Source organism: Urocampus carinirostris, chromosome 1 (genome assembly GCF_059441175.1).
Source record: "Urocampus carinirostris isolate Australia breed hairy pipefish chromosome 1, RoL_Ucar_1.0, whole genome shotgun sequence".
Taxonomy (NCBI): domain Eukaryota; kingdom Metazoa; phylum Chordata; class Actinopteri; order Syngnathiformes; family Syngnathidae; genus Urocampus; species Urocampus carinirostris.
Window position 1 is genome coordinate 3,821,169 of NC_142349.1, and position 144,179 is coordinate 3,965,347.

The 144,179-nt window shown below is 39.9% G+C and overlaps 2 protein-coding genes and 1 long non-coding RNA gene across 4 annotated transcripts; 2 read left to right on the plus strand and 1 right to left on the minus strand.

Moving 5' to 3' along the window:
- Positions 1 to 1,751: 1,751 nt before the first annotated feature.
- LOC148373286 (uncharacterized) lies at positions 1,752 to 4,802 on the plus strand. Its single transcript, XR_015852688.1, has 3 exons — positions 1,752 to 1,818; positions 2,112 to 2,220; positions 4,036 to 4,802. It is a non-coding gene; the product is annotated as an uncharacterized LOC148373286 (long non-coding RNA).
- Positions 4,803 to 7,011: 2,209 nt separating this feature from the next.
- LOC148373287 (one cut domain family member 2-like) lies at positions 7,012 to 29,829 on the plus strand. Of its 2 annotated transcripts, XM_088352908.1 has the most exons (3): positions 7,012 to 7,930; positions 29,462 to 29,706; positions 29,770 to 29,829. In XM_088352908.1, the coding sequence occupies exons 1-3, from the start codon at positions 7,012 to 7,014 to the stop codon at positions 29,827 to 29,829; spliced, it is 1,224 nt and encodes a 407-aa protein (XP_088209034.1). The 2 variants fall into 2 exon arrangements, with proteins under 2 accessions (XP_088209034.1, XP_088209025.1); XM_088352899.1 differs by having other exon boundaries at positions 29,462 to 29,829.
- A 20,237-nt stretch (positions 29,830 to 50,066) lies between these two features.
- LOC148373288 (leucine-rich repeat and immunoglobulin-like domain-containing nogo receptor-interacting protein 3) lies at positions 50,067 to 110,732 on the minus strand. Its single transcript, XM_088343015.1, has 4 exons — positions 110,424 to 110,732; positions 62,875 to 63,472; positions 57,565 to 58,308; positions 50,067 to 54,774 (listed from the first exon to the last, which is right to left on the minus strand). Exons 2-4 carry the CDS (start codon positions 63,430 to 63,432, stop codon positions 54,205 to 54,207), a joined length of 1,872 nt encoding a protein of 623 aa, XP_088199141.1. The 5' UTR covers positions 63,433 to 63,472; positions 110,424 to 110,732; the 3' UTR covers positions 50,067 to 54,204.
- Between the last annotated feature and the right edge of the window lie 33,447 nt (positions 110,733 to 144,179).

Genomic DNA, 144,179 nt, shown 5'->3' on the forward strand with positions numbered 1-144,179 from the left:
TTGTCGAGGGTAGTTTTGACGTCAAAAACAGAAAGCAGGAAATCTCGAAGTAAAATATAGAAATACAAATAAAAATAATATTTTTGTAGTTAAAAAAAAATAACCATGTGCGTAAGATTATTTTCCTCCGACGTGCAGCTTCTGCTTCAAAGAAAAAAAGTAAAACAAACGCGTGCAAACGTTTCTGTATTTAGAGCGAGCGTGCTGAGAGCTGGTCGATAATCGAACTATCGAATTTTCCCAATCAAATCCTCAAGTGGGGGCCAAACAGCTTGGACGCGGCCCCGGTTTCTGATCGGTTTTGTAAGTGACTCGTTAATTTATTTAACAATTACAAGTAACATTTTGCGAAGCCCGCATATTGTGTGTGTTTGCATAAAACAAACCGTTACTAATCTAAAACATTTTTAACCAGTAATTAAAAATATATTTTTATATATTTTCTATATTTTTTTATAAGTTTAATGAGATATTCTAAAGCCGTATATTGGAGAGCGGAGTCAACAGCAATCTTATCCTCGCTGGGCAGGTGGAACAGAAGGCCCTCGCGGCCATTGACAAGTGGCGAGGCAGACAGCCGAGGCCGTAAAGCAGAGCGTGATCGTTGATCGGAGCAAGTTGAATAGCCAGGACAGGAGAACGAAGCGTGGATCGGAACAAGTCTGATAGCCGGAATAGGAGAACGAAGCATGGTCGTGGATGGGAAGCAAATGGACAGGGGATCGATAGCAAGAATCCGAGGAAGGAATCAAGCAGGAAGACAAGGTGGGCAGGCAGGTTGCAGAATGCAGGAACAGGTGGGAATCAATACGGGAGCAAGAGTCAAAAGTGCTTGCTTTGGATGTGATGAGATTCGCTGTTGGACTGACAAAGAGTCACCGGAAAGCAGGGGTCAGCAATAAATGATTGGTGAAAAATTAATGCCATTAATTGCGAAAAATTAATGGAATGGTTGCTTAAACTCATAAATCCATTTATTGCAAAATTTAAATAATTAGTAATTATTGCGACCCATTAATTGCGAAAATATTCGGGCTCATATTACCTATGAAAACCGTAGATATCAACGTTATTTAACAACGGCAATGCTTTTCTAAGAAATTTTTAGCGAAAATGTATTACTTTCGCACATATTTTTATTTCAAAACCTCAATTTTTGACGATGATTTTGAAGTAAGGCCGGCCTTATATTCGGGGAAACACGGTAGCTGTACGTACGTAGTGTGGTTGCAAAGCAGCTTTTTTTTTGGTCGGGACAAAATCGGGCTTGTTGATTGGCTCACGTTTTGCCTCAAGCACGTACGTCGTGGATGCACATACGCACACGTTGTACACCACTACTACTACGCTGTATTGATTGTAATCTTCGCACGGTTATGGGACCGAAGGAAAAAATGGTTAGAGAGTACTTCACGCAGATTGATGTCGTCAACGGCAAATGGCGCTGCTCATGTGGCGCCGAGCGCATCCAACGGCGCAACACCGGTTGGAGCAATTTGGAAAGCCACATTAAAAGTCAGCACTTGAAGAAAGAAAGTGATGCAAAGAAGCAGGAGTCATCCAATCCTGGATCGATAGAAAATTTCCTGTCGTCACCGGCTAGTATACCATTAAATTACCAATTAATGGCTAGAAATCCAATAAATACCCATTAATTGGCCTTGCCGCGAAAAAATTAACATTAATTTTTTCGCACTTAAATATTTTTTTTTTTCCAAAAATCAATTACTGATGACCCCTGCCGGAAAGGAAGCGCTTAAATAGGGAGAGGGATAATTAGGAAACGAGTGGCAGCTGGGGCTGAAGGAATGAACGCAGGTGAGAGCAATCAATGGGCAACTGACAGGATCGTGACTTTTTTGTAATTAGATATTATAAGTTGGTTTTCTAGTAAACAAGAAAATGTAAATGCATTTAAAATGTCTTATCAACTTATCTATCGATAGTTTTCCCGTTAATTTAAAGATGTTTCCTAAAAAACAATTTGCTTTACTATGAGATTGTTCCACTTATTTTGAAATATTTTAACTCTTTTTCTACTACACTAACAAAATAGATGCTTAAACTAAGCAAAATTGTCTCATCTAACAGATTTTTAGTGTTTTGTTCAGTGCTCGTCTTGTGATCAAGAGGTCGCAGGTTCGATTTCCGGCTCCTCCGTGTTATATGTCGAAGTGTCCTTGGGCAAGACACTGAATCCCTAATGCCCCCAATAAGCAGGTAGGCGCCTTGCATGGCTGACTCCCCATTGGTGTGTGAGTGTGTGTGTGAATGGGTAAGTGTGAAGCACATTGTAAAGCGCTTTGGGAGGTCTTCATTGACTTGAAAAGCGCTATATAAATGCAGACCATTTACCATTTACCATTTACAATATTCTTCTCTAATTCGTCAGTATTTTTTTTACCAACTGCTATAATAATTTTGGGGGGAAATATAATCATTTAGTTTTCTTGGATAAATATGTAGCAACGTATACTTAGATATAGAAATTTTGCTTTTTTAACAGATCTCAAGAGTTTTGCTCTTTTTCTAAATTGATATTTTTGTCTGATTATATTTTTTGAAACCACCAATACATTGACTATCTGCAAGATTAAATGTTTTTTTTCTTATTTCATTAATAAAAACAAAATTGAAAATACCCAAACATTTATTTACTTAAAACAAGCAGAATTATCACATTTAACAAATGGTGTATCATTGAATCGCTTTATAAATATTTTTTTTATCAATAGTACAAAAAATAAACAACATCGGTCTGCGGGATAGACAAGTTTGCTCATTTTAAAATAATTTCAATAGAAAAATAAGAAAGTATCTTTAAAAAGGAAGACATTAAAAACATGTAAAACAAAACTTTCTGCTAAAAATGATTCTGCACTGTAACTTTTGTGAAGAAAGTATTCAAATAAAACAATAAAAACATGCATACGTCTGCTAGATAAGACAATTTCGTTCATTTCAACAATAAATGTTATTATTTTGGTAGAAAAAAAACAACATGAAATATCATTAAATTAAAAAAAAAAACATAAAAGTAGCTCTTTTTTTCCAGTGCACTTTTTGTACAACATAATAAATAAAGTAAGTAAATCAATCGTCTGCTTGGTAAGACGATTTTGCTTATTTTGAATGGTAAAGCTACTCGTTTAAAAGAAAAGGAAGATACATGATCTTAAAATAAGACAAAAAATATGCTGAGAAAATTAGTCAGTTTGCAGTATCATTATTATAGTTTGTGACCAAAAAAACATATGAAAAGAAGTCTTTATGGGAATCTCATTGGCGTGCCTGAAGCCTAAGTTGGCGACCTCGGTAATCACCCTTCCGTCCCCTCTCCCACCCGAGCCTTGTCATTAATCTCTGTCAATCGATATTTCGATCACTTTTATCACCATACGACGGCTTTTAAATGCAAAAAGAATACAGTCTGGAGTGGGGAAACAACAAAAAACTTTATCTTGAATTTGCAGGAACCGATAACAAGATGATTTTTTCATTTTATTTGTGTTTGTTTGCACGATTGTCCTCAGCACGGACTTGGAAAACCTAAAAAAGGAGCTTTTGTAGTAATTAGAAGGTGGGGGTGCGGACTGAAAATGTTTTTTTTTTTTGTTGTTGTTGAAATACATTTAATTGAATTTTATTCCCGGATCTCTTAACCGCCTGAGTTGTTGGGGCACCAATGAGGATGCAACTCTTGACAGCTTTCTCCACTGTTGAGTGTATAGTGTGCTGTTATCGTTTATAATGTGTGCGTCTTGGGCAAGTACAACCTGGCGGCGCCTAGCCCACCCAGGGCCGCTGGAATTTGCTCCACCACGTTAAACATATAGCACTGGTTTCCAGTTTTATGTCAAAACATGGATTACTTGTGTATCATGAGAACTCAAATGTGTCCATAAAAACAAAACTTTTACCCACTCATGCACAAGAGTAACATTGATTGTATTAAATATTGCAGATTCCCATAAAGTCTTGTGATTTTACCTGAAAAACACCAATCAGAACATATTTTAAAATCTTCTATTCCAGGTGGTACCTCCTGAGAACCCTCAGGAAGTGGAGCTATGACATAATCCTCTTCGTGGACTTCAGCTCTGTGTTAAACAGCATTGTCCCCGAGAATCTGGTGGAGTAACTCTCTCACCATGGGCTCTCCTCTACACCATCTGCAGCTGTATTAACGACTTTCTCTCCAACCGCCTGTTAAACTGCGAGTGTCGTTTGACAAAGCCACAGTGGAGAGCATTCTGTCATAGAACATCACCATGTGGTATGCTGGGAGCACAGCCGAGGACAGGAGAATCATACACAGAATAATCAACACGGCCCAAAAAATAATTGGCTGCTACATGCCAAGACTGTAGTGTAGGGGACATCGCTGGCTTGCGCTACTGTAGCAGAGACAGAGACATTATAAAAGACACTTCCCACCTCCGGTAGGCGCTACAGGTCCCTCCAAATATTTTCTGAAATATTTGAAAAAAATATTGCAAACTCCAATAAAGTCTTTTGATGTTATTTTGGCGGCGGCAGTAGCTCAGGAGGTAGGTAGCTCGTCTCGGGATCAAGGGATCCCTGTTCGAATCCCGGCTCGTCCGTGTTACATGTCGAAGTGTCCTTGGGTAAGACACTGAACCCCTAATACCCCCAATAAGCAGGTTAGCGCCCTACATGGCTGCAATGCCGCTATTGGGAAATGTGGAGCACACTGTAAAGCGCTTTGGGAAGTCATTGACTTGAAAAGCACTATATAAATGCAGATCATTTCATTTCATTTAATTTTTTTACACAATGAAATTGCCAGTATTGATTTAATTGATTAATTTAAATTTCAGGGTTAAATTTACTCCGACAGACGTTATCAGTTCTTTAACAGGCGTTAAAGTATAAAGCGGCCCTTGCATTGGCTCCCAGTTAGCCAAAGATGTGACTTCAAAGTTCTCTTAGTATTGTACAAAATCATACATGGACTTGCTCCCTCTTATCTTTCAGATCTGATCTGCCACTATGTCCCGGTCCGAAGCCTACGATCTGAGAGTGCTGGTCTTCTGATGATCCCGAGAGCAAAGAAGTCTTCTGCTGGTTCGAGAGCGTTCTCCATCCGGGCACCGGTGCTGTGGAATGCTCTTCCCCCTGAGATTCGATCTGCAACCTCAGTGGAAATGTTTAAATCTAAACTTAAAACTCACTTCTACTCCATTGCATACGAATAACCTACTCCTCTTGTCGGTTGAAAATAGTTTGTGTAATATAGTGTAACAATCTGTGAAGCCCTTTGAGACTCTTCGTGATTTAGGGCTATACAAATAAAAATGACTTGACTTGACTTGACTTATCATTTTGCTCTACACTGCACTGAGGAGGTTTAGTCAAGTTTTACGCTTGGAAAAATTTCACACCCGTAAGTGTTGTTCAAATTCATGACTGAAAAAATGAAAGTTAATCCTTGCGTTGTCCTCATTTTAAGGACACACCTTGTACTTTTCCATACGATTAACATGACAATGTGTATAAAAACTACTATTTCAGGTTTCTTCTGTTGGGACCAATGCATGAGAATTCTGATCATTTAAAGTTGAACCAAATATAGCTTTGGGGACTTTTTGTTTGTTTTTAACAACACAGTGGCATGTCATTTCACCTGAAGACATCAGAAGGGTTAAGAGATAATATGATCTAGACAGCAACACATTTATTTATTTAATGTAAATGGATTAACACAATTCCATTTTAAGTAAATGTCAAGTTTCAATAATGCATTTATTTTAAATTATTTAAAAAAAAAAATCGTTTGAACCCATGCAGGATCCCTTTGGATTTTAAATGCACACTTGATTAATAAATTAGCCTCCGTGGATTTATAACTTTAACGCGTATTCATCAAAATAGCAAAGTACTTTATTCAAGTATATAACATTGAATTTGAAATGTGTCAACAACCCAAAAAACTAAAATACATTTTTATGAGCCCACCCCCTCCCTTCGCTTTAAGTGCCTTGGAAGTTAAAGTCGCCTCCGTGGATTTATAACGTGTACAAAATGGTTTTTGAGTTTGTTCATCAAAATAATATCACATTTTAAAAAATCAAACACTACTATATTTAATTTGAAATATTTAAATTAAAATATTTCTGTTCCCACCCTCTCCTCTAGCTTTTAAATGCACGCTCTGAAACTTAAATCGCCATTGTGGACTTTTTCTGCTTTTAAAGTGTGTTCTGAAGAGTGTGTTTATTGCAATAATATCACAAAATACTGTATGATATTTAATTTAAAATGTTTTAACAAAAAATATTTTTTCTACTCTCATCACCTTTTAAATGTGCACTTGGATATCAAATTTGTCACAGTGGAATTATTACGATTTTAAAGTGTGTTCTGAGGAGTGTATTTATTCAAGATTGCAACAGAATATTTTTTCAGGAATTTTGTACAATAAACATATTTCAAACAAAAAAATAAATAGATCAATTGTAAATTCCTCATCGCCCTCACTCTCGCTTTTAATGTGCTTGGTAATGAGATACCCCATCGTGTAAAATATATGCAATTGTGATTACACTATAAGTATACATTTTTAAATGTGCAGAGGTTAATTTTATTTCTAAGTGTGCATTTAAAAACGAGAGGGAGGGTCAGATTTTTGGTTAAAATATTTCATCGTATGAAATATTTTGTGATGTTATTTTACTACTTAGTCCACATTTCAAGAGTGCAATAAATCTAGCGTGGCGAACTTAATTTCCAAGTGCGCGTTTAAAAGCAATAGAGGAGGAGGGAGAAATGCGCAAACGGCTGGACGAACTGCGCGTCCCTGCACCTCTCGTGCACGCGCAAACGGGAGCGCTTTTGGACTAGAGATGAGATATAACCTCTTCCGTTCGCGCTGCGCGCTCAAAGCCCCACCAAACCAGCGATTAGGCGCCTCCACCCCGCCGAACCAAACCTTCCTAATCCATGGATCTTCCTTCCTGCCTTTTAATTAACGGGTGAGGGCGGGGACGCATGGAGCTCGGCATGGAGAACCTCCACGGCCTCCCCTCGCACCCCCAAGTGGGGAACCTGATGAGCGCTCGGCCCAACTCGCCCGCTTCTCGAAACCTGGGCTCCGGAAACACACGGATGCCGAACCACCTGGAGAACTCCAACGAGTACCTGCACCCGGCCATGTGCGACAACTACACCACCCTGGCCCCGCTCCAGCATTTGCCCCCCATCTCCACCGTGGCTGAGAAGTTCTCCCACCCGCATCATCAGCGACTCTCCTCCGCTAACGTCAGCGGGAGCTTCACACTCATGCGCGAGGACCACCGCGCGGGTTTGGCCCCCATGCACGGGAATCTCTACAACTCTTACCCTAAGGAGATGTCCGGGATGCCGCACGCTTCGCTCCACACGTCACAGCAACCGATGTCGTCTTACAGCACCACCGCACACCTCCAGGAAGCAAAAATGCTGTCTCCTGTATCGGGGTTTGAATCCCACGCGTCTATATTATCCCGTGAGCAGGAGCACCTGGCGAGGAGTTTAGGAGGACACGGAATGATTTCAAACCTTAATAGCATGCACCACCATCATCATCATCATCATCACCCGCACTTGCACTCGCAGCCCATGCTCGGGGATCGCGATCGACACAGCGGGGGTCCGGGTTTAGCGGCCGTGTCGGGTTCGACAATCCAAGCTGAGGAGATCAACACCAAGGAGGTGGCGCAGAGGATCACGGCCGAGTTAAAGCGTTACTCCATCCCGCAGGCCATCTTCGCCCAGAGGATCCTCAGTCGATCCCAAGGGACCCTCTCGGACCTGCTGAGAAACCCCAAGCCTTGGAGTAAGCTCAAGTCCGGACGAGAGACCTTCCGCCGTATGTGGAAGTGGCTGCAGGAGCCAGAGTTCCAGAGAATGTCGGCGCTCAGGCTGGCAGGTAATAACGGTGCAGAAATTGATTGTGATTGGGGAAAAAAGATGCAGTCCACTGGCGAGTGTTTCGGAATCAAAAACACAGGCCGTTTTTGGAACATTGCATTGACGTTGCATGCATGACCTTCATTAGACAATGCAAACCCTCAAGAAACAAAACAAAAGCAACAACAAAGAAATAAAGAACCCCCTCCACTAAAAAATTCTTTTGTTTTGCACATACCTGAAAACAAAAAAAAGGTCATTTCATTTAAAATACGTCCCAAAATTGAGTCATCTTGTCTCAACCCCCCGAAAATTGTGTTACAGTAATTCTTCTAAAGTCATACATGTTGTTAAATTTAACAAATGAGCAAATACAAAGAAGAAAAACAATACCTCTCTCCAAAATAAAACAAAACCAAATTAAAAAAGAGGACTACATTAGATAAAACATCAACATGGAATATTGTTGGAAATACCCCCAAACTTGAGTCAAAATGGTGCTATTCCCCCTAAAACTTAAATTGGGTGGGTTTATTTTGAAGCCACCCCCAGCTCACAAAACAACCCAAATGGGTCATTTTATTTCCCCAAACCACCTCCAAATTGTGTTATTTCAACCCCAAATATAAATTTGGGAATTTTAGTTTTGAAATGCAAAGGGAAAAAGCGTTCAATAAAACAAAATAAAGAAATCATTTTTCCAAGATAAAATAAAAATAATGGATCATTTTAAAAAGTCGGCAATGGTGAATTGAAAGAAATTACATAAAAATTGAGTTATTTAATTGAGTTACTTAGTCAAAAACACACTATTTTATTTTTGAAGCTACATCAACGTCCAGAAAAAACATGGCATTTAACACCACAAAATTTGTCCAAATTACCTCAAAATTCTACTATTTTGCCCCACAACCTAAATAGTTTTTTTTATACCTTTTTTTCCCCTTAAACAAATTGAGTAATATTTATACTTACTCCCCGACCAAAGCAAAATAAAAACATAATTAGATAATGACATATTTAGATAAATAAATGAATAAACCAATAAATAAAACAACATATCTCATCCAAATCAAACAAAATGGGGGCATTTCAAATTAAACAACAATGGGAAAAATTAGTAATTTTGTCCAAACCAGGTCAAAATTGGGTTGTTTCTTTGAACGGGGTCGTTTTATTTTGAAGACCCTCAGCTCCCAAAACAAAACAGCCTAAAAAACCCATCAAAATATGAATGTGTCATGAAGTCTAACCCAATACAACTGGGATTCGGACGAAAAAGAGGCATTTTGTTCTGACATTCCCTTTCCAAAAACAAATACAAAATGGGTGTCATATTGTACAAAACAACAAATAAGATCGTCAATAAAAGAGAAAAAAATACATGTTTTTTTTTAAAAAACATAAAAATCACCACAACTCAATTCTGTGTAATTTCGGCAGCACAGCTCATTTACTATCTTAACTTCCGAACAGCACGACTGTGTTTTTCCCCACATCCATAAACGCACCATTTAAATAATCGTTGGGCATCCTGGCCGGCCTGATCAGTATTGCAGTTCCGATCTCGTTGTGAACTCACCATAACACTTTTCATGATGCTTAAAAATGCAAAACAGTAAAAAAACACTCGCTGAGATATTTTTGGACAGTTGATTTGGAATATTTGGATTATAAATGTAATCCTTATTCGGTGGTCTACATGCATGTTTCTTTGGGTTTACCTTTATAGACTGTCAAATAATGCCACTCACTTAAGCTGACGATGCAATAATGTATTCTGATTATGAAAAAAAATACAATTTATTGGGAATATTTGGATGCTATATTGAATCAATGGGCGGCAATCCACTTGCATGTTTATTTAGATTCCATTTAATGGACTGTCTTCGAAATAAGAAACAAGTATTTAGTCTGGTCAACGTTGCAAAATGAAGACTATTGTGATTACAAATAGTGGCCTGCTTCTTTTTGCTCTCAAATAGAAATTAAATTTAATTTAAAAAAAAATCAATTTCTGACAAGATCTTAATGAAATCTGCGTTCTTACATGATTGTGATGTTTTAGCTTGTGAAGCTTATGTCATGATATTTTACTGACTGGGACAGAGAAAGCAGCCTGATTCACTCAGCAGTGTAGCAAACCTTAGCCCGAGGGCCATTTGTGGACCGGCAACTATTTTGAGCAGTCCTAGGCATATACAGTAACAAAATTGTTTAATCCGTTCTAAAATCTTTTCTCCTAATATATAAAGATGCAAATTACCTTTCTTATGATAGGATTAATATTTACTTTTGGTAGAAATGAGTGCCCCCCCGACAAAAAAAAAAAAAAGGAAAATAACTAAATACAAATCCCTTTTTTAATGTTTAACAAATGATCAATTTTTCCTGGTGTGCCTGGGTACTAAAGCATACTGCATTCGCATAAAAAGAACAGGTTTCAGAATATACGCCTTCTAATTTTGGGCATAGTTACTTTAGTTTTTCAGAATTATCTGTTTATAGTTTGTTTTTAGATTTTCGGACATAGGTAAGATAGAGGAGCCTTTGAGTGTCATTAATGTTGTTAGCAGCTCCTTTTTATGTTTGCCTGGCTTTGCACATTGGCGATCAATACTCTCCCCCTTCCTTCTCTCTCCATACATTTCCCTCACCCTTCCATCCCTCCACACTCTGCTGCAACGTCATAAAAATGCAAGCCCATTGACTTAATCTTAGAAACCTTAGCTCAGTTATAAGGAAGCCAACATTAGGATGGTCGGCCATGTTGGAGGCGGAGCTTAAAAACAAAACAAAGGAGAGAAGACGATGAAACTAAAGAGGTGTGGAAACGAAACGCAAGGCAGATAGATGCCATCGATCCAGTCGGGTCGGCGCTTTGTGCACGATAGAGGCCGGCGAGTCCAAAGATCAATACAGAGGCTTAATAATTGATAAGGCTAGCAAAAATGGCCGAGTAAGACGCATGCATGAAAATCTTCCAGGTAAGCAGAGTCTGATAAAAACAGCCCATCATCCCAATGTAGCTCTGTGCAAAACCAGCAGTCACATGGTGCAGATATTCTTTAGAGTAGTTTTTCTGAACTGGCGGGTCGCGACCCAAAAGTGGGTCCTGTTTTCAGTGGGTAGCAGGTCTTTGCCTTGGCAAAATAATGTGACAAAAAAGAAAAAAAGAATAACTGAGGGGCATTCATACTTCTTAAAGCCCCAATGTGTAATATTGGACCAATAGATGGCACTGTGTTGTCTGGTACGAGTGAGGGCCAGTGATACACTGCCCAGCATGGAGGCAGGATGGCAGACAAACACGGCGGGGACCTAAGTGGGGATTCCACAGTGTAAAAAAAAACCAAATACATTTCTCGACCTGTGATTTTTTTGAAATAAAAATTAACATTAGTATGACAGTTCATGCATTTTTGCCTAGCATTAGAATAAATATTTTTTTTTTACGGACTGAAAGTTTTTTTGTACCACTAGGAGGCACTAAATATTACACATCGTCCCTTTAACAATAGATGGCGTTAATGCCCTGCAACCGCCAGCTGACACCACTATTTCACACAAAAAAAGACAGGAAAAGTTAATTTGACACATTATGGGTTTCATTGAAAGTGCAGCTAATTGCACAATAAAGTGACTCTGTGCATTTTTATACCACTACATGTCGCTATATTGTTTGGTGCAGCCAAAAATGAGTGCCATAAAGCCACTGAAATAAAATGTTTTGGATTTTATTAGGAAATCAGCTAATTCAGTATCAAAGGGACAGTCTGTATGATTTCACCACTAGATGTCGCTGTGTTGTGCCGTGCAACTGAAAACGAGTACTTCAAAGCACATGGATGAATACAAACTACAGAGACTCAAAGTGACCCAACTCCAACATTTTTATTTCTCATTTCATGAAAAACCTTTAATAACCTTTTGGGGTTTTCTCGGGTACGTGTAAGAGAAAGGTGGCTGACAATCATGTTGCGTCAAATAAATGCTAAATTTTCAACCTGCAATCATGATTAAACATGTACATTTATGTTTGAGTTATTTCCTATGATTTAAATCAATATTGTTTATATTCCAAATTCGTTTTTTTTCCCACTAGGAGTGGCTAAAATATACACGGTGTGCCTTTAAAGGGACTATATTACCGTATTTTCCGCACTATAGGGCGCACCGGGTTATAGGGCGCACCCCCAAAAAATAGTTTTTGGTCCTATATCTTCCATAGATAAGGCGCACCGGATTATAAGGCGCTACAATGGGAACGTCGACAAAACAGTCAGATGATTCAGTCCAACTGATTACCCCCTTAACATTCCCAAAGCTTGCAAAGAAGCAAATACGTGTCGTAGACACGTGCGGATGCGGTGTCCGTACGATGTCACTCAAATGCATCATTTCAAATATCATTCGGAAGGTTAAAGTCTTGGGATTCAAGAAATGCCAAACATTTCTTAGTTTCTATTTTCTTTTTCGCTCGCAACTTTACTGTGCATATGACAATAAACACTTGGAATTGAGTTTAGTTCACTCAACTCATCACAGCAACATCAAGATCCTTCTAAAACAAGATACCGGGAAAATATAAAGCCTGTTGGGTAAGTTGCGAGACCTTGTGATTTAATGTTGATCCATAAATAAGACGCACTGTATTATAAGGCGCATGGTCAGCTTTTGAAGAAAAAATTAAGATTTTTAGGTGCGCCTTATAGTGCGGAAAATACGGTACTTTAAGTCGGGTTGGTTTTGCTGGTCAAAAGGCGATTATATTCTATCATCTTTGGTTAAAATCTTTGAATTCAATACATTTGAAAAGTGGATTTATTTCTTAGATTTTGGTTGTAGTTTGTAAGTAAGGATCGGTTAAGAACTACTCCTTTAGAGGGAATTTTTGCCGAGGTCGGCAAATTCTAATCAGCATTTGATGTAGTGATGTCATCGGGTTGGCTTTGTGTATGTGTTTTTGAGCACTTTACATTGTTCAAGCTTATCTGAATACCGATCCAATCGGCTCTCCTCTCCTTGCTTCCTTTTAATTTCTTGTCTGGTTTCTGCAAACAGACAACGTGCTGTGATTATTCATATCTGAAAAGGGAGATTTGCAAAATTTGATAGCAATTGTTCCCCGCCACACATAAAACACAGGAAAAATAATACAATTTTCTACTCTTGGCGTGGACTTCGATCCCATAATTGGGAGGTAAATTTGATTTGTGTGATTGAAAATGTGTGCAGGAAAGACAAAAGAAATTAGTTGATGTTAAGTCTGCCATGTTTTGTGTATGTGACTTCTGTAAGGTTCTAATTTATGATATTAAAGGCGTTTAGTCAGCAATTAAATACTCTATTACTCATTGAGACTAAATAAACCATTTTTACAGGCTCAATCACAAACAAAAGTTTAAAATACTAACCGTTTAAAGGTTTTATATATATATATATATATATATATATATATATATATATATATATTTTTTTTTTTTTTTTTTTTTTTTTTTACAAATAACTACTGTAGCATAAAAAGTGGTGAGACTGTGTAGCCAATCAGAATGAGGGACATAATGCATCATGAGAATCCATGAAGTAGATAAACACTTGTTCACTTTACTTAATCTCTCTCTCTCCCTCTCTCTCTTTCTCTCTCTCTCGATCTCTCTTTTTCTTACTTCCCTTTGAGTTTCCCTATTTCTTCACTATCCCCCTCTGCCCATCAATCGATACATTTTTCTTTCTCTACCTGTCACTCCATCTCTCACACTCTCTCTCTCTCTCAAATGTAGCTCTCTCGCATCTAACTCTCTCTCTCTCTCAATGTATCTCTCTCTCTCTCCACGCCTTTCTCCCTTTTAGTAAATTCATCTTACCTTTCTCCATCTTTCTTTCCATCTCTTTATATGTACCTCTCTCTTTCCCATCACTCAATCTCTCTCTCTCTCTCTCTCTCTCTCTCTCTCTCTCTCTCTCTCTCTCTCTCTCACTTTCTTTCTCTCTCTCTCTTTCCACCAATCAATCAATCCACCTACCTATGTATCATCTAGTCAGTGTTTCCGTTTAACCAGTCTTTAGTGTGAAATTAACCGCTTCATCTTAATTTGTATCGAAGAAAACGCTGGGAAAAACGGAAAAGGCATAAAAAAAGAAGCCAAGCCAATAAGACGTGCAAGACGTGCCTTTTACAAGCTATTCAGAAGCTTCTGGACGAGACAACAAGGAACGCTTTCCGATAATCGTTTTCATGGAGGGAGGGGGGCTAGATTCTGATAAGTGATTGACAGCCTGTCAATTGTTTCTCGCCTTCCAGTAGTCCGTCCTGCAGGGCGTGAGAGAGCCCGTCTCGCCGCACGCAAAGCATCTCATCACCCCGACCGGGAGACTAGCAGCAGCACGGTGCGGTTAGTTCACCGTCTGCATCCATCCCATCATGAAAACTCCAACATGTCATACCCCCTCGCTCATGCATGCACCCATTTACTGTTTTTTTTTTTTCTCTCTACGCAAAGTTTCTTCTGGGCATCAAATGTGGCATCATTAAGACAAAACTGCAGTTTTGAAATTGTTTATGATGCCAGATATACAAAATGAATAGATAAATATCATTGAGGAGCAGTTTTGTTAGGATTTTGCGCATCATGTAACAAAATGTGAAGGATGCATACTTTTTTTCTTTACTTAAGTCAAGTCAAGTCAATTCATTTTTATTTGTATAGCCCTTAATCACAAAGAGTCTCAAAGGGCTTCACACGTTATTACACATAAGCAGTTTAGGTTATTCATATGCTATAGAGTAGAAGTGAGTTTTAAGCTTAGATTTAAACATTTCCACTGAGGTTGCAGATCAGATCTCAGGGGGAAGAGCATTCCACAGCACCGGTGCCCGGATGGAGAACGCTCTCGAACCTGCGGAACACTTCTTGGCTCTTGGGATCACCAGAAGACCGGCGCTCTCAGAACGTAGGCTTCGGGCCGGAACATAAGGGGAAATCAGATCTGAAAGATATGAGGGGGAAAGTCCATGTATGATTTTGTATATTAATAAGAAAACCTTGAAATCACATCTTAGGCTAACAGGGAGCCAATGCAGGTTAGCCAAAATTGGGGTGATGTGATCGGACTTTTTTGTCCTAGTTAAAAGCCTCGCTGCGGCATTTGGTACCTTACTGATAAACTATAATGCAATGATTGGTTGGATGGATTCCTCAACCACTAGAGTCGTAGGGGCACATTATTTCCTGTCGTGTGTCTTGGGCAGGTATAGCCTGGTGGCGCCCATCCCTTTCCAGACCAACATATGTTTCGCGATCTCAAACCAGACCTTTCGCGTGTTAGGTGAACGTGCTAACCACTGCACCATGGAAACAAAATATCTCCTCCTCATGGGGTGGGGTCTGTATCATCCTCAGACTCGGGTCCTCTAGCAGAGGCTTGGTAGTTTGAGGGTTCAATGCAGTACCTTAGCTGCTCATTGGACTGCACTCAACATGACTGAGATTTCAGATGTTGTTCCTGAGATCCGTTGGAGCCTCTCTTACGGTTTTAGTATACTGCTCTAAGTGCCCCCACTACCACAGAGACCATACTGGCCTTGGCCTTCCACATTTGTTCCAGCTGCTCTTTTAACCCTGGGTACTTGTTGGCGTCAGCTTGGATGACCACATCTAATATACTGGTTGCATATCCCATCTACTTGGTTGTGCCTCTCCATGTACGCTGATCAAGCTTGCATATTACACCTTGCCACAATGTGCTAGAATGTTTCAGGAGTTCTTTGCACAGTCTCCATCTTGGGTCTGATCTAATATGGTAGACCCTAAGCTCTATGGCTCTTGCGCTTATGGCCTGTGTTTGTGCTGCCATGATCAGGGCTTTTGTGCTCTCTGTCAGTCTTGCACATTCAAACCAGTGGTAGGATTTCTTGATGTCAGCCACCTCCTCTATCTGGCAGGGATACAACCCATGAAGGGGCTTGTCCTTCCAGGATGTCTGCTCTTCCTCCTCTGCACTCTCATGAGGGTGTTGCTGCCTGAAATAAACTCACAGGTCTTTATTTGGGGCATTATTTGATGTACTCTTCGATTTTCAATGTTTCATGTTGGACAGTGGCATTAATGCTCACTAGAGATAGATAGATAGATAGATAGATAGATAGATAGATAGATAGATAGATAGATAGATAGATAGATAGATAGATAGATAGATAGATAGATAGATAGATAGATAGATAGATAGATAGATAGATAGATAGATACTCCTACTCAGTCTCTAGACTTAGGGTGGTGGACTTGCCGTGAAACCCTCCATGTATGGTGATGCGCTTTCTTGTCTGAATGTCAGCAGTTGCTATCTCCTATTTTGGACATACATATATATATATATATATATATACAGTGCATCCAGAAAGTATTCACAGCGCTTCACTTTTTGCACATTTTGTTATGTTACAGCCTCATTCCAAATTGAATTAATTTAATCTCTTATCTCAAAATTCTACACAAAATATTCCATTATGACAATGTGAAAAAGTTTTTTTTTTTTACTTTTTTGGAATTTTTTAAAAATAGAAAACTAAGAAATCACATTTACATAAGTATTCACAGCCTTTGCTTAATACTTTGTTGATCCACCTTTGGCAGCAAATACAGCCTCAAGTCTTTTTGAATATGATCCCACAAGTTTAGCACACCTATCTTTAGGCAGTTTTGCGCATTCTTCTTTGCAATAAGTCTCAAGCTTAATCAGGTTGGATGGGAGACGTTTGTGCACAGCCATTTTCAGATCTCTCCAGAGATGTTCGATCGGATTCAAGTCTGGACTATGGCTGGGCCACTCCAGGACATTCACGGAGTGGTTCTGAAGCCAATCTTTTGATATCTTGGCTGTGTGCTTTGGGTCGTTGTCCTGCTTAAAATTGAACCTTCGCCCCAGCCTGAGGTCAAGAGCGCTCTGGAGCAGGTTTTCATCCAGGATATCTCTATATATTGCTGCATTCATTTTTCCTTCCATCCTGACTAGTCTACCAGTTCCTGCTGCTGAAAAACATCCCCACAGCATGATGCTGCCACCACCATGCTTCACTGTGGGGATGGTATTGGCCTGGTGATGAGCGGTGCCTGGTCTCCTCCAAACATGGCGCCTGGCATTCACACCAAAGAGTTCAATCTTTGTCTCATCAGACCAGAGACATTTGTTTCTCATGGTCTGAGAGTCATTCAGGTGCTTTTTGGCAAATTTCAGACAGGCTTCCATGTTCCTTTTACTAAGGAGTGGCTTTCGTCTGGCCACTCTATTATACAGGCCTGATTGGTGGATTGCTGCAGAGATGGTTGTCCTTCTGGAAGGCTCTCCTCTCTCCACAGAGGAACGCTGGAGCTCTGACAGAGTGACCATCGGGTTCTTGGTCACCTCCCTGACTAAGGCCCTTCTTCCCCGATTGCTCAGTTAAGAAGGCCGGCCAGCTCCAGGAAGAGTCCTGGTGGTTCCAAATGTCTTCCATTTACGAATAATGGAGGCCACTGTGCTCATTGGGACCTTCAAAGCAGCAGAAATTTTTCTGTATCCTTCCCCAGATTTGTGCCTCAAGACAATCCTGTCTCGCAGGTCTACAGACAGTTCGTTTGACTACATGCTTGGTGTTTGTGCTCTGACATGCACACTCAACTGTGGAACCTTATATAGACAGGTGTGTGCCTTTCCAAATCATGTCCAATCAACTGAATTTACTGCAGGTGGACTCTAATTAAGCTGTAGAAAGATCTCAAGGATGATCAGTGGAAAAAAGATGCACCTGAGCTCAATTTTGAGCTTCATGGCAAAGGCTGTGAATACTTATGTAAATGTGAGTTCTTAGTTTTCTATTCTTAATAAATTCAAAAAAAGTAAAAAAAGAAACTTTTTCACAGTGTCATAATGGAGTATTTTGTGTAGAATTTTGAGATAAGAGATCAAATTAATACAATTTGGAATGAGGCTGTAACATAACAAAATGTGGAAAAAGTGAAGCGCTGTGAATACTTTCCGGATGCACTGTATATATATATATATATATATATATATATATATATATATATATATATATATATATATATATATATATATATATATATATATATATATATATATTTATATCACAGATATGTCCTTATCCAGAGACAAAGCTGAGGACTTCATCCTGAGCTTAAGGACTACATTAAGCTTAAGGATGAAGTGACCGTTGTTGACAAATGAAAAGCGGCCAAATCCACTTGTGGGGGAAGTCCCCACACAAATCCCGCTATTTGAAAAGGAAGCACCTGAAGATAGCGTCGCGCTTTGTTCTCCTGTGAGACGTGTTTAATGAGACACACTGGCTTGGACTTCCCTGTCGTCCTATTCATTTGTCTGTTGCGTTCAGCGGCAACATATGAAATGGAAATATTGACCATCTGAAATATTTATTGACCGCAAGGAAGGTTCAATTTTGCTGTGTAAGCTAGTGCCACCAATTTAAGGAATACAATGAAATATACTGCATGTACTTTCAAAAAAGAACATGTGAAAAAAAATACTGAAATCATCTGAAAAAATAAAATAAACTGAGATCGAAATTGTACTCTCCAAAACATCAGGGTTCAAAACAACCCGATTTGCGTAAACAGTGAACCGATCTACTACTAGGAATAAATTGACTGAGTTTTTGGGTTGTTTTGTTTAAAAATAGTTTTAGGTCATATTGGACAAAAAATATCACAGATTGTCTCGTTTAAAATTCAACAAACCTAAAAAATTAATTTTACTTTGAAAATAAAAGACCACAAAAAATTCACGCCCCTAGGTTGGGTTGTTTAAAAATTGTCATTTTGTTAAAAAATAAAAAAAACGTTGTGTCATTTTAAGCAAAAAAAAGTGAGAAAGAGAGAAAGAAAAATAAGAGAAAAGTATAGAAAGAAAAAATGAACGTAAAGAGACAAAAGAGAGCGACATAAGGAGAAAGACAGAAAGAAAGAAAGAGGGGTAGAGCTAAACACAATAGAGAGAAAGAGAGAAAGACAGAGAAAGATGGAGCCTAAAAGAGAAGGAGATAGAAGAGACAATAAATGCATTGATACAAATAGAGAGAGAAAGAAAAGGGAGAAAAAGAAAGACTGATGAAGAAATACGGAAAGACAGTAAGAGAGACATAGGAGAAAGGTAGACAAAGGACAGAGTTAAAAAAATCATAAAAAGGAAAAAGACTGAGAGAGAAAGAAAGAAAGAAAAAGACAGAGTAGAGACAGAAAGAAAGGAGGGATAAAGAAAGACAGAGAGAAAAAAAGAAGAAAACGAGAGCAGAAGGGCAAAGCGATAGAAAGACAGAATGAATGAAAGAAAGAAAAAGAGACATGGAAATGGAAATAAGGCAAAAAAACCGAGATCTCAGTTAGAAGTTACATTTCCTCCAGTGGCACTTTTTCTCCGAAAAGTGCATTGCAAATATATTTGATTTAATTTGGAATATGCCAAGACTCATCACTAGTGATCTATTTTCAGAACTGCCTCCGCCGGCTACTCAGGTGTTCTTAGTGGACTACCAGGTGCCCCCAGGCACCACCTTGGTCACTTTTACTCCAAAAGTAAAGTTTGTTCTTAAATCATTAGCAAATGATTCAAGCAGTTTTTTGTGGTTGGGCGCTCCCACTCGATGCTAAAGTGGAAAGCAAAATGGCCGCCGGCCCAAATTGGTGAAAAAACAAGCGTTACGTATTAAATTAGCACTATATTATCGCTCGCCCCCAGTCGTTAAGTTATTGAGTGTGTTTTGAGAGCCTGGGGGTAATCAGGTTCGGATCGATCAATAGTTTGGGGTGATATGGGGGGAGGCTATCAATCTGAGGGCAGAATAAAACAACCTACTGGAGGGGGGGGGGCTACCTCAGGGCGATAATAACAAAACTGAGATGTTCATATCCAACTCTGAGTAGTTTGTAACGCTGCTTTGCTATAATAATGTGTTGTTTGCAAATGAACAGGCTTTATGAGCCCACTCTCTGAAGAGCCTGCTCCTTATCAAAAGGGAGCTGACTCCCTTTGAAATGCTTTCTCTCTTTCCCTCCTTATATGTGTTTTTTATCTTTCTTTCCTTATCTGTCACTCTCCCTTACTCTATTTCTCTCTCTCTCTCTCTCTCTCTCTCTCTCTCTCTCTCTCTCTCTCTCTCTCTCTCTCTCTCTCTCTCTCTCTGTCTCTCTCTTTGTCTCTCCTTCACTCTCTTCCCATCTCCCCTATGTCAGTCGATCTCTCCATCTTCCTTTGTCTCTTTCTGTATATCCCTCTCCATCATTCTCTCTCTCTCTCCTTCACTCTCTTCCCATCTCCCCTATGTCAGTCGATCTCTCCATCTTCCTTTGTCTCTTTCTTTATATCCCTCTCCATTATTCTCTCTCTCTCTCTCTCTCTCTCTCTCTCTCTCTCTCTCTCTCTCTCTCTCTCTGTCTCTCTCTCTCTCTCTCTCTCTGTCTGTCTCTCTCTCTCTCCTGGTGTCTCTCTTTCCCTCTGTCTTTCTCTTTCTTATCTCTTCCCTTCTATAATCCTTTTTCTCTCACTCTTTTTCTCTTTCTATCTCTCTCGAAAGTGCTTGTGACTGGTTAATATGAGTGGTGTCATCTCTGCTCAAATTAAACAATGTGAAAGTTTAGATGAGGTAAAGGTTCACTGTATATTCAAACAATAAAGGGTAGATTATGTTATAAGTTGTTCCAAAAGTCCTGGGCACATTTTGACATTGAAACACATCTGGTACATTCCGAAATCTTGTAATCTCAATTTTTGAAAGCTGTTCTAAGTGAGCACCATCAACCCTATGCCCAAATGCTTGCCAAACACGTTTCAACATTGCAATGTCAATTGGTTGCAATCTTTTGTGTTATTCATGCCCTCAGCTCTTCCACATCTCTTAGAATAGAGGGCACATAGGGCAGTTATTTCACAAATCCCAACAATGAGAAATGCATATTGTGAGATCTGGAAATCTGGGTGGCTAGGAAATGAGATTGTAATAATTTTCTGCATGACCATCCAACCCAACCTTCTGGCAGTGTTGTGTTCAGGGACTGTCTAATACTTAGGCCCCAGAGTGGTGACGCCCCATCCTGTTGGAAAATGTAGTCACCATACTTTCTCACCAAATGTATCCATTAACCAGTTTTCCACCATGTCAAGTAACGCAGATGCCCATTTACTGTTGCTCTTTCAAAGAAGAAAGGTCCATAAGCAGCTTTCCTCAACATAGCACAAAACACCTTTGGGGAATCTCACTGATGATCATTTGGGTTGTGAATAACCTATATGGGAGTATACAGGACTGTCTCAGAAAATTAGAATATTGTGATAAAGTTTCTTATTTTCTGTAATATAATTAAAAAAACAAAAATGTCATACATTCTGGATTCATTACACATCAACTGAACTATTTCAAGCCTTTTATTATTTGAATATTCCTGATTTTGGCTTACAGCTGAAAAAAACTCAAAAATCCTATCTCAAAATATTAGAATACTTCCTCAGACCAAGTAAAAAAATAATTTTATAACAGCAAAACTAAATCAAACATTTGAAAATGTCCATTGATGCACTCAGTACTTGGTTGGGAATCCTTTTGCACGGATTACTGCATCAATCCGGCGTGGCATGGAGGCAATCAGCCTGTGGCATTGCTGAGGTGTTATTGATGCCCAGGATGCTTCGATAGTGGCCTTCAGCTCATTTGCATTTGTAGGTCTGGTGTCTTTCATCTTCTTCTTAACTATACCCCACAAATTCTCGATGGGGTTCAGGTCAGGGGAATTAGCAGGCCAATTAAGGACAGTGATGCCATGGTCAGTGCACCAGTTACTGGTGGTTTTGGCACTGTGGGCAGGTGCCAGATCATGCTGGAAAATGAAAGTCTCATCTCCATAGAGCTTTTCAGCAGATGGAAGCATGTAGTGCTCTAAAATCTCTTGGTACACAGTTGCATTTACTCTGGACTTGATGAAACACAGTGGACCAACACCAGCAGCTGACATGGCTCCCCCAAACCATTGCTGACTGTGGGAACTTCTCACTGGATTTCAAGCAACTTGGATTTTGCTCTTCTCCAGCCTTTCTCCAGACTCTGGCGCCTTGACTTCCAAATGAAATGCAAAACTTGCTTTCGTCTGAAAGAGGACTTTGGACCACTCTGCAACTGTCCAGTGCTTCTTCTCCATAGCCCAAGTCAGACGCTTCTTCCGTTGTCTTGAGTTCAGAAGTGGCTTGACCATGGGAATACGGCTATTGTAGCCCATTTCCCGGACACGCCTGTGAACTGTGGATTTTAATACCTGGACTCCAGCTTCAGCCCACTGTCTTTGAAGCTCCCCCAAATTCTGGGCTGCGGTCATCTCTCTTGGTTGTGCAGCGTTTCCGGCCACATTTTTCCCTTCCAACAGACTTTTTGTGGATATTCTTTGAAACTGCACTCTGTGAACAGCCTGCTCTTTGAGAAATTTATTTTTGTGTCTTACCCTCCTGATGGAGGGTATCAATGATGGTCCTCTGGACAGCAGTCAGATCAGCAGTCTTCCCCATACTTGTGATTTAGTTTACTGAACCAAGCTCAGTGTTTTTAAGGCTCGGGAAACCCTCGCAAGGTGTTTCGAGTTAGATGATTCAGGTGATTAGTTGAATAGCCTACTTGTATACTTTTTCATGATATTCTAATATTTTGAGATAGGATTTTTGAGTTTTTTTAAGCTGTAAGCCAAATTCAGCAATATTAAAATAATAAAAGGCTTGAAATAGTTTAGTTGATGTGTAATGAATCCAGAATGTATGACATTTTTGTTTTTTTAATTGCATTACAGAAAATAAAGAACATTATCACAATATTCTAATTTTCTGAGACAGTCCTGTATATCTTGTTTATTTTGCTATTCACGTGGAAATGCGCCTTATCACTAAAAACAAGCAGAACAACAAATCTGTCAGCTTCCATCTTCTGTTGCATTTTTGAAAATGCCAGAACGAGCTGGTTTATCAGTGTCCTTTAACTGTTGGACTAATCATAGCTCGTGAGGCTGTATGAACAGTCTTCTACTTTAGACACACCAGACAGGTGTTGGAGGACAGTAAAGTTCCATACTGGCTGTTCTGATTGATATACTTGGGCACCACTAGAAAGCAGTTCCGTTTTGTTCAATCGTTTCTTCTGAGGCGCGTCCCATTCTTTTAGCAGCGCATAAGCACCCATCCGTTATGAAATTACAATGCCATCCCTCTATGGACTTCCTTTAGCAGCTCCTGTCTGAATTTTCTGCGAAATGCACGTTAAGCAACAGTCCATGATTCGGTTTTTGCAAATTCAAGCACACAAACGTTTGTTCAGATTGAGTGAATGCCATTAATGAGTGTGGAAGGAAGCAAAACACATTTAAGAAAAATCAATAGCCTTAAATGAACATGTTATTGGAAATTGTAATGTATTATTTTATTGTACTGCTATCTATAGTTAAGGAGATATGGGGATTTCAAATGTGCCCAAGAAAAGCATAATGTATTTTCAAAAATATTTAATTTGGTGCACAATATTTCATAATAGCTGGTAATATATAGATTAAAGCAACCCAAACAATTTGAACAGCGATTTAGGAGCCAAAGATCTGGCTCTTTTTAGTATTCTTTCTAAAAAGAGCAGGGAATTCCCATCATTCTTGGCTTGTGGAACCGCTCCAGGAAAAAGAACAAGAATCCCCCCCCCCCCTTGTCATGAATACGCATGCGCACGATCACATCGATCCGGCCTCACAGTCAAATCTGTTTACTGTTGTCCAAAGCTGCTAGAAAGTCATTAATCATGCGCATACGCATGCAACGACTCCTCTATACGCCCGTGCAACTTATTGCCACCCCCCTTTTTTAACATTTCCTAAATTTCTTTTCTCACTTTGCGCAAAATTTGATTTGTTCTTTCGCTGATTAGCAGAGCAAAAGTCTTGTCATCTGTCAGAAAGCACGCTCCCGAGTTCTGTACCGCGCACTTTAAAGCACGCGCGCGCACCCGCGGATCGATAGCGATCGATCGTGTGGGGAGGGGAGCCCTGATTACTGGAGCACGTGTTCTGAAGAAAAGCGAGGAAAATCGATCGGTGCGGCTTTTTAGGGCAGCACAACACAACTGGCTTCCCTACAGCTTTCGCGGACAGAAAAAAGACCTAAGATTGCACCCCGTCACACAAATCCACGCAATTAAAACGATTTAGCCACAAATGACGCATCGCTTCCTACTCGAGACAAAAAGACAACAAGCACGACAACGAACACAGCTTTAAAGATTGACTTTATATAACTTCGGGTTGACATCACATTCATTGATTAAGGGACAAAATGCGGGATTCAAAGTAAATAACACAATTTGGGCTGTAAGCAGGGTTGGGTAGGGTTACTTTAACTTGATTACTTTCAATTACTTTTGGATTACTCCAATACAAAAATGCGACAGAAACAAAATGAAAATAAATCCAAACAGCTTTCCAACATCATTTTTGCCGTTCCATGTATTCCGTTACTCCCCAAGCCTGCACAAGATTTAGTAATTTTATTCATATTTAGTTTCTTTTGTCTTTTATTAGCATATTTGGTATTGGAGTAATCCAAAAGTAATTGAAAGTAATCAAGTTAAAGTAACCCTACCCAACCCTGTCTGTAAGTATTTCCTCAAATTAGCACTGTTAATTAATTTATTTTAGTTTTATTTTCTTCACTGAAAACCCAACAACATGTTAATACACTGTACAAACTTTCATGGGGATAAAAGTAAGGATTATTCAGCAAAAATGAATTTGAGAGTTCACACTTGTTGTCACGCCAAAGAACAAACAGGGGACCCAAAGGCGTAACGTTCACACAACACTTTTTTAAGGAATCGGATGCTTGGGACTGAGTAAGAGTTGTATATTGTTACAGGAATAAAACAACATTCATAATGGCCTAAAGAGGATTTCGTCCATCTTTTACATGGTGTCAGAAGTCTGGGAAGGATCCAGATTAGAGGACGAGTCAGGATGGCCAAGTTTAATCCCCCACAAACTTTGATTTCGACAAGCCGTCAGAATGGTCAGATTAGAGGCAAAGTTTCGAGTGGTACAGGACCTCTACGAAACTGAACAAAGACAATGGACCAGTTCAACTAAGGTGTTTGTTATACACTATGGGAAGTGAGGCGAATAATGTGTTCTTTTGTGACTTTTAATCTTGGTAATGATGGTGAGAAAGTGAATAATGATTTTGTGCTGAAGAAGTTTGATGAACGTTCATCCATTAACGGCCATGTTTTTACCTGCATGTTCAGAAGCCTGGAGAGAGGGCAAGGGGCTTCATAAAGGCTTTATATGAACTCTCACAACCCTGCGATTTAGGGACAAGCCATGAGGAAAACATCTGGGACTGGATAAATATTTGAATATTGGACAAGGGAGTGTCGCGTAAGCTGCAGTTGATGGAATGCTTGACTTGACTCAGACTGTGCAGGGGGTTCGACAGGCAGAAAAGATTGCTGCACACATCAACATGAAAGGAGTAGAATGAAGTTACAAAGCAGAACCCCAGTTACCCAAAGTCCAAAAGGCAAGGTGGGGAGAAAGACAGAAAATGGGGAAATGTAAACAAATGTTATAAATGTGGGAAAAACACAGCATAGCAGAGATGAAAGCTGACCTGCTAAGAAATCATCTGTCAAAAAGTCGTGAGCTGGACTAGAGTGTGCAGGAATAAGAAGCAAGTGAATGAGACTACTGAGCGGACTGCACAGTTAGAACAACCCGAGCTATCAGCCTACTTCCGGGGTACCGTGAAAAATATAGAAAATGGAAAAGAACCGTTTGTCAGTTATGCTCCTTCTAAATAAAGTAAGTAATGTTTATTGAAGGTATTGTTGGATACATTAATCAAAACATGACACAAAAAAAAAACCTAATGCTGAGAGTGAGCATGGCCAAATATGGTCACCTTACGCCCCCTCCCCTAAGAAAATTTGACAAATCTATTTCTGCCAACCTTTGCTTAAAGGTTTGCACCGTATTTGCACTAATAACCCGGTCAGGCAAAAAATTCAAATTTTTTGGTATCCTGAAAGAAATGAAGTTTCAATGCAAGTTGCTGGTAGGTCTAGAGACCTGTAACTTATATCTGTGACCACGTAAACCATCAACACGACAGAACTCAAAAAATTGATCAAAAGGCACATCGATCATTCCATGCAGTACTTTGAACACAAAAATTAAATCAAATCGAATTCTGCGGAGCTCCAAAAAGTCCAAGTTCAGTCTTTGTAGTCTTTCCGGTTATGACAAGTTGTGCATCCCAGGTATCCGCTTCGTATACCGACGTTGAACTCCTTCCAGTAGGTTAATGTCCTTGAGTAAGTAAGGGTTCCACACAACGCTATTATATTCTAACCCGGGTCTAAAATAAACGCAAAACATTCGAACTAAGAATGCTGTGTTCTTGTAAAAGTGTCTGTAAATGTTTGATGCTATGTTATTGGCTTTGTTGGTAATTTTGGCGATATGCGTGATAAACTTTAGGTTTGAAGTAAGAGTGACACCCAGATCCTTATGTTCAGTAACAACATGCAAATCATGATCATTAATGTTATACAGCGGAACAGAACCGTGAAAAAACGAGATTTATGAGATGACAGTTGCAGTTGCCACTGTTCGGACCAAAGAAAAACTGATTTAATGTAATTTTGGAGAGAATCAATTGTTCCTGCAACCTGGGTTTTTGGTACAGCTTCACGGAGAGCAGTGGAAACCAGCGGTATACTACTCCAGACAACTAACTGATGCAAAAACCCGTTATACCAAGATAGTAAAGGAGTTTCTGGCAGGCGTGTGGGCATGTGAAAAGTTCGACAAATACCTGAATGGCCTTGAAAACTTCAGGTTAGTGACAGACCACAAGTCGTTAGTACTTCCCATCAACAGTCAGTGCTTGGAAAATATCTCTCTCAGATGTCAGTGACAATTCATGAGGTTCAACACGGTGGCATAGTATGTACCAGGTACCCGACACACCGTCACTCAGCCCACTGACACTAGAGGTAAAATTTGGCCTGAAAAATACAGCCCAACCCGGTCCAGGGGTATAAAAGCCCGAAACAACCTAAAGCCAACCAATTATTTTGATTTGAGGGACCGAGTACGAATTTTTGGATTTTATTTGTGAGGTGGAGGGGTGATTTTGCCTGTCTCCGATCATCCCATGCAAAGTTTCAGAACCTTGCAAAGGAGCTGGATTTTGAACATATAACATCCAGCCCTCATCACCCTCAGGCCAAGGGGACATTTAGAAAGAGCAGTACATGTATCAAAGAAAATCCTTAATAAGAAAGAGCCGCTGCTAGCCCTGATGATCTACAGATCCACTCCATGTTCCACCATAGGCTTCAGTCCATCTGAACTGCTAATTGCAAGGAGAATCATGACGACAGCCCTGAATTCGGAAAATAATCTTCTGCCATGATGGCCTAGCAGGAAAGCACGACACCAAACAGAAAGCAGTGCACTCGTTTAATTCAACAACTGCTGGACCATGAAAAGTCATGGTTTAGACTCAGGAGAGGCTGCCACACAGAGATCCCACACCATCACCACTCAGGACGTTGATTTTTTGTCCCTGCTGTCCAGGCTCTGAGTGCATCCTACCACCAAGCCTGACTATGACCAGGTCTGAAATGGTGTGTGAACCCGTAAATTAGTGAAACTAATTATGGCCTTTGGGGGTGGTTGGGTGACAGAAGATACATACATAAGGGACTAATTGTTCTTGCATGTTAATGCCGTTTAAAAAAAAAAGGAAGGAAGAAATGTATTGTGCTGGCAGGTCGGACCAGCAATTACAATACAACGAGAAAGAGTCTGGGAGATGCTTGAGACAAAGTAAGAGCTGTATCATGTTTTGGGAATAAAAGAAAACGTTCATTTTTGTTTGAAGAAGACTGTCCATATTTTACAGCACTAGGAACAAATTAATGGATGCATCAACAAAATACTGCATTAAAAGTAAAATAATTTTTTTTTTGACCATGTGCTGAATGCACCACCTGGAAGTATTTCCTCAAATGAGAGCTGTTAATTGATTTATTTACTTTTGATTTTCTTAAGTAAAATCCTGAACATGTAAATAGCAATGTTATTATGTGAAAAGAAACTTTCAGGGGAGAGACTCAAAAAATAATGAACACTAACAGGAAATTAATGGATTCATCAACAAGATCCTGGATTAAAATTAAGAAATCGAATTTTTGAACTGGTCCAAAATGTGGGAGTCTTCAAATGTGCCCTGTCAACAAATTATGTTTGGATTCAATCTATTATATAAGTAAATTACAGAAAAAATGAAATAATATTCTAATTATGTCAAAAAAAACTTGATTGTTCTCCCAAAAGGAAATTGAAATTTTGCATTAACATCAAATTTAAAGGAAGAGATGAGATGAGATGCAATTTTAAACAGGTCATGAACACACCACCCGGAAGTACATCCTCAAATGAGTGCAGTAAAATACTTTGATATGGTTTTGTTCTTTCAAATGACTGAAAAAAATAAAAGTGTTAACATTTGAAGGAAACTTTCCTCCCAAAATGAATTAGAGATTTGGCATATTCTAATTAACATAAAATCTACCCCCTTTTAAACGCACGACCCGAAATGATTCCTTCAAATATTGTCGTTATATGTGTGAACATTTTTTCTTATCATAACCTATAACCATACTGTGGAGAATAGTGCTGAATTGCAACACAGACCTACAAAGTCTTCTTTTTGTAATCTTGTCAGGGGTTGATGCCACAGTATTGGACCAAGTTGCATTTGGTTGTCATTGTTCCCCGAGGATTAAAGGAAACTCGAGCAACTAGACAATGACTCAGATGATATGGATGGAGAACATTAGTGTTTTTGATAGATAACTTTCACTGCCTTTCAATTCAGATGGATACATTGTGGACTTGGTTTGTGGATAAAAAAGTAGAAATATTGTGTGAGTATGTAAATCTTGAATGAAGTACTATCGAACCTCCTGACTTCTCATGTCATGTATTCTATGAATAATGTTGGTAAAAACATCAACTAATTTCTCTTTGAGAAGAGAATCATAATTAATTTTCAGACATCAGTTCTGTTTTTTGTATTTAGAGCGCATGTCTTGTAGAAAACGGCAGCCTACTGTTTTCCTCTGTCCCCTGCAACTTGAGAGAAAATATCAAACATGTTTGATACTTGACACCATTGGCATTGTTGTGTTTATCAACAAAATACTGTATGCCTCTGCCCACCTGACGCTAAAGGCAAAGCTAAATATTTTGATCTTGATGTTTTATAGTGGGGAAATGCCATAAAGAAGGCTAAAAAACATCGTAATAACGCAAAGTGAAAATGTAGTAAGGGTGAAGTCCCCATATTGTGGGAATTACTGTATAACACAAAGTAATGTATGCACTTCCCCATTTTGTGTTTTTTTGTTCACTCTTCTGATTTTTGGAAAAGCTGACAATTCGTTGTTTGATGTGTTCTCCAGCATGTAAACGCAAGGAAGAAGACCGCGGGCGAGAGCGCAACCAACTTCCCAAGAAGCAGCGATTGGTCTTCACCGACCTTCAGCGTCGTACCCTGGTAGCAATTTTTCGTGAGAACCGGCGTCCCTCCAAGGAGATGCAGCTGACTATCTCGCAGCAGCTTGGTTTGGAGCTCTCCACCGTCTCTAACTTCTTCATGAACTCGCGGCGCCGATGTCCAGACCGATGGGACGTCGGCCCCGAGGAGATCGCCCTCCAACGCCATGCCGGACACACCGGACATGCCGGACACGCCGGACACGCCGGACACGCCTCAACTTCGCCCGGACATCCCGGAACATCTACCATTAGCACTTTCTCCAAGGCATGAGGGAGATATGGGGTGCGTAGTCATCTGACTGGTCTGCTCTTTTTGACGGGGGGCCAATTGGATCGTTTTTGTGATTCTGAATGTTCCTATCATGGGTGGACCACTTCATATACCAAAGATCAAAGTTCTGTTGAAAATGGCTGGCACACAAAACAACTGGTTGATTAAGAAAGGAGATGATTTCCATCTTTCGAGCTCGTTCTTTAGAGCTCTGGAATTGATCATCTTCCTTAAACATTACAATCAATCAACTCATGCACAATTGCACATGCTAGGTTGCCAAGAGTTCACGCTTATTTGGCTAACAGCTTGCTGATCGGATCCTTTGCTGCTTGTTTGCATCTATTCAACATATTACAAGGGGTATCAGTTAGCTTCATACAACATCACAATCAATCGACATAAATAATATGCTAGGTAGATCACCAACAACACTCGTTTGGCCAACAGCGACGAAGCCATTTGGATCCTTTGGTCCCGGTTGGCTTCTAGACACCAAGAACACGAAAATGATGGTTCACTCGAACTTTGATACTAGTTTGGTTCATTTCAACATAGCAATCAATCGATGGATATATATGCTAGGTCGCGAACCGCCAGTGCTTGTTTTACTAATACTGAGCAAGCCAATCGGATCATTTTTGTGATTCTGAATGTTCCCACCAGGTGTTGAACTCTTCATATCAAAAAGATCACAGTTTGTTCAATAATGGCTGGCACAAAACATTGTTTGGCTAACAGCTAGCATTTCAATCAGATTGTTTGATGCTGGTGGACTACTATTCAACATCACAAACAAGAAATGGGATTGGTTTGCTCAAACTTGGGTACCAGTTAACTTCTTTTCAACATCAATAGACAAACGTGTATGCAAAGTGGCTAACGGCCACTGCTCATTGGGCTAGCAGGGAGCTAGCCAATCACATCATTTTAGTTATTCTGGATGATACTAGAGGGGTTGAACCAAAGATCAAAGTTTTTCAAAGTAGAATGCCAAACAAGCAAGGGATCAGTTTGCTTGAGCTTATGTAGCGGTTAGCTTCTTTTTAACATACAATCAAATCGACAAATGCGCACGGTAAATTGCTAACCGCCAATGCTCGTTTGGCTAACAGAAAGGGATCAAGTGGTCTTTGGTAACTTTTATTATCTGTGACACTACCTTAGTATGCGAGCTTCACTTCGACCCATAAAAATACTGCCACCTGCTAGCGATTGCAAATAAATTCTTTCTGTGTTCAAGACTGGATTTGATCACGCCTTGGATAAAAACACAAACTTAAGTTAAAACTATAGTACAATTGAGTTTTGAACAAGGCAGAAAACACAAAATAGCGTATTTCCTAAAATTCTACTTGGGTAAAACTGATGGTGGTTGTGTTTATGTGCTTGGAACAGTCCGATTGAGATCAGAACTCGTGTTTTTAGATCAATCAGAAGATTGAGTTACTCGTGTAACTAGTGATGACTTATGAATAACCCAAAAAAACAAGCAACCTTATAAGGCAAACCTAATTTCTAAATCAAACAAAAAAGTGGTTTCATTCCTATTACCATAACTCACCAAAACCATTAAAGCGTTATTGTTTCCTTCATACTCCTTTTAATTGATTTGTCTCTTGTGTTTATAAGTCATGCTCATTATAAAATATATCTATAAAGACCTGTTGGATTTTCGCCTCTCCATGGAAACCAGTATGATTTGTTTCATGAGGGGGAGCAAACCCTTTCCCAAAAAACTGCCCTCGAGAAGGATGGGCGCCTCCAGACTGTATCCGCCAAAGACACACCACAGGAAGTGGTGCCCCAATGACCCTAGCAGTTAAGGGTGTTGGAATTAAACTAAGGGGTTCCATGAACCGTAAACAGGAAATAAAAGGAAAATATTGCAGATAAATAAACATATTCAAGTGAGTCTTGTTCAGTAAGTTAATGGACATAGTTAGTTTCGGTACAACATGATCGTAGGTCATTGCACAACAAAGAAAGACGAGAAATACGGTAAAAATTAGTCAAGCATCACATTTGATAAACCGAATCGAGAAATCGTAAAAAAAATCCGACTAACTCAACCCTTTTATTCAGATAATTGAAATTCAGATGGAAATGTACATTTCGTTTTGTAATACCGTCTCCTTACAAAAAACGTCAGAATTCTGATCTATTTCTGTCTATTCTGTGCATGTAAACATAAAATGTTTCCCTTGCTACTTCACCAATAACTTTCTAAAGCGCTAGTTTAAATGATAGATTGATTGTTTAATCATTTGATGGGACATATCCCAAACATTATAATATATAAAGAATTAAAGAAAAAAATGTCGCTTCAAATTCTTAGACTGAAAACTGTAAGAACTCATCTAGTTCTACTGAAAATATTTATATAATTATAAAAAAATAAAAGTACTGTAGACAATCCTGATACGACATTAATCCCTTCTGATGTTTGGGTAGAAAAATGAAATTGCTGTGTAGCGGGGAATGGAAACCTATGCTAATCAGAAAATGTGTTACGAGCCATCTGGTACACCAGGTAAAAACATTAAAATAACAAAATAGTATAAGTAAGTACTACTTATGTGTAATGTATGTGTATATGATTACATTACATTCTAAGTATACATGTAAAGGAAAAAATACATTTAAATTATCTTTGTTGCGACCTGACCTGAGCTTGTTTAGTAGAGTAGCAGGTAGATGCATACGGGAGAGAAATACAGTAGATTATAATGAAAACAGATTTTAAAACTTCCACTTGTGAGGATTGTCATGCCCCTGGAGATTTCCGTCCTTAAATTGTCTCCCTATTTTTAACAACAGTCCTGATAGTCACAGCAATGCAACGTTAAGAGGTGTGCCTCTTGATAGTTTCAAGCTATTCTTAAAATAAAGATGCAGTTAAAGCAAGGAAAATGTCTAGAGGAATGACATTCCTTACAAGTGAAGGTTTTAAAATCTGTTTTCATTATAGTTTGCCACCCTTATTTACTGTAAGCATCCGCCCGCGACTCCAATGTATCATTTCAAATTATATTAAAGTTACCAGAATGTTATTTTTTCTTTGCACGTATATTTATTTAATCCTGAACGTGTATAAGTATAAATTGTATAAGTAGTACTTATAATATTGGCCTGGAAAGGGATGGGCTCCACCAGGCTTTACTTGCCCAAGACACACCACAGGAAATGGTGCCCCTATGACCCTAGCGGTTAAGGGATCCAACCAACCAACTTACTATTTACAATTTGGTTATTTTCATGTTTTTATCTGTGTGGTTCAGAGCTAGTTAGCCGAGGTTTCTACCTCTACTGTATGGAAATTTCACTTTACAATCCCCACCTTAAGACAAATTTATGCCGTAACCTGGGGGTCTACAGTACCCGTTTCAGTAATCATCTAACTTGGGACTCTACGGGTTTTGGGCTGCAGCAACCTAAGAGGTTATTTTCAGGTTACGTAAGAGGAACAAGCAAAAAAAAAAAAAAAGGGACCGGCCTTCGGGTCCCCGTCACCCGTGCGCTAAGCTAGCTCCGCTCTGTTCTCGCGGCCAAAGACAGAGGTCATATATCACAATATCCGATCCTGAGTGCCAACGATATTTGCCTCTCCATGATAATCAAGGAACAGATGCGGCTAGCTTAGTCGCTAAGTGTCGGGCCCATGTCATACCTCAAAAAAAACACACAAAAAAAACACAATTTAAAAATGTAAATAATCGTTTTTTTTAATGTGTATTATCCAATCCATCTCCAGTTCTTGTGATGGTCTTTCTTTATTGTCCCCCTTCCTGATATTGATGCGGGTAAATCTAGTACCATAGACACATGGTTTCCTCTTTCATGACTACTGTGCTATGTTGTGCTAATGTATATAAAAAGCACCTTGTTACAATACTACGGAAAAAAAAGAGACTGATTCTATGCACGGAGAAGCTGTGCAATTTTTTGTGAATAGATTTTGTGGACTTCTTCCTTTGGTCGAATGGACTTTGGACAACTTTTATGTGATTTCAACGTTTTTTCTTTTGTCCGTGCCAATTTATAGTCCATGCACTTGTCGTGTAGCGGGAGATAATCATGCTAACGGGAGACGGCAATTTTCACGGCGTGATCCGCAACCCCGCGGAAGATGACGCCTGAAGTGGTCAATGGCACTAAACAGGATGGTCAGGTATGACGTTTACAGTTGTCAATGACATCATCGATCATTTGGTGCCAGTTCACTTTTCTACATCAAGAACAACATAGGGGATTGGTTCGCTCGAGTTTTGGTACCAGTTTGCGAACTTAGAACATCATAATCAACGGACAGACATGTTTGCTAAGTTGCTAACTACCCAACATTTATCTTGTTAACAGCAACAAAACAAATTGGAACCAGATTTTCTTATAACTGGACAAACAAGAAAGGAAATGGTTCGCTCCAGCTTCAGTACTTGTTTGGTTCCTTTCAACATCACGATCAATCAGCACATCTGTAGGCTAGGTCGCTAACCACCGGGCAACAGTTAGCGGGTAAATGGGATTGTTTTGTGCCCCTTTCATTTTATTCAACATCACAAACAAGGAAATGATTGGTTTGGTCAAGCTTTGGTACCAATTAGATTATTTTAAATATAATGATCAATCAACAAATGTGCAAGCTAGGTCGCTAGACACGACACTCATTTGGCTAACAGCGAGCAAACCATTCCCATTGTTTTTGTGATTCTGAATTTCCCTATCAGGGTTTGAGCTCTTCATATAACAAAGATAAAAGTTTCATCCAATTAATGCCGGCAAAAAACATTACCAGACAAATGGTAAATGGTCTGCATTTATATAGCGCTTTTCAAGTCAATGAAGAGTTCCCAAAGCGCTTTACAATGTGCTTCACACTTACCCATTCACACACACTCACACACCAATGGCTGCCATGCAGCCATGCAAGGCACCGACCTGCTTTTTGGGGTCATTAGGGATTCAGTGTCATGCCCAAGAACACTTGGACATATAACACGGAGGAGCCGGTAATTGAACCTGCAATCTGTTGATCTCAAGACGAGCGCTCTACCTCCTGAGCCAAAAATAAATTGGTTCACTAATGCTAGCGGACCAATCAGATCCTTTTGTGCTGGAGGTGGTCTTGCTGGCTAACAGCATGAAAACCAATTGAAACGTTTGTACTGGGTTGTTCCATAACTGGACCAACAACAAAGAGATTGATTCGTCCCAACTTCTGTATCAGTTTTCTTTCAGTTAAATCCACAAATGCGTAAACTAGGTCGCTAACCGCCAACACTCATTTGGCTATCTACTAATGGGCCTATTAGATCTTTTTGTGCCAGTTTACTTCTATTCAACATCACAAACAAGAAAGGGATCGGTCTGCACCAGCTTCGGTACCGGTTTGCTTCTGTTCAACATCACAATCAATCAACACATGCATATGCTATGTCGCTAACCACCAATGCTTATTTGGCTAACAGTATGCAAGACAATTGGATCGTTGGTCACTAATTGCCAATGTTTGTTTGGCTTACTGCTAGGGATCAATTGTTGCCGGTTAACTTCTATTCTACATCAAAACAAGAAATGGGATTGGTTCGCTCGAGCTTTGGTACTGATTACCTTCTTTTTCGACCAATCAACACTCGTATATGCTAGGTCACTAACCACTAACATTTTTTGCTAATCAGATTGCATTCATGACATTTTATAATCTATTCACTTGTCGTGTAGCGGGAGATAATCATGCCAGCGGGGAGAGGGCGATCTTCATGATATTTTCCACAACTTCGCAGGAAATGATGTTTGTCGTCGTCAATGGCACTAAACGTGACAGTCGGGTGTGACGTTGGTAGTCGTCATTGGCATCGGGCGTGTTATTTGGGCTCCGGTTTTTATGTGGGGTCTAGAACACAGACCCAGTTTATTTAGAACTAAAATATATGTTGTCAACCAAAGATACTTCAATCTGTAACGTCGATCCTTCTTTGTGATTTATGAAAATAAAAGCCTAATTTCCATGTTTTTTTTCACAATAGCATTGCTGCAAACCATGGAACCATACTAAATAAACACAGTACAAAGAATACAACATTGAACAACATCAACACATGAGATGCTGAACTGAATGAATATAGAAAGGCATTGTGGGAGGTAGTTCAGGCAATAGCATTTTGGAATTTTAATGATTCTGTGACGCACGCCAATAAAAGACCAGTATCTTATATGACGCGGACCAATAGAAGACAGGTATCTTAACTATGGTGAGTTTTTGGGCACATAAAATCATTCTTAATAGTTGTTGTATAGTGGGAAAATGCTGTGAAGAGGTACCGAAAACATCCTACTCCACCCCGTAAAGTGAAAACGGTGTATGGCGGCGTTGCCATATCCCGGGGTTCCACTGTACTCCAAAAGAAATGCGCAACTTAATCAAGCGCTCGACAGACAAAAGATGTAGATTTAATTCGCCTTCAAGCAGGACTTACAGTACATAAACATAAGTTGACAGTTACCATTGACAACCAAGACTCCAAGTCGACTAACGGCCAATTAAGAGTATCGGCGTCTCGTCCGTCTTGTCTGGTTTCAATCATTTAGTTCTGTTGCCACTCGGTTGAAACATATCTTTATGTGAAATTGGAGCAACAGTTAATCGACATCAGTGGGAATTTTTAAATAATATCCTTTCTTGTAATTGATTAGTAACAGCTTAGCTTTGGAAAAACAAAGAAATCACTGAAATTGTATTTATTTACAACTAAAATAGACGTTGTTTACCAAAGAAACCTCAACTTCTAAGAGGACATTTCTGTCTTGTTCCATTACATATTAGGTTTGTGTCTTAATGTTTAAAAAAAAAGCTTTATTTTGGGGGGAAAAAAATCTGAATTTTCGCTGATTTTACAGTTGCTAACTCATAAATGAAAACAATTGTTTATGTATCATCATGTAAAAGACAAACACATTTACAAATGCTCTCGTATTTTTCAACCTCTTCAGTATCTTGATAAAGCATTACTGTAAGATAATAATTCGGCTTGTTCATAGTTGTTGATTTTTTTTAATGCAATCGTTTTTTAAATCATGTTCTTGGCTTTCTCCAGTAATTTTAATCAAGTATCTCATATTTATCCATGTATTTTTTATGGATTGTTTACATTGTATGAGGTAAATGATAAGCTTTCCATAAAGACAAAAATGTAAAAAAATCAAATTAAAAAAACTAAATGAAATACATTAAATTTACTGAAGAATGTACAAAACAACATTTTTCAAATTAATTGAAAAAGAGCAATATGAAGGAGGCGTGGAACTGTGATCATATAAGACAAAAAAAATCCAGTAAATCAGATTGTTAGATTTTTTAAAATAAAAGTTCAGGACACAACTTATTCGCTGCCGTACACAGCTATCTACCTCAAAGATCCATTTTAGCTAGGCTACTATGGACGACCTAATATGTCAAAAGATACATTTTTGTTAGGCTTAAAGCTAATGAGATAAATAGATAACAAATATGAAAGAACCCGAAAGGTTTGCTGATAACAAATATTTGGAGCTCATATTCATTAAAAATCAGTTTAAAAAAATTGTTTTAAATTCAAATACAACTTTAAAAGCTCGCTGAAACCTTTTATAGTAAATACATTCGAATTTCAACACAACTCACATGACTAATATGTGTTGCTTTCCCAAAGCCACCCAACACAATAGGTTTGAAGTGTCTTACTCTACTAACAATATAGAGTGGAGTCAGATTTTAAGTTCAATGCAAACATTTGTTTACATAGGAAAATCCAACGAGACCAGGGTCTCATTCACAATTGTGCTGTGGTTACAGTGATCGGTGAACAACTATGCCCAATAAACATGCAGTACAATAAAGCTACTATAGCACACTATACAAAACTTCTTGTCCACAACTAGTCGTGATCCTGATTATAGCGTTTAGCGACATGGGTCGCCTCCAGTGTTGGTAACGTTCGCATTAATATATCCTAAAGAACTTATATAGAACTCGATCAAGTTTTATTCAAAATTACGTCAATCAATATTTCTTAACAAACACATGATACATACCACAACATTTATTCTATCGGAAGCGCAGTGCTGAGAAACACAGGAAAAACTAAGTGCGCAGGGGAGTCAGAATTAGGCACTGACGGTGTCTGCTTCAGAGTGTTCAGGACTTACAGTACATAATAATATCCTTTCTTGCAATTGATTATTACACAAGCTTCCGTCTTCTGAGATTTATTGCACAAATTCCATTTTTTTGTCGACAATTACACTCCATTCAGGTACATGAAAAATGATGATAAAACGTCTAAAGTCTGTGACTGCGGACAGTACGGAGTGGGGGCAGCTTCCTGCTTTAGTGGCTCCACCCCCAGTCACCTGTCCAATCACAAGGCACGGTGGCTGGCGTCAGAAACAAAAAGCAGGAAAGGGAAAGGCTCGGCAGTTGCTCGTGCTTAAAATTCGGCCCGCTGAACACAGAAAAATGCCGATACCCATCCAATTCCCAAATATCGGTGCCAATAATCAGCCCGTCCGATAATCGGTCAACCTCTAAGAGACATCAAAGATTTATTTTGGTTAAGGTGCCAGAGATGACTAAAAGATCAATTTTAGCAAGATGGCAGGGAAAAAATTTAAAGAAAAGTTACAGCCATGTGATATTATAGACATTTTCAATAGTTTGAAAAAAAAAAAACGTATATGTTGCTATAGACAGTAATACATCAAAGATCCATTTTACTAGGCTGCCAAGGACAACTAAAGACGTCGTAAAGCCATTTTAGTGAAGTGGGCAGTGGCAAATGTGCCATTTAGAAATTTTGCATTTATTATTATTCTTTTTTTTAACATACAATGGGATTTCCTGGATTTTTATTTAATTTCTGTCTACATTCCAGGCCTCCCTCGTATTTCAAACTGTACTGTTGCTGGTTGAATAAATGTTGTTCCCCTTGCTCTATTTCAGAAAAACAAAAACTAGACATAAAATGCCTTTGAGAACAATGTAGTCGGGAAGATCCTAAAAATGTCGATTAAATTGATTTTTGAGGGAATCGTGTTGAAATGCCTCCCATATTTAAAAAAGGGGTATGTATCCCTGATGCATGGATACTATACAAATATACTGGACTGTCTCAGAAAATTAGAATATTGTGATAAAGTTCTTTATTTTCTGTAATGCAATTAAAAAAACAAAAATGTCATACATTCTGGATTCATTACACATCAACTGAACTATTTCAAGCCTTTTATTATTTGAATATTGCTGATTTTGGCTTACAGCTGAAAAAAACTCAAAAATCCTATCTCAAAATATTAGAATACTTCCTCAGACCAAGTAAAAAAATAATTTTATAACAGCAAAACTAAATCAAACATTTGAAAATGTCCATTGATGCACTCAGTACTTGGTTGGGAATCCTTTTGCACGGATTACTGCATCAATCCGGCGTGGCATGGAGGCAATCAGCCTGTGGCATTGCTGAGGTGTTATTGATGCCCAGGATGCTTCGATAGCGGCCTTCAGCTCATTTGCATTTGTAGGTCTGGTGTATTTCATCTTCTTCTTAACTATACCCCACAAATTCTCGATGGGGTTCAGGTCAGGGGAATTAGCAGGCCAATCAAGGACAGTGATGCCATGGTCAGTGCACCAGTTACTGGTGGTTTTGGCACTGTGGGCAGGTGCCAGATCATGCTGGAAAATGAAATCCTCATCTCCATAGAGCTTTTCAGCAGATGGAAGCATGTAGTGCTCTAAAATCTCTTGGTACACAGTTGCATTTACTCTGGACTTGATGAAACACAGTGGACCAACACCAGCAGCTGACATGGCTCCCCAAACCATTGCTGACTGTGGGAACTTCACACTGGATTTCAAGCAACTTGGATTTTGCTCCTCTCCAGCCTTTCTCCAGACTCTGGCGCCTTGACTCCCAAATGAAATTCAAAACTTGCTTTCGTCTGAAAAGAGGACTTTGGACCACTCTGCAACTGTCCAGTGCTTCTTCTCCATAGCCCAAGTCAGACGCTTCTTCCGTTGTTTTGAGTTCAGAAGTGGCTTGACCATGGGAATACGGCTATTGTAGCCCATTTCCCGGACACGTCTGTGAACTGTGGCTTTTGATACCTGGACTCCAGCTTCAGCCCACTGTCTTTGAAGCTCCCCCAAATTCTGGAAGCGGCTCTTCGTCACAATTTTGTTAAGGCTGCGGTCATCTCTCTTGGTTGTGCAGCGTTTCCGGCCACATTTTTCCCTTCCAACAGACTTTTTGTGGATATGCTTTGAAACTGCACTCTGTGAACAGCCTGCTCTTTGAGAATTTTCCTTTTGTGTCTTACCCTCCTGATGGAGGGTATCAATGATGGTCCTATGGACAGCTGTCTTCCCCATACTTGTGATTTAGTTTACTGAACCAAGCTGAGTGTTTTTAAGGCTCAGGAAACCCTCGCAAGGTGTTTCGAGTTAATTAGATGATTCAGGTGATTAGTTGAATAGCCTACTTGTATACTTTTTCATGATATTCTAATATTTTGAGATAGGATTTTTGAGTTTTCTTAAGCTGTAAGCCAAAATCAGCAATATTCAAATAATAAAAGGCTTGAAATAGTTCAGTTGATGTGTAATGAATCCAGAATGTATGACATTTTTGTTTTTTTAATTGCATTACAGAAAATAAAGAACTTTATCACAATATTCTAATTTTCTGAGACAGTCCAGTATTTAAAACTGCAGAATTAAATGTACTTTGATGGGCACTGGGAAGAAAGACAGTTTTCCAGGTACATTCCTTGAAGTGTCTTTTTATGTGCCGTTTATGAATTTGTATAAATTTGCTGTATTTCTTCTGGGTCTCCCTTTTTGTGTCTCTTGTGTGTATATAAGAAGATGATTTTTTTTTTAATCTCACAGGTACCACAGCTGCTTTTGTGTTTTCACCCCTATTTTAAATCTCCCGATTCGAAACAACGTGTTTGTCTACAAAAAACAAGACGGTACTCAGTGCATCAAAATGCTGCAGTTTGTTTTCCCTAGTGTCGCCCGCCCCCACCCCCCCACCCCCCATCCCCCCCGTCCTCTCCTGCAGCCGATCAATCAGTCAGAAGCAAGTGTCTTTGTGATGGTAGGAGACAATCAATTTCAAATAGGAGATGGAGGAAGGCCAGAAAAGATAGTGTTGGAGGAGGAGGGGACAGAGGATGGGCGGCTTTCATTTGTGTGTGTTGACTTTTGACCTGCAGAGATGACCTTTACGGTGGACGACCCCCGTCTCGGATGTGTTAAGAGGACATCTAATCGAAGACTTTGATCCTTCTCAGATCTAATCTTTCATCTTTATTTCTCCGAAATTAAAACAAAGGAAATGTCATATTTGTATACAGTTATGAAAAACAAAAGAAAGGGGGAATTGATGCGTTGAGGATTGGTAAGGAAAATAAAAGATTAAGACAACCAGCAATCCTTCGTTTCGTTGTTTTTGGCGATAGGTTGCAAACAGGGTACGAGGCTGCTACCTAGCGGCCAGAAAAATAACGCGGGTACACGTGAGGGGAGATAGATAGATAGATAGATAGATAGATAGATAGATAGATAGATAGATAGATAGATAGATAGATAGATAGATAGATAGATAGATAGATAGATAGATAGATAGATAGATAGATAGATAGATAGATAGATAGATAGATAGATAGATAGATAGATAGATAGATAGATAGATAGATAGATAGATAGATAGATAGATAGATAGATAGATAGATAGATGGATGGATGGATGGATGGATGGATGGATAGATAGATAGATAGATAGATAGATAGATAGATAGATAGATAGATAGATAGATAGATAGATAGATAGATAGATAGATAGATAGATAGATAGATAGATAGATAGATAGATAGATAGATAGATAGATAGATAGATAGATAGATAGATAGATACTTTATTCATCCCCACAGGGAAATTCACATTTCCAGCAGCATCCCTGTGCTGAGAAACAATAGAATAATAAAGCAAAAAGAATACAATATACAAATACCCAATGTGACATGCTTATACCCACTGTAGCGTGTTTTATAGAGTATCTAGATAGTGCTACACAGAATACATATTGCAATAAAATTCGGTAATATGCAATGTAGTGGGTGTGGTTTAAGAATTAAAATAAGTTTTTTTTTTTCTAAAAACAGACACACTGCAATTGACATTTTTAAAAATCAATCAAAAAATATGAGTGGTTCACAGATTCTTGAACCCAGGAGTCTCACTCATTTAATCTCGGGGGCCACATAGTATAAAACATGCATGCAAATATACTGTATATCTCTCTAAAGTGGCAGTTTTTGTCATCTTCTGTATTCTTATTGGCTAAAGAGTCAGTTCACATTTATGACTACAATTGTTATCTGACCGTAGAGTAGTTAAATCTAAAATAAACAACGTTCATTCAGAACTTTTACTGGGTAGAGAAAAATAAAGAAGGAAAGAGTGAGGGACCAAAAGAAAAGCAAAAATAAGAAAGACAGACAAAAATAAAGAAAGAGAAAAGAAAAAGAGAGCAAAAAGAGAGAAAGCGAGGAAAAGAAAGAAAAGCAGAGAAAATTAAGAGAAAAGAATAGAAACAGAAAAAAATAAGGCTATGAAGGTCTTTGAGACGCTTTGTGATTAAGGATTATACAAATAAACATTACTTGACATAGATATGAGCGAAAGTATGCATATATGTTGCGGACCAATTTTTTTCACTTGCAAATTTCATCTAAAAGTCTATTCACATTATGAAAGAAAATAAACTTACCTACCCGGTGTTGTGGAGTCTTGGCCGATATTTTGCTAGTATTTGTCTTCTTCTTGGGGTTAAAGGGCGGTTAAGCATCTTTTTTAGCCTCGTGGTTCTTTCACATTAATCCCGGCAGCAAGACGATCGATAGCGTTTTGCTTTAATCAAATTGCAATTTTTATTTATGAAAATTATTTGTTTATATATTTTGAAATGATTCTTTTCTGCGTGTTAGAATCTTCCACTGCTTCCTATTTGTTGTTGGGTGGATGTATTTTTGACCTGACACTCTTTCTTTAGAAATAACTCCAGTTGTAGTTTCCTCATTTGAAAAAGAAAATCATCGTTTCAACAGCACTACTCAGTGGTCAGTTTAAGAATTACATGGAATATTTTCCCCTGAACTCGGCTTAGACTCAGCGCCTTTTCGTCAAATCGTTAATCACTGTTTAAATGTTCTTATCAATTAAAAAAATCATTTCAAATGCATACGAAACGTTCTCCACTTCATTTTGTTGTTTTAGATATGTATGTAAATTCTTATGCCGTAATTTAAGTGAGATGGCGTAGTTCTCAACGCTCATTTGATTGAGAGAACAGCGCCACTTAGTGGTCATTTAAATAGTTACACTACATTTTTTCTGATCGTATACTGTATAAGGTATTTTTCTTATTTATTTCCAATTGGTAGGTATCAGGGTTGGGTAGGGTTACTTCAACTGGATTACTTTCAATTCATTTTTTGATTACTCCTATACCAAATATGCTAATAAAAGACAAAAGAAAGTAAATATGAATAAAATTATGACTCACAACACGTGGTAAGCTTTCTCTCCTGGCTTTGATCTCTTTGATCTCCGGCAAAACTATCATAAAATGCGACAGAAACAAAATGAAAATAAATCCAAACAGCTTGCCAACATCATTTTTGCCGTTCCATGTATTCCGTTACTCCCCAAGCCTGCACAAAATTTAGTAATTTTATTCATACTTAGTTTATTTTGTCTTTTATTAGCATATTTGGTATTGGAGTAATCCAAAAGTAATTGTAAGTAATCCAGTTAAAGTAACCCTACCCAACCCTGGTAGGTATAAGATGTACAATATACAAAATACAATACAAAAACGTATGTTGTCGTATCTATTAATTAAGAAAATAGACAACTACACATCAAGGCATAAAGATATATCTATCGTAAAAAGTATCTGTATATTTTCCCTTCTTAATTCATTACTTTTTCGATATTTTTAATAATTTTTCACAAGTAGGCTGTACTCTACCGTTCTTCTCATTTTTTAGCTTTTACACACAGATTTCAGAAATGGCTCATGTTTAGTAATATACTATTTTTTTTAATCAGAAGACATCTTGGGACTTTTATTGTCAGATCATGCTTTTATGACAGAAAAAAGAACAAATTTACAAGACAACCAGTATATAAAACATCCGATGAAGAAAAAAAAAAGAAATGTGTTTTTATTCGCAATTACACACAAATGTGCTTTTCTTTGTTGCAATAGGATTTGATACAACATGCACAAGTTTTACATCACGATAAGCTATTTTTAGTACACTATGTACAATCAACAGTCATTTTCCTCTGTCAGACATGGCAACAAAGTCTGCAGATTTCATGACATCTGTATGGCTAATTCTTTTCTATTTACATCCGTCACCCCAGGATTCAAAAGTTATTTTAAATTCTGCCAACGAAAGAATCAGAGTTCATAAATGGCTCATAACAGTCTTCTTATAAGCGTTCATGTTTAATGAATTTAGTTGAGGTGATCATATGAATTAGATTTCAATTTAATGGCAGGATAACAAAAGGTGAGTTGGAAAAAAAATCATCCCCATTTATACCTGTATTATCTTGTTTCATATATATATATATATATATATATATATATATATATATATATATATATATATATATATATATATATATATATATATATATATATATATATATATATATATATATATATATATATATATATATAATATATAAAAGTGAATACACCCCACACAGTTTTGCAGAGATTTCATCATAATGTTTGATTGAACGACACTGAAGAAACATCACTTTGACATGAAAGGTAGTCTGTGTAATGCTCATATAGCAATGTAAATTTATTATCCCACCCTCAAAAAACTCAAAATATAGCCATTAGTATCCAAACACCTAGTAACAAAAATGAGTACGCCCATGTATAAAAAGTTCCTGAACTTCAATATTTTGTGTGGCCACTATATTTTTGCAGGACCGCCTTAATCCTCCTGGCCATGGATTTAACCAGAGTTTCACAAATTGCCACTAGAATGCTCTTCCACTCCTCCATGACAATGTGACGGAGCTGGGGGATATTGAAGATCTTGTGCTTCTCCACCTTCCGCTTGATGATGCCACAAATATGTTCTATTCGATTTACATCTGGAGAAATGCTTGGCCAGTCGATTCCCTTTACCCACAGCCCCTTTGGAAAAGCTTTGGTCATTTTAGAAGTGTATTTCCGGTCATTGTTAGGCTGGAACATAGCCCTACAGCCCAGTCCCTGGCAGGAGATGATCATCCTTTGCCCCAGTTTTTCATAGTATATACTTGAGTTTGTGTTTCCCTTAATGAAATACAACTCCCCAATTCCAGATGCACTCATGCAGCCCCAAACCATGGCATTCCCAACACCATACTTGACTCTAATCATGACACAAACATGGTTGTTCTCCTCACCTGGTTGCCGCCACACATGCTTAACACCATTTGAGCCAAATAAATTAATCTTTGTCTCATCAGACCAGAGGACATCTTTCCAGTAAGCCATGGCCTACGTTTAAATACTTATTTTCATTGTGTCAAAGCGATGTTTCTTCGGTTATATTCTATAGATCATTGTAATGAAATCCCTGCAGAAATGTGAGGGGTGAACTCACATTTTCGACATACTGTACTGTCTCTATATATATGTATCCATCTATCCATCCATTTTCAGCACCGCTTATCCTACTAAAGAAAAGAAAAGTAAATGCTCTGATTTGATGATTAAAATTCACATCAGCAGTTGTTTTTTTAAAACCCAAAATAAAAATAAAAATGAGATTTCTCAGGATTTTAACAGCAATCTAGTGCAATGGCTGTTCCTCTCATCGACCACTTGGAAGCAGCACATTACAAGGTTACACAAGCTTTCGTCTTCCGAGATTTATTGCACAAATCCGATTTTTTTGTCGACAATTACACTCCAAAATAGTTTATATTTCCTGTTCATATTTATTTCGGCATAAAATAATGTTTTTTTACGGCATTTAAGTAGTCTCTTTTGCAAAGAACTGCTGGAAATGGAGACAAGACTCCTTCAGATTTTCAATTCCGATACCAAACTCGCAACTGTGCGCTGATATTGTTACAGGTAACTTAAAATTAGTTTTACCTGGTTATATCAGTATCAGAAATTATTTTCCCCCCATTTTATTAACACTCCACTTATTGAAACATAAATATTTTGTTTGTTTGTTGTACATGATTCAATTGTTTGTTTGTTTGTACATGATTCAGATTGAATCGTTTCTTGTACATGATTCAATTGTTTGTTTGTTTGTACATGATTCAAATTGAATCGTTTCTCCGGCGCCGTCACGAATGGCAGCCACTCCAGCAGCTCCCGTGTTATTTTCGATTCTTCTCAGTTATTTTCGATTGTTCTCAGCTTAGGGATGCTGCTGGAAAAGTGAATTTCCCTTCGGGGATGAATAAAGTATCTATCTATCTATCTATCTATCTATCTATCTATCTATCTATCTATCTATCTATCTATCTATCTATCTATCTATCTATCTATCTATCTATCTATCTATCTATCTATCTATCTATCTATCTATCTATCTATCTATCTATCTATCTATCTATCTATCTATCTATCTATCTATCTATCTATCTATCTATCTATCTATCTATCTATCTATCTATCTATCTATCTATCTATCTATCTATCTATCTATCTATCTATCTATCTATCTATCTATCTATCTATCTATCTATCTATCTATCTATCTATCTATCTATCTATCTATCTATCTATCTATCTATCTATCTATCTATCTATCTAGTTTTCCTCCTGGTGTAGGTGCTACAACAAGAAAACAAGAAAATACATGATAGACAGTACTGTAATCCCCTCCTGTATTGCAGTTTACTTATCGCGGTTTCGCTACTTCCATCATGTATTGTTCTTTATTCTGGTTGGCTAAAAGGACTACAATGCTTTCCATCCCTATAAAATGTGGACTTCTCCACTCTTTAAACTTGGTGTGGAGCCACATGCAGTTCTTTGCCGCTCCCTGGTGGCACTCTGACACTTTAGCAAAAATGGTTGCTAATGAAAAAAACATATGGTGTCTGTCGTACAGCACTGAGAGATAAATGCAGTTTTCAATAACTTCCAAGTGATGACGGCTAAGTATTATGTAAAGTGGATTAGGTCCTTAATCCATACACTTGTGCAATAAAAAAGCAAATGTATTTCAAAAAACATAATTAGGCAGTAAATCTGGTCTGTTAGACATGATTTGGACCAAAAATTAAGCCCCAAAAGGTTGATGATTTTTAGTTGTTGGTATTTGCAGCCTTCACTTTGGACCAAATAAGGCCGTAAAAAATGACAATTTGTAGGCAATACAAAAATAGAATTTGTTTTTGGGGAGTGGAATTGCGGGTTGAATATTATGTATCAGTGGTATCGGTATTAATGACTACTAAAAGGACGATTAATGGTTTCCGTTTGGATTTCTCTTCGAATACTTAATTTCATTTCTGATTCAGAAGAATATCTAACTTGTAACCATTCTGACTTTTTACATAAATAAAGTTTTGGCTTTTTAGCCTTAACTGTGGCCTGGTATTGACCCGATAACAATGCCGATATCAGTACTTGACAAATTTTAGGGAGAACGCCAGAAGGTGATGGTTAAATTTGAACACAAATTAATTATTTGAAAGTGGATGAAAATAAAAACTATCACTATTTTTGGACTAGATTTGGTCCACAAATGCGCCTAGAGAAAGTGTATGTTAGATATCTATTTTTGATCAAAATCAGGTCTAATATAGAGCAGCCAAAAATCCAATGTCCAACAGATGATTTTCTTCTTGAAACTGATTTATAGCTACCTTTTGTAAATCCGCCACTAGGAGGCAGCCTATCGGCCAACTAGTGGAGTATCTAGAAACAAAATTCCTTATACCAATGCTGATATTGTTGATTTTGAATTTTTATTTTGGCCAATGTTTTCTATGCAATTAAAAATAGAAACAAATGCTATTTTTGGACTAAATTCTGTCCTTGTATGTGCCAACACAAGCCAGTTTTAGACGTCTACTATTGATCCAAACCACTTCTAAAATAGATCAGACCAAATATTGCCCCAAATCCTATGTCCTTCGGTTGATATTCTTCTTAACTCTGATTTGTTCTTCCTCTTAGTCCTCCTTACCTTTTGTAAAACGGCCACTAGAGTACAGCCTACAATGGTATCAGCCCACAGACTCACGGCTGTGACCGGAATTCTTGATACCAAAATACCAACGCTAAAATCAGTACTGGTTTGAATAACAGACCTCAAAGGACATAAATTAGGAATTACCACGAACAATTATTAATCCCCCTCTTTATACGAATAACCCTTTCTCCTTTTAACTGTGGCCTGGTATCGACGATGCCGATATCGGTACCTTACCGTACGCGCCTAAAAGGGGGTGATGTACCAAAAATTAAGTATTTTGAATGCGATTAAAAATGGATTATTTCAAAGCTGAAAGAATCGATAGAAGACTTTTTTTTCCTGGGTGAGAGTTTCTCATCCTTAAATACCAACATCCCATGCGGAAAACCGCAGAGGATCCTGTGTAAAATCGCTTTTTCTGCAGGTGTAAGTAAACATTTGAGAAGATCAGTCGAGTTTCACAGCCAGAGAAATCTCCCAGTGCACGGTTGTAAAGTGAATGTTCCCCTCATGTCTGTCAAGAAGAGGGTAGGGGGCATATTTTTTTCTTTTCTGGGTCCCCCCTTACTTCAATTTTTTAACTACTCCCCTAAAACTGCTTCAACGACACGCGACAAGCACATCAACATTTGTCTACTACCACACAACCATTTTCTGGAAAGGTTGGGAGACTTGGTGGGGGGAAGGGGGTATGGCGTGGTCAAAAAGGACAACACAAAATAGGAAGAGAAATCTAAATCTCAGCCTGAACTAGTCTTCTATTTTTCTTCTAATTTTACGACTCTTCTGGTGGACAAGATTACGATGAACGTCTTCTAAAACTAATTTCCAACGTGGAAAGAGGAGGAGTTAACATGAGAGCTCCCATTGGGGGGCGGGGAGGGGTAGATTGTTTGTTGGGGTCGTTTGGCTCGTTCTGTTCTCAACAATAAAAAAAAATATTGTCATAATGATACATGATGGGTAATTCGTGAAAAGCTCAATATTGTCAAGAGTGAAACACCCAAAAATAAATCATCATTTGTCTCTCAAAAAGTAACCCCACGACATTTTCCCTCCCCCAGAAGCTGAATGTAATCACATCATTATTGCTTGTATTCTGTGCATTTTTTTCCCAAATTCTCAATATTTTGGCAGTGTTTTAGTAAAAAAGAAAAAATATATACTTATACTTCTTCAAAGGGATTTTGTTTTGCACTCAGAAATAATAAAACGAGTGACACCCTCCGAAAGGGGAAACACACATTTTTTTTACAAGTGAACTCAATATGCTTTTACTCTTAAAGGGACAGTGTGTAATATTCAGTGGATCCTAGTGGTACAAAAACACTTTCATTTAGTAAAAAAGAAAAACATTGATTTGATAATAGAAAACAATGCATGAACTATCATACCAATGCTAATTTTTATACATATAAAAAATAATTGGTCGAGAAATGTATTTTTCCTTTACACAGTGAAATCCCCACTTAGGTCGCAACCATCTTTGTCCAGGATCCTGCCGCCAGGCTATGCTGTGTGGCACTGGACCCCACTCGCACTAGACAACACAGTTCCATCTCGTGGTCAAATATTACACACTGGGGCTTTAAAGTCTAATGTAATGTCCTCCTGTGTATTTTCTGCATAAAACATTTTAATTCATCTAAGATTATTTTCACCCAGAGACAATCAGAATAGCTTTTAAGACAGTTAAAATACATATACTGTATCTTAACATGAATACAAAAAGAAAAGAAAAATTCCATACCTTATGGATTTGTTACAAACCCACTGAGATATTGCAAGTCTTTTATTGTTTTAATATTGTACATGATGGCAAAAACTCTAATATCTCATCTCAAAATATTGCAATAGAGTATCATCATCGGATGTATCGACCAACTGGAAATATCGAAACAATGAAAAGCCTACAATAGCTCTATTAATTTGTAATCAATCGATAAGGTAAGATATTTCTATTTTCTTTTTATTTGCAATGCCAGATAATACACGACTTTATCACAATATTCTCATTTTCTCAGACCTTGGCCTATTTGCAAATTGTTGTTGAGAACAGAACCGGCCCAGGAATATTCACAGGCGAACCAAAAAAAAAAAAAAGAACCCAAACCGAAAAAGGACAAAGCAGCTCCCCATAAATGCTGCCAACATTACCACAAAATTACTTTCCACAGATGAACACGACTTCATATACATTTTGCCGTCGAAGGTCTCCAGCCAGGGACCCCTCCCAAAAGGAGGACCCAGTGGGGGTATTGGGGGACGTAAGAGAATGGGGGGATGCACTGGGCTAGGGGAGGCAAAGACATTCGCACACAGGCCCTTCACAGGCAGACAAAGAGCAGAAAAATTTAGATTTTTCTGCAAAAGGTCTACACACCTTCCGGATAAATGACAAGTTGTTGCGTTCAAAAACGAACCTAAATCAAGATCAAACACTTTAAATCTTTTTCCACCGTTTGTGATGTAGCCTATAATCTCTAAGAAACTAAAAAAAAACAACAATGTAATAATTTGTCTTGAGACGTCATCTCAATGCGCTTTTGCGTCCTAAAACGAATACTGTACAGGACAAGATCAATCGTTTAAAAACGTTTCCACCATTGATCCGACATGTAACCTATCCTTGATTGAATAACAAAGTAGATAGAGTAACTTTGTTGATTTGGTTTACAATAAAATCCCGTACAATTTATAATGTTGCCACTAAATCACAGTGGAGGAACAGGTAAAGGAGGCTACGTCCACCCCGTGACGCCACAACCCTGCGTTTTTTTTTACATTATAAAACAAATCAAAATCAATCACTTTAATCTTTTTCCACTATTTATCTGATCCGTAATCGGCAATATTGTTAATTTGGTTCATTGTAAAATCTCCAAGATTACATTCTACACATGTAATTCGCAGTTTGACCGCTAGATAGCAGGGTAAGAATACGCTAAGCAGGCTAAATATGCCTCCTAAAAGTAATCAATGCGTATTTAACAGATTGCTCGCCAGTAGGAGCGATTTTAGGTTCAGAGCTTTGGAGAGCTGAGCACCCAAAGTAAATAGCTGGTAAGGTTTTTGCTTCATTTCACTCTAGGTGATTTGAGATCACTCAACACTGTTCAGGACTGTCACTTTCCATTTGTGAACATCACATTACACTTAGAATTGATCCACTGGGTAACGCTGACAACCATAATTAAATAAATTATGAAGTTTTGTGTATTTCTTTATGGTTACTATGGGTAAGAGACTCCCTTTTAAACGTGGTGCTTTTTTTTTGCAGAAAAAAAGACTGCGAATATCCAAGCTGGTGCTGGGAGCATGGCCACATATAGCACGCAACTATTAAGCTGATGATTGTTGTATTCGATACAATGCAGCTAAAATGAGGAGTCGTGATATTAAATGTTAAAATTGTTCAACATAAGCACTGTATAACATACTCTAACACATACTCATACACTGTAGCCTCCGGAGACTCCGCCGCTATGCTGCAAATGATGCTAGCCGAGCGAAAAGAGTGGGGAGGCGGACAAGAGTAGTCCTAGAAACCAAATGGACTGAACTATTTCAAGACAGTGGAGTATTTCCGATGCTGCACCGTTCACATTTTTGTTTTTCCTTTTTTTTTTTTTTTTTTTTTTTAAATCTAGCCTTTTTCATTATATTTGAGCGTATCCTGTCATTTATTGAGGAAAAGAGAGTTTCAAAAATGCCATAATTTTTAGTGGCGCTTGGGTTGAATTTGGGGGTGCTCAAAAATGGACTGGTTACACCCATGCCCGCCAGACACAAGGTAACCGGAATAAGTCACGTCTAGTCGATGAACCTTTTAATTAAATTACAAGCATCTATTTTAATTTACAGTCTACATTGTAGTTTTCTCTGTGAGTTTTGTGAGTGTTGGGTTAGCATGCTAAACTTGCCAAGAGATGAAAGGAATATTGAAAATATTGTCATTTAAAGTTAATGTTTCTAAAAAAATATGTGTGTATAACGATACCCTATTATCTTGTCTCACTGTAAAAACTCAATTTAATTGTAGACATTTAATTTGCAGTTTAACCTCAAAAAGTCAGCGTAGGAATACACTAAGCGGGCAAAATGGACCTTGACTCCTACAGAATCAACAGAATCAACCGCCAGACACTGACATTAGACTACCAATAAATGGAAAGTTTTGGTTATATAAAAGTGCTGTCCGTAAAACGTTCTACTGGCTGACGCCTTTTTCTGGCTTAAATCATCACTGCAGCCTGTCAAGCTGCTTGTGTGGCTCGTGCAAGTACGTGCATTTACAAGACGTGCTGGGATAAACTCTTTATTTTTTCATCTTTTTTGGGATTTGGGTTAGCGCTTGGGTTGTATTTGAAACAGTCATTTCCTTACTTTCACTATTTTCATGCTACAGTAACAGAAAGCCGCAAGCATGGGAATTAAATAACTCTACCCCTCTCCCTGCTTCCTAATGTGTTGCGGGTCCCGAAAAGCTGATACAATTAAGTTAAAAGCAGATAGGTGCGGTGGATTTTTTTTTTTATAAAAGCTCTGAACTCAGCTGAGCATTAAGACATATTTAATCGAGAATATGTTTTACTCTAGGACACCTCAAACGATGCACGGTGCGTCACGCATCCAACATTTGACGTCAACTAACCCCAAATTTAATTGGCAGTGTTTTTTGGGGATGAAATTAGAAGCATCTGTTCTTGAGTTACTCTCTAAAAACGTGGTCATTCTATGAGTTTTGTGGCTTTGAAATAGTGTGTTAGCATAATAACTAGCTATGAGATCAAATAAAGATATAAATATAGAATTTAAAATATATTTGGAAAATTAAAAAGCTGAAATTTCTCATACATGTATAAGAGAATATTAACAAAGTGAGTAATGGGAGATAAACATTTACGGTTCCCGCCTTACCCCCTGCAAAATATCTGTTTTCCTCATAAAAGTCATTTAAAGTAGAAAAAGTTCTAAAACGCTTTCCCATTCACGATGATTCACAACACCAACGCCTGGCATTTGAACGGAGGTGTGATTACGATTGTTAATCGTCTGGCGCTAATTAAATTCCCTTTGCCGCATTAAGCTTTCAGCCACTCCGTAAAACCAAATTATTACGGCTTATTTTTGTGACGCGTCATCCTCTGTCTGCCTGTGAGTAGGTGCCAACCATCCCGGCTGCTCCCCCCTGGCAGCGCCCAGAAGGTCAGATGTCTGCCAATGCAGCAGAGAAGACGGCAGGAGATAAAGGTCACCTGTCCATCGCTGGTCACACCTTTTCGGAGGAAAAAATAATTCCTCAGCCCACTCGATCTTGACCCATAATGGATCTGATGGGCCGGGTCCTGGTCCTCTCTCTTGCTTTGGTTGTCTCGGTTGCCATGGCGTCTGATTCCAAGCAAAAAGCGTGAATGCTGATCGCCATGGCAACACTTGGCCGGTGTGCTCGTCACAAACTTGCACGGAGCATGTCGCACAATATTTTAAAAATAGAGAGGATTTACTATATATATATATATTTTTTTTTTTTTTTCGAAATTCTTCATATTTGAAACTCCAAAACTAATTGGGCTGAAAAGAACCAGCTTTGGTTCAAGAGTGGACTGATCCATTTCTTATCTTTACTTGACTGAACCCCAAAAATGTTGTTATTTCGCACAAACATAAACAAATACTTCTTCATTTTACATAAAGCAAAATATCCTCTCAAAATTGGTCTTTTTATGATAGAAAGCTGGGCCGTTTGTCATAAGGAATGGATCAGTCCATTTTCAAACCAAATGGAAGTTATCTTGAACCTAAGTGCTTTTAGAGTAGACAAATATGTTGTGAATTAAGTTTAAAAATTGCATTTATAAGAAAATCATTTGCAATTCGGATTATTTTTAGGAATTTGACTTGAATTGATTGCAAAAAATATTGAATCTTTTGGAACAAATTATCTGCTTATAGCAGCAATAGGAAATGATTTTGAGATCGTTTTTTGTTGTCCTGCGACATAGTTGCCATGCTTGCTTGCACGTGTCGAGCGCGTTAGCGCAACGCGCTCAGGCCTCCCCCAAGGGACCCCTGGCTGCGTTGTTTCATATCATTTTCATGTTAAACTTCCTGGTCCCTCCTGAAGAGGTGCCGGTGGCGGGCTCCGACTTGCGGAAGGAATACTCAACCGTGAAGTTGTTCTTGCGCTGTCCTCGTCCACGGCTCCAAACGAAGAGCAGCAAGAAGCAGAAGAGCACCACACCCAGGAATGTGATGCAGCCCATGGCCGTGGAGACTAGGATGGTGGTCAGGTCCAAGGTGAACTTGAGGAACACTCGAGTGCTGTTCAGGTTGGTGTCGTTGAAGAAGTCACCGGCGTAGAGCGAGCGGTTGAGAAAGAAGGCGGAAGCAGCGTCTGCCGGGTGGCTGCGGACCGTCAGTGTAGCGAAATAAGTGTCGTTTCCGCCGGCGTTGCTAGCGATACAGATGTAGGTCCCGCTATCCGTCAGCTGAGCGTATCGGATCTCCAAAGTGCCACTTGAGAGGACAGTAATGCGGCCCGCGCTCTTGGCAGTTATACGTCGACGCTGCGGCGAGATCCAGATGATGGCGGGTGCAGGTTCTCCCTCTGCACGGCACAGGAAATTCACTGCTTGACCTTCTCGAGCAGTCACCTGCAGCAAGATAAGTAAAAGTGCTCAACAGGTACCAAGTCACAGTCTAGTTTAGGAACAATAGAAACCTCATATATTAGGTTAAAGCAGGGATGGGCAAATTATGGCCTGCAGAACAAATACGGACCTTTAGGCTTTTTAACCGAGCCTTAAAATGGGAAAAATATGATAACACAGGGTGTTCCAAAAGTCTTGGGTACATTTTGACACTGGATAGCTCAGAAACTATTAAGGATTTAAAAACACATGTGGTAAATTCAGAAGGCTTGTTATCTCAATTTTGCAGGGAATGTTCAAAGCACCGTTGATCACACGCACTGTTGGGAATCACATTACATATATTATATTATATATATTATATTTTTTTCAGTAAAGGTGATATTTTTTTCAGGAACGGGGTAATCAAACTAATTATTCTTTCTGCCGTTAGAACGCTGTTACCGTTACTGAAGGTCTAAAAGTTCTGTGTTACTTTGAATAAATTGAAGAAACTACCAGCTGTAGCGAGTCGACACTGCCTGATTTATTTGTCATCCCTGAATGTTCGAGAACAACACCCATGGGAGCCAAAATATATGTGTCATTCATTGTCATTCTTGTTTTATTCATGGGGTAGCACACGTTAATTTGGAGGTGTATGAAGTTAGCAATGCTTGTATTGTTAGGGAGGTTAGCTTTTTTTTTACCGCTACGTTAAGTGCGAGATGCGAAAACTGCGCTACATGAAAGCTGGGCTACGCGAAATCTGGTTTGTTGTTAACCCTGCGTTCAAGTTTCTTTTGTGTTGAGGAACAAGCAATCCGACACAAGGATTGAAAATCTTCTGCTCCTCAGATATAATCACTGGAAGGAGAAGGGGGTAGGAAAGTATGGTTGGCTGGATACGTGATGGAAGAAGTACAAAATGTCTCATTTGTCTCAGGTTGTTACACTGCCTTGTTAAACAGACTTTGTTGTGGATTTTATTGTTGAACTTTTTACTTTTGTTGTGAAAAAATCTTTGAAGTACCATACCTGTCAACCTCCATGGCTCCATGCCCTTACAAACTGTCGTATTTTCCTTTACAAAATACCAAATAATCTTACACCATATTTTTTTTTCAAACATGTTTTTTTATGTAGTTTAACATGTTATATTGTATATGTGTTTTGTTATATCATATATATTGTTAATTAACATTTTGTTGTGAGATCCTGAGTTCCTCGACATGAATGAGGTTTATTATAAAAAAAGTTAAAAAATTAAGTAGCTTGGACGTTCACTGTGGAAGGGAAAAATACATGCAAATATAATTAAGTAGAATAATACATTTTCTTATTCAAATTATGAATTCATTTTTTGAAAAAAGACACGAGATAGAAGTTTTCTCGGCAAACTCGTTTGACGTTATTGATTTGCCGTTCGTGATAGACGGTGTATACTGGTTGGTACCCATAATTGACAAATTTGCGTTTTTTCCGTACAGATTTTCTCGTATGTCGCACACGTCTTAAAATGCATAAAAAACGTACTTTGTACGGCAAAACCGTACAGGTTGACAGGTATGAAGTACACTAGCGTTTGTCTACTTGACCAGTTGTCTGACTTGAGACTGTGATTTCTGCTACAGTGTGAAACTCACTTCATATCGCTTTATTATCAACTTTTGTTGTGAAGAAAATATTTTAAGTTCAGTTGCTAACTTGACCATTTGTCTCAGGTTATGACAGATTTAATTTATTAAACTTAATTTGTATGGTTTACTGATGATTGTCATTTTATCATAATGTTCACTGTTTATTTCATTTGCACTTCAAGTGTAGGATAATCGAGTTGCTGGTAAGGGTGCAATGAATATTACTAGGTTTTTCTCTATTCAACTGATTGGAATACAGTTGAGAAAATTTCAAATTCTTTGACATACAACTTATTTCCAAAGTAAGAGAAATAGATACTTTCCCTGGTAACAAGTCACCCTTACTATAGAGTAATGCAGTTATTAACTCGGCTCAGACTGATTACATGACACACATAAAGCTGATCGTCAAATTCTAACCAAACATATTGCATTGTCAATGGCTGTTGGACTAACTGTAGCTTGTAAGCCGTCGTGTGCAGTCGCCTTCTTAAGACACGCCTAACAGTTGTAGGACACTCAAATTACCAACTGGCTGTGCTGATCAATTTAGGGGGCTACACTGGAAAGCAGTTCCAAATTGTTCAATCACATCTTTTGAAGTTACCGGCGCCCCGTTCTTTTAGCTGGGCATAAGCACCCATCCCTAATGAATTTTCCAGCCATCTCTCTATAGACTCCCTTTCTGGTGGTTCCTATCCCAATTTCCTGCAAAATGAATGTTGAACAACAGCCCATGATTCAGTTTTTGCAAATTCAAGCACAGAAAACGCCTTTTCTGGTTGAGCCAACGCCATTAATTGGTCTAAAAAAATAAAAGGAATTAGCTTAAAATGGCACAACTTTTATCTACCTAACATTCATAGTTCAGGAAATAGGGGGACTTCAAATGTGCCCATGACTTTTGAAACACCCTGTTTTCCGTGGGGGTTGCATTCCAAGGTTTCTATAGCTTAGGGCATTTTAAATGTAAAAATTTTAAAGAATTTTCAAGACTTTTGTGTTCCTTTTGAAAACAAATACCATTTTGGTCTAGTTAAAAATGTTTCATCTGAAAAACAGCACTTTCCAAAGTTTAAGACATGGAAAACAATTAAAGGATGTTTACAGTGCATCAAGGATCCTCAGTCAAAACTGTCTGATAACAATTCATTATAAAGAACAACTTCCTTACCTGCTGCAGCTTGCGGTTGCGTATTTTAGGTTTCTGGCAGGTGAAATGATCAAAAAGTGCAGAATCGGTGAAACTGCTAAGGCTGATACCTTGCACCTCAATGGGTCCCACACACACTGGGACCTGCCCGTCAAAGTTGAGGGTCCTTCGCCTCTGCAGGATCCACAAGAGGCGGCAGTCGCAAACCAGAGGGTTCCCGTCCACTCTCAGCGTCTCCAGGCTATTCACAGAGTGAAAAGAAACTTCTTCTAAAGTCTGCAGGTTGTTGGAAGAAAAATTGAGGACCCGCAGTTGCCGGAGACCCCCAAGGGCGTGGGGTTCCACCGTGGTCAAGCCTGTCTCAACCATAACTAGCTCCTTCAGTCTCATCAAGTCTCTGAAGGCCCATGGCTCCAGCGTCGAAATAGGGTTGTAGGACAGGTTGAGGTGGGTGAGGTGCACCATGTTCTTGAAGGAACTGGAAGGGACAGAGGTGATGTTGGTGTTGGTGATGGATAACCAGTGGAGGTCCAGACCCTGGAAACTGAGAGGCGAAATGTACTCCAGGACGGGCCAGTGGTTAATCTCTAGTCCTCTCAGATTGGAGAGCTTCCTGAAGTTCTGGTCCTCCAGAGCTGTAATGCTGAGGTGATGGAGGCGGAGGGTGACCAGACTTCGTAGATAGGACAAAGTCTGTCCCGAGATGGATGTCAGGTTGCAACGAGCAATGGTGAGATCCTCCAGTCCAAGCAGCCCTGAGAACGCCTGAGAATTGAGAAAACAGGATAGAGTGAGTACCCTTAAGTCTATATACAGGGTGGCCACAAAGTCATGCACCAATGTTAATATTTATTTTTTTATTTGATTTGTATTTGCATTAAGCGAGTGTAATGTATACGTCAACTTTGGACAGCCTACAGTTTTTCAGGGGGGCGGGGCAAACAGACACAAACCTTGCTTCCTGAAGGCAACAAGTGAAGTCACAGTTACAGTACAACATCCCCTAATCTAAAACCTGTATGAAAGCAAGAAAAAAAACACAAAACTCCAGAATAAGGAAAATAAAAAATTTTGAAACCAATAAGAATACCTAAAATATTTATGCAACACACCATGCCGAGAAGAAAACAAGAGCACATCTTTTCACGCTTTCTTCTATTTCTTTTATTATGTGGCTATTTTAAAGCAGTTTTAGATAGATAGATAGATAGATAGATAGATAGATAGATAGATAGATAGATAGATAGATACTTTATTCATCCCTGAAGGGAAATTCACATTTCCAGCAGCATCCCTGAGCTGAGAACAGTACAATGATAAAGCCAAAAGAATACAATATACAAATACCCAGTGTGGCGTGCAAATGCCCACTGTAGCGTGTTATATAGAATAACTAAATAGTGCTACACAGAATACATATTGCAATAAGATTCGGTAATATCCAATGTAGGTGGTGTGGTTTAATGTGGGCCTTTACTCTGCCGGGTGGAGTTAAAGAGCCTCATGGCATGAGGAAGAAAAGATCTCTTCAGTCTGTCCGTAGTACAAGACAGTGACAGCAGTCTGTCGCTGAAACTGCTCTTCTGTCTGGAGATAATGCTGTGTAGTGGATGCGATGGATTGTCCATGATTGACCTCAGCTTTTTCAGTGCTCGTCTCTCAGCTACTGTTGTTAGGCTGTCCAGCTCTTTGCCCACAACAGAGCTCGCTTTCCTAGCCAGTTTATTGAGACGAGAGGCATCCTTCTTCTTGACGCTGCCTCCCCAACACGCTGCCGCATAGAAGAGGGCGCTTGCCACTACTGTCTCATATAATATTTTCAGGAGCTTTTTGCAGATTTTGAAGGAGGCCAGCCTTCTGAGGAAGTAAAGCCGGCTTTGCCCTTTCCTACATAGAGCTTCTGTGTTGGCAGTCCAGTCCAGTTTGTTGTCCAGCTACACACCTAGGTATTTGTAGGTCTGGACAAATTCTACACATTCTCCTTTGATGGTTACAGGAACCGGGCGAGTTCTGGTTCTCCTGAAGTCCACCACCATCTCCCTGGTCTTGGTGGTGTTCAGGTGCAGGTGGTTTGCGTCGCTCCATCGGACAAAGTCCTGAATCAATTTCCTGTACTCCTCGTCCTGCCCATTTCTGATACATCACATGATCGCATTGTCGTCGGCAAACTTTTGCACATGGCAGGAGTCAGAGTTGTACTTAAAGTCTGATGTATATAGAGTGAATAGGAACGGAGAGAGCACGGTCCCCTGCGGAGATCCTCTGCTGCTAACCACAGTGTCCGATGTACAGCCCCCCTGTTTCACATACTGGGGTCTGCCTGTCAGGTAGTCAGTAATCCATTCTACAAGGTGTGAGCTAACTCCCATCTCTGTCAGTTTCCTACTCAGTAGCAGAGGCTGTATGGTATTGAAGGCACTGGAGAAGTCCAAAAATGTAATCCTCACAGCCCCCTTAGCCTTTTCCAGGTGAGAGAGGGATCGGTGTAACATGTATACTATAGCATCCTCTACTCCCACCTTCTCCTGGTAAGCAAATTGCAGTGGGTCGATGGCGTGACGGACCTGTAGCCTCAGGTGGTGCAGCAACAACCGCTCCATGGTTTTCATCACATGTGATGTCAGGGCGACCGGCCTGAAATCGTTGAGTTCCTCAGGTCTTGATTTCTTTGGGACTGGGATGATGCAGGATGTTTTCCACAGCTGAGGGACCCTCTCCTGTTCAAGGCTCAGGTTGAAGATGTGCTGTAGAGGGTCTCCCAACTCAGACGCACATGCTTTCAGCAGTCGGGGGGATACTCCATCTGGACCAGCTGCCTTGCTGGTTCGCAGCCTTCTCAGCTCTCCACACACCTGGGCTGCAGTTATTTTTAGTGGGGGGATGTCTTCCATGCTAGTGTCCAGAGGGGGAGGGGGAAGGACAGCTGCAGCACTCAGGGGTGAGGATGAGGCGGAGTGGTCAAACCTGCTGAAAAAGTTGTTCAACTGGTTGACTCGCCCCACATCTACATCCAGAGCCACACCTTGCTTGGTGCTGCAGCCAGTAATTGTTTTCATCCCTTCCCACACCTCCTTCATGTTGTTGTTCTGCAGCTTTTTCTCCAACTTCCTCCTGTACTGCTCCTTCCCTTTCCGGAGCTGGACTTTGAGCTCCTTCTGTACTCGTTTTAGCTCCTGCTGATCACCATTTTTAAAGGCCCTCTTCTTTTGGTTCAGAAGGCACTTGATGTCGCTCGTGATCCAGGGCTTGTTGTTGGCATAGCAGCGTACAGTCTTTATAGGAACAACATTGTCCATGCAGAGGTTAATGTAGTCAGTAGTGCAGTTTGCCATCTCCTCAATGTCCCCACTGCTGGACCCTAGCAGGACATCCCAGTCCGTACGTCCAAAGCAGTCTCTCAGAGCCTGCTCTGCCTCGGTGGACCATTTTCTAAAAGAGCGTGTGGTTGTTGGTAGCCTCCTCACTTTTGGTTTGTACTGTGATTTAAGCAGAATGAGGTTGTGGTCTCCTTTTCCAAGGGCAGGCAGTGGTTTTGCACTGTATGCATTTTTGATATTTGCATACAGAAGGTCAATAGTCCTATTTCCCCTGGTCTTGCAGTCCACATACTGGACGAAAGAGGGCAGTGTCTTATCAAGAGTCACGTGGTTGAAGTCCCCAGAGATTAACATTGCAGCCTCCGGGTGTTGTGTTAAGAACACCCGGTTGAAGAGTTAAAGAAGAATATGAAGATGTTTTTCACTAAAGCAAATTCCCAAAGTGATAAGCACAAATTTTATTTATATTTTATGTTTTTTCATATTTTCATTTTTATAGTTTTGAGATATTTTTATGGAGAGCAACGGTTTTTAATTCATTTAATGTTTAAGTTTGTTTATTCTGGAATAATATTCCCGACTGTTTTAAATTCATATTTCTTTATTTATTTATTTTAAAAAGGAAAGTGTATTCAATAAATATTTATCGTGTTCGGCCCGTGACCAAAGGTGTGGTTTGAGTTCTGGCCCTCTGTATAATTGAATTTGACACCCTGTCCTAATGAAAGGAGGTAGACCTAAGATTTATGGCCCGAGCCCGAACCCGAACCCGAACCCGAGGCAATTTCGGGCCGGGTCGGGCCTGAAATGTCAGTCATACGGTCGGGTCGGGTCGGGTTCGGTCCTGCTTTTTTTTTTTTTTTTTTTTTTAAATTAATTAATAATTATAAATATATGTTCATTAAAAATATATACTTAAACTATGTATGGATACTAGACCAAAGAATATAGTAAATCAAATAAATATTATTTGTGTACAATTAGTTGTGATTGCGGAAATCATAGCGTACAGTGACGTTGGTGACTTTTCCATCCGCATTAACAAACGCATTTTGTAAAATACGATCGCGCTTTGTTGTTTAAATAAACGCGTTATATAGACTAGAATCTCCCAATTATTATAATTAGCTCGCTTTATTTTGTTTTAAAGCGTATTATATAGAATACGATCGCTTTTGTCGGAAGCGTACATTGACGTTGGTGACATTTTCATCCGCGTTAAAAAACGCAATTTGTAGAATACGATCGCGCTTTATTGTTTAAATAAACGCGTTATATAGACTAGGATCTCCCAATTATTATAATTAGCTCGCTTTATTGTTTTAATAAGCGTTTTATATAGAATACGATCAGGGGGGGGGGGATTTGCATAGGAGTCGGAAAAGGGCACAACACGTCAACACCCCCTCAATGATAGTGCCGCGCTAAAATCTTAAGGACGTACTACTACTGCTGCTGTGGATTATGGCCCAATGATCAAGTCGTCAAAATGACGGACGCCCTTAAATGTTTTCGCTACCTCAAAAAAAAAAACCCGTCAATGACAGATTGTCGCTTAATGTAACATCTGCAGTGCAGACACAGAAATATAAAAAATGTAAATGTTTATACAGTTTTATTTAACTTAGGCCTAGATGTTGTAACAAAAGGCAGAGTTTAATTTGTTATCATAAATCACCCCTCCTTATAAATAAAATATGTAATTTCGGGCCCCCTCGGGCCGGGCCAGCAAATCCAGTTAATTAGTCGGGCTCGGTCCGGGTCGGGTTTAATACCCCTCGGGCCTGCGTCGGGCTCGGGTGCTTTTTTTTGGCCCGATCTTACCTCTAAAAGGAGGCCCTCGGACTGAACCAGGAAATGTTGGGGACCTTGTTTGTCTAGGCTGGCCTAGAAACATATCAGGATCTGACCTGAGTATGTGGGGATAGGGAGGTCTGAGCTTCCCAACCTAGGCTGCTACCCCATGACTGACCCTGGATAAGTCAATTAAAATGTATAATTCAATAGAACCCACCTTGTGGGAAATATAAACCAGGTCATTGTCTCCCACTTCCAGGTGTTTGAGACTCTTCAGGTCTTGGAAGGTGAAGTCCAGCAGAATCACAATCTTGTTTTCGCTCAGGTCCAGGCTGGTCAGATTGCCCAGCTTGGCGAAAGCCCCCATCGGCACCAACTTGAGTTGATTATTCCTTAGCTTTAGTACTTTGAGATTGGGCAGACTGGCAAACGAGTTGGGTTCCAAAGTGGTGATCAGATTCTCGCTGAGATCCACTTCCTCCAGTCGAGGGTACGGCACCAAGTCGCCAGTTTGCACCCATCGAAGTCGATTCCTGCTGAGATCCAGGAGTCGGGTCTCGGTGGGAATACCCTCGGGCACATTGGCAAGACGCCGCCGCTGGCAAGACACCGACCTCAGCTGGGCAGAGCACTCGCAGCGGGGTGGGCACGCTTCGCTACTTCCAGGAAGGGACAAGGCCAAGACAGCCACAAGGGAACCCACCAGGGATGCCTGCCACATCTTTATGGGACGTGGCACCCGGGCACGCCCGCCTGGGTCAGGGGAGCCCAGCATTGTGGCTCTCCTCGCCTGGTCCGGGCAGCGTCACTCACACCTGAAAGAGAAGACAGGAAAATACTCTTAACAGAAAAAAGAAAAGTTATACCCTATCGGCTTCTATCTTGAAACCTCATAAAAATTACACCCACTCTGCAGTAAATTATCCATGCTTCCTCTGACTTAAGTCACTTTGTCCTAAAGCCGGAGAGATTTGCAGCATAGCATGACACGTCTCTAAAATACCACGACAAGCACCCGTTGGGTACGCGGATCCATTTAAGATGTTTAAAATCGTTTGTCCTTTCACTAATTCATCTCCGGTTTCTAATGTAGAAACTGGGACAAGAGAAGCTAAAGTAGGAAGCGTCATTTTTTATGTGCTGCTCCTTTTCCACAAACAATGAATTTTATCATCAGCTTGCATAAACAAAGAGAAGGAAAGCGCCGCTGTGACATCACGCTACAAGAAAGGTTCTTTCGTCTTCGCTTTGATGAGTCTCTGACTCCATTGGTCAGGTACGAGGCATTTGCAGGCATGTGTAGGATGAGGCTTGTTTACCGACAACAAATTGAAAATCATTTTTATTTCTGCTTGCAGAGATGAGATGAATCATACATGCTTGAACATTCCTTTGGGCAACCTGTCATTCCTCCCACGCACTCTTCTGGACACGGACACGCGACTCAGAGAAAATAAACTGTATTCTACTCGCAAAATTGTTCACTTTCATAATATTATATTTAAAGCTCTCCTTAAAAGCAAAAAGTCATAATTTATGAACAATCCATGGCTCAGTTACAATATTTTCATAAAGAACAAATATTTACCGTATTATTCGTGTATGTCTTACCTCGTATTTTTACTCACGGTACCAGAAACGAATGTTAGAGAATAGAGAAAATAGATAGTTGTCCTAAATGATTTAAATAAACTGTCATGATTTGCCAATTGCCCTGCGCTCACTCGTTCAGCCCCAGGTGCCACTCATCCCCTAGTTAGTTCTCCTATTTAAACACGTCATTCTCATTCACTCCTTGTCAGTCCGTCAGCGAACCTCCGTACATGCAAGGCAAATATTTTTGACTCTGACTCCCATTCTGTTCCCGACCTATTCCTGTTTCCTGCTTGTCTGTCCCTGGCTTCCCGATCGTCTCCGGTTACCTGACTTGCTGTTGTTCCCCCCCCCCCTCGTTTGACTTCCTCGATTCCCCAATAAAGCATTGTGTGAAATGTAATGCATTTGGGTCCACTGCCTGTTCCGGTCGGGACATAAACGCAAAAAAGCATGACTTTTTTTTTAACAATTTTACCAAAAATATATTTTAAGAGAAAACAAGCCTATCTCAAGAGAAATCTTGTCTATGTTTTATTATGCGACCGACTTCGGCACTTGTTCATATAATAAGTTTATTTAGGCAAAAATCTCAAGTTGGCCCCAAAAATGAGTTACGCACTTATGCCATTAGTGTGACGATATATTATAATTATATTTCTACCATTTTTGTTGGGCAAGACGGATTAAAAAGGCTGACGAGCCATATGTGGCCAGCAGACCATAATTTGCCTATCCCTGTCATAGATTGATCATCGAAAGTCTGAACACAGACCCTCGGTTTATTTCCCTTTTTCGCTTCTCCAAATAAAGAAACGACAAAACAAAAAACATGAAAAGGAAAAAAGGTAAACAACTAAAACAGCTTATTGTGGACAAGGACATGAAATGCAAATCCCACGAGCTCGGTACAAGCCTGAGGACACAAGGGTTCCTGAATTTTGCAAAAGCTTGGGGAGGCGAACAAAAACAAGCAAACCCCACCCCCACAAATGGATATCTTGGAATGTGAACTAAATTTTGCATTTTGGCCGGGAGAGACAAAACAGCTTTGGAGACCTCTGCCAACCTGACGGGATGGAAAATATACTCAGAAAATATGCTTTGTTGGGTAGAACTTCATGGTTTTTACCTGTATTTCAATAAATGCGACGATGCATCAAAAAAAAAAAGGAATTTGTAAATGCAATAAATCTTTCTCTTTGATTTTTCTTGAATTGAAACATGCATGCTTGGCCTCCTAGTGAAATCAAAACAAACAAAACTGTCAGACCTAGGACTCATTTTTTCTCCGGTTTTCTGCCCGCATTAATCATGTTTTTGTTTTAAGTCCGTCTTGCTGTAATCCCTGGTTCACCACAGCTAATGGCGACCAGAACTTGCCCCCAATATGTAAAAATTTCCAATTTACAGATAAAAAATGTTCTTCTAATCTGGGCGTTGCCTATCACCGTGATCAGTTGTGTCTTCTCAGCAGTCTAGTGGTCTATAATCTAGTGGTAAATATTGCAATTACATTGTGAAACTGATTTCCAGTCTGCTCACAGCAATAGTCAACCGGGGACAGTGGATTGCGGCCGCATTGGTACAGTTCATTTCAGGCAAAAAGAAGAGGGAGCCACCACTCATGACACAAATTTGCTGTCTTGGCCATGCTGTCACCAAAAGTCAACTGGGGATAGTGGTCTTAACAGTGCAGTTTACTTTATCTGGGCCACAATAGCACACTTCAGTGGCACAAACTGAAAAAACACACTCTCTCCTGGCCCCTGCTCTCCGCAATACTTAACTAGTGATAGTGGACTGTGGCCGCAATGGTACAGTTCATATTAGGCAAAAAGCAGGGGAAAAAAGAGCCACCACTCCTGACACAAATTTGCTGTCACTGCCCTGCTATTACCAAATGTCAACCGGGTATAATGGATCGTGGCCTATACAGTGCAGTCAAGTCATATTTTAGGCAGGGCACGCCTTAGCGGCCTGAACCCCAAAAGTTTGCTCTACTGGTCTGTGCTCACAGCAATATGGGATCAGGGATAATGGATTGCGGTTACACGAGAGGGATTCACGTATTGGTGGACGGCACGGCAAAAAAGAGCTGCCAGGTCAGAGAGAATCGTGCTCTGTCGGTCGCCACTCGCAGCAATATGCAATTGAGGATAATGGATTGCAGTGAAAATGCTAAATATAAAGCGCAAAGTAAGAAAGGATAACAGTATTCGACATGCCGGGGGAGAAAATAAGAGCGCTGCCTTCCTTCCTTCCTGCTGCTGCTGCTATGTGTGAGAGGACAGAAGTAGGTCATAGCCAGTGACAGGAAGCTTTCACATTTTACAAGAAATTCGAAGATTCAGTTTCAAGGTTGGAACACAAATTGCTGATGTTGGGGTGATATTATTTCATTTCACGAAAAAAAAAAAAAAATACAGAAAAATAAATTTCAATATTAAATATTTTCAGTTTTTTTCCTCAAAAAAGGAAAGAAAAAGGCAAAAAACTAGAAAAACATATTTTATAATATTTTTTATTCGAAAAAGAAAAGAAAAATAAGAAAAAAGGGGGGAAAAGAAAAAATATTGTAAAAATATCAAAAAACAATATATTCAACAAAACAGTAAAAAGAAAATAGTACAACCATCTACATCATTACACACTTATGCTCATTTCAATCATTTATTATTCTATATGAGCAAAGTAAGAATAAAACAAAAAACATTTAAAGATTATTTTAAAAAATAAATAAGAAATAATTACATGTCTAAAACATTATCTGCCTTTTAAAGTAATTCTATTTATTTTCAGTATTATTTTCTGTGTGTAAATGGGTAAGTGTGAAGCACATTGTAAAGAGCTTTGGGAAGCGCTATATAAATGCAGATCATTTACATTCATTAATTGGAATAATAATGCTAAAATAGATTCATAATAAAATCAATCATATTTAAAACATTTTCATTTTGAAATAATAAACAATAATACAATCTTTAATATAATAAGATAAATGACAGTAACACTCGAATATATACACTTCTATATATATTTTTCAAATTCTTTCTTTGCAGTTGACCGTTTGCAATCGTTAATCTAAATGTGCTTACTTGAAATACGCTAAAGACCAACTGTTTAACTCGAATTTGTCCTTTTTGAGATCGTGTCATTTAGATTGAAACGTGACGCAAAAAAAATTTCTACATTCAATAAATTGTGTGGTTGATGGCATTTAGACTGCCATTTTTTTTCCCTTTCATCGCTTTATCGAACGTCCTGGAGAGAAAAAGCTTCTTGGAAGTCTTGCAGATTCTCCCACAAAACAGTTTTTAAAAAATGATTTGTTTAGGTGTGTTTGTGAGGGTGTTTGTATAACCTTCTACTTGTCTACAACAAGAACGGAGCTTTTTCTTTGCATGACAATGGTAAGTGCTGCGAAGAAAAAAGAAAAAAAACTGGGGATGCCTAATAATTAAAAGCCATATATGATGCCTCCATTATCAGCTTGAAAGAAAAAAAAAAGAACCAATGAGTCTCTTATAGCCGCGCTCCAATATTCAATCAGCCGACACTTCTAGTTGGAACGATTTGATGCGTTTATGTTCCTTATTAGAATATATTTTGATCTTCTATATAAGTAGTACAACAACTTATTATGTGAGTGAGGCACTGGAGATCCGATAACAATACACTTGAGGGACACCATGCTACATTTTAATCAGCTCACATGACTTGTTAGGGGTTAAGATCCAAAGCATTTCCCCCCATAAGAATATGTTTTGATTTTTCTAGAGGAGTAGTAGCAAAACTTAGTCGTGTCTCCTCTCTACCTCTTTAAAATGTACACAAGGCACCAGAGAGCTTTTCTTGTACGAAAGATTCTTAGCATTTTGGTTATTTAGACATTTTCTTTTCTATCGATAATAAATGCATAACTTGGTCGTGTCTCCTCACTACCGCTACATAATGCGTGTGTGGCACTGGAGAGCTTGTTGGAAAGATTCCAAGCATTTGAATTGAATTGATTTGTCTTTTGTGCCATTCATATCAACGTTGTGAAACATCGACTATCAGGCAAGATTTTAAGCCAGGGGTGTCAAACAGGCGGCCCGCGGGCCGGATCAGGCCCAGTGAGGGATTGAATCAGGCCCGCGAGACAAAGCGTAAGAGAAAAACGGGCTGCAGGTTGAAATATGCCCACTTGATGTTGCGAAAGCCAGGTGCCTCTCACAAATGCTTTACTTGTATTTCTTTCTCTTTTCTCTCTCTCTCTCTCACTCTCACTCCTCCCTTTTTCTCTCACTCTCTATCTATCTCTTTAAATCTCTCTGTCTCTTTTTCTCTTTCTTTGTTCCTCTTTGTCTCTTTCTTTCTCTGTGTCTTTTTACCTTATTTTGCTCTCCCTTCCTTTTTTCCTTTTCTCTCTCTTTTCTCTCTTGCTCTGTCTTTTTTACCTTCTTTTGCTCTCTTTTCCTTTTTTTAAATTTTCTCTCTATTTTCTCTCTTTCTCACTCGTTTTCCTCTTCTCTCCTCCTCCCCTTCTCTCTTTCTCTCCTTCCCTTTTCTCTCCTTCTCTCTTTCTATTTCTCCTTGGATTTCTTTCTTTCTCTCTTTCTCTCCCCCTCTCTCAGTCTTTCTCTTTTTCTCTTTTGTTTCTCAAACTCTCTCTCACTCTCTCTCTCTCTTTCTCTCTCCCTCTCCCTCTCTTTCCTTGTCCCACCCTCTCTCTTTTTCTTTTCCTTTCTTCCTCTTATTGTTTTCTCTCTCTTTTTCTTTCTCTCTAATGTACTAGTCCGTCTCCCGAGATAATATTTGTTCTATCGTGTGGCCCCTGATTTATAATGAGTTTAACACCCTGGTTCTAAGCATTTATGTTCTTGAGCAGAAGACACTTTTACTTTCGATAGAAGTAGTAGCACAACTTGGTTGTGTCTCCTCTCTACTTTTTCAAAATGTGTTTGAGGAAAAGGAGAACTTGACCAAGGTAAATATTTAGCATTTATGTTCCTCGTTAGAAAATATTTTACTTTTCTATAACAGTAGTAGAAAATTTGGTCATTTATCTTCTTTACCTCTCCATAATGTAAGCAAGGCACCCAAAAACAGTCGAATGGCTCAGGCTGTTATGATTATACGGGCTAAGGAGAAAATAGAAATTCCGATTATTTCACTTCATTATTGAGCCGTTAACAGCCAGATATATAGTTTATGGGCCCAATTCAAATTAAACGGATTTTGTGTGTGTTTTCATTTATTATTATTATTTATAAATATAACCCGATGTTGAAAGAACATATCTAGTTATCGGTTATTGATATCAGTCTCTAGGAGAAGCATTTAATCAATTGTCACGGTTGCCATGGCGCCCAATTGGTCCCAGCCGTGTGGCGCCAGGTTCTGTCACGGTTGCCACAGTGCTCAATTGGCCCTGGCCATGGACATGAAACGCGTTGACAGATTGCTCACTGGGAGTACTTAAACGCGGTCCTTTGAGCCGTTAGTTGTCAGAGCATCTGCAAGACTCCTGTTAAACTCTGTGTGAAATGCCTAGTTCTGTGAATTTGCCTGTGTTCGATTCTGTTTTATTTTTGGCCTGATCTGTTTGATTTTGACAACTCTTTTGTTTGGATTTCAATCCACTCCCGCGACCAACAATCCCCGGATCGAGTGTGCGCGCATCTCTCCTCTCCCTAATAAACTGTGAGTACGTTACGCAATGGGTTCTCCATTCCTGTTTTCTGTCCTGGTTCGTGACATCAATAATCGCAACAGTTCTGGTGCATCCCTAAGAAACACATTTTAATGAGTGGTTTTAGTGACACAAGCATCAAAAACTAGAGAGTAGGTCTCCATGTTCCCATTTTTCGACATCTGAAAAAAAATTGGATGAAAAGGGAAAAACAAAAGCTGTCAGGACGCTTGAAAGCGTCGTTAGTTCTTTGGAAAAAAGGGAGCAGCCAATTGAAAGACACTTCCCATCTGTTGCGTCGCACCGACTAAATCAATGCGGGAACGTGAAATAAACCCACCGGGGGGCTTGCGAGGGGAGCTATGGGGGCTAACATTTGTGCAAGCTGCTTTTTTTATTTTTTACGACCAAAAAACACCTTTGATGAGGCAAAGAAGCTACTAAGGCAACAGTGCTGACGGTGCGAGTCGAGCTGCAAAAGAAAATTGGAATTGGTTGTCTGTTTTTATTTCGGTTTAAAATACGATGTCATTATTCACCAGACGATTGGAGTGCATTTATTTATTCTTATTTTTAATGAGGTATGTATACTGTATAGAAGAGATGGGCCTGAAGATATTTACAGAAAACATTGTTTATATTATTAGCTGAGATATTAAAATCTCTGCTGTAAGAAAACAAATCTGGCCTCCTTGGTCGATGAATTTGCTAATTTGAATGAAGGATTAAGAAAACATGTTCTTAGTATGCCTTACAATGAACCAACTTACAGAATTGAGCCGATATGTTTGTGTAGTCATTTTGCCGATTTTAAGAATATACCATTACGTAAAAATATTGTTAGGATAACAAAGAAATAAAATACCTCCCCAAAAACTCAAACACAAGAATCACTTGAACAAAAAATATAAAGTTATTTTTTGTGAAGAAAAAGACAAACAAAAATGATAATATCCATAGAAATTAAAACAAAATTCTTCAAATAAGCAAAATTAAAACAAATAAATCAACACAAAACTAATATAAAAAAATAGCAACAATAGCAACAATAGCAAAAAGTAAAATATATTTGTTTGTTAAATTCAAATAAATAAAATTAGGAACAATAATGATGAATACAAAATAGCAAGATTAACTGCCATCTGCTGATTGTAAAATATATATTTGAGTAAGAACCAGAACAGACGGTAGACCCAAACGCGTAACGTTTCACAACAAACTTTTTTGCGGAGGCGGAAGTCAGGCGCGGGAAAGCGAACGCCAGCAATTCGGCGATTGCTGGGCAAGAGGAGCAGAGAGCTCACGGGATCGTGGTCGAAAGGCGGAAACGAGTTGAGCAGAAGGGACGGGAGACCGGAGCGAGGACGGAATCAAGTCAGGTAACCGGAGGAGATCGGGAAGCCAGGGACAGACGAGCAGGAAACAGAACAGGACGGGACGGACGCGAGCCAGAGTCAAAAAGTGCTTGCCTTGCATGTGCGGAGGTTCGCTGACAGACTGACAAGGAGTGAATGAGAAAGACGTGTTTAAATAGGAGGGGAACCAATCAGGAAACGAGCAGCAGCTGGGGCTAAACGAGTGGGCACAGGTAAGGGGAATGGGCACAACACAACTACCACATGAAATGCGATGTTGAATGATGCATGATGGGAAATCCCCAGGCGGCAGACGCATGCGCACTGTAGCATCAAACCGCTCGCTTCGATTGCAACGAAAATAAACGATAGCGAGATAAAGGCTACTGCAGCGCACTCGTTTGACTTGATTGATTTGCCGTTTCGTGATAGTCGGTGTATACCGGATGGTACCCATAATTGCCAAATTTGCGTTCTTCTGTACAGATTTTCTTGTACGTCGTACACGTCCTAAAATGCATAATAAATGTACTTTGTACGGCAAAAACGTATAGGTTGACAGGTGTGAAATAACTCATCGATCCTATGCCCTTAGAATTAATGGTGAAGCAGCTAGCGTGCCATGCATTGTGTGTGATACAAAAGGGGCAGGGCTGTCGTCTGCCTCTTGTCCTGATTGGCTGAAAACAAGCGCTATCGTCTCTATTAATTGGAGAGTCAGTTCTCTCCAGTCATATGAAAAAATAGATGACTAGCTTACAGTAACTATTTTTTTTCTAACCATTTGCTACATGCAACACTTCAATGGGGCATTATGAAATGATGAAATGTGCATTAATACACGGATTATGTTTTCATTATGAAAATGTATTATGGGCCTTGTAAAAAATGAGGTAGTCTTTCTTAGTGAAAAATGCATACCTGTCAACCTGTACGGTTTTGCCGTACAAAGTACGTTTATTGTGCATTTTAGGACGTGTACGACGTACGTTGAAATCTGTAGGGAAAAGCGCAAATTTGTCATTTATGTGTACCGTCCGGTATACACCGACTATCACGAAACAGCAAATCAATCAAGTCAAACGAGTTCGCCGCGGAAGCCTCTATTTCGGTATCGTTTTTTTTCGTTGCAAACGAAGCGAGCGGTTTGATGTAGTGCAAGGAAGTCCGTCTCTTTTTAGAGAACCGTTTTTTTTGGCTCAACTGAAACGGCCACTTGCTTTGATGCATTATATTACGAATTATTATGTTGTATAAAGAAGTTAAGAAAAAGGAAGTATAAAAGGAGAAAATGAAAAAAGACAGGTTTGTGGTTATACCTTTAATCAGTATATTACCAACAATAATTTAATCCAGAAAATGAATTCATAATTTGAATAAGAAAATGTATTATTCTACTCATTTACGTTTGCATGTATTCTATGCTTCTACAGTGAACGTCCAAGCGACTTAATTTTTGAACTTTTTTTATAATAAACCTCATTTATGTCGAGCAACTCACTATCTCACAACAAATGTTAATTAACAGTATATATGATATAACAAAACACATGTACAATATAACATGTTAAACTACATAAATAAACACGTTTGAAAAAAAAAATATGGTGTAAGATTATTTTGTATTTTGTGAGGGAAAATAAGACAGTTTGTAAGAGGATGGAGCCGTGGAGGTTCACATGTATGTTCTTTGTTCTACAGTGTTATATTTTTATTACACTGCTGTTGGGTCAGTAAGTTGACAGTGTGAGAAGTTTGTAAGTTACTGCGGCCGCTTTAATTGCACTTTCTTTGAGTACATCACTGTGCCCTCGTTAGCATACCTCATTCACATATCTCGTTAGCATACCGTGTTAGCATATGACAAAAACTAATACAAGTTGGTGGCGTTTCGTAATTAAAGTAACATTTGTAAATTATGGTATGGATAGGTGCTGTTTGTGACCTAGTGTATAAGGTTTGTGAGGCCCTTGATGTAGTTTTCATGTGTTCCTTGCCGGAGACTCGGAACGGATGGAGATGGCACAACTCATTTTGTGAATTTGACATGCTGAGTCACTCGTTTGTATATCCTCGATATACCATTATCTCTCAAAAATCGGAATCTATTTCTATATGTCGGTGGAACTGGGCTTCTGACTTCCTCATAGATGGCCAACATTTTGCGTCCACCCTTACAATGTTATTAGTATCCGTCGCCCTATTTCCTCCGCATGCGATACATGGATCCCGTAACTATGGTGGCAGTGGCTTTGCGCTCTCTGTCGGATATCTTAATTGAGAAGAGTTGGTGCTCTTTTTTTGCACATTTGGTACTGTGCGTGCATTTGTTCCTTGTTCAAACAATTGTTTCCAAGTTCAGTTTTCTAGCCATTGTTCATTAAAATGGCAGCCTCTCTGCATTTTGGTCTTATGCACTGGTCCTGTTTAGCACGATGCATAGGGGGAAAGACGCTTCACATGACAACGCCACACAAACTAATGCAAGCTGTTGTTAATCACAAGGGAAGAAGAATTGCAACGGCAAAACAAAGCTGCCAGAGAGCAGTGTCAGCTTTATTTTTAGCAGACTTGTTTAATTTTTTTTATTTAACGCAGTGCTTTTCAAGTATCGGAAGAAGAAAACCTCTCGCGCCCGACTCCTCTCTTCCCCAGAAGTCAGTATCCTCATTTTTATTTCTTTCCATGGGGTCACTTGAGAGTCTGTTCCACTTTGTATCTACACTTTTCATACTTAATGCTTTAAACACTGCACTATGTGCACGGTGTGGAGGTTAAATGTAAACAAAACACTGCCAATGAGAGCGCCACTGCGTCCTGGTGTAGTGGAGGTGCTCAGCTGGGCAAACTACAGCCAATGGGCCACATGCACCGAGGCAGGATATTTAATCAAGCCCGCTGAAGAAAAAATGGTAAAAATATAATGACAATGTACATAATAAATATTATATAATATAATAAATATCGGCAGCACGGCGGCGCAGTGGTTAGCGCTTGTGCGGCACAGTTCATGTCATGGGAACCTGTCGTGGGTTCAAATCCAGCTCCAGACTTCCTGTGCGGAGTTTGTATGTTCTCCCCGTGCTTGCGTGGGTTTCCTCCGGGCACTCCGGTTTCCTCCCACGTTCCAAAAACATGCATTTCAGGTGAATTGGCCGGTCCAAATTGTCCCTAGGTGTGAATGAGCGAATGAGTTGTCTGTCCCTGTGTGCCCTGCGATTGGCTGGCAACCAGTTCAGGGTGTCCCCTGCCCACTGCCCAGAGATGGCTGGGATTGGCTCCAGCCCCCCCGTGACCCTAATATGGATAAGCGGTACGGCTGATGAGATGAGATGAGATGAGATAATAAATATCCATCCAACATCTGCACTGCTTATCCTGAATAGGGTAGCAGGGGGCCTGGAGCCCATCCTAGCTATCTTCGGGCAGTGGGCAGGGGACACCCTGAACTGGTTGCCAGCCAGTCACAGGGCACACAGGGACAAACAAATCGCTCGCTCATTCACACCTAGGGACAATTTGGACCAGCCAATTGACCTGAAATGCATGTTTTTGGAATGTGATAGTGCCCGGAGAAAACCCATGCAAGCACGGGGAGAACACGCAAACCCCGCACAGGAAGGCTGGCGGCTGGACTTGAACTCATGACCTCAAAACTGTGCTGCAAAGAAATCTGGCTTCCTCTTCCAGTCACAGTCCCAGTTCGTGTGTAAACATACTGTACTGTTCGTGTGTGAACATATTGTACTGTATGTACTTTGCCATTTTTGTTGTTTAATATCATCCATTCAATAGGGTTGGTATAAAGTGTAAAGAAGAGGCGACCCGTTTCACTTGAAATGAAAATGGAATAAATAACTTGATGTGGTTGAGAAAATGGTTGGATCGCTTTTTTCCGGCCACTTTTTACCACAGAGGAGGAAGTGGCCTAACTCTTGAGGCCTATCTTCCAAAAGTATGTTAAACTTCACTTTATTTATCTTTATAGAGCATGTTTTTCTATGAAATGTTTATTTTTCAGTACAAAACAATACAGGTTACTTATACAAGCCTAGAACATACTATAAACCTTGAACATCATACCATACAAAATATAGCACTGAAGCAACTTACGAGCAAATTCAACTCACTATCGATCGTCCCGAACGTATCTCGTTCGTAAGTAGGTGTCCCGATTGCCATGGCGCCCGATTGGCCCCGCCCATGTGGCGCCAGCTGCGGCTCGTTGACAAATTGGCTTCCCTTCTATTTAAGCTCAGTGCTCTCACTCACCCTTTGTCAGTACGTCAACGAACGTCTGCACCCACAAGACGTGGGTTTTGACTCTGTCCGGTTTCCTGCTTGTGTTTCATGTCCGGTATTGTTCCCGTCTTATTTGTCCTGGTTAAAATTGATTTCCAGTTACGTTCTCGTCTAGTTTGTCGTCTTTAATTTTGATATCCAGTTTTGATATCAATCCTGTCTGTCCCGTCCTGTCCGGTATCAACCCCATCTGTCCGATATCTGCTTGTGCAATTGGTATCGATCTCGTCGGCCTCTGGCTTCCTGTCATTCCACGCCAGACAGCTACCTTACGTCTTCCGCCCAACGATCGCCGAATCACTGGCGTTTGGGTTAACATGCATGACTGGCCCATTTCCCGTATAATAAAAGCTTGTGTGAGAAATGTCACGCATTTGGGTTCTCTTCCTTTTCCGGTTCTTGACAGGAGGGGAGCGACTGATACTACAGAAATGATGCAAAACACTACAAAAACTACAGTAATACCACAAAAAATACAACAGAATTACTACAAAAATTGGACTCCATCAATACTCCAAAAATACAACTGAATTAACAGTAAAACTAAATACCAAATTTTGTGCTTAAAACAAGGACTTAATATATTATATCGCTTTATTTGTGAGTGTTGGATAAATTTCCAGGATTGGCCTATTGTCAAAAATTCTTTAACCCAATAGGAACCCTGACTCCAAATATATGCCAAACTCTGGCCTGGTGTGTCAAATGCCCCCCCGAAGACCCCTGCTTTCCCCCTTAATCACCGATGCATCACCTGAAAGCATCGACCACATTTTGACCTTTGCAAATATGCCAGCGAGTGTCTTTTATACATTCGTTTTGAATGCAAAAGAAAAAAAATGAAGTTAATATTCCGGCTCGTTACTCGAACATCATCACCAAAAATGAGACAGGAACCAGACGCTAATGGTGGACCAAGGTCGGAGGGGGCGAGCGCTTTAAACCGTTTCCTCCAGTGAATGAAACCTCGTTAAGGGGGATTTGCTTTTTGTTGTTTCATTCCAATGATTAAATGGAAAGAAGACCAAAAAAGAAACGTGATTGTGATTTGCAAAGCTCGATGTGCTGGAAAATTAAAAAGTTAAAATGAAAATTAGGAGAAGGGAAATTGAAAAACAAAAAAAATATGGCAGTGGAGGAAGAGAATCAGGAGAGGGAAGAGAAGAATAAGGAGTAAGAGAAATAGGAGTAAAAGGAAGAATGAGAAGTATGAGTAGAAGAATAAGTAGAAGAGGAAGGGTGGCCAAGTGGAGGAGGGGGAAAATAAGAATAAGGACAAGAAGAATAAGTAAATTAAGGAAGATAATCAAGAAAAGGAAGAGAAGAATAAGGAGTAGGAAAAAAAGGTGTTGAAGGTAGAATAAGAAGTATAAGTAGAAGAATAAGTAGAAGAAGAAGGACCAAGAGAAGGAGGACGGGGAAAATGAGAATAAGGAAGAGAATAATAAGGAAATGAACCAAGAGAATCAGGAGAAGGAGGGGAAGAATAAGGAGTAAAGGATAAGAAGGAGAAGGAAGAGCTAACCATATGAGTAGAGGAATAAGTAGAAGAAGAAGGAGGACCAAGGGAAGGAAGATAAAGGAGAAGAAAAAGAGAGAAAATAATAGGGAGAAGGAAGAGTAGAAGGGGATAGAGGAGGCAAAAAAGAAGGAATATAAGCATGATAAGAAGGGAGAGAAAAAAGGAAGGAAGAGAAGAGTGAGAAGAAAAGAAGAAGAAAAGGAAGGAATAGAGGAATCAGGAAGAGAAGAAGAAGGAATATATGGAGAAAGAAAACTAGAAAAGGGAGAGGAAGAAAGAATCGCAGTAGAAGGACTATTAGAAGATAAAAGGGAACGATGAGAGAGAGACGAGGAAGGCGAAACAGAATGGAGAGAAGTAAGATAAGGAAGGGAAGAAAAAGGAAGATAAGGAGATGGATGCGACAAAAAGAATAAAGAAAAGTATAATAAGAAGGGAGAAAAAAAGAGAAGGAAAAAAAGGATGAGAACAAGTGTCAAATACCCCCAATAATCTCCCTACTTACCCCAAGACTGAGAAAGAAGGAAAAAGAAAGGAGCAAAAGGAAGATAGGAATAAGGAACAGAAGCAGAAGGAAGAAATGTAGATTGAAGAGAAGAAAAAAGAGCAGAAAAGGAAGAGCAGTGGAAGGAACACCAGAAGATAAAGGGAAAGGATGAGAAGGAGGCAAAGGATGTCATATAGATGGACTAGAAGATCACATAGAAGGAAAAGAAGAAAGGGGAAGAGAAGTAGGATAAAAAAGAAAGAAAAATAGACGAAGGAAGGTAAGGATGAGAAGAAGGAGGTAACATCGAAATATGAGGAAAAGGAAGAGAATTAGAAGTGAGTAAAGGAGAAAGAAAAGAAAACAATGCAGAAGGAAGAAATGAGGGAAGAAGAAGCAGAGAAGCAAGCAGGAAGTAGAGATGGATGAAGAAAGAGAAAGAGGGACAACGGAGAGAAGGTAGAAAGGGAGAAAAAGAAGGATTAAAAGGAAGAGAAGGAGAAAGGTGAAAAATGAAACGGAAAAGGGGATGTGGGGAATAGGAAGAAGAATGAGACAGGAAGAAGAGGAAGCGGTGGAAGAGAAAGGACAGAAGAAAAAGGTAAACAAGACGGGGGTGGAGGAAGAAAAAAGAGGAAGAGGTGGAGGGCAAGGGAGGAAGAAAAAGAAAGAACAAAACGTGTAGAATAGGGAGAAGTGGAGGAGAGGAAGAATGAGACGCAGGATGAATAATAAGAAAGAGGGAGAAGAGAAAATAAAGAAGAAGAAAAAAGGACATGACTGCAAAAAAGGAAGGAGAAAGAGGAGGTAAAGAGAAGAGAAGAGTACAAATAAGGAAGAGGCAGAATAGGAGCGATATGCAGGAAGAGGATAGGAATGAGGAAGAAAATAAGAAAAGGAGGAGGAAGAAAGTAGAGGAAGAAGCCATTGATTAGCCGCCCATCTCCCCCACCAGCCAATAGGAGCTGTCGCCAAATCGCTCCGGATGGAAAAAGACAACAAATGGAAAGATGTCAAGATAAAAAAAGTAAAAAAGTAAAAATAAAAATCCTTAAAATGTTTCCAATAAGACAGATGGCATAAAATGTTTTTATTTTACAAGGAAATAAAAATGAAAAAAAAAAAAACTAAAAATGAGCAAATGTATCTGCCATCTGGACTGTGAAATTATTTATCACATTCTTTGGACAAAAATAAATAAATAAACTCAGCCATCAAGAAAATAAATGCCTAAATATATTAACAAATGAAACAGGTTTTGTTACCATTCATACAAATTATTAATTAGTCAATCTTAGAGGTCACTGAATAAATACATAAATAAATATATAACATGTTAAGTCATGTTTATTCGTATTGCCCTTAACTCTTTACTAGCCAAGTATCATACAGGCCTCTTTTTGATATTTTGGCCATGAACGAGTCAGAAATCATTTTAAGAGGGATAACTTTTGGCCCTTTTCTTCAGAACAATTTAAACTTTCATGATATAGCAGGACCATCAGTTTTAAATATTATTAATATATCGCTATCCTCGGGTATTGTTCCTGTAGCCTTCAAGTCTGCCGTCATTAAACCCACGCTTAAGCGACCTAACCTTGACCCAGAAAGCCTAGGTAATTATAGGCCAGTGTCAAATCTGCCATTTCTTGCGAAATTACTTGAAAAGGTCGTTGCACAGCAGCTAAATGACTTCATGTCAGAAAATAACCTTTTTGAAACTGTCCAGTCAGCATTTAGAGCAAATCATTCTACTGAGACAGCCCTTGCAAAATTAACCATCGATCTCCTTTTAACAATAGATTCTGGTGCCTCATCAATGTTACTGCTGCTGGATCTCATCGCTGCTTTTGATACGGTCGACCACAACATATTATTGATTCGTCTAGAACGCATTGGTATCTCAGGAACTGTACTCTCGTGGTTTAGGTCCTACCTGTCAGACAGGATGCAATGTGTTAACTATGGCAATATGACCTCTAAACAATCTAATGTCCCTTGTGGTGTTCCTCAAGGCTCTGTACTTGGCCCCCTTCTTTTTAGTATTTATATGATCCCGCTTGGTGACATTATCCGCAAGTATAATATTAGTTTCCATTGCTATGCAGATGACACTCAACTGTATGTGCCACTGGAAAAAACTGGACATTTAAGTTTTAGAAATCTGGAGGATTGCCTTACTGAGATTCAAAGATGGATGTCAAATAATTTTTTACGCCTTAACCCAGAAAAAACTGAAATGTTGATTATTGGTCCAGCTCACTGTCGTCATTTGTTTTCAAACATTACCCTGAACCTAGACAAATGTAATATCACCCATAGTGACTCGGTCAAAAATCTAGGTGTTATATTTGATCCTAATCTGTCGTTTCAGTTACATGTGAAAAATATTACTAGAATAGCTTTCTACCACCTCCGTAATATTGCGAAGATTCGTTCAATGCTGTCCCAATCAGATGCAAAGATTTTAATTCATGCGTTTATTACTTCTCGGCTTGATTACTGTAATGTATTGCTTTCTGGTCTCCCGATGTCTAGCATTAAAAGTTTGCAGCTGGTTCAGAATGCGGCAGCTAGACTTTTGACTAAGACTAAAAAGTTTGAGCATATTACACCTGTATTGGCCAACTTGCACTGGCTCCCAGTCCACTTAAGATGTGACTTTAAGGTTCTCTTATTAACATATAAATGTTTGCATGGGCTTGCACCCTCTTATCTCTCTGATTTGATTTCCCCCTATGTTCCTGCACGGAGTCTGCGCTCGGAAAATGCCGGTCTACTTGTGATTCCGAGAGCCAAGAAGTCTGCGGGCTCGAGAGCGTTCTCCATCCGGGCCCCGGTGTTGTGGAATGCCCTGCCTCTGGAGATAAGATCTGCAACCTCAACGGAAGTTTTTAAATTGAGGCTTAAGACACACTTCTATTCCAAAGCATATGATTGATGCCCACCTCGTATTCTGTTTTGTCCTGTCTTTTTCTGAGGCCTGTCTGGCTGATACGAAGGAGAAGGATGATTTGGGATGGGTCAGCGGACCGGGGTCTGACCTGCAGCATGTCAACCCCTGCATTTACCAGCTGGCGTCGTCGTTGATGTCATGCTCTTTCCGGACATTTTCAACATCTTACCTAGTGTTTACTATTCTGTGTACAGTAATGCTAATTGTAATTTACCCTGTTCAATCCTGGAAGGGGGATTACCACATGTGAGGTCCTTTCTCAAGGTTTCTCTTTTCTCCTCACACTGAGGTTTTTGAGTTTTTTCTTGCCCGCATGCTGGTTTGCTAGTTTAAGATCAGGTAATTGTGTAATTTTGTAACTGTAATCCTGTGCAGTCCTTTGAGACATTTTTGTGATTAAGGGCTATATAAATAAATTTGACTTGACTTGACTTGACTTGAGCAATAGCCAAAATAGTGACTTGAATTTTTCAGGATTTGATTGAAGTAAATACTGGAACTGAACATAAACTGGAAATATGAGCTATATATACTATATACAAAAAATGGAGTCTGGTCATTCTGAAAATGGGGATCACCCCTTTTGTGGCCCCTTCTCAAGGTTTCTTATTTACCCTCATATTGAGGTTTTGAGCTTTTCCTTGCTCGCATGTTGGCTTCAGATCAGGGGATGGTGTAGTCCTCTGAGTCATTTTCTGATTAAGGGCTATAGAAATAAATGCTTTTTGATTTAAGTCTTGCTCTGTCGGTTGTCCATATATAGTCAAATAGTTTTCACCATTAATGGGCGTTTTATGGGCCTTTGTGGTAGATGTCATGATTGCCAATTCAAGGCACCTGTGGCTGCCCAATTGGCGGCAACAGAACCTGAGAGCTGATTGGCTAATAGACTCTTTTTAAACCCCCGGCTTTCAAGAAATCCCTGTCAGATCATTGCGTACCGATGCTCTCAGCTCGGCAAGCTCTCACGTTCAGACACTTTTCCTGCCCCGTTTTTCTCTGCCTGATACCCGTTGCCAACCTGTTTCCGGACCTGACTCTGCCCTGTTCTGCCTTCCCGATATCCGACTTGTTTTGCCCCGCTACCTGCCTGACACCTGTTGCCGACCTTGTTTCCGAACTCGATACCGCCCCTGCTCTCCCGTCCCGGCTAATGATTAGTTTTCCTGCAAGTCAATGATCATCCTCGCTCGACACGGAAGTGGCACTTCCGCGTTTCCCGCCACCTGCCACCTGTGCCCGTCGATCCTCGGATCGTGGAAGCAAGCCCCTTTCTCCCTCTTATTAATAAAACTGAGTAAACGAACGCTACTGGGTCTTGTCTCCGTTCCTAACTTGTGACAGTAGATGGGGAAGCAATTCCTGGTGACACATCTTACATGACCCATCAGTACACTACTTCCTAGCCCCTTTGAAAATCACAACTAATTAAGTAATTGTCAGGGTATTCAGATGCTTTTTTATTGGTTACAGATAGCCAAAATATGTTTTTAAAAATTAATTTATCATTATGCACGGTTTGTGTCATTAATTGCCTGTAAAAGTCTGTTGTTACACGTGAACGCCTATGAAATACGATTGCTGGAAGATGCTGCAACCTTGTAGGTGTTACGGAGACAACATTGATAAAAAGAAAATAATGTTTTTTTAAATATTGGTTGTTGTAAAAGGGGAGTGGGATGTGTGGACGCATTTTAAGGGATGGGCAGGGCACCCGTATAATGCGGCAGGGGTAAACCAGTGAAAGCTGTCGGGCCCTGCTGTTGAACAAAAGAGTGTGTTGTGTCACCCAGACCCGAGTAACATGGCTGGTTTCTTGTGTCCCGTTTCATCTGGAGGGACGAAAGCATGACCAACTTAGGTGCCGAGGTGCCTAACTTGTTTGGGTGTTTGGGCATTTGGGTTGGCCATGGTCCAAAAATGTTTGTGTGTGTTTTTTGGGTAGGTGGGTAGGTGGGTAGGTGGGTAGGTAGGTAGGTAGGTGGATAGGTAGATAGGTAGATAGGTAGATAGGTAGATAGGTAGATAGGTAGATAGGTAGATAGGTAGATAGGTAGATAGGTAGGTAGATAGGTAGATAGATAGATAGATAGATAGATAGATAGATAGATAGATAGATAGATAGATAGATAGATAGATAGATAGATAGATAGATAGATAGATAGATAGATAGATAGATAGATAGATAGATAGATAGATAGATAGATAGGTAGATAGATACATATTGGTTTCAGTAATTTAAATAAAGCTTGTAAAACGGGGGCGCTGGCGCCCCCAAGGTATTAGGAGGGTTTATCACAAGGAGTTTCAAAGGGCTTTACAGACTACCATTACAACATCCTCTGATCTGAAATGAAGAAACACAGGGCCCAGCACATGAAGTAATCCCCCTTCCAAAACGACCATTTTTGTCTTACTCTGGTCCATTATCTCTTTTTCTTTGTTCTCAAAAGCAGTGTTTCTCAAGTGGTAGGTCAGGACCAAGAGTGGGTCGCGGACCTGTTTTCAGTTGGTCCCCGGCCTTTGCCTTGGCAAAATAATGCTAACAAAAGAAATAACCGAGGGTAATTTAACATCCTTAACGATGCATGGCGATAATTTTCTGTAAATGTGATATATACGCATGTTGAGCATGGCCAATACGTAGATACAGCGGGTAATATGAAATGAGGATTTTCATTATCTTTATAAGAAAGCTACAGAAGTGAAGCGTTTTGGATCTCAATAAAACATGATTTAAGCTAATTGAGCATTAAAGGGATTATTATCATCTAAATCCATTTTATTCTTCTCAATCTGAGCTAAAGTTAATATCGGGCCTAAAAAATCCAGCCCAACCCTACCCAGCTTGCGGGTATATAAGCCAAACGATTAACTTGATTTGAGGGAACGAGCCCGAAGTGAACTCAAAGCTTTTATATTTTTATTTTTTAACTGCTTTATTGAATGAACGCATATACAGTACATTACTATCCAAGAATCTTAGAATGTTGCGTACACGGCACACTCAAACTGTACAACCAACCACAATAACCTGATGCTTTACTTCTACACCAAGCATACTTTGGTGCACCGAAAAGAAAATCATATTCTGCAGATATAGTGAAATATTTGGCTGAAAAGCATAAAGAAAGTTTTAAAAGTTTGTAAGCTATTGGCGAGAAGCGGTAATGACGTCTAAAATAAGCCACGTAGAGGTGGCAAAAGGAAGCGGCGCATCTCGCAATTAAATGCCTGCAGATGAGTGAAGAATGGGCATCTAAACTGGAACACAGGTGAGACAACAGCTTTAAGTAAGGCTTAGCACCTTGTTCAATTTAAATACCATTTTAAGAATAAAACATTGTATTATACACATTTTTCCAATGGTAGGTCAAGTCGTTTCTAAAAATGGACATTAGGAACGACCAGTTTACAACTCTGAAAACTTTGCATTCGGGTATTTTTCTTTGGCACATTTTTAGACATTGCGAAATAGTTGTTAATGTTTGAGTTCTCTTTCCAGAATTTAATCCATGGTTGATGATTTATAGACCCCGGGTTGCATTTACACACGTTTATTTTTGGCTGTGATTTTATTACAACTAGTAAAATTGCATAAAATACTGTACCATTGGCTAACCAATGTGTCAATCCACATTCAATAAGCAGGCTGCATGGCCGCTAATGGTGTGTGAGTGTGTGTGTGAATGGGTAAGTGTGAAGCACTCTGTAAAGTGCTTTGGGAGGTCTTCATTGATTTGAAAAGCGCTATATAAATTCAAAACATTTACCATTTATCTCACTGTGACACTGAGGATTAAAATTTGTTTTGATTTACTGATTTGGAGTTAGTTTGGTAAGCATGTTTCTTTTGATAAATTGATCTGAATAATATAATTTCAGCGCAGAAGTGCGTATTTCGGCGCTGAACTTCAGCGCTGAAGTGTGTTACCCGATTAAAAGTACTGTTACTTCAAAAAAATATTACTCAAGTGAGAATAAAAAGCATTTAAATAATTACTTGAGTAAAAGTAAGTACAGGCTGTGCAGACTCTCCATGAAGGTGAGAAAAAAAAAACCGCGAGAGAAAAGCCCGGCTTGGGCCGACTTAATGATTGACATTTAAATCCCAAGATTTTACCTCTCATCAGAGCCATGATCCGTCTTTTATCTTCTCTAAAGAAGCAGCACAGATAGAGGAATTTGCCTTCTACTTGTTATTACATACAGATTTTTAATTTCTTCTCAAACAGATGATTTGTTTTTTATCATAATTGTGGTCTGTTTTTCTTCTCTGAAGGAGAACGGTTCAGATAATGGAAATGCTTTTCAGCAATCCTGCCATCCAGTTGTGAGTATTGTTATTATATCCTTAAGCAGGATTTTTTTATTTTTTTACCTCCAACAGCACCATTGTCTGCACCTTCCTAAGGGCCCGGTCACACAGCCGTTTGCGTCTGTATCGAGGCTGAATCACGGCCAGAAATTTCTGCCTGTGAAGCAGACGCTGTTGGACGCTTTGAGATCGCCATACAGACGAGATACAGCAGTGCTTTACACGCGGTTGGCCGCGCGAAAAAGTTTTGCGCTGCTCAAAACTTTTGCGCTGCTCAAAACTTTAGACCACGTGTTAACCGCGGGTGGCACACAAGGTAATGACGCGGAACGACGTGCTCTGGCTGCGGCCAGGGCGTGGTTACACATGGGTCGGACGCGAAATTTCAGCGGGTAATCGTGGGTGGAGCACGGTCATAGCACGTTTGTTCTGCGCCAGTATCGCGGTGTTATCACGTGAATTAGCGTGTGTAACGCGTGTGACGGTCAAACGCTTTTCTCCGCATATATACAGCGCAATTTGCCGAGCACACGTCAGTTGTGCTCGAGACGTCAAGGGGTGAACATGGATCCCCGTCACCGTAGTGACCTCGTCTTAATCCATTTTTATTTCTTGACATTTCTTTTCATTTCATAACAAGATAATAAAATAAAAATGAAAAACTATTACAATAATAACATATTGGCTTCTTCGGTGCCATAGCTTGAAATCTTGATCTTCACGGGACTGTGTCTTGAGCGGTCATGATTTCTACAGCCCGGTATTGTGCCGAGAAATGCATCCCTGCCGAGATTTGCATCGCCTCGCTACTATAACCACTTTTACTTCGTTTTATCTCACTTTTATATCATTTTTCGAGAATGTGATGGCGAAGATATAACCAAAACCACTTTGAATTGCATTTGTTGGGAATGTATACAATTTAAACCATTCTGTCTTTGTATTTGTTGTGAATGTAATCGAACGGCAATGCACACCGTAATTAAATCACTTTTGAGAACTGTTATGCACTCTACCATAAAGCTTATTATGCTGAAATAAGATTTATGGTAGAGTGCATAACAGTTTCAATACGAGCGATTTGAATAGAAAAGGGCAAAATAAACATGTTACCTGCTCAAAAGTGATTTATATACGGTGTGCATTACCGTTCGATTACATTCACAACAAATACAAAGATGGAACGGTTTAAGTTGTATTACATTCCCAACAAATGCAAGACAAAGTGGTTTTGGTTATATGTCCGCTATTACATTCCTGAAAAGTGATATAAAAGTGAGATAAAACCAGGTCAAAGTGGTTATAGTAGCCAGGGATGCATTTCTCGGCACAACACCGGCTCGGCAGCTTTTATACCCGTGGTCCACACGCGGAAATGACGCGATGAGGAAGCGGAACAGTCGCCGGCGTCTGTTTTGCGGGCATACCACCGATGAACAGCGGGTTGGCCAATTTTGCGCATTTTCCATTGCGGGCAACCACAAGCAAAAAAAAAAAATCGCAAAATTTTACCCGCAATACAGACCCAAACGGCTGTGTGACCGGGCCCTAACGAAAGAAGAACCATTGCCGCAATTACTGAAAACTCCAACATGGAAATGTGCCTGCTGCATGCTAAAAGGTTTTCAGTGCAGATATCAGAAAAAACGGCATCTCTAATCACCATGGCAACCTCAGGGACTCGTACTGGGAGAAGCCTTTAAGGGAGACTGCTAAGGAGAGATAACAAAAACAACAACAAATATAGAGATAGAGAAGAGCTGGCCATGGAAATAAAAAAGGGAAGTTGCAGATTTATCTTTTCACATGTCCTTCGTATGAAAATCACCGTAAGCGTGCGGCAGCAAAACAACAACAACTGATAATAAGAAATTAGAAATGCATGACATTGATCATGCTGATTGTTGTTGTACCCCCTCCCCTTAAAAATAGCCAAATATGACGTTGCAGTTATCGGGTCGATAAAAAATAGCCGATGGTTAATTGACGCCATGTTATTAAGTTCGTTTTTCCCTTTTTTTAAAAAAGAGAATAAATATGAATATGAGAAAAATATCTGTCATCCTCCATATGAGATCACTTTGTATCATGTTTAACTAGATTCTTACGCAGCGTTCGAGGAGAAAAATGAAATACTTACATTGAAGAGGAAAGAAGAAAGAAATTAGCACCCGGAAGTAGTATCATGATTCATTAATACAACAAATACTATGTCAGGTATTAAAAATATATATTAAAAATATTTGAAAGAACTTGTTGTGTCTCCATTCTACCTCTTTAAAAGGTGTGTGAGGTACAGGAGAGCATGACTAAGGTAAAATATTAAGCATTTATGTTCATTGTAAAGTTATTTTTTTATTTTCTATAAAGTAGCACAACTTGGTCATGGATCCTCTCCACCGCTTCATCATGTAAACAAGGCACCGGAGAGCTTGGATTACAATTATTAATTTTCCTTGTTAGAATATATTTGGATTATAGGAGCACAACTCCATTGTGTTTCCTTTCTGCCCCTGTGCAATGTTCTTAAGGCACTGGAGAGCTTGGCCTAGATAAGTATTCATGTTCCTTATTAGAACATAATTATATTTTCTACAGAAAGAGTAGCAACACTTGGCCGTGTTTCCTCTCTACATCTCCATAATATGTGTGAGCTATTGGATGGCTTGGCCATGATAAATTCAATTCATTTTCTATAGAAACAGGAGCACAACTTGCTCGAGTCTCCTCTTAACCTCTTCATGATGTGGGCGGAGCACAGGAGAGCTCGGTCAGGATAAAATTCAAAGTTTTTATGTTCCTCATAAATATATTTTCATTTTCTATAGAAGTAGTACCACAATTTGGTTGTGTCTCTTCTCTACTTATACATCATGTGCATGAGGCTCCGGAGAGCTTAGCCAATTATAAGATTTTAAGCATCTGTGTTCCTCATTCAAATCTATTTTATTTTTTTATAGACATAATAGAAACACTTCGTCGTGTTACCTGTCTAACTATTTGTAATGTGAATAAGACCATAGTTTGGCCAATATATGATTCTAACCATTTATGGTCATCATTAGAATATGTCTTTATTTTCTATAGAAAAGCAGCTCAACTTGATTACTTTTCCTCTTTACCTCTTTGTAACGCATACAAGGTACAGGAGAGTTTCGTGTGTTAGACCGATTCTAAGCATTTATGTTGTTATTGAATACATATTTTGATAGAAATAGAAATAGAAACACAACTTGGTCACATGTCCTCTCTACCTTGTCACGATGCGTATGAGGAGCTGGGAAGCTTTGAATTGTAAAAGTCGAAGCATTTATGTTTTCGTTTTGAGCTGAAACAATGTCCAAAAAATCACCTGTTCAAATCCAGATACAAAAGCAATATCGTCAAATTAGAGAGGGGGAAGAAAATGGGGTCTGAATGATAAAGCAAATGGATGGTTTAAGCAAAGAATTAGCCTTGTTATCATTATAATTATAATTCCAATTCTTATTATCATTACTATCATAAATCTGTTTGCATCACTATTGTTGTTACAACTGTCCATATTGGTGCCTGAATGATATTTATTGATTAGTAGCATTATAGAGTTTATAGATGGGTAAAACTAATAATTAATCTGGTATTATTATAACTATTAAGATGATGATAATGATTTGCTCTTCCCAACCTGACACAAAACATTGAGCCCACAACACAACAAGGGGTGAGTTGCTGCACCATGCAACCCATCATCAGCAGAGAGGCCAGGCAGCATATAATGGTTTACCCCATCCGCATAATATGCATCAACATCAGTTATTCTTAGCTATCCTTTGCCATTCACATCCATCCCTTGCACACATTCTTGCATCAATTAAATGAACGAACCTCACAACCAGAGCACGTTTCACCCCATCTATCCATCCAACCATTTTGTTTCTCATTCAATTTTCCAACACTTCTGCACCACATACTCTTTTAGTCAAACTGCCTTCGCTTGTTCTTTCCATGTGTCCAAACCATCTCATAACATTTTCATCAACCTTCTAAGTAAGTTCTCTCACCACACCAGTTCTTCTCCTTACTTCTTCATTCCTTGACCTATCCAGTCTTGTCACTCCACACATTCTACGCAATCTCATTTCAAAAACATCTAACCTATTACATCCCCTTCCTCTTTTAAACCCCCACTGTTTCTCCTCAAAAACTCCTTTCTTATCCCTTATTCCTCCAATCAAAATCCTACCATAAAGCTTTCCCAGCACTCTCACATACCTCTCAAATTATGACACACTAGCCTGTCACCTTTCCCTTTGTACAAGGGAACCATGCATGCACTACAACAGTCCTCTGGTACCACTCCGAGCAAGAAACATATATTCAACAACCTTACAACGCACACTATCACAGATTCACCAGCTCTCCTGATATGTTCTACCATGCATCCATCCAACCCAGCAGCCTGATGTGAAAATATAAGTTGGTGGGGATGGTTAAAACGAAACAAAAACTAAATAAATGGGGGTACAATCACATCGAAATAGCTTTGAAAACAGAGGAAACAGAACATTTTACTGCTCTCTCATAGTTAGGGCAGACGAGTGGGAGCTTGATGCTAGAGGCAACTGGCTCAAGCTCCCATGCCTTGTCTTTTTAAGACACAATTTAGGACATTTAGCTATGGATGCTCCTGCCTGCGGGCGGGCCCCATCTAGCAGCAGGTCCAAAGATACTTTGTATGATGGGCAACGCACACTACAAACAGTGAATTGTCACCATGAGCACAAAATAGAATTATTGTTATTATATAATCTGCTGAAAATGTATGGAAACAGCAATGATGATATAGATGATGGTGAAAATAGCGATGGTGACAAAAATGATGATGATGATGATGATGATGATAATGTGACTGTCAGAACCAGAACAGACAGTAGACTCAAACGCATAAAGTTTCACACAAAGCTTTATTGAGGAATCGGAAAAGTCAGGCCCACGGAAACAAACGACAGCGATCCGGTGCTCGCTGGGCAGGAGAAGCAGGAAGCCCGTGAGATCGGAGCGTGGTCGGAGGGCGGAAACAAGTCGACAGCCGGGACGGGAGAACGGAGCGTGGTCGGAGGACGGAATCAAGTCAGGTAACCGGAGACGATCGGGAAGCCAGGCACAGACGAGCAGGAAACAGGACAGCACGAGACAGACAGGAGCCAGAGTCAAAAAGTGCTTGCCTTGCATGTGTGGAGATCCGCTGACGGACTGACAAGGAGTGAATGAGAACGACGTGTTTAAATAGTAGGGGAACCAATCAGGAAACAAACAGCAGCTGGGGCTAAACGAGTGGGCACAGGTGAGGGCAATATGCAAATTATGACCGTGGTTGTGCATGCACAGAACCTATTTAGATATGTTCAGTATGTTCATAAGGTTTTTGTTCCATGAAAATATACAAGAGATCTACTGTAGCTTTTCCTATTCCTTTTCCGACATGTTAACTTTGTTTTTTGTTTGTTTGTTTTGTTTTAGTTTCTATCATGTTCAATATAAAGTTTCATTCATTTATTCATTGATTCATTCATTTTTAGAGTAGCCCAAATTGGACTAGGTTCACATAGCAGGGAACTCAGATTTTTTTTTTGCACGAAGGCGACCAGTATCAGATCTGTTAGAGTCCTTTTAAAAGGCACTTTCATATGTGGTCCTAAAAACGATACATATCTTTGGGAATTCGACTGCTGTGTGACCGGCGACCTGCAGCTCATTCATAGGCCACACACGATACTATTCCATACCTGTCAACCTGTACGTTTTTGGGTACCATCCGGTATACACCGACTATCACGAAACGGCAAATCAATCAAGTCAAACGAGTTCGCCGCGGAAGCCTCTATCTCGGTATCGTTTTTTTCGTTGCAAACGAAGCGAGCGGTTTGATGTTACTGTGCGCATGTGTCTGTCGCCTAGGGATTTCCAATGATGCATCATTCAGTGGTACTTGTGTAGTGAAAGGAAGTCCGTCTCTTTTTAGAGAACCGGCTTTTCGGCTCAACTCATTAAATAGAGCCGTCTCTCAAAAGGCTCACTTGCTTTGATGCATTATATTACGAATAATTATGTTGTATAAAGAAGTTAAAAAAAAGGAAGTATAAAAGGAGAAAATGAAAAAAGACTGGTCAGTGGTTATCCTTTTACTCAATATATTACCAACAATAATTTAATTCAGAAAATGAATTAATAATTTGAATAAGAAAATTATATTTAATCATATTTGCATGCATTTTTTCCTTCTACAGTGAACGTCCAAGCTACTTAATTTTTGAACTTTTTTATAATAAACCTCATTCATGTCGAGCAACTCAGTATCTCACAACAAAATGTTAAGTAACAATATATAAGATATAACGAAACACGTGTAGAATATAACATGTTAAACTACATGAATAAACACGTTTGATAAAAAAAATGGTGTAAGATTATTTTCTATTTTGTAAGGAAAAATACGACAGTTTGTAAACGGATGGAGACCTGGAGGTTGACAGGTATGCTATTCTGCGTTCAAACAGGCGGGGTGGCGGACGAAATATAAAACAGCATTCAATGGAGGGAAACCGAGGCCTCGGGTTCCACAATAACTTTTAAATTGCTAGATACGCTCTGCCGTGAACACCAACAAGGACTTTAGCAAACACTGAGTGCATTCCATGTGACGTCTCGTATCTCGTATCTTCTGCGCATTCGGGACATTTGTGGGATTTACACAGGAGAACACAAACAAGTTGCATTTAGTTGCATATAAGAACCATCTCACAAAAACATCGGATCTCACCCAAAAATTAAGCTCTGCAGTGCAAACCTAGCCCAATTGGGCTTGTGTCCTCTCTACCTTTTTATAATGTAACTATGCTGTTAAAAACAACGCTATAAGTCTCTTGAAACATGATTTTATCCGTTATCGGTATGAAAAAACAGTTCTCGTGTTTCCGTATACGAAATAAATTCTCCAAGGGAGATTGAAAATAGCTGAAATGGAGTGGCTCCAAATTCCTTCCCTCCTCGATTAGAATTTTCCAGCCGAGAGGTTGAATTATTCATTGGGCGCCAATGACACTCAGTCCAGGGATGGAGACCCGTTGCTTCATTTTGGACCGCATGAGAAATTTATGACTGTCAAAAAAAAATTGAGAAATGAGGTAGGGTGCGAAGTCATCTGGGAAAAGCAGTACCATGAAACTTTGCACTTATCATAGTCATTTGTGGATCTTTTAATTGTCCTCTAGCAAACTTCATTCATGTTTGTTGTTTTTTTTGCAAAAGATTGACGATTTTGGGGTCTTGTCCCAAAAATGTATTAAATTATTGTTTAACCCATTTTCTGGCATGGTATCGGCCAGACCAGTGTAAGATATTTGTATTGTTTTACCGTTTCTATATTGAGAATTTTAATAGGGATAAAACATTTTTATTTGGATTGACAAATAATAACAACAATTCCAAAATATGTGTTTTTTTGCAAATGAAAGAAAAATTAGGAAACATATGTGCCAGTTGATTCTTTTACTGTGTTCTAACTTTTCAGTTTTGCAGCAAAATGATAAATAAATTATGCCAGTTAAAAAATGCTTTTTACTATGTTTTAACCTTTTGTCTTTTTTTTAAAATTTGTATTTACTAGGAGTGCACAATTTTGGAAATTAACCTCATTGTAAGTTTTCAGATCAGTATTGCAAATTCGATATGTTTCCCGATTTGAAAAGAAAAATTCTTTTTTTTTTTGCCTTTTTTTGGGAGTACTTAACCTTTCTGTTGTTTTTGGGTCAAAATGTCCTGTCACTGTGTTGTTAAAAACCCAGAAAAATCCTGTGGAATGATATTTTACCTAACATTAAATGTTGTTTTCTGTCGTGATTGCCTAAGTGAAGTCACCTGGGGCAATCGTTTGGCGCGCTGGGGCGCACTTCCTGATTGGCTGACGTTCTCCACTTAAGCGGTCTGCGTCCAGAGATGGATGTCCGGGTATACTCTTTGTATCCCTGATTGTTTCTCCAGACTACAAGCTGTACCGTCCGTCCACCCGTCACGGAGCAGCCATTCCGCCCGAAGAGGCTGACGACCGACAAGTGCCGACGTCCCAAGCCAGCTCCAACAACTCTTTCAAATAAAAGCACTTTTGAAACTAATGCTATTGGATCCGAGAGTCCGTTCTGGTTCATGACAAAATACCCGCACCCTAACATGGATCCAGCGGACGTTTCTCTCCCCTCCGGAGAATGCGGAAATGCCGATCAGCAATCCGCGTTACAGCGCCTACTCCACACTGAAGGCGCGTACATAGCCCATGACGTATCCACCCTGGTTCAGCAAGTACAACGACACCAGCACTTGTTTGAGCAACATCAGCAACGCTGGGCAAGTTTACCCGACATGTTATCACAGCGAACAACGTCATCAGGGCAAAACAAAACTTCTCCGAATACCCGGCCACGAAATCCGACTCCGCCCCTTCCCGATCAGCTCGGCGCCGGCTTCGCTGAACCACGAGAGGGTGCGCCGGAGAAGTTCTGTGGAAATCCCGCCCAGATCCGCCCCTTCCTTGTAAATTGTCGGCTGATATTCGACCTGCAGCCCCGCAACTACGCGACCAAAGCAAAAGTGGCCTTCGTAATAAATCATTTGTCTGGAAGAGCCCGCCTCTGGGGAACGGCCGCATATGAACGAGGGGCGACAGCATGCACCTCATTTAGTCTCCTGGCCAGAGAAATGACTAAGGTTTTTGACTCTGGTTCCTCGTCGGCCAACGCCGCCCGTTCGCTCATGAACATTTGCTAGGAGTGACGTTCCATTGCCGATTACGCAATCGACTTCCGTACACTAGCGGCCCAAAGTCACTGGAATGAGGAGGCGCTGGTCGACGCCTACCTCCACAATTTTGCCGGTTACCTCAAGGATGAATTAGTATCCCACGCTCCTACGGCAACACTTGACGTAGCTATTGACTTGACCGCCCAGATCGACCGTAGGGTTCAGGCGAGACGCTGGGAGAGGGGAAGTCCCAGCCGATCCGTCACCAGGCCTGCTCAAGAAGCGGGTAATGTACCGAACCACACATCAAGAGATGATGGAGGTGGATCGTACTTCCCTCTCGGTCGAAGAACGCCAGCAAAGGCGTTCCGAACAGCTATGTTTTTACTGCGGCGGCGAAGGTCATAGAGTGGTCAATTAAAAGGACAACGCTCGTCGGACATAGGGGACGTCCGATTGAGCTCGGCTTTAGTTTTGTGCCCCAACACTGATAGACCGGTCCTCCAGGCCCATCTCCTTCTTTCCGGTTCACCTCAGACATGACCTGCCCTGATCGATTCTGTCGCTGAAGCTAATATCCTTGATCTGTCCCTCGCACGCAAACTAGGGATACCCATGAAACCCCTTCCTAATCCGGTGTCAGCCCGAGTTTTAGATGGTCGCCTTTTGGGCACCGTATCTCAAATAACGGGACCCATAGAATTAAAGTTGTCTGGAAATCACCGAGAGAAGATCCGTTTCCATTTACTTCAGTCCCCGAGCCAACCCCTCGTTCTGGGCCACCCATGGTTGGTCCAACACAACCCCCACTTTGACTGGCGTACTGGGTCAATACTGGAATGGGGCATGGACTGTCACCAAACCTGTCTGCAAGCCGCTCCTTACCCTGACCATTCCACTTCCCCAAAGGCTCCATCCGATCTGTCCAAAGTCCCAGTTTGCTACCACCACCTACGGGAAGTGTTCAGTAAAGCTAAGGCCTCTTCCCTACCGCCTCATAGACCTTAAGACTGCGCAATTGACCTTCTTCCAGGGTCCGCTCCTCCTCGGGGCCGCCTCTACTCCTTGTCAGTTCCCGAGAGAGAGGCCATGGAGGAGTACATTTCTGATCCCATAGCGGCTGGTATTATTCGGCCCTCCTCTTCTCCAGCGGAGGCGGGGTTCTTCTTTGTCGGAAAGAAGGACGGGTTGCTTCGGCCCTGTATAGACTATCGAGGGCTTAATGACATCACGGTTAAGAATCGTTACCCTTTGCCACTGCTTGCCTCTGCTTTTGAACTTCTACAGGGGGCCACGATCTTCACTAAGCTTGACCTGCGAAATGCCTACGATTTGGTCCGAATCCGGGAGAGGGATGAGTGGAAAACGGCGTTCAACACACCCACCGGCCACTACGAGTACCTGGTAATGCCATTCGGGTTAACCAACGCCCCCGCCGTTTTCCAATCCTTGATTAATGACATTTTACGTGACGTGCTCAATCGCTTTGTATTTGTGTACCTGGATGATATTTAGATTCCCTCGAGGAGCACCAAAAACATGTCCAGCTTGTTCTCTGTCGTCTCCTGGAGAACTCTCTATTTGTTAAGGAGGAGAAATGCGAGTTCCATGCTGAGACTGTTTCATTCACGGGCTACATTGTGTCGGAGGGGAGCCTTCAGATGGACCCTGCCAAAGTATCAGCAGTTACCTCTTGGCCTGTCCCGGAGTCTCGCAAGAAACTTCAACAATTCCTAGGATTCGCCAACTTTTACCGGAGATTCATCAGGAACTACAGCTCGGTGGCAGCTCCCCTCATGGTCCTCACCAGCCCAAAGGAGCCGTTCTGGTGGTCCCCCGCAGCCGATGAGGCTTTCAACTGTCTAAAGAACCATTTCTTTACGGCTCCTATACTCCAGGTATCTGAGCCCGCACGCCAACTCGTAGTGGAAGTGGATGCCACAGATGTGGGAGTTGGTGCTGTCCTGTCCCAGCGGTCAGATAAGGACGAGAAGATGCACCCGTGCGCCTTCTTTTTCCGGCGATTATCCCCGGCAAAACGCAACTACGATGTGGGGGATCGTGAGTTGTTGGCCGTCAAGCTAGCGCTGGAGGAATGGCGGCATTGGTTGGAGGGGGTAACAATGCCATTCTTAGTTTGGAGGGATCACAAGAATTTGGAATACATCCGATCGGCTAAGCGACTAAACCCACGTCAGTCACGTTGGTCCCTGTTCTTTACCCGTTTCAATTTTACCCTGTCCTACAGTCCCGCAACGTGAAGCCCGACGCCCTCTCCCGGCAATTCCAGAAGCCCGACGAGCTACCTCAGGGTCCTGCATTGGTTCTCCCGGCTTCCCGCATGGTAGCGGCTGTTTCCTGGGATATTGAAGCCCAAGTCAGAGAGGCGCTACCAGATCAAGCCGGTCCCAGCTCCTGTTCCGAGGGCCGACTATTCGTCCCCAAACCCTTACGGTCTGAGGTCCTTCAATGGGGGCACGATTTTCGCCTGTCTTGCCACCCGGGGTCGGCTCGGACCAACAGTTTCTGGCCCGACGTTTCTGGTGGTCTTCCATGGCCAAAGTTGTTCGAGGATACGTTTCAGCCTGTCAAGTATGTGCCCAGAACAAAGCCTCTCACCAATGCCCGGCTGGTCTATTACATCCTCTGCCGGTTCACCGCCGGCCGTGGTCCCATATCGCCATGAACTTTGTGATAGGATTGCCAGTATCTGAGGGGATGATGATGACCATTGTGGACCGGTTCAGCAAGATGGTCCATTTTGTGGCACTACCCAAACTCCCCTCCGCCAAAGAAACCGCGCTGGCAGTTCAGCAACAGGTGTTCCGCCTCCATGGCATCCCTCAGGACATTGTCTCAGACCGGGGTCCCCAGTTCTCGTCTGGTTTTTGGAAGGAGTTCTGCCGTCTGTTGGGAGCCTCGGTTAGCCTCTCATCGGGGTTCCACCCTCAGTCCAACGGCCAGTCAGAGCGACTTAACCAGGATCTGGAGACAGCGCTGTATGGTCTCTCGTGAACCGTTGTCTTGGGCTCGGCAATTGACATGGGTGGAGTATGCCCTCAACTCCCTGGTTAGTTCCTCCACGGGAATGTCCCCCTTCCAGTGCGTATATGGCTACCAACCTCCAATGTTCCCTAGCAAGGAAGGGGAAGCCTCCTGCCCGTCCGCTACTGCTAACGCCCACCGCTGTCGACGAACCTGGGCTCGGGCCCGGTCCGCACTCCTCCGGGCAGGCATGTCTCATTCAGTCGGGGCTAATCGACGGAGGAATCCTGCTCCGAACTACCATGTGGGCCAGAGTGCTGATCTGCCACTGAGGGTTGAGTCGAGGAAACTGGCTCCTCGATTTCTAGGCCCGTTCCCCATATTATCAACCACTTAGTGGTCCATCTCCGCCTACCAAGGTCTATGAATCAAGCCCGTCGGCCAGAGCCCGTTGGTGCCCGTAACGCCTCCTCCCCTGGCTCCGCGCTTTCTGGACGGGGAACCTGTCTACACTGTGCATCGCCTGCTCCGCCCCCGACGCAGGGGTCGGGGATTCCAGTACTTGGTCGCCAGGGAAGGATATGGTCCGGAAGAGAGGTCATGGGTCCCCACCCTGCAGATCCTGGACCGATCTCTCGTGGCGGAGTTCCATCGACTACATCCAGACCAACCAGCACCGCGCCGTGGTCCTCCCCGAGGGTTCGATACCGCAACCCTTCCGCCTGCGGAACCCACCCTCTGCTGCCCCTTTGGATGGCTACGATAGGGTCTCCGTTCATTCAGAGGAATTCTGAGAGGTACTGTACTGTGACATTTTTTCCTTTTTTCCTGTGGATTTTTTTTTCTTTCCTGTTCTGACCCGTGGATTGTTTATCCGTGCCTGGGGATCGCTGGTGATGTACCTGTGGACGTTCTGTGGCTCGTTGGTGGACTACTGGACACTCATTTTTGGAGGATCGGTGACGTATTTTTGGGGGATTACTTGTGATTTGCCTGTGTTTCCCTGTGATGTGTCTTGGATTATTCTATTTTTTTGGGGACTTCTGGAGCTGTCCCTTGAGGAGGGGTTCTGTCGTGATTGCCTAAGTGAAGTCACCTGGGGCAATCGTTTGGCGCGCTGGAGCGCACTTTCTCATTGGCTGACGTTCTCCACTTAAGCGGTCTGCGTCCAGCGATGGACGTTCGGGTATACTCTTTGTATCCCTGAGTGTTTCTCCAGACTACAAGCTGTACCGTCCGTCCACCCGTCACGGAGCTGCCATTCCGCCCGAAGAGGCTGACGATCGACAAGCGCCGACGTCCCAAGCCAGCTCCAACAACTCTTTCAAATAAAAGCACTTTTTAAACGAACGCTAGTGGATTCGAGAGTCCGTTCTGGTTCAAGACAGATTTCATAGATTATCCCAAAAGGAGAAACATGAAATTTTAATACACATTTTCATAAAAGCTGTTTAAAAAAATATATCTGCAAAAATGGTCCTTAAAATGAAGACAACACGAAGGTTAACCATATTGACATGCTTTATTAGAAACATATCAACATCAGGGCAGCACGGCGGCGCAGTGGTTAGCGCGTGTGCGGCACAGTTCTGAGGTCGCAAGATCAAACCTCCTGTGTGGAGTTTGTATGCTCTCCCCATGCTTGCGTGGGTTTCCTCCAGGCACTCCGGTTTCCTCCCACATTCCAAAAACATGCATGTCAGGCTAATTGGCCGGTCCAAATTGTCCCTAGGTGTGAATGAGCGAGCGAATTGTCTGTCCCTGTGTGCCCTGCTATTGGCTGGCAACCAGTTCAGGGTGTCCCCTGCCCACTGCCCGAAGATGGCTGGGATGGGCTCCAGCGCCCCCACGAACCTACAGAGGATAAGCGGTGAAGATAATGGATGGATGCATGGATGGATATCAAAATCAAATGATGTACAAAGTATTTATTTGATTTATTCTGTTTTTGCAGTGAAAGCTTGCACATCTCTTTACTCATTTTAATGATTATCTTTGTATTTCAGAAAAAATATAGAATCAAAAAAATTATAAGGTTGTAAAAATTTTTTTTACTGACAATCATTTTTGTTCGTTTATTCCTCCTTATTTTGATTAAATTTCTAGAAAAACAATGTAAGACTTAGTAAAGCTTAATGTACTGCCTCATGAGCAGTAAATGTATAAAGAAAATAGTCAATGACTGATATGGATGAATGTTGCAGTCACTCGTCTGGAAGAATGCAAAGATATTAAACAACGGTTTTCTTTTTTTTCTTTTTTGAAAGACAACATTGGGTAATTTCCTGTGGACCACTAGACAAGGTCTCAGAGCTCACTAGTGGGCCACGACACACTGCTTGAAAAACACTGCAGACAAAAAAAGAGGTCAGAGGAAGAAATGTGTGTTTTGTAACGGAGGGTGCAGGCCAAGGACAGGAAGATTAAATCCGAAAGGAAGAGAGTCACCTTCAAATGGGTTGGGGACATTTATGTCAACTGATTATACGTAGAAAGGACAAAGACGTAATGGGGGAGGGGTGAACGGGTTGCTATCGGTTAAGTGTCCCCAGGCTTGCTCAAGTCCGTTTGTGTATCACGGAGGCAGAAGTAATGTGTGAATGTGAGTTTCCTTCCAGCAAAACGAGTGCGCATTGAGGGCCGTCGCTAAAGGACGTTCTAGAAAATCTGCCCGTCTCCGTTTGGCTAAAAATAGAAACATTATGAAAGATGTTTCATGGGGGCTGCAGAAATACAGGTCATAGAAATTGAAAAATAAAATAATCCTAATTGCAATTATTTCTTGTTCCTAACTGTTGCATAACAGGGCATTTCCTTTTTTTTTTGCTGGGATTTTTGCCTTTAATTCCCATTCATCCATCCATCCATTATATGCACTGCTTATCCTCATTTTAAACAAAATAATATCAGCTCAGGAATATGACAGGAAGATGCCGTAAAACAATTTTTTATATGCGAGGATTGTAGGTTATGTGTGGGATGTAGTTTCAAATATTGTTTTGACATTTTGTTAGCGTCAATATGACAATTCTAGGAATGCAAGACAGTTTGATATCTCATTTGCATAAGTATAACACGCATTTGCATAAACATGGAAGCTTATTTGCATACATAAAAGAAAAAGAATACAAGTGTTATAAAGTAAGAAATTACGCTTTGACGTCTTGCTTGCATTCAAATGAGAGATTGTATCGATCTTAAAATGATTGAAAAATCAATGCAACGTATGTTTGGAAAGTGATCATGAATATAGTTTTGATATTTCGACAACAATAAAATATCTTATTAGCATAAATAGGACATCTTAATTTAATGAATGTGACACGTCAAGTCATAAAACTGAATGGATGAATGAATGAATGAAACTTTTATTTCAAACATGACAAAACAAAAACAAAACAACAAATCCATCCATCCATCCACCCATCCATCCATCCATCCATCCATCTATTAGCTGCACCGCTTATCCTCAGTAGGGTCGCGGGGGTGCTGGAGCCCATCCCAGCCATCTCCGGGCAGTGGGCAGGGGACACCCTGAATTGGTTGCCAGCCAGTCGCAGGGCACACAGGGTCATACAACTCACACGCTCATTCACACCAATTTGGACCGGCCAATCAACCTGACATGCATGTTTTTGGAATGTGGGAGGAAACCGGAGTGGCCGGAGGAAACAAACGCAAGCACGGGGAGAACATGCAAATTCCGCACAGGAAGGTTGGTAGCTGGATTTGAACCCATGACCTCAGAACTTTGCCGCACACGCGCTAACCACCGCTTCGCCGTGCTGCCCCAAAACAACAAATCGAAAAAAAAAAAAAGAAAACACAATGTTATTGTAAGTGTTCGAAAGGGAGTTGGAAGAAGCATATGCTTATCAAATCCTACCCCTTCGGCTTCATTAATAATTGTGTCCCACAGTTAGCTCTCCTGTGTATTTACAAACAACTAAAACCTCTCGAATATACATATTTACATTGACTCTGTGGATACACAGTCCCTTCATTATCATCATTATCACCATCACCACTTCCATTACTGTTTTTATACTACCAAATGTATTTAGTTTTACCCCTCTTTTAACTATAATGCTAGTAATCACTGAATATCATACAGTCACCAATAATGACAATGATAACAATTAATGACAGTTATAATAATTATAATTACTATTATTACTATTAATATAATAATAATAATAATAACGATATTGATTTGTGTCATAGTTGCCCATGGCGCCCAATTGGCCCCACCCTTTTGGCGCCAGCTGCGGCTCATTGACTGATTGGCTTCCCTAAGCTCAGTGCCCTCACTCAGCCTTTGTCAGTCCGTTAACGAACCTGTGCACCCGCAAGACGTGTGTTTTGACTCTGTCCGGTATCCTGTTTGTGTATCCTGTCCGGTATCGATCCCGTCTTTTTCGTCCTGTTTTGATTTTGGTCTCCGGTCTCCAGTGTCTGGTATCGTTCCTGTCTGTTCTCTGTCTCCAATCTCCTATATCAATCCTGTCAGTCCCGTTCTGTCCAGTATCGGCTCGTGTAACTGGTATGCTTCCTGTTGTTCCACGCCAGACTTCTCTCTTTCTTCTTCCACCCAGTGATCGCCGAATCACTGGCGTTTGGGTTAACGAGCATGACTGCCCCATTTCTTGTGAGATAAAGCTTGCGTGAGAAACGTTACGCATCTTGGTCCTCCTCCTGTTCTGGTTCTTGACAATTTGCTTACATCTACCTTTTGCTATAAAATTCAAACGCCATTTTCTTCCTCTCTGTACTTTGCCAATATTGTTTTTTTGTATCTGCATTTGAACAGGTGAATTTAAAAAAATAATGTATAATTTGTGTGGGATACGGTCATAAATATTGTTATAAACTTTAGCGGCATTAATTTAATAGGTAGGGTCTTCAATTGATGGAAAAATAAATGCTAGGAATGCAAAAAACGAATGTGGTCATAAATCACGTTATACATAATTTGCATAAATAGTAGCACAGTTGCACAAATATGACAGGCAGGGTCATTAAACAAAATATACAAGCAAGGTATGCTATGTTTGGGGTACGGTTATAAACCTTATTTTGGCATCTTGCGAACTATAATATAATAGGTCGGGTTTTTGCAAGGGATGCATTGAATGTATTCATAAATCGTGACAGATCTCTCAGTTGTAAAAATATAACAGCTTAATTGAATACATATGACAGGTGGGGTCATAAAAGAATAAAAATTGCAAGAAATGTATGGTATGTACGCTATGTATATATATGATTCTTGTTTTGACATCTTACAAACATGAATATGATAGGTACGCTATTAGAGTAATGCAAAATCGTACTAGGAATACAAGGAATGTATCGAATGTGGTCATGAGTAATGATTTCTTCGTGATTTCTTGTTTGCGTAAGTTTGACAGCTTATTTGTACATTTGAAAGCTTATTCACATTGACATAACATGTGGGGTCATAAAACAAACAAAAACATGCAATAAATGTATGCTATATTATAGATCATATTTTGGTGTCTTGCTAGCAATAATATGATCAATTTGTTTTTAAGATAACGGACTAATCAATGCTAGGAATGCAGTGAATGTATGGAATAAATAAAATAAATCATGTTTGGATATATTGTTTGCTCAGGTATAAAAGCTTGTTTGCATAAATATGACAGGTGGGGTCATAAAATCATTTTTTTTAAAATGTAGGATTATTGGCGTTAGTGACGCTAAGTTTTGCAAGCAATTACTTCTTGTTCTAAATTATTTTCCGCAGAAAAATCCACGCGGTCATCGCGTCGGGCTTCGTCAAAGCACCTTTTTCCATATGTAGAGCAGAACGTTCATGAGAAATCAATATGGGGAGAAACACATCCATGAAGAGCATCGTGTCATGTTGGTTCTTACACTTGATGCGAACCGTTCCCTGCTGCAGTTGAGCAGTCGGACAGATTAGCAATTAAAGCTAAAAAGCTTTTACATAATCGAGAACTTAATTGCCGGTGCTGCCATCTTTTGTGGGGGGGGAGTTACATGCACGGCCAAGAGGCCAAAGTCTAATTGGCCCGCTCTAACTCCGATGACATCCGAATGACCCGCATCGGATTTTAATGAAGTCTTAAACACAAGGTGTCCGTTTCAAGGAGAACATTAGCATGATTAAAGTCCCGCACGCAGTGGAATCGTTTCCTATAATAATTTAAACCTTTGACTGCAATTTAGGAGCATTATTCTGAATCATTTATTTTAGATTTGCATCATCGTCGTCTTTTTCATGTTTTGTTCTGGTAGAGCTGGTTGGTGTTGGAACATTATGTGGTGATTCGATCCTTACGTATGTTGCCTGGGTCCTCTTCCAAGTGTTGTTCAGTTAAACCTTGTTAATATTCCAACATATTATGCAATTTCCTCCTTTAATGGATTGTTCAGTTCAAGCTTGACTGTCTGTCAACATTATATTCTATAGAATTTCCGTCATGGTACTCCAGTTATTGTTCTCAGAGCATTTGGGAATGTTGTTCTTCCTCTTTTCTGTTTTGTTTTGTTAGATCTGGTTGGTGTTGGAACATGGAGTAGTCCTATCCAGGCATATGCTGCATGCATCCCATTACTTTCATCTTTAGTTTTGTGCAAGCTTTTCTCTGGTTCAACATATCCTGTGTTATCCACATTACATGTTTTGTTCATTTTGAGGTTGTTACTATGACTGCATCATACTTGGTGGTCTTGCCTTTAACCTGTCCATGTGTGGGATGGTTTATTGTTTCTTATTACTTTCATGTTTTCTTCTGTTAACACTTAATGGGGTTTGAACATAATTAAGTCGTACTATCCAGGTTATAAATGGTTCCCTGCATCATCTACTTTTGTGTTTTGTTCAAATTGTACTAGCTAGTATACCAATTTATCATCTTCCTTTCATGTTGTGTTCAGGTAGAGTTTGTTAGTACATCACATGGTCATTACACTCTTGTAGTTCTGTCCACCCGTGTGATTTTTTTCTTGTATTATATCCCTTTCATGCTTTTTTAGAGCTGGTTGGTGTTGGAACATGATATAGTTGTTCTATCACCTTTTGAGTTTTCCCTAAAGCCTCCCTGTTTTGTTCGGTTAGAATTTAATTATATTAAGCTTGTCTTACATTCATGTTCTGTTAAAAGCCAACTAGCTTGTGTGTGTACATTATATTTCATGGTCTTGTTATCATTGCATTCTGGTTGTTCTGTCCAGGACTGGGAATATTTCTTGAGTTGTCTGACTGGTGTTGGAGCATGAGTCATGTGAGTATGTTGGCTATGTCCTATCTCCTTCCTGAATTGTGCAGTTACAAATAGTATTCCTACATATACCCTATTGTATTACTTTCATGTTTTGTTTAGTACAAGCTAATTTGTGTTACAACATACCCTGTGTCCTGTTACCATTATGTTGTTTCTATATTTCTAGTCAGTGTTTCAAAATGACTTTGCAGGGATGCGTTGTTGAGTATGTCTTAGCATCGTTTGATGTCTTTGAATTCTGACGAACTTGGTAAACTTCCTTGTTCTGTTCAGATTGTCGTTGGACTAAAAAAAATGTTGATTCTTATTTAAATGCTAAATGGTAGATGGTCTGCATTTATATGACGCTTTTCAATTGACTGAAGACCTCACAAAGCACTTTACAATGTACTTCAAACTTACCCATTCACACACACACACACACACACACACACACACACACACACACACACACACACACACACACACACATACACATACACACGTACAGACATACACACACTCACATCCTGATAGCAGCGACAGGGAGGTGCTTACTTGCTTATCGAGAGCATTAGGGTTTCAGTGACTTTACTTCGAGTAAATAAATCCTGCATCTTGTTTCTTTAATTTTATGTTCATTTAGATCTAGTTAGTGGTTCAACATTATAAAGCAAGCGATATGTAGTTGAGCCTTTTTTAGCCGAGCTTTAATGACCTCGAATTCAAAAGAGCCTCGTAAATGTCCTCTTTCTGTTTCTCTATACAGGGAGTGCAGAATTATTAGGCAAATGAGTATTTTGACCACATCATCCTCTTTATGCATGTTGTCTTACTCCAAGCTGTATAGGCTCGAAAGCCTACTACCAATTAAGCATATCAGGTGATGTGCATCTCTGTAATGAGAAGGGGTGTGGTCTAATGACATCAACACCCTATATCAGGTGTGCATAATTATTAGGCAACTTCCTTTCCTTTGGCAAAATGGGTCAGAAGAGGGACTTGACAGGCTCTGAAAAGTCAAAAATAGTGAGATATCTTGCAGAGGGATGCAGCACTCTTAAAATTGCCAAGCTTCTGAAGCGTGATCATCGAACAATCAAGCGTTACATTCAAAATAGTCAACAGGGTCACAAGAAGCGTGTAGAAAAACCAAGGCGCAAAATAACTGCCCGTGAACTGAGAAAAGTCAAGCGTACAGCTGCCAAGATGCCACTTAGTACCAGTTTTGCCATATTTCAGAGCTGCAACATCACTGGAGTGCCCAAAAGCACAAGGTGTGCAATACTCAGAGACATGGCCAAGGTAAGAAAGGCTGAAAAACGACCACCACTGAACAAGACACACACACTGAAACGTCAAGACTGGGCCAAGAAAAATCTCAAGACGGATTTTTCTAAGGTTTTATGGACTGATGAAATGAGAGTGAGTCTTGATGGGCCAGATGGATGGGCCCGTGGCTGGATCGGTAAAGGGCAGAGAGCTCCAGTCCGGCTCAGACGCCAGCAAGGTGGAGGTGGGGTACTGGTATGGGCTGGTATCATAAAAGATGAGCTTGTGGGGCCTTTTCGGGTTGAGGATGGACTCAAGCTCAACTCCCAGTCCTACTGCCAGTTTCTGGAAGACACCTTCTTCAAGCAGTGGTACAGGAAGAAGTCCGCATCCTTCAAGAAAAACATGATTTTCATGCAGGACAACGCTCCATCACACGCATCCAAGTACTCCACAGCATGGCTGGCAAGAAAGGGTCTAAAAGAAGAAAAACTAATGACATGGCCTCCTTGTTCACCTGATCTGAACCCCAAGGAGAACCTGTGGTCCCTTATCAAATGTGAGATTTACAAAGAGGGAAAACAGTACACCTCTCTGAACAGTGTCTGGGAGGCTGTGGTTGCTGCTGCACGCAATGTTGATCGTGAACAGATCAAAGCACTGACAGAATCCATGGATGGCAGGCTTTTGAGTGTCCTTGCAAAGAAAGGTGGCTATGTTGGTCACTGATTTGTTTTTGTTTTGTTTTTGAATGTCACAAATGTATATTTGTGAATGTTGAGCTGTTATATTGGTTTCCCTGATGAAAATAAATAATTGAAATGGGTATACATTTGTTTTTTGTTAAGTTGCCTAATAATTATGCACAGTAATAGTCACCTGCACACACAGATATCCTCCTAAAATAGCTAAAACAAAAAAAAGCCCCACTCCAACTTCCAAAATATTCAGCTTTGATATTAATGAGACTTTTGGGTTCATTAAGAACATGGTTGTTGTTCAATAATAAAATTAATCCTCAAAAATACAACTTGCCTAATAATTCTGCACTCCCTGTACTATCAAATTAAATTTCTGGTGAATAAATAATGATCTTTTCCTTTCCTTGTTTTGTTCCTTTAGGATAGTTAGTGTTTCAACATGATGCAGCAGGGATGCATAGCCTAGCATGTGTTATCATTGCTTCGATGTATTTGAATTCTGGAGATCCTAGTAAACTTGTTCTGTTTCTGTACACTACCCGATAGTGATTCATTTTTTGGCAAGAAATCCTTTTCTAAACTCCTTTTCTGGCGAAAGTGGTCACAACAATTTCAATATAGACAGTTTTCCGACACCGCAACGAATCAAACGATTTCGAATCGGTGTCGGGAGAGCCAAAATCGACTTCATTCACAAATGCAAAAGTTTTCTGCTACAACTAGCGTTGACTTTAATCACGAGAAAAGGAAAAACCGTGTGACATGAAAGACGGTGTAGAGGCCTCCTCGGGCGATTGCGACAGACGTTAGCGTCCCCGAACAGCACGTCGCTAATTAGCCATTCGCTTTCATGTGCTGAAGGAGAGCTAATGGATTTTGCCGATGGATCGGCGATATGGAGCCACGAGGAAAATAAAGCTTGAACAGCGCTTGAAGGTCAGCTACAAAGTCAAGGTGAAAAACCCAATTATGGCACTGGCTTCTCCTTGTGTGTTCACAAAGTTCATCAAAATCCATTTTTGGTTTGCTACCAATGGAAAAATACATTGCTGGATTTAAAATACTCTAAAGCGATGTGATTGCTTCCAAAATAGGAATAAAAATGCAACAGTGCCACAATGACATTTTTTTTTAATGAAAAATAAATAAAAAGTAGAAAACAAAAATTAAAAGTGCAAAAATTGTTGGCAAAATAGGATTTTTAAAAATTTGAGTTATTATCTGATTTACTTAAGAGGCTAAATAGAGTATTGCGGGGGTCTTTTTTAAAAATTATTTGCCTTGTGTACAATATGAAATTTTAAGATTTTTTTTTTAAGTAATAACCATAGTTTCCAGACTATAGTTTTCTCTGGAGTATAAATCGCACCAGACCAAAAATGAATAGTTAAAAAGAAAAAAAAACGGCGTAAATCGAATATAAGTCGCATTTTGGGGGGAAATGTATTTGATAAAATCCAACACCAAAAACATACATTTAATCTTGAAAGGCAATTAAAAATTGAAATAAAATAGAGAACAGATCAATTTTCATTTTCTATGTCATTATCTCGGTAAACAATCTGATCGCTTCCGTTGTCTGCCTCTAAATCGTTTACGTCGGACCGAACGTCACTTTCACTTTTGGTTTTTGGCTGCATATCACTATTTGCAGCCAGTAATCAGCAGAGTATGCAGTTTTTGTTCATTTTTTTTTCATATAAATTAGACATCCCTTTTGAGAAAGTTTAAAATACTGACTTTAGCAAAATGACACCTTATCTTCTGAACATTCATGTCCCAATTAGTGTCGGCACAATACAGCAAGGTTGAAAAGCTCAACACAGGCCGAGAGCGCCCGCTTGCGGTTTAGTGTGAAAACAACATGTGAAACGATATACCAGGTAAAATGTGTCAAAAATTTCACAGATAAGTTGCACCCAAGGCCAAACTATGAAAAAAACTGCGACTTGTAGCCCGGAAAATACAGTACTATTACTGCATTTTAAGTTTCTGGGAGAAATTTATTGCCAAATTGGCTAGATTAATTTTTTTCATTTCTACTATTGTCTTATTTATTAACTTGCTAAAAAGAGTATTTTCGTCCTTAGTTTTTACAAAAATATTTTCTGAGTTGGCAATATGAGACTTTAATTATTTTCTCTTTTTTTTATGATAGTAATACATTTTGTCATTATTTTCTGTATTTTTTTTTGCCAAGTTAGCAATATTATTTTTTGAATATTTAATTATCAACTCAAATTAATTTTTTCATACTGCATTTTAATTTTCCAGTACCAAAACAAAATTAAAATTTGTGTATTTTTTACTGTATTTTAAATAGAAATAAAACATTATTTAAAATATTTAAAATTTTAAAAAATATATATTAAATTGTTTAAGCCGATTTCGCTATCGAAGAATGTTTTTTTTAATAATATGTGCTTCATTTTAATCATTTTCTAAGTTTGCAATATGAGTTTTAATTTTTTATTTTGTTTTAATTCTTACGACATTTTAATTTTCTCGATGGAAAAAGCAAATTAAATTTTAAATAAGTCTATTTTTTGTGTTTTGTTTTCTGTAATTTTTGAGAAAAAAACTTAAAATAAGCAAAATTATTTGACATGTTGGCATTATAAGATATTCTATTTTTAATTATTATCTCATTTGTCTGACATGTTGAAGATAGAGTATTTTATTCTATTTTATTTTAAACGAGTAAAATATCTGCAACACACCTGATGAGCTCTCAAAGCACTTGAAATGGGAATTCCGCTTCTGTTCTAAAAAATAGAGCCAAATGCAGCCCTGATGTCCACAATAAATGAAAATCTAAACTAAATGCATTCAATGATGTCCACAAAATTAAAATTATGAAAAATTACATCTATTTGATGTATTACAATGGATAATATGTGGTTATATAATGGCCATTATATATTGTAAATATTTTATAATATATTATTTACTGTTACAATTTTACATAAATGTTACTACATTTTAGGATTTAAAAAAATGAATGAAAAAAAATAGTACAGTATAGAGTTTTTAATTTGCTTGATTATTTTAACAAAACAATGACAGAATATTAAACATGCTTTAGGTATTACAACACATAAAATGTGATAAGAATTTATCAACTATTATTTAATCATAGAATGATATACATTTTCAAAATATTCTTCAAATTTTACGGAAATAACTTAATTTCTATTTGAAAATCATATAGATTATAGTTAACATAAATCAATGATATACAAAAATGATATTACCATAATTAAATATTTACAAATATTTGTTTGCCTTGCTATAGGCTACAAATTCAGATTTAGCTTTTGATTATTACATTATTATATTATTAGTTGTATTTTACAGCTAGTTTTTGTTTCATCCGTGGGTCTCGCAAAAGGGTCCTTTTAAAATATCTCATCTCATCTCATCTCATCAGCCGTACCGCTTATCCTCATTGGGGTCGTGGGGGGGCTGGAGCCCATCCCAGCCATCTCCGGGCAGTGGGCAGGGGACACCCTGAACTGGTTGCCAGCCAATCGCAGGGCACACAGGGACAGACAACTCATTTGCTCATTCACACCTAGGGACAATTTGGCAATTTGGACCGGCCAATTCACCTGAAATGCATGTTTTTGGAACGTGGGAGGAAACCGGAGTGCCCGGAGGAAACCCACGCAAGCACGGGGAGAACATACAAACTCCGCACAGGAAGTCTGGAGCTGGATTTGAACCCACGACAGGTTCCCATGACATGAACTGTGCCGCACAAGCGCTAACCACTGCGCCGCCGTGCTGCCCTCCCTTTTAAAATATAAAAAACATAAAATAAAAATATCACATATTATTGTTATACAATAATAATTATCAAAATAAAAGTTACCAAATATTTTTAATAAACAATGTTATCTATTTTTGATATCCTTTTTGAATTGTATTCAAATTATATAAAATAGTACCATTTAAATTGCATAGATGCAATGTATAATGTGTATATACGTTTTAAAGCCTGTATATTATCAATATTGGCATGAATTATCAATATCATTTTTTATACATGTTTTATTTCTGTGTCCTTATTGCTTCAAAAGATTGCAAATACTTCTCATGTGTGGTAACAAACACATCGATCCCTACATGAAGATCAAGTTATTGATTCCTTCAAACAACGAAGAAAAATATTGATTTGGCCAGGTAGAAAATAAATAAATATGAAAATATCTCTGATCTATTTTTAGAAAACATCAGGGCATTCAGGTGCTCTTTTTGGAGAGAGAGAGGGAGGGGGGTAGATAGGGGGGTAGTGTGCCTTTGACCCTGAACTCACACCAAATATGAATTTTTAAATCATAGTTGGAACAGGTCGACATTAAAGATGTGCACATCTGTTTATGCACTATGATGTGTTCTTTCAACGAAACAACACAATGACTTATTACATTGTGATAAGAGTGTTATTAAAATTGTAATAAAACAAAAACATCAAAGTACGAATCTCAGTACAATGTAGTTCCGCGACAGTTAAAATAAACGTGCACATCCTTCATTTATGTGTGTGTGTGTGCCTGCAGGTTCCTACCCAGGGCTGAAGGTCCCGAGTCCTTGCCGCCTCCCCATCATTTTGCACCTTTTCCCGTCGTCCTTCACCTCCAGAAACGTTCCTCGTGTTCTTCTCTTTTCTCCAGGAGGGTCTTGCATGGGCCCCTCCCCCAAATGCGTCCCCTCACCCCCGTGTATTTCTCCAGTCCGGCATCTGGCAAATGAGGGGGAGTGGGGGCGAGAGGCACGTCCACAAGGTCAAGGTGTCCCCCTCCTCTCCTGGTCGATTTCCTCCCGATATGGTTGGAGGAGACTCGGGATGCGGCGCTCACATCTGCCTGCTCCGGTGTGGGAGAGAGCGGTGCTTGCGTTTTGTATGCTTTTCATTGCTCTCTCTCGCTCTTTATCTCAAAGCCCACCATTCCCCCTGCATTAGCTCCCCCCTCCACCCTTTCAGTCACTGCCAGTCTGCTGCTGCTCCGACTCACAAATCACGGCTGTGTTTTCTGCAAGCTCAGTCTGTAAGAAAAAAGAAAACACAAATTGAATAGGAAGGGTTTATTTTTTTTAATTGACAAAAATCTTCAGATTTTTGGAGTAAAAAATAATTTACATTACCAAAGTATTTTAATCTAGTGCACCATGTTGTCAAGAACCAGGACAGGAGACAGGAATGGAGAACCCAATCACGTAACGTACTCACAGTTTATTAGGGAGAGGAGAAATGCGTGCACAATCGATGGGTTCAAATTCAGCTACCAGACTTACTGTGCGGAGTTTGCATGTTCTCTCCGTGCTTGCGTGGGTTTCCTCCGGGCACTCCGGTTTCCTCCCACATTCCAAAGACATGCATATCAGGTGGATAGGTGTGAATGAGCGAGCAAGTTGTCTGTCCCTGTGTGCCCTGTTATTGGCTGGCAACCAGTTCAGGGTGTCCCCTGCCCACTGCCCGATGATTGCTGGGATGGGCTCCAGCACCCCCGCGACCCTGCTGAGGATAAGCAGTGCAGCCAATGAGAGATGAGAGGGCCGCGGGGTTGCTGGAGCCTATCCTAACTATCTTCGGGCAGGGGACAGGAGACATCCTGAACTGGTTGCCAGCCAGAGACACAGAGACAGACAACTCACACGCTAATACACACCTAGGGACAATTTGGACAGGCCAATTAACCTGACATGCATGTTTTTTGATTGTGGGGGGAACCCGGAGTGCCCGGAGGAAACCCACGTAAGCACGGGGAGAACGTGCAAACTCTGCACAGGAGGATTCGTTCCCATGATCTCAGAACTAGGACGCGTTAACCATTCAGCTGCCGTGCCGCCCATATATATATACACATATATATATATATATATATATATATATATATATATATATATATATATATATATATATATATATCCATCCATCCATCATCTGCACCGCTTATCCACAGTAGGGTTGCGGGGTGCTGGAGCCCATCCCAGCTAGCGTCGGGCAGTGGGCAGGGGACACCCTGAACTGGTTGCCAGGCAATCGCAGGGCACACAGGGAAAGACACCTCGCTCGCACATTCAAACCTAGGGGCAATTTGGACCGGCCAATTTAACCTGACGAGCATGTTTTTGGAATGTCGGAGAAAACTGGAGTGCCTGGAGGAAACCCACGCAAGCACGGGGAAAACATGCAAACTCCACACAGAACTCCTCCAACCACTTACGCGCTAACCACTGCGCCGCCGTGCTGCCCATATATATATATATATATATATATATATATATATATATCTCATCTCATCTCATTAGCCGTACCGCTTATCCTCATTAGGGTCACGGAGGGGCTGGAGCCCATCCCAGTCATCTTCGGGCAGTGGGCAGGGGACACCCTGAACTGGTTGCCAGCCAATCGCAGGGCACACAGGGACAGACAACTCATTCGCTCATTCACACCTAGGGACAATTTGGACCGGCCAATTCACCTGAAATGCATGTTTTTGGAACGTGGGAGGAAACCGGAGTGCCCGGAGGAAACCCACGCAAGCACAGGGAAAACATGCAAACTCCACACAGAACTCCTCCAACCACACACGCGCTAACCACTGCGCCGCCGTGCTGCCCATATATATATATATATATATATACATATATGGCAACTAGTTTATATATATATATATATATATATATATATATATATATATATATATATATATATATATATATATATATATATGTACATACAGATTTTTTTATTAAAAATAAGTTTAAAAAGTAATAGTATCCTAAAAAATATTTAACATTTAGGGATTATTTTTCTAATTTTTTTTTCATGAATATCCTTTTTTTAATAAAACAAATACAATAATACTGATTCTTAACTTAATACTTTTCTAGATCAATTTTCTTCTTTCTTAGTGGCTTTTTTATTACACGAACAAAAAATAATAATTCTTCACATTTACTCAACATCTTAAAGATAATTTACTTATCATCTTAAAGATATTTCTTTAAAAAAATGGAGGACCATTTTTCTATTTTTCTTCTATAGAAATAAATTGAACTAAAATAACAGTACAATATTGTAAAATGACAAATTCAAGATGTCTGTTGGTAGTGCAACTCACATCAATTTGATACAATTAAAATAAATAATCAGTTAAAAAAAACATAAAAGATGTACAGGAAATATTAAAGGACAATCGTTTTGTAATCGTGATGCCAAAGTTCAATATAACTGAACTGAAAATAGTTGGCGATTTTGTCACATAGGACCAAATTTTACTATGTTATTACTTGTTGCAAAGAAGGAAGTCCTGGAAGATGAAAATATGCTTTCCATTTCTTATTTTGCTAATTTTGCGCTCAAATTCCAAGCAGTGGTCCATATGAGCTTCTCCTTGATCTGCTACCTTATCGTGGTGGAGGAGTTTGTGTGTCCCAATGATCCTAGGAGCTATGTTGTCGGGGGCTTTAAGCCCCAGGTAGGGTCACCCATGGCAAACAGGTTCTAGATGAGTGGCCAGACAAAACGCAGATCAGAAGACCCCTTATGACGAGAAAGAACATTGGTCCTTAATTTACCTCGCCCGGACGCGGGTTAAGGGGGCCCCCTTCTGGAGCCAGGCCTGGAGGCGGGGTCCGCTGGCGAGCGCCTGGTGGCCGGACCTTTGCCCACGGGGTTCGGCCGGGCACACACCAAAGGGACGACGTGGGACCCTCTTCCCATGGGCTCACCACCTGTAGGAGGGGCCAAAGGGCTCGGGTGCGCAGAGAGCTGGGTAGCGGCCACTGTGTATAGTGCCGGTGGGGCACTGCTGACCTTGATCCGGGACTTTGTGAATCGGAGGGTGGAATACTTTGAAGACCTACTCAATCCCACCGACACGTCTTCCTCTGCGGAAGCAGAGTCTGAGGACTCTGAGTTGGACTCTCGCATCTCTGGGTTTGAAGTCACCGAGGTGGTCAAAAAGCTCCTCGGTGGCAGGGCCCCGGGGGTCGATGAGATCCGCCCGGAGTTCATTAAGGCTCTGGATGTTGTGGGCGTGTCATGGTTGACACGCCTCTGCAACATCGCGTGGACATCGGGGACAGTGCCTCTGGACTGGCAGACGGGAGTGGCGGTTCCCCTCTTTAAGAAGGGGGCCGGAGAGTGTGTTCCAACTACAGGGGAATCACACTTCTCAGCCTCCCTGGTAAGGTCTATTCAGGGGTACAGGGCGGGAGGGTCCGCCAGGAGGTCGAATCTCGTATTCATAAGGAACAGTGTGGTTTTCGTCCTGGCCGTGGGACACTGGACTAGCTCTACACACTCTGCAGGGTCCTTGAGGGTGCATGGGAGTTGGCCTGTCCGGTCGACATGTGTTTTGTGGACTTGGAGAAGGCATTCGACCGTGTTCCTCGTGAGGCTCTGTGGGGGTGCTCCGGGAGTATGGGGTACCGCACAGTATTGTCCGGGCTGTGCGGTCCCTGTATGCCCGGTGCCAGAGTCTGGTCCGCATTAATGGCAGTAAGTCGGATTCGTTCCCGGTGAGGGTTGGACTCCGCCAGGGCTGCCCTTTGTCACCGATTCTGTTCATAACTTTTTATGGACAGAATTTCTAGGTGCAGCCTTGGTGGGGATGGAGTCCGGTTTGGTGGGGTGCTGTTGGCTTCCTCAGGCCGTGAGCTTCAACTCTCGCTGGAACTATTTGCAGCCGAGTGTGAAGCAGCCGAGATGAGGATCAGCACCTCTAACTCCGAGACCATGGTACTCAGTCAGAAAAGGGTGGCATGCTCCCCTCGGGCTGGGGATGAGATCTTGCCTCATGTGGAGGAGTTCAAGTATCTTGGGGTTTTGTTCACGAGCGAGGGTAGGATAGAACGGGAGATCGACAGACGGGTCGGTGCAGCGTCTGCCGTCATTCGGACCCTGTACCGGTCCGTCGTGGTGAAGAGGGAGCTGAGCCGAAAGGCAAAGCTCTCGAGCTCCCGGTCAGTCTACTTTCCTACCCTCACCTATGGTCATGAACTTTGGGTTATGACCGAAAGAACACGATCCCGGATACAAGTGGCCGAAGTGAGTTTCCTCCGCAGGGTGTCTGGGTTTTCCCTTAGAGATAAGGTGAGAAGCTCAGTCATCCGGGACGGACTCTGTGTAAAGCCACTGCTCCTCCGCATTGAGAGGAGCCAGTTGAGGTGGCTCGGGCATCTGATAAGGATGCCTCCTGGACGCCTACCTCGGGAGCTGTTCCACCGGCAGGAGGCCCCGAGGGCGACCCAGGACATGCTGGAGAGACTATGTCTCTCGGCTGGCTTGGGAACACCTCGGGATCCCGTCGGATGAGCTGGAGTAGGTGGCTGGGGATGGGGACCTCTGGGCTTCCCTTTCAAGGCTGCTGCCTGCACGACCCGACCTCGTATTACCGGAAGATAATGGATGGATGGATGGGTCCATATGAGTGTTTTCACAGAAATCTATTTGTTATTTCAACTTATTTGCATTTTCAACGAGGGGGGGAGTAGTATGATGGGTGTGCTTGAGTTAAAAATATAATAAAAGAGCAAATGTGTCAAGCTAGCATAAAGGATGATAAGTGGGGCTGTGGGCGTGTTTACTGCATTGCTCAAGGGCAAAACAAGACGCATCCTGGCATTTTTCCAACAACGCACGGAAGATCGAGACAGTATTAATGTGTTTTTATTTTTTCTGTTGCAGCCTCCCTGTGACAGTACTTTGTCAGTTCTAAACGCTCAACTTTTTCAAGTACAGCGTATTCCCAAAGTAGTCTGCCACTGTCCCATTGCATTACGACATTCTCAGACTATAAGGCGCATCAAAAAACCCTAAATTAGCCAGAAATTTGCGCCGTATATCCCGCAAAATACCGTGGATGTGAGTGGAAATACACACAGTATCTACAGGTTTGGGTCACTTAACAAGGTTGTATTGTATACTATCCTATTTGCACAACGATTGATCAATCAAAAAAAATCAAGCAAAGTCTGATTAATCATCAGACACACCTAAGAGTTCGTCTTGTCGGGTTTTTTTGCGTTTATTTGTATCCTTCAGCACGTCTTCCTGTTCTCTCCATTCTCTAACATTTGTTTCTGGTACTGTGAGTCATCAGGGTTCCTACAGCTTAGGGCAAGTTAAATTCGAGACCTTTGGAGACTTTTTAATGCCTTTTGAAGTTAGATATAAGACCAAGTGGACAAAAAACCCACAATTAAAAAAAAAAAGAAAAAAAAAAAAAAACGCTATTTCTTGCACACAATACACCTATCTTTTAGCCATGGTGAAAAACATTCGTCAAAAAACTATTTTTCATTAAACGTACACCTTCCCATGGTCCAAAGTAAATGTCTCTGTCCGAAATTGCTATGTGCATTGTGGGTAAACCGAAGACATGCGTCTGCTTTGAAAGGCCCAACTGAAATCACATCACTGTTTTGATAGCTCCGTTATTGTGCTCATGCGATGTTGCCACAAAAGTACCGTATTTTCCGCACTATAAGGTGCACCTAAAAGCCTATTTATTTCAAAAGCTGACCATGCGCCTTATAATACAGTGCGCCTTATATATGGATCAATATTAAGTCGCAAAGTCTTGCAACTAAGGCAAGCAGCCGCCGACTAGATTTTCCCCCGAAGGCGAAGTAGTCCGCGGTGTATGCTGGGATTTATATACCGGCGTTTCATTTCCTAACCAATGTGTCAATCATCATTTGAATCAGTCACTATTGGCTAAAGTTATTCGGAGGTAAAGGGTTCGGATCCTTTTTATCATTTACAGGCTCGCATAGGCTAAAGGGGCGAAACAAAGCCTGCAATTGGCCGAAAAAGATGAATGTGAATCACACGTTGGGTTGCACTACGGCATAGAGAAAACATATTCTGTATTTGTAAATATGTTACTCTCCTGGATTTACTGCAGTGACGGTTGTAAGAAGACCATGGTTACGTATAATTATTGAACGTGATGGCTGCAAGAGAACTTAGGTCAGCTATGCGGCTTTATATTTTCCCGGTATCTTGTTTTAGAACGATCTTGATGTTTCTGTGATGAGTCTATTTTTAAACTAAATTCAATTCAAAGTGTTTATTGTCATATGCACAGTAAAGAACCCCGTTTCCCTGCACAATAAAATTCTTACTTTGCTGTCCACACAGTTGCCAGCAATAAAATGGGACCTAAAAAATGTTTGGCATTTCTTGAATCCCAAGACTATAACCTTCCGAATGATATTCGGAACGATGCATTTGAGTGATCTGTGACATCGTACAGACACTGTTTCCGTACATGTCTGAGACACGTATTTGCTTCTTTGCAAGCTTTCGGAATGTTAAGTTTGACTGAACTATCTGACTGTTTTGTCGACGTTCCCATTGTAGCGCCTTATAATCCGGTGCGCCTTATGTATGGAAATATAGGACCAAAAACTATTTTTGGGGGGTGCGCCCTATAACCCGGTGCGCATTATAGTGTGGAGAATACAGTAATTATTGAAAAAGTCAATTGATAAATATTTCCAAATCTTTTTAGTTACCTTAAAAAAAAAAATGCCATTTAAGGCCTTATTTTTAATATTATGAATTTAATGCCTTTTAAGACTTTTCAAAGATCCACAGGATGCCTGGTCATGATACAAGGGATAATGAGATGGAACCTGATGATGCCTTTTCATTTTTTATCTGTATCACTTGTGGTAAAGTTATGGCACTGTCACTGCTGCGACCCGGGTTCTATTCCCGTTGCATACAATGTTTCGCAGTTTTGCTCAGGCAAATGTTTTGACTGCTCAAGCATTGCTCAAATACATACGATAAAAGAGTTTCAAATGCACAACGGTTAAACACGAATAAATACAATAGCTTTTACTGTTGTTTTGATTTCATTCGCCAGTGCTCCTTACATATAAAAACATGTGAGACACTCTTTGGGGGGCGTGCACCTTATAATGCAGAAAATACAGTATTTCATTTATAGAGTACTTTTTATGACAAAGATAAAAAACAAAAAATAAACTAGTATTGTAAAATGAAAATATTGAAAGTGAGCAAAATTATGAGTTTAATTTGAAAGATTCTCCTTTTTCTCGAAACAGCCAGATAGCAAAAAATACAAATACAAAAGTTGTTTGTGTATCTCACCACCTATTCTGTCATGTTTTCTTTTTCCCATTATCTGTTTCCCTTTAATTTTCCAACTGCATCTCTATATCTATTTACCTTGTTTTTCTTCTTTAATTGTTTGAATTCCTTTCTTCCTATCACTTTCCGTGTGTCTCACCCTCTCATTCTCTCTCTCCGTTTCTCGCTTTCTTTTTTAAAACTCTTTCTGGCTCTCAATCTCTCTCCAAGTCGCTATTTGCCTTTATTTATTTCTCCGTCTGTCATTTTTAGTCCCCTTCTTACACCGTTTTATCTGCGTTCTGTCTATCTTGTTCTCTGTTTTTCACTTCACTTATTGTCTCTGACTTTCTTTCACTTTCTCCCTTTTTTTCTTCCTTTCTTTTTTCTCCTCTATTTCATTATCTCTCTCCACCAGCTCTTTTCTCACTCGCTTACCTCTTTCCGCTTTTGCTCACTTTATCTCCCCTCTCCTTTTTTTTTTGCACTTAGTTTTTTTTCACCTTTTCCTTCCCTCTTTCACTTCTGCGCTTTCTCTCCCACTTTCTCCCTATCTTCTTCCTCTCTTTCTATTTTACTTTTTCCCTCTATCCGTTTTCTCTTTCACTCTCTCCCTATCTCTTTCAATCTTTTTCTTTTGCCCTCCCTCCCTTCATTTTGCTCTTTCTCTCTCTCTCTTTAGCTCCCTAATGATTTCATTCTCTTGCCCATTCTATGTTTTTCTTTTTCTCTCTTTCACTCAGTTTTTAGTTTTGCTCTCTCTTTTTTCAATGCTCCTTTTTCTTTCTCTCTATCTCTCTCATTGTACCTCTCACTTCCTCTTTCTTTCGCTCGCTCTCTTTCTCTCCATTCCTTTCTCTATTTTGGCCTATCCCTCTCTCTATTTTTCTCTCTCTTTCTTTCTTGCTAAGTTTAATATCCCAAACAACATTAATTCTAGCCCGATTGCCATAGATAGCTAAAGATGCCAGACATCCATTCCAGAGAGATTGGCCTTGATTGGCAGATTTATAAAAAATATAGTCTTTAATCATTTTTAATAAACAACTGAGGGATATTTAGGAATTCATTTTATACAAATGAAAGTATGTTAAATGAAAATATTTCGAATTGTTCCAATATTTAAGAAAACAACTACATCATTGTTTTTTTAATATATCTTCAGAATAGAATAGATAAATGATTTTAGATATGAGGTAATGAAATGAATTTAACCTTGGTCTCAAGCAACCACTGAATATTTACCATAAACTTAAAGCATAAAATGTTTCCCTCCCCCCCTAAATACTTCAAGGTCATGTAATGTAAAGACTTTGATGCTGTGAGCGTCGCCTTTGGGAGGACATTGACATTTACAGCAGGCAGCCATGACATTTGATTTGCGGCCGTACGTAAAAATACCAAATGTCTAGCCCGGAACGTAACATGCGGAAAATATGTATCTGTAAATGCGGGTGAATATTTGGAAATGGAAATTATTTGCAAGCTGTTTTGCTTGGCAACTCGTCTGCATTTCGGTGGAAAGCCGGCCGGACTTAGACAAAAATACCAGACAGGCTCCGCCCGCTCCATCCTGCCCGGCAACCCGACACCCACCGGGTCATAATTGAGAAATATGTCTCTTAACTTTCAGACCAAAGGTAATTAACAGTAAGATAAATGTACAGCAAATATTATTTACATATGTATTCATTTATGTATGTGTACAGTAGACTGCAGGATACTACATCAATCAATTTTTTGTAGTAAAATTGTCATTAAAGTGGGGAAACCTATACTAATTAGGTAATTCATTTATCAAATTAAGTACATATAATAACATTCTAATAAAACCAAAACTATATATATCTCATCTCATCTCATCTCATCTCATTAGCTGCACCGCTTATCCTCAGTAGGGTCGCGGGGGTGCTGGAGCCATCCCAGCAATCATCGGGCCGTGGGCAAGGGACACCCTGAACTGGTTGCCAGCCAATCGCAGGGAACTATATATATATATATATATATATATATATATATATATAATATATATATATATATATATATATATATATATATATATATATATATCGCAAAGATTGAATTTTCATCTTCAAAGGCATGCTATAACTCCATTTGGGGGTTAAAAAAACATATCTATATCTGTGTCTTACAGGGTTAAATAACAAGTTAGATAAAAGGAGAAACAAAATGTGCTGAAGCTGAAAAAAACGTAAAACTGACATGCTTTTTAAATAGAATGTGCTCAATTCACCAAACCCAAATTATCCTTCTCTTTATACAATTTCTTGAAGTAAATGTGGCATACAGACGCTGCCCTACTTACGAACGAGCTCCGGACAATAGTTTGAAAGTTGAATTTGTTCGTAAATTGCTCCAGTGCTATATTTTGTATGGAATGTGTTTTTAAGGCTTGTAAAAGCAACCTGTATTGTTTTGAAACTGGAAAATAAACGTTTAATGAAATAATATGCTCTATAATGTTACAAAGCAGGCTGGATTATAAAGCAGAGTATTGAAAAACAAAGCTACACATTAGGCATTGACATTCTGTGGTCTGTGAAGCCCTATAAGACTCCTTGTGATTAAGGGTGTCACAAATAAACATGACTTGACTAAATAAAGTTGAGTTTAACTTACTTTTGGAAGATGCGCTTCAAGAGGTCCTAGGACATACTTTTACCTTGTCTGCTAATAACTATGCCATGCTTTTACTTAGACTGGGTTTATTTTCTTATAAGGATTATTTTTTAAAGAAAATTCTATTCCTAATTGTTTTAAATGTTAAGAGTGCTACATTTGCTAGGCTACTTAACTGGGTGCATATTTTTTCTTATTCGTGAAGCCTCGATCTGACGTTTGAACCCCTAAAAAAATAAAAAAACAACTCTTTGTCCTCATCTGTAATGCACTACTCTCTGGTCTCCCGAAGTCTAGAATAAAGTCTCTTCAGCTGGTACAAAATGCCGTAGCGAGGCTTTTAACTAGGACAAAAAAGTACGATCACATAACACCGATTTTGGCTAACCTGCATTGGGTCCCAGTTAGCCTTAGATGTGATTTCAATGTTCTCTTAGTATTATACAAAATCATACATGGGCTTGCTCCCTCTTATCTTTCAGATCTGATTTGCCACTATGTCCCGGTCCAAAGCCTACGATCTGAGAGTGCCGGTCTTCTGGTGATCCCAAGAGCAAAGAAGTGTTCTGCTGGTTCGAGAGCGTTCTCCATCCGGGCACCGGTGCTGTGGAATGCTCTTCCCCCTGAGATCCGATCTGCAACCTCAGTGGAAATGTTTAAATCTAAACTTAAAACTCACTTCTACTCCATAGCATATGAATAACCTACTCTTCTCGTCGGCTGAAAAATAGTCTGTGTAATATAGTGTAATAATCTGTGAAGCCCTTTGAGACTCTTCGTGATTTAGGGCTATACAAATAAAAATGACTTGACTTGACTTGATCTATTTATCTTATCCCTTCCTCTCTGTTACGTCATTTAGTTTATGGGGCTTATTTTCGTAGGAAATTATATTCTTCATTGTTACGAATGTTTAAAGTGTTATGGCTACTTAGCTAGCTCGGTGAATGTTTCATGTTTTCGTTGTTGGGAATTAAAAATTGTTGGGAATTAACTATAAAAATTTACCGTTTACCAAATTTTTCAGATTAGTTATCTGACTCCATTAACCATACCATGACCTACATTCATCCAACAACTATGCGCGCTCGTTTCTTGAGAGAAAAATGACCAGGAAGGCCGAAATTTTCACACGGGGGCCTAGGTTTACTATTTCTAACAGCAGAACTAAGTGTAAAACAGGAGACGGCTGGAGTGACGTTGGAGTGTCTGGGAAGCCTCCTTCTGAAGTCTTTTAGCTTTTTTTATTGGCTCACGTCTCCCCGCAAGATGGCGTCTCGGCTCCTCCCATGGGCGTGCCAAGCATTTGTCTGTGCCCAACAATCCCACAACACAGCGCCTTGTCGTTCTGCGTCAGCAAATCCACGAGTCCTGTTATCAAAATTTCCTAGACAAAATAGTATGCATTTCTAACAGCCTGCCCTGACATTGAACTAAAGCCCAGTCAGCGTATGTCTTCATTGCATTAAACTGAATATAGGTAACTAATCGTATAAAATCATTCATGGTCAAATGTATAAAATCCTCTATCGTGCAGCCTTACCGGATGTTTTTATGAAAACACAAACCACCATTGTGTCCTCACCTGTTTATCATTCTCCTTCCTTTCTGCCACGTCATTTAGTTTATCTGGATTTTTTAAAGGAAATTATAATCCTAATTGTTTCCAATGTTAAGAGAGTCATATTAGCTAGGCTACAAAGCTAACTAGGTGCCTTTACTTTGTTTTTTATTTTGTTTTTTTGTGCAGCCTCCATTGAATGTTTTTACAAAAGAAAAGCCTCACTTTTTGTCATCCATTGATCTTTTTCCTTCCTGAGATCACAGACCACACAATCATTAGCCGCCACAAATAACATTTAGCGAGGATGCTAACGATGTGGCAATTAAGCGACGTTATCTGTCCCCGGGATTGTTTTTGTGTGCGCGGGAAAACGAGCAGCTTATCACGGGAAACAGACGTGGACGTGAGTAGGGTGGCGAGCAGGAAAGAAATGGACTGGAAGGGTATGGGGTGGGAAAAAAGCAAGAGTGAAATTGGAGGATAAGGAAAATAAATAGGCTGGCGCAAACGGGAAGACACACGGCAGGCACGTGGGGGGATATCAAAAAGGGATAATGCGCTGTCACCGAGGGAAGGGGGGCAAGATAAAAGACGCGTAAGGGGTGGGACGTGATTCGGCTGGAAAGTGGAGGTGAAGATGACGGTGGGAGGAAGAATATTTTTCGGATGAGTTTGTTAATACTCGGCAGGCAACGTGGTGAAATATTTTGTTCATCATGTCAGAATAACCATTAGCATGTTGGGTTAAAGGTGAACATATCAGAACACTAGTATGTCATAACAGTCGTAAGCATTTCAGAAAGGCTAATGGCATTTGTTAAAATAAACATTTTGGTACATGATTGGCTAGAGATGGAAACACCGGGAGGGAGGGTAGGGGAGACGCCAGATGTCTGAAGGCAAGTGAAACTGAAGGACAAAGCAGGAGCATCTAACAATAGCAGCCGGTGGCGAGCAATGGCCTGCAGCCAAGTGGGTAACATGAAAGGCTAGAGAAGGAAACAAAAAAAATACCTCACAATCACAGTACTATGCCACGAAAGGTGAATTACACTGACGGACGAAGCAGGAACAGGTAACAATAACAATAACATCCATTTTGCTCTCCAACGTTCGCTCTCTGGACAATAAACGGGACCATTTAACAACTGGAAGTGGCATCGAACCGCGAGATGACGAACTGCTGCGCTAAAATTCTGACGAAGACATGGTTAATCTTATCTATCCCGGCTGACGTTCAAAGAACCTGTGCGGGTCAGATGTATCGACATTTCGTTCTGTATACACGTGTACACGAATGACAATAAAGTAAATCTGAATCTGAATCAATAGCAGCAATAGCCATGTTCCAAGTGGCTAACATGAATGGCTAGAGTAGAAACTGTGAATTGAGATGCAAGTATTACAGGACTCTGCAATGTTTGCTCCCATAATGTTTGCTCTAAATTAGATCCCCAGGATACAGCGTCCACACCTTACAACGTTTTTACCTTAATTTGTCAAATAAGGTGTTTTTTCTGCCTCGCAGTGGAAGGTAAGTGAAGCTGCAGGACAAAGCTGGAGCTACTAACAATAGTGGGCAGAGGCGAGCTATAGCCTGCAGCCAAGTGGCTAACATCAGTGGCTAGAGAAGGAAACAATGGGGAAAAAGTGGAAAATGCCTGAATCACAGAAGTCAGTGACATTCCGGTGTGAACGGCGAATGACACTGAAGGACTTGCAAGAGAAAGAAACAGTGGAGAAAGGAAAGCGTCATATGCCTGAATTGTAGATCTCACCAACGCTTAGCTGTGGAAGGCGAGTGAAACTGAAGGACTGGCTTAAGAATAAAACAATGGGAAAAAAAGTTAGAGTAAAAGTGCAAGAGGCTTAAATGGCCAATATAAAAGGGTTGAGAAGGAAACAGTGAAAAAAAAAAACAACAGATTCCTGAATCTAGGAAGTCAGTGACGTTCAGCTGTGGAAGGCGAGTGACACTAAAGGACGAAGCAGGAACAATAATATTAGCGGCGAGTCATAGCCTGCAGCTTAGTGGTTAATGTGAATGCCTAGAGAAGGAAAAAGTGGAGAAAAAAGGAAAAATGCTGGAATCACTGAACTCAGCGACATTCACCTGTAAATAGCGAGTAACACTAGAAGACCAAGCAGGAGCAGCTATCACTAACAGTAGCAACGAGTAGCAAGCAATATCGTACAGCCAAGTAGCTAACATGAGTGGAAACACTGGGGAAAAAAAGAAATAGCTGTAGCGTTATTCAGCTGTAGAAGGCGAGTGACACCGAAGGACGAAGCAGGAGCAGCTAACAATATTACTGGCTAACCTCACCATAGGTTACAGCCAAGTGGATAACATAAGTGGCTTGAGAAGGAAACAGTGGGAAAAAAAAGGCAAAGATGCCTGAATCCTGGGACTTGGCCACATCCCATGTTTTTGCTAATTATCTCAATGAATGTTTTTTGTGTGTGTTTTTAAACCACTAGGGGTCAAAAACATGCCATTTCCCTGCTCATTACACACTGCAAATTGCGCACAGGAATTAGTCAGAGGAAAACGTGTGTAAACGGGGAAATAATCCTTATTTGAATTTGTTTAATTATATTAATTCATGGACAATTCATCACATCCACTACACAGCATCATCTCCAAACGGAAGAGCATCTTCTGCGACAGACTGCTGTCACAGTCTTGTGCCACGGACAGACTGAGGAGATCATTTCTTCCTCATGCCATGAGGCTCTTTAACTCACCCCGGGGGAGTAAAAGCCCACATTAAACCACACCCCCACATTGCATATTACCCTATTTTTATTACAGTGTGTATTTTATGTAGCACTATTTAAATACGCTGTATAGACACGTTACATTGGGTATTTATGCATTATATTCCTTTTACTTTATTATTGTTTTATTTTCAACACAAGGATACTGCTGAAAGTGTGAATTTCCCTACGGGGATGAATAAAGTATCTATTTATCTATCCATCTATCTAATGGCTGATACTCTAAAGCAGTGTTCTTAAATGCTAATATTTAGAAGAGACTGGTGATAATTTTGTTTTACAAATTTTAATGTATGTTTTTGCATGTTTTGCGTGTTTCAGTCTACATTGGTTAGAAGTTGAATAGTAAATACTACCCATGTATGAAATGTAAAGGTATGGCGTCAATGCGTGGAGACACACACACTGAAGCAAAAAAACATCAACTATCTGTTATACCAGCGCAATTTTTAGTTTCAAAACCATGTACCACTTAAGTAGGACTTATTGTGGGTTTATACCGAGCGACAGCGGTAAGCCTCAAAATACCGAAGAAGCGCTCAGCAAACTTTGTTTCAAGAAGGTGCCAGTAAAAGGAGCTAACACATGCTAACATGCTAATAGAATTCGCATACCTGTCAACCTCCAGGGCTCCATGCCCTTACAAACAAGAAAAAAAGGAAGTATAAAATGAGAAAATGAAAAAAGACAGGTATGAGGTTATCCCTTTAATCAGTGTATCACCAACAATAATTTGATGCAGAAAATGAATTAATAATTTGAATAAGAAAATGTATTACTCTACTTAATTATATTTGCATGTATTTTTTCCTTCTGCAGTGAACGTCCAAGCTACTTCATTTTTGAACTTTTTTTATAATAAACCTCATTCATGTCGAGCAACTCAGTATCTCACAACAAAATGTTCTTCATTAATAATATATATGATATAAGGAAACACATGTACAATATAACATATTAAACTACATAAATAAACACGTTTGAAAAAAAAATATGGTGTAAGATTTTTTTTTGTATTTTGTAAGGGAAAATACGACAGTTTGTAAGGGCATGGAGCCCTGGAGGTTGACAGGTATCAGTATGCCTCCGTAAAAACAGTTAGTTTTAGGTGAAAATCAACACAAAATTGGTAATTTCTTCGGTGTCAGTAATAAGTCAAAACATAATGCAGAAAGTGATAATAACGGCAATAATTCTGGCACGAAAAAAACGGCGGAGAAATTCTTCGGAAGATCTCGGAGACAAGGAAAACACGTGTGTTGAAGCAAACGATTTGACAAAAGAATATAAACAAAAGAATATAGTTAATATAATTATTTCAGCAATATTATTTTGTATTATGTAAAATATTGTTGTGAACTGAAAAATCTTGAAGTGATAACTGGTTTGTATTACCAATAAACTGTGATGATTAAAACTGGATGAATATATAGATTTATATTATATATTTGTCACCAATTTACAATTTCAACCTCGATAACACTAAATTTTGGGGACCCATAGGTCTCTGTTGGGACCCATAGATTTTTGAGTATGCGAGTCCCCGGGACCCATCACTTTTCAGAGGTAAAATGAACACTGTATATCTCATCTCATCTCATCTCATTAGCTGCACCGCTTATCCTCAGAAGGGTCGCGGAAGTGCTGGAGCCCATCCCAGCAATCATCGGGCAGTGGGCAGGGTACACCCTGAACTGTTTGCCAGCCAATCGCAGGGCACACAGGGACAGACAACTCACTCGCTCATTCACACCTAGGGACAATTTGGACCGGCCAATTCACCTGAAACGCATGCTTTTGGAATGTGGGAGGAAACCGGAGTGCCCGGAGGAAACCCACGCAAGCACGGGGAGAACATACAAACTCCGCACAGGAAGTCTGGAGCTGGATTTGAACCCACGCAGGAGGTTCCCATGACTTGAACTGTGCCGCACATGCGCTAACCACTGCGTCGGCGTGCTGCCCACTGCCCGATGATTGCTGGGATGGGCTCCAGCACCCCCGCGACCCTACTGAGGATAAGCGGTGCAGCTGATGAGATATATATATATATATATATATATATATATATATATATATATATATATATATATATATATATATATATATATATATATATATATATATATATATATATATATATATATACCGTATTTTCCGCACTATAAGGCGCACCTAAAAGCTTTTATTTTTTTCAAAAGCTGACCATGCGCCTTATAATACAGTGCGCCTTATTTATGGATCAACATTAAGTCGCAAAGTCTTCCAACTAACTTGCAGCCGCCGACTAGATTTTCCCCCGAACGCCAAGTAGTCCGCGGTGTATGCTGGGATTTATTTACCGGCGTTTCATTGGCTAACCAATGTGTCAATCATCATTTGAATCGATCACTATTGGCTAAAGTTATTCGGAGGTCAAGAGGCGGATCCTTTTTATCATTTACAGGCTGGCATAGGCTTAAACGGCAAAACAAAGCCTGCAATTGGCCGAAAAAGATGTGTCAATCATCAGTTGAATCGATTACTATTGGCTAAAGTTATTCGGAGTTCAAGGGGCGCATCCTTTTTATCATTTACAGGCTGGCATTGGCTTAAACGGCGAAACAAAGCCTGCAATTGGCCGAAAAAGATGAATGTGTATAGCACGTGGCTGACGGCATAGAGAAAGCATTTTTTTCTATTCTGTATTTGTAGATATTTTATTTTCCTGGATTTACTACCCTCACGGATATAAGAGGACATTGGCTGCACATTATTATGAACACAACCACTTCGGTGAGCTACTCCGGGTTTTATATTGTCCCTGTATCTTGTTTCAGACTGAACTCGATGTTTCTGTGATAAGCGGTGCAGATAATGGATGGAATGGAGTGTCTATTTCTAAATTAAACTCAATTCCAAGTGTTTATTGTCATATGCACAGTAAAGTTGCAAGCGAAAAAGAAAATAGATTCTAAGGAATGGTTGGCATTTCTTGAATCCCAAGACTTTAACCTTCCGAATGATGGAACGATGCATTTGAGTGACATCGTACGGACACCGCATCCGCACGTGTTCTCGACACGTATTTGCGTCTTTGCAAGCTTTCGGAATGTTAAGGGGGTAATAAGTTTGACTGAACTATCTGACTGTTTTGTCGACGTTCCCATTGTAGCGCCTTATAATCCGGTGCGTCTTATGTATGTCAAAAATAGGACCAAAAACAATTTTTTCGGGGTGCGCCCTATAACCCGGTGCGCCTTATAGTGCGGAAAATACGGTACTCTTCAGCAGCACTGATTTTCAAAAAAGGCTCTTAACAACAACAAAAAGCATGGGATTTGATAAAACAACGGATGTACAATAGACAAGTAAAAGGTGCCGGAACGTTTGCATATTTCTACAAAATAAACCTACAGAAATTGTAATAAAGTATTATTCCATCATTTTCCTGTCAGAATACCCAAATTCAAACCCTTCTGGCTTTCTATCTTACGTGAATTCACTGGTTTCTGCATGTGATCTGCTCTTTGATTGAACTATCAAGTCAAGTCAAGTCATTTTTATTTGTATAGCCCTTAATCACAAATAGTCTCAAAGGGCTTCACAAGTTATTACATATAAGAAGTTTAGGTTATTCATATGCTATAGAGTAGAAGTGAGTTTTAAGCTTAGACTTAAACATGTCCACTGAGGCAGCAGATCGGATCTCAGGGGGAAGAGCATTCCACAACACCGGTGCCCGGATGGAGAACGCTCTCGAACCAGCGGAACACTTCTTGGCTCTTGGGATCACCAGAAGACCGGCGCTTTCAGAACGAAGGCTTCGGGCCGGGACATAGGGGGAAATCAGATCTGAAAGATATGAGGGGGAAAGTCCATGTATGATTTTGTATAGTAATAGGAGAACCTTAAAATCGCATCTTAGGCTAACAGGGAGCCAATGCAGGATAGCCAAAATTGGGGTGATGTGATCGGACTTTTTTGTCCTAGTTAAAAGCCTCGCTGCGGCATTTTGTACCAGCTGAAGACTCTTGAGTCTGGTCATCGGAAGACCGGAAAGTAGTGCATTACAGTAATCGAGACGGGAGGTAACAAACGCGTGAATTATGCTTTCCGCATCTGACTGAGAAAGTATAGGACGAATATCAGCAATGTTACGAAGATGGAAGAAAGCGGTTCTAGTAATTTTCTTCACATGTTTTTGAAAGGACAGATCGGGGTCAAATATGACACCTAAATTTTTAAGTGAGTCGCTCTGTGTGATGTGGCAATTGTCGATGTTCACAGCAGTTTTAGAGAATAAGTCACGGGACTTAGATGGACTAATAACTAACATTTCAGTCTTTTCAGAGTTAAGACGCAGGAAATTGAGTGACATCCACTCTTTTATCTCGGTGAGGCAGGCCTCCAAATTTCCACAGTTTAGTGTCGAAGATTCCTCCATCGGGAGATAAAGTTGAGTGTCATCTGAGTAGCAATGGAAACTGATATTATACTTGTGAATAATATCACCTAGTGGAAGCATATATATGCTGAAGAGAAGGGGGCCAAGCACTGAACCCTGCGGAACACAGGTAACACTAAAGGGCTCAGATGTCAATTCGCCATATTTAACGCAGTGTGTCCTATCTGAGAGGTAGGATCTGAACCACAAGAGGACGTTTCCTGAGAGACCAATCCATTTTTCCAACCGTTCTAGCAAGATATTATGGTCCACTGTGTCAAATGCAGCACTAAGGTCCAGCAGCAGCAAGTGATGATGCGCCAGAGTCCATTGCCCGTAGGAGATCATTGGTTACCTTGATCAGAGCTGTCTCAGTAGAATGGTTAGCCCTGAATCCTGATTGCATTGATTCAAAGAGATTGTTCTCAGACATGAAATCATTTAGCTGCTGTGCCACTGCTTTTTCAAGTATTTTAGAAAGAAACAGTAGATTTGACACAGGTCTATACTTACATAAGTTTTCTGGATAAAGGTTGGGTCGTTTCAGTGAGGGTTTAATGATGGCGGACTTAAAAGTTAAGTTAAATGGCTATCTGACTGTTTTGTCGACGTACCCATTGTAGCGCATTATAATCCGGTGCGTCTTATGTATGTCAAAAATAGGACCAAAAACTATTTTTTCGGGGTGCGCCCTATAACCCGGTGCGCCTTATAGTGCGGAAAATACGGTGTATATATATATATATATATATATATATATATATATATATATATATATACACATAAATATACATATGGGCGGCACAGAGGCTGAGTGATTAGCGCGTCTGCGGCACAGTTCTGTGGACATGGGATCAAATCCAGCTACAAGCCTTGTTGTTCTCCCTGTGCCTGCGTGGATTTCCTCCGGGCGCTTCGGTTTCCTCCCACATTCTAAAAACATGCGTGCCCGTTAATTTGATGGTCCAAATTGTCCTTGGGTGTGAATGAGCGAGTGAGTTATGTGTCTCTGTGTGCCCTCCGACTGGTAACCAGTTCAGGGTGTCCCCTGCCCACTGCCCAGAGACAGCTGGGATGGGCTCCAGCACCCCCGCAAAGCACTGGAAGAACATGCAAACACTGCACAGGAAGGCTGGTAGATGGATTTGATCCTATCACCTCAGAACTGTGCCGTGGACGCGCTAACCATAACTGAAAAGTTGAGTCAAAGACCATACGAGCTGTTACCTGGCCTGTGCATTGTTTCTCAAAATGTTTTAACATAACAGGCTGAAATTGTGCACTGTGACATTTGTTTTGACGAAAGGAACAACATGTTTAGTTAATAATGATTTCTTGATTTGTTCTTGACTTGATTTCTTGAACATCACATTGCTCTTCTTTTTTAAAGTGTAAAGTCATAATATTAAGCCATATGGGCGTATTATACTGGCACATAATAAAGAAGGGATATTTGGGGGGACAGTATATTCGACAGTCGCGATTATTTCTGTAACAATTAATCCTCCCCAGAAAGTCCTAATGGTGACACCCCTAAAAAGGAAACAGAAGAGTAAAATGGAGGAATAAAGCGAGCGTGGACAACTAAGGCCGGCGCCCTTAAATGTTAAATCCAAAGTGTCACAGTCTGGCTGTCAAGTTTGGTTAGCTCCATTTGTGTACCGAACCTGGAACGAAGAAACGGCCCTTTGTTGCTTTCATCCTAGCTTGTGCATTGCGCTTCCGCGCCACCCTGAGGGGGGCCATGACATAAAGTGCGGACACATTTTGGTTTTAATACAGTTCCCAGGAAGACTGAGCTACACATGACAAAAACTTTCTGCAAATTAATTCGCAGACCTGTATCCCAATGTGGTTGACGTTCCGTTGAGATTTCAGTTTGACATTTTGCGGTTGTAAAGATGTTGCGGAGTTATGTTTTCATTGTCTCAGTTGAAATAAATGTCAGTTTCTGGACTGACTGATGTGCATTGTCTGAACATTATTCATGATTTAGTGTCCCGAAGTGTAGGAATTAGGTTGCTTATTTTTAGTAACAAAAATGAAATCACAATCATCAATTATATCAAATTACATTACTCGTACAATCGCAATTATTGAGAATCATGATATGTATTTGTAAGTTGTCTTATCACTTAAGGGAATTGCAATCGTTAATGTAGGAAGCAATTGCTTGAGGTTGACAGGGTTAAAATAACCTCCTGTAAACCATCAAAGAGGAACTGGCATCCCGTCATAGCCGCAATCATAAAAGCAGCGTTACTGATATCTAATACTATCATTTGCAAAATCACCAATAGGAGTATATAATGTGATTACAACTAGACTTCATATCAGTGTTTTGGTCTGTTTACTCACCAATACGCCTCCAAACCCCCTTAGGCTGTCCACCCACCAGGGTCTTGCAAATTTCTATGGCAAACACTGAGTTTTTTACTGTGTTTTTTCCACTACTTCTGTAAAAAAAAAACTGACATTATCACCAATTTTTCCTTCCAGCGCTCTAAAGAAAACAATCTGAGTCTGCTTGAGTCATACAATGTGTGACTCAGTAGGTGGAATCACTAAATCAACTCCAAAGAGAAGGTGAAAACCAAGGTCAAACAAAGAGGCTTGACTGCAAAATAAACAAAGCCAGATAGTCATTTCATACGCACACATTGGTAAAACAGCTATCCAAATAACATACAGTGCCTAATGAAAGTATTGCCCACCCAAAGACTATTTGTGATTTCATCCCCTTGGAGACTTTAAACCTGAAGCCAAAAAACTGAACATACTTTCTAAGAATAACATGTTAGACACAATTGTGAACTTAAACCAAATTATTTCAACATTTAATATTCACAACGAAAAACTAAAAAGTAGGTGTTGCAAAAATATGGGCTACCTTTTGTCTCAGCTCAGCCAACTGACTCCAGAAGTTTCCTGGTGACTTCTGAGTGATCCAATGTGAACCTAAATGACTATCAATGACAAACAGAGTAGCATTAAGTCTCAGTTTACAGTAAATACACCTGCTCTGTGATGAACTTAGAGGTCTGTAAAAGCTGACACTGGAGGACAGACAGTATTATGAAGACCAAGGAACATACCAGGGAAGTCTGGGATAAAGTTATGGAAAAGTTCAAAACAGGAGTGGGATACAAGAACATTTTGCAACATTTACACAGAGCACTGTGCGAGCAATAATATCAAAATAGAGAGAGCATGAAACCACAACAAACCTACTTAGACCTGGCTGCACCTCTAAACTTTAAAACCAAGCAAGGACAAAAACCCTGAAAGTGAAAGATCAACATGAGTTTTAATTGCAATCCACCTTCTCTTCTCGGGTTTTGGCGGGTTCAGGTTCATAAACCTGGGATTTGTGTGGGGTTGGGCTGAATTTTTTTAGGCCTGATCTTACCTCTACACTGAAGGTAAAAAAAATCCTTAATGTTTTTTTATGTTAATCTTATCGTATACACATACAGTATATCATACATTATTACCGTATATTACCAGATATTCTGAGCTAATTAGCATTGGTCTCCAAACCCTATTACACAGAATTTCAACATCGCGATCCCCACCTCAGAACCCATGTATGTTGTATTCCAAGGCACTACTGCAATTGTAAAAAAAAAAGGTTTTCTGCTTTTTGATGATTTCGCCTAACCCCTGAGAAAAATAAAGGTTCATCACACAAATAAACTCGAGTCTATAGTGTACGTCATTGGCTTTTTGCAAGTGGGACAGATTCCTCCAGGATACATCACAGAAGATTTGAGGCCAAAAACGGAAGCCCGTCCGACAGAGGACAATCCTATTGGGGTCACATCCCAAATAAGAAGCCACCGGCCTCCAAAAGTGAGACGCATACCTCTGCTGCCGTCTGTCTGCAAGCTAGCTTAGCGGCAGTCGAGCGGGCTCAATGAGGTAGCGCGAGAGAATGCGACCCAGCTTAAAAGCTCATTTGCGTCTGTTTTGCGATCGCGCGTCGATAATCGGGACCCAAAAAACGCCGCCCTACTTAATCCTTCCAGTTGGATGCCGGCGGGCTGCCAGGACGACCGTTGTTGTTGCAAAACATTTTTATTTTCATAACTGAGTGGGAGATTCGAGAGAGAATCAGACACAGAAGACCCCCAGGATACGGCATCGCAGCCTTACGACGTTTAAACTTTACGGTGTTGAGTACGGTGTTTTTCAGACCTTCGTTATGGCATTTTAAAATCATATGACATCTCCAACATAAAATTTCCCCCAAAACATAAAAAAATAACCACACAATAGCTGTAGAGTAGACCCCCGGGATACAGTGTCCTAACTTATGGCATTTTCACTTTACAGTGTTGAAAAAGAGTTTTTTTGGGCCCTCATTGAGGCCTTTTCAACACTGTACCACATCAACAACAAATTATTTTGAATAATAGTGGTAGAATTTGTAATTTTACTAAAAGAAATGTGAACAAATGATGCCAAAATATTCTATGAATGAATATTTTGATTCTATATATATAAGAAATGTTTGAGATTTTAAGTTTTCTTTGTAAATTAGTTAAAAAGGTAATTTTACTTGATCATTCTAAACAAACATTGCTAAAATCTAATTTATTATTCTGTATATTGATTTCTAGCAAAATAGATTTAAAGTGATATATTTTCCTAGTAATATAGGCAGAATTTATATTTCACTTGATTTTTTTAAACGAATGTTGCTAAAAATAACTGAAAAAATGACTGTTTAATATTTCATACAAATAGTTGTAATTGCAAAACTATCTCAGATTAAATATGTTTTTTGTAAAATAGAGCAAATTTTGAATTTTACTTGACAATATTGCTGAATAACATTTTGTAATAGTTTTGTGTTACATCTCTGCGATGCCTGCCTGCTATTGGTCAACACCATTTGGGATGCTGCCCTGCTATTGGGTGATGTCAAGGCATCATGAAAATACCAATACGAGCCCATTATGATTCTCTAGAAAGTTTGTAAAAAGGAAAAGTAGAAAACATTGACAACAAATATCTTGGAAATTATTGCAAACTATGAAAAGGGATATGTTGTCTGCTATGTCGAGTATATGGATTCCAACTTCAATTTTTATCTTTATTACAAGTAAATTGATCTTAAATATCTACACATTTAAATAATTTTTGTTCTTTACAATCATGTTTCATCAGTATTCTGCGTACATATATATTTTTATGCAGCTCAGGTCAAGTTGCACCAAACATTTTAAAACATTTATTTTTTCCTTTACATGTTCATTTATATTGTTATTTAGGTACATGTTTCATTATAACTTAAGGTATGTATTTTTTTGGTAGTAGATCTAGGGGAAATCTGCGTCTAAATCCACCAGCAACTCCACTGTACCAGCTCAAGTTCCGTCACACCAAAGGTAAATAAATAAAGGTCATTTTTACATTACATGTATATTTATCATATTACTTGGGTGCATTCACATAACTAATACTAGATGGCTAGCAGAGCTTTCTATTTCCCGGTATACGGTAATTTCACTTTACGATTTCCACCTCGCCCTGCGATTGGCTGGCAACCAGTTCAGGGTGTCCCCTGCCCACTGCCCGAAGATGACTGGGATGGGCTCCAGCCCCCCCGCGACCCTAATGAGGATAAGCGGTACGGCTAATGAGATGAGAGATGAGATTTCCACCTCAGAAGGGATTATGTGGTATCCCAGGGGACTGATAAAAATGTCTTCATTTTTAGCGTTCCTTTTTTTCTGAAAAGTCATGTGAATGTTGTTTGCTCAAATGAGTTTCACGAGCGTTGTACCAGCAAATAAACTTAGCCGGAGGCTGTTATTATTTCCTATCAAGATTGCTTGTGTTTTTCAGACCGCTGCTTGGCAACCAGTTGGGCTTATTGTTCTGCCTCCATCTCTCTGTCTTTGTATTTGTATTGGTGCAAAGCACCAAAAAATTAAGGTTTCAAAGTTTTCCCTTGAACATTTCATCAAAATAGCCCCAAAATTTACGCTGAATTGTAATCGTATTCAATGCTCTTGATAGCAGGGTTAACATGGTTACCATGATAATGATGGGCCCAAAACAAGACAAAAAAATATCTAACAGTTCACAGTTTATCAACAAGCTTCAAAAGAACAAGTTAAAAAGTGGAGAACAATACATTTGATGACAAATGCAATATATTACAGGTACGGTTTTACTGGTAAGTACTTGCAGGAATAATTTTTAGTTTTTCTAGATTTTTTTTTAAACAAATGTTTCTAAAAAAGAAATTATCAATGCTTTTTTGAATTACGAATATTGGTTTTCTAGGAGTAATACGTTAAATCATATATTTTCCTAGTGATATAGGCCTTCTTTTTTATTTACTTGATTTTTTCAAACAATGTTGTTAAAGAAAATATTTGGTGACTTAATAATTTTTTTTAAACTCTGCACATGTAAATATATATTTTTTTCTTGATAAAATAATTAAAAAGGGATACATTTTTCTTGCAATTACTGATTTGTTCTCTATATTTCATCGCAAAATATTTGAAAACTATTGAAATGATGTATTTTCAATTAATATAGGCAGAATTTATATTTTACCTGACTTCTTTTTGACAAATGTTACTTAAAAGTGATTCAATTAATGAAATATTTGTTTGGAATCTTTCTGATTTTGATCATCAATTTTTTAATAGTAGATAAATAAATACAGTACATCCATTTCCTGTGCTGTTTGTTGGCTGACGATTTTCCAGCTTTTCTATGAATCAGTTTCGAACTTTCTCCACTTTAGCAAAAGTGTCAAATCTTATCCAAAGCTCACTAAAAATATCGGAGAAAAAAAATTATGCAGTATGTGGTTATTAATATGTACTCGACGTTAGTGCCTCCCACTCCTTCTGTACTCAGGACCGGTAATGTCCGTCAATGTTTACAGGGTGGTCATTAAATATGGTTGGACTTTCTCTATTATTGTGGAAATAATAGAAGAATGAATCAAGAAGAGATAGAAGAAAGTAAAAATAAAGGAAAATGGAGGAAAGACGAGAAGACAATGTAAAGAGAAAAGAGAGAAGGAGAAAAAGAAAGGGTGAAAAGAGGAAAAAGGAAGACAAGAAAAAGAAGAAGTAGAAAAAGAAAGAGAAAGGGAGACTGAATAGGGCAAGAAGGGATGGGGAAAAGCAAGAATAAGAAAAAAAGAAGAAAGGCAAGAAGGAGATTAAGGGGAAGGAGGAAGGAGGAAGGAGAGAGATAAAGGGGGGCAAGAAGGAACAACAATTAGGGAGAAGAAGAAAGGAAGACAACAGGGAAAACAAGAAGGGAGACAAAAAGGAGACAAATGAAAAAAAGAAAGGTGAAGAAAAGCAATGAAGAAGAGAAGAAATAAAGAGAAGAAGATGGAGAAAAGGAATGAGGTGAAGGATGCAGAAAAGAATAAAAGGAGAAATGGGAAGAGGAAAGTGAAAGGAAAAGCAGAAAGGACAATTAGGAAAAGGGGAGAATAAAAGGGTAGAGGGAGGGGGGAGAGAAGATGAAGAAAAGAAGACAGAGAAAGAGGAGGAAGAAAGGGGAGAAGGAAGAAAGGTGAGCAAGAACAAAAAATAGCAAGTAGGAAAACAAGGAGATGAAGGAGCAAAAAAGAGGAGACAATAGAGCAAGGGGCTCAAAAGTAGAGGAAAAAACAGGAAGGAAGAAGGACAAGGAAAAAGAGGAATCAGATGAATAAAGGAAGGGGAAGAAAAATAAAAATTAGAAACAGTAATAGATGATAAGAAAAAATGATAAATTAGACAAAGAGAGAATAAAGGAGGGAAGAAAATGAAGAAGCAAGGAAAAGAAATAGCAGAAGAGGAGGTAAGAAGGAAAAATGCAAGCGTCCACCACCAATTGATCTAGTGGCATTAAAAATAGGATGATTTAAAACATTTTAAGTTTTAGAAGGACCTTTTGATATTTCTGATTTAGCAATTATTAAATTAGTAAAACAGAAACTTAGCTAGATGGGTTGCTAATTTGCAAAAGGGTAGCTTGGTAGATAGCTAAGAAGGTAAACAGGTAAAAAACTAAAAGAAGTACTTAGACAGGTAAAAGAGTAAAAAGCAAACTAAATAGCTGGATAGAAAGCTAAAAGAATACTGTAGATATCTAGCTAGAAAGAAGACCAACGTTTAGCGCTTACTGTAATTTTAATTTCAAGCACCATATAGTGTGCCTTATATCTTCAATATATTTGTTAAAAAATATTTTGGGTGAGGCGCCTGATAATCTGGTGTGCCTTAAACTGCAGAAAATACAGTAGTATAATGTAATAAAGTGCAACTATCAAGATAAATCCGAGACTTTGCATGGATAAAGCACACTGGTTATAAGGCGCATGAAATTACAACTACTTTAGGAACCAGGGTTGCATACAAAGTAACAACATAAAAAATAACTAATGATACAAAAAAGTACAATAATTTCAAACCAAATATATTAAAATAAAAAGACCCGTTCATAAATGGTTACTGCATATAATTTTAATTATGGATTTCGGATTTTAGGTACCGTATTTTCAGCTCTAAAGAGCTCACTGGATTTTAAGGTACACTTTTTAACTTCTGGCAAATTCATGGGTTTTAGGTGTGCCTTATAGTATGGAAAATATGGCGTAATTTACCGACTATAAGGCACACTTATGAAAATATTAATTAGGCAGGAATTCAAACATGTGCCTTATCGACTGGAAAATATGGTACATAAAATCCAAAAACTGTTATTAGAAAAGAAATGCTACTACGTACGATTTTAATGCAACCCTTGCTCTTACGGAAGTTTTAATTGCATGCCCCTCATAGTCCAGTTTGCCTTATTTATGAAATACGTTGAAAAAAAAATGAAGACGCGCCTTATAATCCAGTACGTGCACGCAGAAAACAGGCGAAGGCAATATTAGTTGAAGCTGCGGGATGAAGTAGACTGAGAGCCTGTGATGTGCAGATGAAAACAAATGAGCCATTTATTGCTGCGTTTGCTCACTTTAGAGTTCTCAGCTATGAGAGTGTGCATGTCCTGCAAAAAAAAGCAAAATAACAAGTAGTCAGTCTATGGCTTTAGCAAGTTCCTATTGGAGTGCCTTGTTCTCGGCTATGAGTGTGCGCATGTCTCGGGAAAAAAAGGCAAAAAAAATGCTACAAAAGTCAGTCTATGGCTTAAGCCTCTGCACTATCATGTTCATTTTAGAGTGCCTCGTTGTCAGCTATTTGTGTGAGCTCATTGGAGAAAAGGTGAAAGAAAAAGTGAAGGGGAGTTATTTTACTCTTAAACGCTAGCAGAGTTTGTGGCTTGGGACTGTATGCTAGCATGTTCATTTCCAGTACTTTGTTGTCAGCTGTGAGTGTGTGCATGACATGTAGGGAAAGGCCAAAAAATAAGCAAAAGTATATTTTGTTTTTTATAGTTATTGTGAGGAAATACTATTCAAAATACAGTGGAACCGTTTGTTACTGTACAAACACTGGGTATTATTCACAAGTCTGGGTATTTGGATCATACGGATGAGCTGTTTCTGCAGTCCAAGTTGCTCATATTTCAGGACCTTGTCAGTCATAACACATCTATAATCTTATTTTTACTTTATTTTTTATTCATTTTTATTGTTGTCAACAGTGCGCAGTGGTATGGTCAAGTCACAGCATCACCAGGACTGACCAAGATAATTCTCCAGGGCACAGGCTAAAGAGGCAGGAGGAGAGGAAGACCAAAAAGAACTGGGATGGAATGGTGCCAACTTTGCCACGACCCAAGAACAGGCCAGGGACCGTCAACAGTGGAGAAGGCTGTCCAGAGTTGCGTCCTCATTGGTGCCCTGATGACCCGTGGGATCCGTGAGCCGTTATGATCTTATTTAACAAAAAGTTGGCCATAAATTCACAGAAAACTTTTACATTGCTCAAAAGGACTCCTAATTTGAGAGTCAATGGATCATTTAAAATAACTACAATTCAAACAATACGTTAAGGTTTTGTGTGTCTGCACATGGTGTGAAACTCCAGTAAACTCTGTGTTTACAACTGAAAGAAAGCAAAAATATTCATACGTTTAAACTACTTTACAAACAGTTGGTCACAGTATGCAATGCAAGGGTCTTAGTGTGCTCTGTAAAGCATGTCTGTTTTCCTAAAATTGTTTGTGTTTTGTCCCCGGTATTCTGTACTTTCAATGGCTAGTACATTACCCTAGCATTGTTGGAATAATATTTTTATCGAAATTGTAAATTTCAAACGTCATTTGTTTGTTTTTCAAATTTTCATTTGTGGGGAATGGGACTCTGTTATGGTTTTGATTTTGAATATTTCTTCCCTCCAAGGAAAAAATGGAAAAGGGGTAGGTATTCAAATGCTTTATATTTAGCCTACCCCCTTTGGTATATGTGTATGTATTGTATTTCTGCAAGTTTTTTGTACAAATATTTTTTATTTAGCATTTGGTAATTTGATGATGTTGTTTTTTGTGTGTGCTGTGCCTAATAAAGCCTCAATAAATCAAAGAGTAATTTGGCAAGCAGTGATGAATCAAAGTGTTTGAAATCAGGCTATAGTAGGGAGAATGCTGTAAATAAGAGCCATAAAAGCATTTTAATCTACACTATAAAGTGAAAACACAACAAGGTGAGGGTCAACTATACTTTTTTGGGTAGTACCTAGCTTAATTACGACATAGGTTTGTAACTGCTGAATGGGTGGGACAAATTAGTCTTGAGGAGATTAAATTGATTGCAAGGCCTACTCAGAAACGAGTCTGCTGTCGTATGCCACATGTTACATAAGCCATTGGTGGCGGAGGAGAGAAAACGGCAAGAAAAGTGTGACAAACTGCCAGTGGGCGGCAGCAAAGGGACAGAAAGAAAAAGAAAAGGGGGGGGGGGGGTTAGCAGAGGAGACAGAAAGAGAGACAGACAGAAAAAGAAAAATATTAGAAACCATGAGAGTGAGAGAGAAAGAAAGAGTGAAAGAGAGAAAGAAACAGTGAAAGAGAAAGAGTGAGTGAAAGAGAAACAAATATAGAGAAAGAGAAAAAAAGGGGGGAGGAAGTGATAAAGCAAATGCAAATGAAAGATAAATGGAGAGAAAACGAGAGAGAACTCATTCCTGCACTTGCAGCTCCAAAAATGTAACTGAGAGAATCTTAAGGGGAAACGTTAACGCCCATTGAGGAAAGGATTTGCCTTGTAGCAGTTAATGACAATGGAAACCTTTTTCTTCTCTTTTTTATCTCATCTCATCTCATCTCATTAGCTGCACCGCTTATCCTCAGTAGGGTCGCGGGGGCTCTGGAGCCCATCCCAGAAATCATCGGGCAGCCGGCAGGGGACACCCTGAATTGGTTGCCAGCCAATTGCAGGGCACACAGGGACAGACAACTTGCTCGCTCATTCACAACTAGGGACAATTTGGACCGGCCAGTCCACCTGAAATGCATGTCTTTGGAATGTGGGAGGAAACCGGAGTGCCCGGAGGAAACCCACGCAAGCACAGGGAGAAGATACAAACTCCGCACAGGTAGTCCGGTAGCTGGATTTAAACCCACACAGGAGGTTCCCGAGACCTTAGAACTGTGCTGCACACGCACTAACCACTGCGCCGCCGTGGTGCCCTCTCTTTTTTATATTTTCGTTTATTTTACCTGGAGCTGCTTAAAACTTTTTTCAACCCCCTGCAACCCAGTCACGACCGGAACAAACAGTGGACCCAAATGCGTAATGTTTCATATAACACTTTATTAATGGTTTGGGGGGGATCAGGGAGAAAGGAAAAAACAGCGATCTGGTGCTCGCTGGGCAGGTGGAACAGGAAGCCCCAGTGGCCAGTGACAGGTGGAGAGGCGGACAGCCAGGGCCGGAGAGCATAACGGGGTCGTGGATCGTCAGGTAGCCAAGACAGGAGAACAAAGCGTGGTCCGGGATCGGAAGCAAGTCGGGGTACCGGAGACGATCTGGAAGCCAGAATCAAAAGTGCTTGGCTTGCATAAATTGAAGTATGCTGACGGACTGACAAAGAGTGACCGGAGAGGAAGCACTTAAATAGGGAAAGGGATAATTAGGACACGAGTGGCAGTTGGGGCTAAAGGAGTGAGCGGAGTGAGCCAGTTGTGTAGCTTAGCAAGGGTAGCGATTTGTATGCCTTCTTCATATTTCTTGAGAAGTATAACCTTTTCTTAATGGTTAAACATATTTTATTTTCCCTTAGCATCACTGCAAGCCTTGGGAACCCTACCTAACAAATACAGTAAAAAAAAAAATACAATATTGCATCGCCGATTTGCTAAGCTTCTACAAAGCCCACAAGATTTGTAACTGAAAGAAAAGAAAGGCACTGTGGGAGGGAGGTCAACCAATGGCCTATCAGCATTTTCATGACGCAATGACGCAAAACAATAGACGAGCATTTTATATGAGGTAGACCAATAGCAGGGCAGCACGGCGGCGCAGTGGTTAGCGCTTGTGCGGCACAGTTCATGTCATGGGAACCTGTCGTGGGTTCAAATCCAGCTCCAGACTTCCTGTGCGGAGTTTGTATGTTCTCCCCGTGCTTGCGTGGGTTTCCTCCGGGCACTCCATAGGTGTGAATGAGCGAATTAGTTGTCTGTCCCTGTGTGCCCTGCGATTGGCTGGCAACCAGTTCAGGGTGTCCCCTGCCCACTGCCCGGAGATGGCTGGGATGGGCTCCAGCCCCCCCGCGACCCTAATGAGGATAAGCGGTACGGCTAATGAGATGAGATGAAATGAGACCAATAGCAGATAGGAATCTTAAAAATGGCTGTTTGCTATTGATCAAAACCAAAAAGTTAACATTTGTAAGTTTTTGGACACAAAAAATAATTCATTGTTGATTAAGGGCTAAAAGGCTATTCAACAAATATATCACATTAAAGGGTTTCATGGTGACACAGGGCCAACTATAGAGAAATATCAGACCATTAGGACTGACCGTAAAAATGCCCAACATGGAGGAGTTTTGCTCATGGTTTCTCATGGTATAACTGTGTTTTCTGTCGCTAATTATCAATTCGATAGAATTGAGTTATTGAGATGTGATATTCTTATTTCTGGAGTGAAGCTGAGAATAGTGCTTGTATATCGCTCTGGTCTGAGCTCTTTTCAGGCCAACGTCGCTATGTTCGAACATCTGAATTCTATTTTTGATACTAAATTGCAAATTCTACTTATGGGTGATTTTAACTTTCCTGACCTTCACCACAGTTTTCTTCAAAATTCTGATACTAATCTAACTTCAAAAACTTGGTTTCAAATGCAGGTTTCTTTCAGCATGTCGATAAACCAACCAGGGGGTCCAACGTATTAGACCTTGTGTTTTCCACTGACAGATATCTGATTAAAAACATTGACGTTGGGCCGAGTTTCTCTACCAGTGATCACGATTCTGTTACTTTCAAACTTAACCTGGCTCTTAAAAAAGACACCGCTGCTCAGAATTACATAAATTTTAAAGACTGTGATCTACATGGCATGAGATACTTTCTGTCTAGTGTCAACTGGCACCGCTTATTTGATAGTTGTGGGAATATTGAAGAAATGTGGGCAATATTTAAATCTGTTGTTTACACATTGATATCTGTATACGTACCCTCAGTTGCTGTTACACCTCACGTCAATGTGATATAGCTGAATTGCATAGGCGAAAGCAGTTTATTCACAAGCTTTATAAACGTGATCAGTTGGCATACTTGGAAAGTTATCAAGATACTTCAAGGGAACTGCGGAGGGCCATCAGGCGGGAAAGGGTGGCTGAGGAAAATAAAGTTTTAGAGGCTAATAATACTCGTAAATTATTTTCATACATCAACCGTAAACTAATTTCTAGGGCATCTATTCCCAACCTGAAGGCATCTGACGGTACCGTTGCTACAGATAATGCTGACAATGTCCGTATATTAAATGATCAGTATGCCAGTGTTTTTGGTCGTGACAATGGTGTTTCACCCGACTTTCCCAGCAGAACTTCAGCCGTTCTAAATTCTGTGGAACTTTCAAAGGAGTTAATTCACAGATACTTGATAAAACTTCCCAGCAAATTTTCAGCCGGCCCTGACAAAATTCCAAATTTCTTGCTTAAAAAGCTAGCTGACTTTTTATGTGAACCATTATTTTACCTGTTCTCTAGATCTTTTGAGGATTCACAGCTGCCTGGGGACTGGCTTAGTGCTATTGTCATACCGATTTTTAAAGGGGGGAGCACAACAAGTGCAGCCAACTATAGACCAGTTAGCTTGACTAGCTGCGTCAGTAAAGTGTTTGAGAAAATTATCTCAGATGCCATATGGAAATTTATACAGGAGCACAATCTTTTTACGTTTAAACAACATGGGTTTAGGTCCGGACATTCTACCATGACTAACTTAATAGCTCATTTGAATAATATTACCAGTATGTTTTTTGTTCACAATATGGCTGGTCATGTTGTTTACTTAGACTTTTGCAAGGCTTTTGATAAAGTGTCTCATAACAAGCTTTTACAAAAACTGAAATGCTATGGTATTAGGGGAAAACTGCTTGAATGGATAACAGCATATTTGTCAAATCGTAAACAATGCGTAAAAATTGATGATGTTCTTTCAGCGTGGTCGAAAGTTTGTAGCGGGGTACTGCAGGGCTCAGTACTAGGACCATTATTATTTCTGTTTTTTGTGAACGACCTACCTGAGGCCATTCAAAGTAGGGACATCTCAATTTTTGCCGATGATGCTAAACTGTCGGCTTTCTTACCAAAAACCCAGGTGACAGGAACAATTGATTCTCTCCAAAATGACATTAAATCATTTT

Excerpts from the sequence above, each read along its gene's own strand:
- LOC148373288 (XM_088343015.1), bottom strand. The coding sequence starts at position 63,432 with ATGCTGGGCTCCCCTGACCCAGGCGGGCGTGCCCGGGTGCCACGTCCC. Across the intron at positions 58,309-62,874 it reads TGGTTTATATTTCCCACAAG|GCGTTCTCAGGGCTGCTTGG; the intron begins GTGGGTTCTATT and ends CTCAATTCTCAG. Across the intron at positions 54,775-57,564 it reads GCAACCGCAAGCTGCAGCAG|GTGACTGCTCGAGAAGGTCA; the intron begins GTAAGGAAGTTG and ends ATCTTGCTGCAG.
- LOC148373287 (XM_088352899.1), top strand. The coding sequence starts at position 7,012 with ATGGAGCTCGGCATGGAGAACCTCCACGGCCTCCCCTCGCACCCCCAA. Across the intron at positions 7,931-29,461 it reads GTCGGCGCTCAGGCTGGCAG|CATGTAAACGCAAGGAAGAA; the intron begins GTAATAACGGTG and ends TGTGTTCTCCAG.